This window comes from Callithrix jacchus, chromosome 1 (assembly GCF_049354715.1).
Source record: "Callithrix jacchus isolate 240 chromosome 1, calJac240_pri, whole genome shotgun sequence".
NCBI classification, from domain to species: domain Eukaryota; kingdom Metazoa; phylum Chordata; class Mammalia; order Primates; family Cebidae; genus Callithrix; species Callithrix jacchus.
In genome coordinates this window covers 198510126-198635303 of record NC_133502.1, presented here as the reverse complement: position 1 = coordinate 198635303, position 125178 = coordinate 198510126, and the positions used below count along the sequence as shown (strand labels likewise).

Below are 125178 nucleotides of genomic sequence, written 5' to 3'. Positions count from 1 at the left end.
TAATGATTGTGACATTTTGCACATAGGCAAACTCAAAACACAACTGACAAAGTGGGAAAAATATTTGTCACCCATATTAGAAAGGACAGATCTCCCTAACAGATATATCTCCACCAGTAACACGTGATAGAGCCCGTTTCTCCCCTGTATCTCCAACAGTGCTGTGAACTTTTCCATTTTTGTTAAGCTGTATGTATGAAACAGTATCATAGTGTGGCTCTTATTTGACTGTTTTAAAATTTAGGCTTATTTCCAATAAAACAGTGATTGAAAGAAAAAACTTGGGTTTACTGAGGTATAATTTACATAAAAAACATTCACCTTTTTGGGGTGTATAGTCCAATGAGTTTCCATAAACACATTCATGTAACGAACACCACAACCAAGACACAGAACGTGTTCCTCACCCCAGTTTCCTCATGTCTTGTCCCACTATTTCTGGTCCCTGGTAACCACTGATTTCTGGCCTACTGCCTTTTTCAGAATGTTGTATCAACCATCTTTCACATGACATTATATTGGCATCAACAATTGCTGGGGAGTATTTCACTGTATGGTATCATAGTGTAGCTTTAATTTGAATTTCCCTTATGAGTGGGATTGAGCATTTTTTCATATGCTCGAATGCCATTTGTTCTGTCAACTGAATGCTCAAGTTTGTGAGGTTTTGATCTTCCTTCTCACATTTTGAAGAGCTCCTTGTATGTTAATGTATGTTACTAAGATTATCCCCTTGTGACATAAATAAGTCAGGCACAGAAAGAAAAATAGCAAATGCTGTAAGTTTACTTCTTAAAGTATTTGGATACAAATGTTCTTTAATATTCATCTAGTTACATGTATTAATCTTTTCTTTAATGTATTAGATTGAGTCAGAGGCAGAAAGTCTTTTGATATGGGCAGGGTTTTTGGATAGGATCCCAAAAGCACAGGCAACAAAAGCAAAAACAGGTAAGAGGGGTCACATCAAACTAACTTCTGCACAGCAAAGGAAACAGCAGAGTGAAGAGACAAGCTATAGGAGAAAACGCGTGCAAACCATACATCTGACAAGGAGTTAATACCAAAAAGTATATAAACAACTCATAGCAAGAAAACAACGTACTACATATGATGATTCTGCCAGGCACCGTGACTCATGCTCATGCCTCTAATCCCAGCACTGTGGGAGGCTGAGATGAGAGGACTGTTTGAGTCCAGGAGTTCAACATCAGCCTGGGCAACATAGCAAGTCTACAAAAATAATTTTTTTAAAGCCAGGCCTAATGCACACCTGTGGTCCCAGCTACTTGGGAGGCGGAGGCAAGAGGATTACTTGAGCCCTGAGCCTGGGGTGTCAAGGTTGCAGTCAGCTGTGATCACATCACTGCACTCCAACCTAGGTGACAGAGAAAGATCCTATCTTTTAAAAAAATGGGCAAAGAGGCCAGGCACGGTGGCTCACGCCTATAACCCCAGCACTTTGGGAGGCCAAGGTGAGTGGATCATGTGGTCAGCCTGGCCAACATGGTGAAACCAGCCTGGCCAATATGGTGAAACCCTGTCTTTACTAAAAATACAGAAAATAGCCGGGTATGGTGACATACATCTGTAGTCCCAGCTACTCGGGAGGCTGAAGTAGAAGAATCACTTGAACCTGGGAGGCTGAGGTTGCAGAGAGCCAAGATCATATCACTGCACTCTAAGCCTGGGCGACAGAGCAAGACTCTGTCTCAAAAACAAAACAAAACAAAACAAAACAAAACAAAAACAATGGGCAAAGGATGTGAATAAAAAACATTTCTCAAAATAGACAAATGGCCAATAGGTATATTAAAAACTGCTCAGCATTATTAATCATCAGGGAAATACAAAATAAAACTACAATGAGCCATTACCTCACACCTGTTAGAATGGCTATTATTTAAAAGATGAAAAACAAGTGCTGGAGAGGATGTGGAGAAAGGGGAACCTTGTACACTGCTGGTGGGAATGTAAAGGAGTACAGCCATTATGGAAAACAGTACGGAGTTTTCACAAAAAATTTAAATTGGATCTACCGTATGATCCAGCAATCCTATTACTGGGTATACATCCCAAGGAAATGAAATCAGTATGTCAAAAAGGTATCTTCACTTCCATGCTCACTGAACCACTATTCACAATAGACAAGATACAGAATCAACCTAAGTGTCTATCAGTAGACAAATGGATAGAGAAAATGTGGTATATATACACAATGAAATACTATTCCACCTCAAATACTATTTGGCCACTTACGTGACAATGTCACTGGAATAAAGCAGGCAGAAAAAGACCAATACTGCATGATATCACTAATATGTGGAATCTAAAAAGTTAAACTCATGAAAGCAGACAGTAAGATTATCAGGGGCTGGGGGTATGCTGGTCAAGAGATACAAAACTTCAGTTACAATAAATTCAAGAGATCTATTGTACAACATGGTGACTAGTTAATAACAATGTATATTTGGATATTGCTAAAAGATTTCAAGTTCTCACCACAAATAAATGATCCATATGTGAGGTTTCTAAAAATGTTTTTGACACTCCCGGGTTATAAAGGAATTCTCCCATTTTTTCCTTCTAGTTCTTACATGGTTTCATTTTTTATATCATCTCTCTGACCTGCTTGAATTTATTCTGACATACAATGAGGTTTACATTCCATTTTTTTCAAATTGCTATCCAGTCATCTCAATACTACTTATTAAAGGTCAATTTTCCTCCAGTGATTTGAGATGGTCATATCTATATGCCAAATTTCCATTAGCATGTGGGTTCATTTTTGGAATTTCTATTGTTTCGTTGGTTTGTCTATAATGTGACCACATTACTCTCTTCTAGTTGTGGAGGCTTTTACAGTATATTTTAAACATCTGGCAGGACTAGCCACACTTGACCTGTTGTTGTTGTTTTTCAGGGATTTCCTGGTTATTCTTGCTTATTTATATGTGCCTTTATAATTAAGCTTTCTATCTCCCGGAAAAAAAGAAACTATTTTTACTGGGACTATGTTTATTTTTTAACATGGGTAGAAAATTACATTTTTTGTGGTACTGAAACATCCTTTTCAAGAACATAGACTATCTTTCCATTTGTTCAAGTCTGTATTTGTGTATTTTTCAGGAATGGTACAAGGTTAAAGCATGTGCATTAACTCCATTCCTAGGTATTTCCTTCTATGACTATTGAAAATTATTTATTTATGTAGTATTTATCTTACATACTTACCAGTTATTTTTGGTGAGTAAAATCTATTCTTTTAGCAATGTTCAAGTATGATAACATTGTTTTTAACTACAGCCACCATGTTGTACAATAGATCTCTTGAGTTTATTCTAACTGAAATTGTATCGTCTAGGTACTGACTGACTGTATATACATGTAGGTTATAGATTTTTGTGTGTTCATTTGAATAAAACATACTTTCAATTGCACAATCCATAGCAGTTTGATATCAAACAATATTAAAAATTGTTGGATTCAAAAGCATTTTACATTTCAGTTCAAGGCAAATTTAGAGATTTAGTCTCATTCTCTGTAGAAAGTATTCATATCATCCCAGCACTTTGGGAGGCCGAGGCGGGTGGATCATGAGGTCAAGAGATCGAGACCATCCTGGTCAACATGGTGAAACCCTGTCTCTACTAAAAATACAAAAAATTAGCTGGGCATGGTGACACGTGCCTGTAATCCCAGCTACTCAGGAGGCTGAGGCAGGAGAATTGCCTGAACCCAGGAGGCGGAGGTTGCGGTGAGCCGAGATCACGCCATTGCACTCCAGCCTGGCTAACAAGAGAGAAACTCCGTCTCAAAAAAAAAAAAAGTATTCATAGCACAAAATCCACTCACACTAACTCACATTCTATTAATAATCTTAGGAAGACACAAAGGCCAAAATAAACCTGAATGATAAAACCAGATGTTTTTTCTTCAAGGTGATCTTTTGAGGTTACAATTAATGTGTGATAGGAGAATGCTTACATCACTATCTGGAAAAAGAACTTTAGAAGCAAGCATGTTAATACTGTCACTTTTAAAAAAGATGAAAGGGTGGCTCACGCCTGTAATCCCAGCACTTTGGGAGGCCGAGGAGGGCAGATCATGAGATCAAGAGATCGAGACCATCTTGGCCAACATGGTGAAACCCCGTCTCTACTAAAAAAATACAAAAATTAGCTGGGCATGGTGGGGCGCACCTGTAGTCCCAGCTACTGGGGAGGCTGAGGCAGAATTGCTTGAACTCAGGAGGCGGAGGTTGCAGTGAGCCGAGATCGTGCCACTGCAGTCCAGCCTGGCGCCTGAGCAAGACTGTCTCAAAAAAAAAAAAAATGAAAGGGACTTAAAATTAGTGGAAAGGAGTGCTCAATGTTTCCTATAAACGACCAAGCTACTAATAAGAATATGTGAATTAAGATCTGTCTTCTGGTAAACTGATAGAGGAAGCTTAAAGGTTAGACAATTAATCTCAAAACATCTTCATCTATTAATATTAGTCTTGCTATTTACCAGTCACAGAAATACTTAGAAATCCAATGGAAAATATTAAAACACACGAAACAATAAAGAATATATAAGTTCACTGTTCATGTGTTCAAGAGCAACACCTTTACTATGTATCCAGTTTTAAAAAATAGAATGTATTTTCATTGGCTATGATTTTGTATTACCAACGACAAAAGATTACATAGTTTTTTTTCCTCTTCCACATCATTTTTTGTTTAACTTATAGCGGTGTTATCATGGTACTCTGGTGTTGCAATACAGGCTTAATGATTGCTTACTGACTGCCTCCTAACTGCTTTGTGTAATTCAATGACAAAGCTCTGACATTTTTGACACTGTTTCAAAATAGCATATATTCTGGAACCTCTCAGGGCTACTCCTTAACCTTATGAGAAGTGAATGTTAAGAAAAACTAGGAGCGAAACCAGAAACCTTTATTTATTATGAATGGCAAGGAAAGAACTTAAAAGTCACTGTACTACTCCAGTTTACCAAAGTATTCCCTCTAGCACCAAGTCTTATCTCTAATAGATAATATGTGAGAATATTCTACACAAGTTAAAACAGAAAATGCAATTACATTTTATTGCAAGAAATTTGGAAAACGTATTTTTAACAAAGTTAGCTATTCAAAAGTGTTACCTTAGGCTGTTTCTTAATAGCTCCTTTTCACAAGTGTGAAATTTAATGATGGCAACAGCATTTACAAGCAAGACCAAAATGGTATCTTAATTACTAGCTGCATTTTCTTAGGCAACAAGAGATTAAATGGAAAGAGAAATTAGTTTTACAAATGGCATCATACATCTTTATGTTACACCCCCCTCCATCAAGTCACAGATGGTTATGTATTTTGAACTTCCTAATATTGTAGGCAATTTTCTTTTCCTTGGGCACACCCAAATCCATCACTGCTCTAAATTATATATTATTTTAAAATCATTTACAAGGACTAAAGCTGTTTATCATAATGATTTAACATTTACTGACCATATGAAACAGGCTTTTCTGTCATTCAGCTCTACATGGATATGAAACCTAAGACTTGTTGAAACGTACAGGCACTAAATATTTGCAGTCTTCACATCAGAAAGTTTGGAGAACACCTTGACTTGACCTAACCAACTCTAATAAAAGGTTCCTGGTCCAGTTACTACAGCCAAATCTAATAGCCAAAGCCTGGGGTTGTCATGGTTAACGTTACCGGGGCCTGTCATGTAATTCACGTGTTAAAATAGGGTCTCATGAGGACCACTGTCCTCATGAGTAGCTATAAAACTGCATGCATTAAAAAGAACCAAGCGACTTTGCTCTAATCATGGCTGAGTAACCACTATCAGAATATTAATTCCACAAATAACAGATATAGACCCTGAACAAAGGAGGAAAACAAAAAAATGAAAAAAAAACAAAACAAAACAAAACAAAAACACCTAAAAGCACTGGAGAGCAGCCAAAGGAGGAAGATTTTGCAGAGCAGGGGGTGGAGTTGAGCACCGGAATTAATTACATTTTCTTCTTTGGGCAGACTCCAATCCATTGCCATGCACAGATGTTAAAATTCAGACTACAAAATCCATAGTTTGACTTTCTTGTTCCAGAGGACAGATTTCAGGGCAAATACAGTAGCTAGTGAGGAGGAAAATGCTATTAAGGTGAGAGCCAGAGTGGAGTATTCCTAAATTGTATTTGTAAACACTGCCCAATCCTCTGGCTAGCCTCTGAAGCACACATGTGAAGGGCTGTCTCCAAGTAGCCTAGGTAAGGCTAAAAGAACTGAACTAAAATTTCAGCTGCTTCTCATCATAGAGGGAATAAGAAGTTCTAGTTCCTCCAACCTAATGACTTAATTTTTTTTTTTTTAGATGGAGTTCACTCTTGTTGCCCAGGCTGGAGTACAATGGCGCAATGTTGGCTCACTGCAACCTCAACCTCCTGGGTTTAAGCAATTCTCCTGCCTCAGCCTCCATAGTTGGGATTACAGGCATGCACCACCACCCCCGGCTAATTTTGTATTTTTAGTAGAGATGGGGTTTCTCCATGTTGGCAAGGCTGGTCTCAAACTCCCAATGTCAGGTGATCCACCCACCTTGGCCTCCCAACGTGCTGGAATTACAGGCATGAGCCACCGTGCCCAGTCATCTTAACTTTTTTAAAAAGGAAAAGTATCAGTACCCTTAGAAAGAAGATACAATCCAAAGTCTTTACATTGCATCATTCAGGGTATCTAGGATACAATCCAAAAGTATGCCACATAAATAGAAACAGGGAAGTGTGAGCCATGCTCAAGAGACTTCAGTGGATACTTACCCTGAGAGGATCCCAGATGTTGAAATTAACATACAAGGAATTTAAGTAGCTAATTCAACTATGTTCAAGAACATAAAGGAGAACATACTTATAAGGAAGGAAAAGATTTAAAAATCTCAGCAGAGAAACATGCACTATATAAAATGACTAAATGGACATTTCAGATTAGAAAACTGTATCTGAATAGAAAACCACTGGGTTGGTTTAGTGCAGTTTGAAGATACACAATGTGAACAAGAAGAGAGAGCAATAGAAATTAGCCAACTTTAGAAAAAAAATATCAAAAGATGAACAGAGCCTCAGGGATCTGATGCAACTATAAGCAAAATAAAACAAAACAAAAACAAAGGTATCACAAGTCTGGAGTTCCAGAAAGATAAGAGAAAGGGTCGTATGAACAATGGCCAAGAACTGATTTGGAACAGTGAACAACATGAACTTGTAAGCTCAGTGAACCCCAAGAAAGATAAATGCAACAAAGACCTTGTCTGGGCACATCATATGCCTGAGCCAAGGTGATAAAGCAAGAATTAAAGATAACAATCCTTAAAGCAGCTGGAGGACACACACACACACACACACACACACACACACACGCGCACGCGCTAACATACAGGGAAGAATTAATGATTCAAAATGTCGCCTGATTTTTTATCAGAAACAATAAAAGCCAGAAGACAATGGAACATCTTTAAAGTTCTACAGGAATTAAAATATTAATCCAGAATTTTACATCCAGCAAAAATATCCTCCAAGAGTTAAGGTAAAATAAAGATATTTTCAAATTAAAAAAAAAAACTAAGAAAATTTATTGTCAGTAGACTTGCATTACAAGAAATGCTAAAGGAAGATCTTTAAGCAGAAAGCAAAGGATACTAGACAGAAACAGAACTTCACAAAGAAATGAAGAGGACGATAAATGGTAACTACAAGAATAAATATAAAACATTATTACTTGGCCGGGCGCGGTGGCTCACACCTATAAACCCAGCACTTTGGGAGGCCGAGGCAGGTGGATCACGAGGTCAAGAGATCGAGACCATCCTGGTCAACAAGGTGAAACCCCGTCTCTACTAAAAATACACACACACACACACACACACAAAATTAGCTGGGCATGGTGGTGCGCGCCTGTAGTCCCAGCTACTCAGGAGGCTGAGGCAGGAGAATTGCTTGAACCCAGAAGGCAGAGGTTGTGGTGGGCTGAGATCATGCCATTGCACTCCAGTCTGGGTAACAACAGCGAAACTCCATCTCAAAAAAAAAAAAATTATTACTTCCTACTAATTTAGTTAGCATACATATGACTATAAAAGCAAAAATGACAACATTGTATAATGGGGGTTGACCACATTTCTAGCTGTATTATCCCATAAAGGACAGGGGAATGGAATCAAACGATCCTATATGGCTAGAAGTTTCTTATATTTCATGTGCTGTGGTACATAAATCTTAAGTCTAAGTAGATTAAGTTTATACATCTTAATTCCTAGAGCAACCACTTTAAAAAACACAGGAGAATAACAAAGCAGAAACAGAAAAGCAGAAGAACGAAAAACAAAGGAGACAAACAATGATGACCAAAAACAGCTAAATAAAACTATACCAATAATTCCATAAACTGTTAGTCTCTAAACACTCCAAAAGGCAGATATTGTCAGAATCAAATTTTATTTTTTAAAAGGCTGGGCATGGTGGCTCACGCCCCTAAACCCAACACTTTGGGAGACCTACGTGGGAGGACTGCTTGAGGCGATAAGTTTGAGACCAGCCTGGACAACATAGCGAGACCCCATTTATGAAAACCAAAAGTAAAAATATTAGCCACATGTGGTGGCTTGTGCCTGTAGTCCCAGCTATTTAAGAGGCTAAGGTATTACAGGCTTAAGCTACCGCGCCCCGTCTTGGGAAGAACTCTTAAACCAAAAAGATAACAAAGGGTAAAAAGTATGTGGGATGAATATAAGCTTATAGAAATAAACCCACAAGGAATGAAATCGACAAACATCAATTGAAAGAATACCAGAACGTATAAATAAAAGCCTAGAAAGTCAATGTTAGCCATACAACCTGCCTATCATCTGTTAACAGGAGCCATACTTACAACATAAGGTCAAGTTGAACGTTAATAATACCTATAGAAGAAATATCATCAGGTTTTGAATTTGATTTAAAATATCCCCAGAAGACAAATTGGGAGGGAGAATAAATGAGAATGCCACATTCATACTTGTTAAAGATAAGTGATGGGCACGTGGGAATTAATTACATTCTTCTAATTTTGCATATGGTAACACTGTTTTTTAATAAACAAGTTTAAAAAGGTGAAGAAAACGGTATTCCAGGAGAATTCTGACCCAAAATAACTTGATACAGCTCCCTGAATATCAGACATAAGATAAAAACATATCTCAAGAGGCATGACATCTAAGAGGATCAATTAACCTGAAACATATGAAAGTTCTACTTTTTACACACTAATAACAGTCTCAAAAATATATGGCAAAAAATAGAACAAGAATAAAAACCACGTCAATCACTGTACCAAGAAATTTTAACAAATTTCTTTCAGTTATTGTTGTAACAAGTACACACACACAATCACTAAGAAGGTAGAGGACTTGAACACAAAAGTCCTAACAGTCATAGCATTCAAAACGAGAGAAAACAGTTTTCAAAAATAGGAATATTTATAACAAATCAGAGAACATGGAAAAAACTGCTCTATGTCAAGTTAGTATATTGTGTTGGAGAATAACTGTTCAGTAAGTGGTGCTAAGACTATGTTATACATGTCGGGGGAAAACACAAAAAGTAAATCCAGATAAAGACCCAAAATAAAATGTGAAACTTAAAACTTTTAGAACATGGAATATCTTTATGACCTCAACACAGAGACATGTATTACTTTGTGTGTTTTTTGAGACAGAGTCTTGCTCTGTTACCCAGGATAGAGTGCAGTGGTGCGATCTCAGCTCACTGTACCCTCTGCCTCCCAGGCTCAAGTGATTCTTGTGCCTCAGCCTCCTGAGTAGATGGGATTACAGGCACACACCATGATGGCTGGCTAGTTTCTATATTTTTAGTAGAGACGGGGTTTCACCATGTTGGCCAGGCTGGTCTCGAACTCCTGACCTCAAGCAATCTGCCTGCCTCGGCCTCCCAAAGTGCTGGGATTTCAGGTGTGAGTCCCACGTCCATCCAGAGACATGTATTAATTTTGAAATGATAGCTTGGTCTAAAGTAGTTCAGAATTGTGAACCTTGCAGGAAGGGGAAGAAAATGGGAGAGAAAGAGATGCAATCAGGTAGCTAGGCATGGGGGCTTTACTTTTACTGGAAACGCTTTATTTCTTAGCTATTATGCACACAGATGTTCATTATATTAGTCTTCTACCTCTTATGTCAGAAGTACTTCCCCCCTTCCCAACTCCCGAGCCCCCAGGAACAGGGTCTTGCTCTATCACTCAGACCGTAGTACAGTGGTACGATCATTGGATCATTGATCACTGCAGTCTCCTACTCCTGGGCAAATCCAGTCCTCTTGTCTCAGCCTCCTGAGTAGCTAGATTACAGATGTGTGCCATCATGCCCAGCTAATTCTTTTATTTTTATTTTTTGTAGAGACAGGATCTCACTATGTTGGCCAGGCTGGCCTTGAAATCCTGGCCTCAAGCGACTTTTCCATCTTGGCCTCCCAAAGTGTTAGAATTACAGGCATGAGCCACTGTGTCAGGCCAGAATTCTTAAATGTGTTTAAAAAAAAAGAGAACAACACTCATCTTTACTACTGCATTATATACTATGACAACAGTTCAAGAGATTAAGGATTAGGGTGAAATGGATTAGATGGTACCCATGCAAACAGAAAAGAAAGGCACATGAGAAACTTGACAAAGAAAATCCTAGTTAGAGGGAAGAGGAAGTGGGAGTAATCAAGAATACCTCTTCAGATATGGAACATAAACTGGGCACAGTGGCTCACAACTGTAATCCCAGCACTTTGGGAGGCCAAGGTGGACCGATCACCTGAGGCCAAGAGTTCAAGACTGGCCTGGCCAACATGGTGAAACCCCATCTCTACTAAGAATACAAAAATTAGCCACGTGTAGTGGTGCATGCCTATAGTCCTCATCTACTTGGGAGGCTGAGGCAGGAGAATCACTTGAACCTGGGAGGTTGCAGTGACCCTGACTCAAAAAGAAAAAAAAAAAAAGATTTGAAACACATAAGACAATAAGAAGAAAACTAGCTTTTGTATAGTGCCTATATATGTTATATGCTTTTTTTTTTCAGAGGCAAAGTCTCACACTGTCACCCAGACTCGAGTGCAGTGGTGCGAACTCAGCTCATTGCAACCTCTGCCTCCCAGGTTCAAGCAATTTGTCAAGCCTCTGGCTCCTAAGTAGCTGGGACTACAGGTGTGCATCATGCCTGGCTAATTTTTTTGCATTTTTTTTGGGTAGAGATGGGGTTTCACCATGTTAACTAGGCTGGTCTCAAACTCCTGGTCTCAAGCAATCTGCCCTGCCCGGCTTGGCCTCCCAAAGTGCTGGGAATGTGCTTTAAATAATTTAATCTCATATAACCCTTTAAAGTGTATATTACCATATCAAAGATAGGTCTTAAATACTATAAATGGTGCAGCCAGCTTTCCTGGCTCCAAAGCCAATATTCTCCCCAGTACTATGTAACATGTGGGTATTAACAGACATAGTCCAGAGGGGGAGCTGATACAGATGGGGATGATCAACAGTTTTTAAAAGATGTGTACATACAACAAAAATGACATGGTGTTTGAGTCCAGTCCAGTTGAGCCTCACCTAGATCTAGCCACAGAAGCAGCATCAACCATACAGATACAGGATTATGGAGGTTATTCATCCCAGCATAGTCCTCCAGGAAAAATAAAACTGAAAAACCATCTCAAGCTTCTGTTCTCAAATCATCACTTGTCCCTCTTTGTAAAGTGCTACCTGAATCTCAGAATACTTCTGGTTGTCTTGTTAAGCCACATTCTACCATTAAACATGAAATGTAGAAAATTCAACATCCATTTCAAAAATAAATAAAAATTTCCTTCAACACATACTGAGTGATCTGCATCCTTTGTGGATGGAAGTGTCATCGACGCCTAGAATACACGAGGGCCTCAATAAATGTTCCCTGAATGAAAAAATGAAAACAAATGCATGGATGTAAAGCACTACAGCTGATCTCCCTACCTTCACTAGCTTGCTAAGATTCCTCAGGCTATTCTAAGTAACACTGCTCTTCCACATTGGGAAAATCTGAACACCCTTTACAGCTTTAAAAATTCTATGATTTTAAGTCAAAATGTCTCATAGCACACAAAGAAATAATTTAGCAACAAAAATTCTGGTCCTTTAAATTATGGAAAATAATGAAGCTGAACATTTATAGAACTTTGTGGAAGAGAAGTGTGAGGAGGATGGGGAATGGAGAAATCCAAGATTGTGGTTCTTTGGAAGGGACTGGGACTCTCCATGCCTGTGAAAAGAAGGTGAAGATATAAAAGAGGTTGAGTAAATATTATGTGGTGTTAGATTTGAGTTAGAAATCAGTGTAAAGTCATAACGTACTTTATATTTAAAAAGGCTATTTTATATACTTCATAATTTATATGCTTAGCCTATTTTATACATAATGCCTATTTATAACAAAATATGTTGTCACATATTTAGATGATATGTAAATTTTATAGTTGACTCTTAGACAACTCTGGGAATAGGGGTGCCAGCCCCTGTGCAGTTGAAAATCCATTTGTTAATATTGCTTTTGAGACTCTGCAAACTTAACTACTAACAGCCTACTCCTGACCAGAACCCTTACTGGTAATAATTTACATATATTTTACACATGTATTACATACTGTATTTTTACAATAAAGTTAGGTACAGAAAATATTAATAATGTATTTATTGATATCCTATGTCTATGTCACCTGTTCACAAAATGAAGTGCATGTCTGAAATGGTGGGCAACTACAGTCGCAGGTCTCAATCTATGGTACACATCAGCAATTTACCTTCTCATAATGTCATGACTTTTTCCTGCTTCTTGGGAGCCCTTCCAGACCCCTAGTGGTACTCTGCATGGGTTCCATTGTGTTACTCCTTGTTTATGGTATCACAGTAAACATGATAAAAAAAAAAATACTTGAGAACGACGAGAGATAACTTTTTACTGATACGCATTTACTGGAAGCCAAACTGCTCACACAGAGATGATAAGCATTACATTTTTAAACAGATATCACAACACTTGAGCTCACCCCAAGAGCGATAAGAGGTAGCTACAAAATTGTTACAGTAGCACAGTGTGTACTACAAGCTAATTTTAGGCAGTTATGATTTAATACTTCCTCTTTGTTTACATTTCTCTCAACTGCAAATGGCATCATGTATGATCTGTGTTTGTGTGTATAAGTTTTAATAAATGTTAGCTTTTCATGATAGAGTTGTGTATATTTTATGGCAGTAATGATACAATGAACTAATATCCACATTTTATGCATTTATAACATACTAAACTTTTAATTTTTTTTTCAATATTTCTAGGCTACGCAGTTTGTCTGCAAGTTTTTAAAAATCATTGTGAATCTCCAAAAATTTTCCCAATATATTTATTAAAAAAAATCCATGTATAAGTGGATCTGCACGGTTCAAATCCATGTTGCTCAAGGGTCAACTGTATTCAGATAATAATACATTAAGTGCTCCTGTCGTATTTATGTATTCTATATACTTACGCATTATCTTTACATTTAAGTGCACAAAATTTTTTCACCCTAGCTACTAAAATGGCCTAAAAAATGTTGCCTGAATGAAAGAATGAAATCACAAATGCATGCATGTAAAACATTATAACTGATCTCCCTGCCTTCACTCTAGCTTGCTAAGATTCCTCAGGCTATTCTAAGTGGCACTGCTCTTCCAAGTTTGGGAAACCTAAGGTGGATATTTCAGATACCCTTTACAACTTTAAAAATTCTTTGATTTCAAGTTAGTATATTTCAAAGCAACAAATAAATAATTTAGCAACAAAAGCTCTGCTCCTTTAAATTATGGAAAATAATGAAGCTGGACATTCCTAGAATTTTGTGGATGAGAACTGTAACAAACCCAGAAGCCATGACATCCCTTACACAAGACTGTACTCTTGATGTACTATTTGCCGGTAAAAGAAACCTAAGTTTCTTGGTGAAATGGCTGATTCCAGTCTGGAACAGCAGAAAATATATGAGATAAGCTTTTGTGCTAAATCTTGTTACGCCAATGAAGCTGTCAAAGACTACTTACCGGGAACACGTCAACAGGATTCAAGAGACAATAAAGGGATTCAACTGGCCAAAGATGGAACCTTCTGAGCAATAAGTGAAATAGACATCAGTACTTCCAATGTGTTTAAGTCCACGTTAAGAAATAGTAATTGATCACCTTTTGAGTATAATAGGAAACATTTTCATTTTGAAAACTGATAAGTAATGAGACAAAAATCAAGGGTTTATTCTGCCTTTCTTACATAAATTGCACAAGTAAACGACCAGCTTCTCTTTGTAGAAATATTTCAGCCAATAAATTAAGAAATGATCAGAAATGTCACCAAACAAACAAAACCTGAATTGGATAAATGCCTACATGTATGATGACACTGGACTTGGCAATAATTTCTTGGATATAACACCAAAGGCACCAGTAACAAAACAAAAAGAAACACACTGGATTTCATAAACTTTAGAAATCACAATAGAGTAAAAATGCAATAGAATCGGAGAAAATATTCACAAATAACATACCTGATAAGAGAACAACATCCAGAATAAAGAACAATTAAAAAAAAAACTTGACTAAAAATGGGCAAAGATATTGAATGCATATCTCTTCAAAGATATGCAAATAGCCAAAAAGCTCATGAAAAGATGCTCAACATCACTAATCATTTCAGAAATGCAAATTAAAACTATGGGAGATGCTACCTCACAACGATTAGGATGGCTACTAAGAAAAAATCAGAAATAAGTGTTGGCAAGGATGCAGAGTAATCCATACCCCCACCACTATACTGATGGGAATGTAAAATTGTAACAGCCACTGGGGAAAACAGTATGGCAATTCCTCAAATTTAAAAACAGAATTACCTTATGATCCAGCAATTCTCCTTCCAATATAGACCCCAAAATTGAAATCAGGGTCTGAGAGAGATATTTTTCTACCCCTGTTTATAAATAGCATTATTAATAATAGGTGATATGTGGAAGCAGGCTAAGTGTCCATCCACACGTCAGTAGATAAGCAAAATGTGGTATATTCATACAACGGAATCGTACTCAACCTTACAAAGATATTCTGCGTAACTCTACAAAATGGATGACCCTTGAGGACAAGTGAAATACTCGAGTCACAAGAAAAAAATGCTGCACAATCCCACTTATAATGAGGAATTATTGTTAATGGGCACAGAATTTGTTTTACAAGATGAAAAGAATTCTGGAGATGGATGGTAATAGTTGCATAATATGATGAATGTATTTAAAACCACTGAATTGTACACTTAAAAATGGCTAAAATGGTGAGTTTTATGTTATGTATATTTTACCATAATAAAAAAAGGGCAAGGGGATAAAGCTGCCTTTACACATCACTATGGAGTGTTCTTGGTGCTGAACTGCGCTGGGTTAATAAGGTTAAGCTTGGAACTGTTTTCCAGAATCCTTTCCCTTGTATGGCTCTGAATAAGATTTGGCCAAGAGGAATTTGCACAACATTTTAGCAGGTAGAACCAAAGTAGTAGCCATGACTCAATGAAGATTTCAGGATTCATATAGTGATGAACACTCATAAAGGTATGTGAAAGGCTTTAGGTTGTCCCCACTCTCCTCCATTTCACAGCCTGCTCTTGTGGTATCTTTCTGCTGATACCCCATTGGACTATCAGCAGTCCCAGGCCATCAAATCCAGTTAACTACACAGAGGCAAGAGTTTACCTTAGAATACTTTCTGCAATCTCACCTCAGCAGCTGGATGTGCCTATTTTCCAGGTTTCCGTAACAAGCTCTGACTTGTCCACCAAGCCAATCTTTCAGAAAGCCTGGTTAGTGACTCCTCTCATTCTCCATTGCTCCCTTCTGGACCTTCATTTCTTCAGCAACTCCTACAATTGAGTAAAGGCCAGTTCACTGATAAATGCCATTTATGTCATAACACACGTAGCGGCTCCACTTCTCTGAGTGAATCTTGTCTCATACATTCCTCAAGACAACTGCAGGATGCAGAATGTCATACATGCTGCAGTTTACGTTTTGTTTTGTTTTTTTTTTTCTAAAAGAGGGGCAAAGAAAATAAATATATTTGCTTAATATGCAAAATCTCCAGGACAAAAAAAACTGATAACATTAGTTCCTGGAGGTGTCAAGACAGGAATGAAAGAGGGGTATCACTGTATACACTCTTTTGTACAATTGAATTATGAAATGTGATTGTGTTATCTATTTAAAAATAATTAGGTGCTTTAAGATCTCTCAAGTAAAAATAATGATGTATCTTACATAGGCCATCTTCATTTTAAGCCAGCTAATAAGCCATTCATTTGTTATTTGAAATTAAAATCAGTACTATTCATAAATCTCTCTCATCTTCATAATTTTAATTTCCTCAACTACTGGGTGAACCTATCTTAACATCGCAGCTGACAAATGGAAAATAAAAAATAATATAAATGACAATTGGCTAAGGTTTATTCTGAAAATGCAAGGATGGCTCAACATCAGAAAATCTAGTTATGGAACAGATCACACTAACAGAACAAAGGGAACATGATTACTTCAACACAGAAAAAGGACTTCACAAAATTCAATACTAAACAATGACAAAACTCAAACTAGGAAGAAAACAGTCTTATCTAATAAAGGGCAGTTAGCAAAAAAGTGCAGCAAACATACTTATATTTTGAAAGCACTTAAAGTCAAGGTCAAGTACACCAGTTCAGTCCAGCATAGGGGCTTACACCTATAATCCCTCTGGGAGGCCAAGGAGGGAGGATCATTTGAGGTCAGGAGTTTGAGACCAACCTGGGCAACACAGTAAGACAACATATATATATATATATATATATATATGTTTTAAAATTATCCAGGTATGGTGGTATATGCCTGTAGTCCCTGCTACTCAGGAGGATGAAGTGGGAGGAACCCTTGAGCCCCAAAATTTGAGACTGCAATGAGCTACCAAGACACCACTGCTCTCTAGCCTAGGTGAAATGGGGAGACTGTCTCTTTAAAAAAAAAAAAAAAAAAAAAAAAGCATACTTTTATACCTTCTACTTGAAATTATACTGGAGGTCATAGCCAATTTAGGAAGGCAGTATAACAAAGTGGTTAAAAACTCAGGCTTTGGTACCAGACCCGCTGGGTTCATATTCTGGTTAGTTTATTAAATGTAGGTTAATTACTTGTCTCTCACTTTACTTAAAATATATAGTAGTACCTACAACATGTGTTTGCTTACAAAATTAAATGTATTAAATCATGCAAAGCACTTAGATTACCCAGGAGAAAGTAAATACAGAACAAATGTTAGCAAGATAATAGAAAAAACTATTTTCTCAGTTTTAACTCATTAAAAAAAAAATTTTTTTTGAGAGACAGGGTCTTGCTATATTGCCCAGGCTGGTCTCAAACTCCTGAGCTCGAGTGATCCTCCCACCTCAGCCTCATAAATTGCTGGGATTATAGGCATGAGAAATTGTGTCTGGTTGATAAATGTTTTTTTTTTGTTTTTTTTTTTTTTTAGTGATGGAGTCTCGCTTCTTGGCCCAGGCTGGAGTACAATGGTGGGATCCTGGCTCACTGCAAACTCTGCCTCCTGGATTTAAGCAATTCTTCTGCCTCAGCCTCCCCAGGAGCTGAGATTACAGGCATGTACCACTATGTCTGGCTAATTTTTGTATTTTTAGTAGAGACAGGGTTTCACCTTGTTGGCCAGGGTGGTCTCAAACTCCTGACCTCAAATGATCCACCCACCTCAGCCTCCTAAAGTGCTGGGATTACAGGCGTGAGCTGGGATTACACCCGGAAGACAATTGACTATTTTAAAGCAAAATAATGATGTAAAGACAAGAGGAGAGATGAAACTATACTCTCGTTTCTTACATTTTATGTGAAACCATTTAATTCCATTTAACCCTTTTTCCATTTGCTCCAAAAATACTTGCTGGCAGTACTTGCAGCTACAGTTTACCCTGAGATACCTTTGCCACAAAATATCTCACCTTTATAATTAGTGTTGCATTGCTCTAGTATATTGATTCTGGAAACAAAAGACATCATTCTATTTATAGCATTCTGTTTTTAGCAGTGGTATTTCTTATTATAAAGTATAGTAATTCTCAATCACTGAAAATGTCAAATCCTAGAATACGTAGCAGTCTTATGAATGATGTTCTTGAACAATTGAAAATTGGCTGAAAATTTGATGAACCCAATTTTTCTGAAATAGAGGATTCTGATAATTCGGACAATTCTAATGTTAGTTCTATTTAGAAATAACTCCAAGAACAGTTTTTATATTTTATTTTCACATTGGAAATCAGTTAGATTTGCTTCAGCCGCAAAGAGCATGTGTATGTAAAATTAAATGGGTGCTGGAAAAGAGTTGCACATTTTTTTCCCAAGACGGAGTTTTTCTCTGTTCCCCAGGCTGGAGTGCAATGGTGGGATCTCGGCTCACTGCAACCTCTGCTTCCCGGGTTCAAGTGATTCCCCTGCCTCAGCCGCCCAAGTAACTGGGATTACAGGTGCCCACCATCACGCCTGGCTAATTTTTGTATTTTTAGTAGAGATGGGGTTTCACCATATTGGCCAGGCTAGTCTCAATATCCTGACCTTGTGGTCTGCCTGCCTCTGACCCCAAGGTGCTGGATTACAGCCATGAGCCACCACACCCGGCCATACTTTTTTTCTCTAAGAAAAGGGTTAATGGCAGACTGTGATAAGTTACAGATACACCTTACAAATTCTACAGTAGACATAAAAAAAAAAAAAAAAACTTGTGTTTAACTCAACCATTTTATAACTGTATTAAATATAAATGACCTAACATTCCACTTAAAAGGTAGAGAGTATCAGACGGGATTAAAAAGCAAGACACAGGCCAGGTGTGGTGGCTCACACCTGTAATCCCAGCACTTTGGGAGGCCGAGGCAGGTGGACCACAAGGTCAGGAGTTTGAGACCAATGTGGATAAAACAGTGAAACCCCCGTCTCTACTCAAAATACAAAAAATTAGCCGGGTATTGGGGTGGACTCCTGTAATCCCAGTTACTTGGGCGGCTGAGGCAGGGGAATCACTTGAACCCGGGAAGCAGAGGTTGCAGTGAGCCGAGATCCCACCATTGCACTCCAGCCTGGGGAACAGTGTGAGACTCCGTCTCCAAAAAAAAAAAAAAAGCAAGACCCAATTATATGCTGTGTACAAATTACTACAATGACAAAAAGGTTAAAAGGAATAACAAGATACCGACTATGCAAACACAAATCATAAGAAAGCTGAAAGTCTACATTACTATCTGGCTAAGTAGGCTTCAGAACAAGGAATGTTATCAAGGATAAAGAGAGGCATTTCACAATTATTGTGAGGATAACTCATCAAGAAGACATAAAAGTTTAAAGGTGTAGGCATCTACTAACGAAACCTCAAAATACGCAAAGTAAAAACAAAAACCTAGGCTATAAGTGTCAATACATTTGAAATGATTAAGCTCATCGAGTATATTCTTGGACTGTAACCAAATTAAATTGAAAATTAAAACAAAAATGTGGAGAGTACTGAAATACTTGGTAATTAATATACTTCTAAATAGTCCACAGTTAAAAAGAAGTTAGAAAATACTTTGAATGACAACAAAAAACATTCAAATACGAATGCAGCTAAACCAGAACTTAGAGATAAAGCTTTAAATGCTTATATTTGAAAAGAAAGTCTAAAAGCAATGATATGGGCTTTCACCTTAAAGCTCAGAATAGAAAAAATTAAACTAAAACTTGGCAGAGGTAAGTAATAAAAGGTAAAAATTAAATAGAAAACAGAAAAATCAAAGAATGTTGTAAAAAGATCTATACAATTAATAAACTTTCTACACATGGGCTGGAGGGAAATAAGATCAATAAACTTATTTCACAACTTATATCAACAGTATTAGTGTTAACCATTGCCAAAGGAAAAATTAAAATTATAAAGATTGCAAAAAAACGTGAAACTGTCTTTATTCAGAGACTGTTACATAGAAAACCTTATAAAATACACAAAACACTCCTATGAGTCCAGCAAGGAGAATAAACAGGAATCAAGTCTATATATATTATCAATACTTGAAAAATTAAAAATAACAATTGTTTTAAAACACACACACACAATACTTAATAAAGAAAAATATTTGCAAAACCTGTAAGCTACAAAATGCTGCTGAGAGCCAAGAAACACTGAAGATCTAAATAAATGAAGAGATACATCATTTATAAAGATTCAATATTGTTAAGATGTCAGTTTTTCCTGATTGTTCTATAGATTGAAAGTCCCATAAAAATTCCACCAGGCTTTTTTAAACAAATGAATGAAATCAAATCTCAGGAGTGCCAAAACAATTTTGAAAATGTAAAAAACCTAAAATACGATAAAAAAAGAAACACATAACATTTTTATAAACTAGGAAACCAAAAAAAAAGAAAAGAAAGAAAGAAAATGTAGAAACTAGAGGAAATAAACCACTTGATTTCAAGACTTCCTACATAGCTATGGTAATCAAAGCAGTGTGGTATTACATAAACATATTGACGATCGGAATAGAACACCTTCCCGAAACAGACCCGCATACATATAGTCAGCCGACTTTTAACAAATGAGTAAAGGAAATGTCTTTTTAATAACCAGGGCTACAACTGGATATACATATGCAAAAAAAAAATTGAACTTTTTATCTCATATATACGCCAAAACTTATCTGAAGTTACTCACAGACCTGAATGTGAGAGCCAAAACTTTAAACCTTCTGGAAAAAAACATAGTAAAATAAAAATCTTTGTGCCTCTGGGTCAGGCAAAGATTTCTCAGGGAGAACACAAAAACATGAACCATAAATGAAAAACTAGACTTCAAAATTTCTGCTGTTTGAAATATACCACTAAAATGAAAAGGCAAGCAGCTGACTGGGAGAAAGTACTCATAACACAAACATCTGAGAAAAGGACTTATGGATATTCTAGTAACTCTTCCAACTCAAAAACAGAAAAAGAACAATTTGAAAATGGTCAAGAGTTGAACGGTCACTTGACAAAAGATGTACAAATGACCAATGAGCACATGAAAAAGTGCTCAACATCATCAGTTTTCAGAGAACTGCAAGTTTACTACAATGCGCTACCACATTTCTACTAGAGTGGCTAAAACACGTTTGTGGATGTGGAGTAACTGGATTTTTTTTTTTTTTTTTTTTTTGAGACAGAGTCTCACTCGTTACCCAGGCTGGACTGCAATGGTGCGATCTCGGCTCACCGCAACCTCCGCCTCCTGGGTTCAGGCAATTCTCCTGCCTCAGCCTCCTGAGTAGCTGGGATTACAGGCACGTGCCACCATGCCCAGCTAATTTTTTGTATTTTTAGCAGAGACGGGGTTTCACCATGTTGACCAGGATGGTCTCGATCTCTTGACCTCGTGATCCCCCTGCCTCGGCCTCCCAAAGTGCTGGGATTACAGGCTTGAGCCACCGTGCCCGGCCTGGATTCTCTTATATTGCTGCTGGGAATGTAAAATGGTACTACCACTTTGTACGTTGTTTGGCCATTTCTCCCAGAGTTAAACATACACTTACGTGATAATCCAAGAGAAATGAAAACATGTATCTGCAAAGACTTATGTACATCTAGTCATAGCAAATTTATCATGATCAAAAACTACAGAACAAAAAAATTCATCAATAAGTAAATGGATCAACAATTTCTGGTTATGTCCACACAAAGGAATGCCACTGAGCAATGAAAAGGACTGAATGATACACATTTATAAATCTCAGAACCATTATGCTCAAAGAAGGTAAGAAAAAGTACTATGTGATAAATAATATGAAACTCTAGAGAAGTCTCAGTATACCTTTGAGAAAACTCTACAACCGGACACTTAAAATAGGTGCATTTTATATTTCAGTTATAGCCTGGTAAAGTTAACATCTTCTGCACATTAGAGGACATAAGATTTCTCCTCTTTAAAATAGGAACAGTAATATCTACAACATGTGATGAGTAAATGAGTTAGGATTAGTTCTTATGAAACACTTAAGGCTTGTCTGGCATACAAGAAAACAAATAAATGTAGGGTAACTGCACAACAAAGTCACTACAACGAGTGGTTCTCAACTAAGGGCAATTGTGTACCGTTCCCCAACCAGGGGAAACTGGGCAATGTCTGAAAACATTCCCAACTGTCATGATTGTACGGGTACTACTGGTACCTAGCCAACAGAGGCCAGAGAGGATGCTAAACATTTTACAAGGCATAGAACAGCCTCTACACAAAGAATAATCTGACCCAAAATGTCAATACAGCAGAGGTTCAGAAACCCATTTATTTAAAAAAAAAAAAAAAAAAAAAAAAGCGACAGAACAATCCACAGATGTAAAGAAAATATTCCAAGTGCAGGTAATCAACGCGAAATTCAAATCCGGAATGTGTGGGGGTGTGTCTGTTGGTGGTGGTACAAAAGTAATTGTGTTCTCAGACCATTAATTTTAAATTATTATAACTAGGCCAAACACATCTTGATTAATCAAAACAGGAGCCATTACAATCAACACATTTTTGCGGAAAAATAAATTTATTTCTGCAGCATAAAAATCCGTGCTTCAGGATTCAACAAACTCTTGGAAAGCATTTTCTGCATCCTGCTGGTGTGGAAGTATTTCACCCACAAAAAACCATCAAGATGCTTTAAGAAGTGGTAGTTGGTTGGCAAGAAGTCAGGTCAATCTGGTAGAGGAGGCAAAACCTCATAGACCAATTCCTTCAACTCCTGAAGCACTGGTTGTGCAACCTGCAGTTGGGCACTGTCATGGAGAATTGGGACCTGCCAGGTGCGGTGGCTCACGCCTGTAATCCCAGCACTTTGGGAGGCTCAGGTGGGTGGATCACTTGAGGTCAGGAGGTTGAGACCAGCCTGGCCAATATGGTAAAACCCTGTCTCTACTAAAAATACAAAAATTAGCAAGGTGTGGTGGCAGGTGCTTGTAATCCGATCTATTCGGGAGGGTGAGGTAGGAGAACTGCTTGAACCTGGGAGGTGGAGGTTGCAGTGAGCTGAAACTGAGAAACTGCACTCCAGCCTGGGTGTCACTCAAAGAATTGGGCCCTTTCTGTGGACCAATTGCCAGCTGCAGGTGTTGCAGGTTTCGGCAAACCTCACAGATTTGCTGAGTGTACTTCTCTTATGTAATGGTTTCACCAGGATTCAGAAAGCTGTAGTGGATCAGACCAGCAACGTATCACCAATGAGTGATCATAACCTTTTGCTTTGGAGCTTCTCAGTCCAACCACTTAGCTGGTCATCACTGCCTGTCATATAAAATCCACTTTTGGTTGCACGTCGCAATCTGATTGAGAAATGGTTTGTTGCTGTTTCTCATCTTTCGAATTCTCCTCAAATGCCAAGCATAGAATGGTTGACTTTGGTTTCTCAGGCAACTTCCTAGTTCTAAGAGGATCAGCTTCAAAGACTGCTCTCAATTAGTCACTGTCAACTTCCAAAGGCTGGCCGCCTCTGTGTTCCTCATATTCAAGGCTCTCATCTCCTTTGCAAAACTTCTTGAATCACCACTGCCCTGTACGTTCATTAGTAGTTTCTGGGCCAAATGCGCCGCTGTTTCGAGTTGTCTCTGCTACTTTATGACCCATTTTGAACTCAAGTAAGAAAATCGCTTGAAGTTGCTTTTTGTCTAATATCATTTCCATATTCTAAAATAAATATAAACAGCAAGTAATAAGTCATTAGCAAAAAAAAAGCAAAGCGAGAAATGCGCATTAACATGATGTATAACATAAGCATATTTATTTAAGAAGGTATTCCAGTATCAAATGACAAATTTCAGTGATACAAAAACCAAAATTACTTTTGCACCAACCTAATATATTCTACAAATCAAAAAGAAAAAAACACGACTAATAGGAAAAAGGAAGAAAGGATCTGACTATGACCAAAAAACATAAAAACAGCCTTATCCTGCAAGAAATGCAAAGTGAACACAAGACAGAGTTTTAAAACCAATAAACTGACAAAAAATAAAAATTCTGACAATATGAAATGTTGGTGATGGCACAGAACAAGAATCTGTATTACACACAACAGAGAAAAGGTAATTATGGCCAATATGTATACATGCCATTCTTATGCATATATCAGAATAACAAATAATGATTAAACATAGTGGTTACTCCAGGGATACCTTAAATTCCTGTTCCTTTTCGGAAGCTTTTTTTTTTTTTTGAGGCGGAGTTTCGCTCTTGTTACCCAGGCTGGAGTGCAATGGCGCGATCTCAGCTCACCGCAACCTCCGCCTCCTGGGATCAGGCAATTCTCCTGCCTCAGCCTCCTGAGTAGCTGGGATTACAGGCACACGCCACCAAGCCCAGCTAATTTTTTGTATTTTTAGTAGAGACGGGGTTTCGCCATGTTGACCAGGATGGTCTCGATCTCTTGACCTCGTGATCCACCCGCCTCGGCCTGCCAAAGTGCTGGGATTACAGGCGTGAGCCACCGTGCCCCGCCTGGAAGCTTTTAAATGGCTCCCATTCACTGAACACTTACATATCCAGTAAAGTACATAACACAGGTGCTTCATATACTTCATATTTTTTAGTTCTTAAATCTATTGCAGATACTAATAGTCTTCTTTTTTCAGATGTGTAAAATTGAGTTTTAGTGTCAACTGAATCTCTAAGAGGTTCAGAACAGTAAGTGGCAGAGACAGGATTCAGGCTAAGAAGGTCTTTCTACTCCAATGCCTAACCCTGTCTATCCCAGAGTGATAAAATATTATGACCTATGCCCTGATATTTAACAAAATTAAAGCATTCTTGGGAATATTTCTAGTTTTCCTACAAACATCCTCAATCAAGATCATTCTGGAATGGGCAGAAGATAAAAAGAAATGGAAAGGCAAAATGCAGAGAAAGCAAGGCAAATGAAAGCTACAAACCTCTCCCCTAGATAAACGTACACATGGGCTGGGTGAGGTGGCTCGTGCCTGTAATCCCAACACTTTGGGAGGCTGAGGGGGGTGTATCACCTGAGGCCAGCCTGACCAACATGGTAAAATCCTGTCTCTACTATACAAAATAATACTAACTGGGTGTGGTGGCAGGTGCCTGTAATCTCAGCTACTCAGGAGCTGAAGCAGGAGAATCGATTGAACCCGGGAGGTGGAGGTTGCGGTGAGCCCGAGATGGCGCCACTGCACTCCTGCTGGGCAATAAGAGAGAAACTGTCTCAAAAAAAAAAAAAAAAAAAAAAATTGTACACAGACATGAAATTATGTATATAATTTTAGTAGTTCACAAATTCCCTGGGAGTCCCACCTACAGGCCTTTCTTCAGATTACAGGTTGAGAAAGGCTATTTTAGGGGCTAAATTAAAATATTTAAGTGATCAGAGTTGAGCTATCAACCAGTGCATATACACTGCCCATGTTCCGAAATCTTTGTTTGCCTTGGTAAAATTTACCGTCATTCTTACTGTAATGAGCTCTTTGCTCTAAAAGGGAAGTAATGAGATTGGTAGACATGACATTGGTAGAATTAGTTTAATTGAACATCTGTGTAAAGGTTACCTTTGAGAGAAGTTAGAACAAGGAACATCACACTACAAAAAAAAAGGTTGGATTTTTGTATCTATAGGCGATTACTGGCTAAAGTTCTAGTCTACTTTATACACATATTTGCAACATCTTCAGCTGTCACAGATAATGTCACACAACAGAGACGTTAATCCATTAGTCTATTTTTTTCACGTGTATTTGTCTTAGCTATACATCCTTCTTTCTCATTTGAGGTGTTGGTTCATGTCTTTCCCATTCTCTAGTCCCACTCATAATTCTTTCATTCTGCCATTTTTATCCTTTAAGTAGATGTAATGTAGGATTATTTTGATATACAGATTTCATGTTTTCCAGTGACCTAGCTAATCTTTCCGTCAACAAATACATCTAAACCGGTTATTTTCTCAATCTATCCTTGTTTCTCAATTGAGTCTTTTAATATGAATGTTTTGATTGTGACAGATACACTGCCTGACCAAACTTTAGTCAAGCTTAGGCTTATCTGTGCAACAGCTGTAAAATCTAGTTTTCACAAGAACCTCCCTAATCCTTGTTCTTCATCCTCCACCAGTCTGATCACGTCTTCAGCAAGAATTATGTTAAGTTGCTTTAGCCAGAATCTCCCTCATCCCTGATGTATCCTCTTAATTTTCCACCCACTGACTGCCCTACCCACTTATAGCTCTTTGCCTATAAATTCTCACTTGCCCATACTGTGTTCAGGGTTGAGCCCAGTCTCTTTCCCCAACTACAAAATCCCATTACAGTGGTCCCTATACTTATCTCAAAGATCCTGAATAAAGTCTGACTTACTATACTTGAAGAGTATCATCATATAACTTTTTTTAACAATTAAAGGGAGGCACTGTCTATACTGTATACTCGGTGTGGAAGCATGCTCCATCTAGCATAATGCCTCATTTATTTCACAAACATCTGGCTACTATTTATGAGCAGGAATTGTGTTATGCAGACAAAAGAACTAGTGAACACTTGCAGGAGGCTTCGAAAATTAGAGAAATGATGTAAAATGTCCTGATTTTTCTTAGTGATAAAGCATGTCAACCATTTTCAACAAGCATAACATGTGGGGAGAGATTAGAACATAAAATGACTCCTCATATAAATTTAGCTTTTTTTTTTTGAGATGGAGTATCGCTCTTGTTGCTTAGGCTGAAGTGCAGTGGCATGATCTTGGCTCACTGCAACCTCTGCCTCCCAGGTTCAAACGATTCTCCTGCCTCAGCCTCCCGAGTAGCTGGGATTACAGGCATGTGCCACTACGCCCAGTTAATTTTTGTATTTTTAGTAGAGACGAAGTTTCACCATGTTGGTCAGGTTGGTCTTGAACTCCTGACCTCAAGTGATCAGCTCGCCTCAGCCTCCCAAAGTACTGGGATTACAGGTGTAAGCCACCTCACCCAGCCAAAATTGGCAATTAATACTGTCTCCTCAGATGTTAAAGAACACCATCTAACTCTAAGCACACAGATTTACAGTATTCAACCCCTTAATTTCCCTAAATATCTTCCAGATTTAGTCTTCTTTCCATAATTGAGAACAATTATTTTTCATAAAGATGGTCTGCACGCCCCAACTTAACTTTCTTCTAGGATTATTAGTGTAATGAATGGATTTTAAAATCTGGATTTGAAAACCTGGTTCTGCAAACAAGCTAGTACAAGTCACTTAACATGGCTCCCTGAATCTCATTTTATTCCCCTTGTAAAGCATGCTAAAGCACGTCTCATAATGTTGTTCTAAGGGTGAAATGAGATAAATTATCTCCATTACTTAGCACAGTACTTGGCATAAAATCCAATGTCTAATCAACAAAGCAGATCCTCAGCATCTCAACTCTTGCAAGAAAGGGCATGCATTTCCTTAAATCCCTGCCCTCACAATAACTAACACAATTCACACATAACAAAAACTCGGTGACTCCCAGGGACTGGCTTAGAAGAAAGTTTGTGGGAGTTTTGAGACTCCAGAAACTTTCTCCTAAGGCAGTTCCTGGGAGTCACTGAATCGCAAGTCACTTTTCCATTACTTTTTGTGAGGCAGCCCTAACTCCACAGATGTATTCCATTATCAGATACACCTGACGTTTATACAGAAATGTTTTCATGATATTTTGATCATCTTAATAGCCTTTCAACAGGTACTCATGGTTCTTAGAATACAAACTCCTTACAATGGCCTAGTGATCTAGTTGGTCCCTGCTGATTTTCCCCCCTCACTTAAAATGTTCTGGCCACATCTGGCGCCTGACTGATCCTTCAATACCCTAAGTTCATCCCATCCTCGGGCCCTATTTCCCTCTAACTAGCATGCCCCTCTCACATCCTAACAGGCCAGGCTCAAACACCACCTCCTAAGGCAGCCCTGGCCGAGAGTCATCTGCCTCCCCCAGTACTCCACTGTATTCATGGCACAGAACTTCCCCCACCATCCCAAATTCTCCCTGACTTCTTTCCAAGTGAGTTATCTCCTCTAGACTGTGAACTTCTTGAAAACAGGGACTGTATCTGCTTCTAAATGCATCCCCACTGCCTAGAACCGTGTCTGGCACAGAGCAAGCCAGCGACCACCGCTGGGCTGCAGCTTTGAGGCCCTAGGTGGATTCGCTGCAACTTTGAGAACGTATTCCCAGCATCAGCCTCCTTTCCCGGGTCTGGAGGCCAAGCGCCTCATTTCCCCCAGAGGGCCTTCGTCGGGAGTGCTGTCCGCTCATCCTGCCGAGTCACAGGTGAGGTTCAGGATTCTCCGCCGCGGTGGACCTCCACGAGACCGCGAAGCAAGTGAACGTTCTCCCGCGGAACCTAAGCTGCCAAGGGCTGGAGAGGGGAAGAAAGGCCGGCGTCGGCGGCCTCCAGAATCTGTCAAGAGTCTTTTAGGTGTCGGTCAAGGAAGTGGGCCCTTCCACAGAGCAGTGAGAGAGAGCTGAAAACTGGTCACTGCAAACCGGCTTCAAGGAAACCAACTGGAAAACTCACCGGAAAGCGTAGGCTGCCCAGGCGCCCCAAGGGACCAAAGCTGGAGGGAGGCGCCCTCGTAAGCAGACTGGAGTGCGCGCGCTGAGTTTACGCAACCGCAGTGGAAGCCGCACGCTCTTAAACCGACCGCGCAACCGCAGTAGAGGCCTCGTGTGCCCGGGGTGGGGCACGGAACTGGGCGGAGCTAGGCCCCCTCGCGCGCTGACGCGACTGGTCGCGGCGGAAGAGTGTAGGTGCGCAGGCGCGGAGGTGGTACGGGGGCAGGGAGGAGGGGCCGCGCAGGCGCTGTGAGAGGCGGTAGCGGCGGCGGTGGCGGTGGTGGCAGCGGTAGCCGTGTGGGGGTTCCGGGAAGATGGTGCTGATCAAGGAATTGTGAGTGGGTCCGTGGGCGCGAGCTAGGCCGTGGGACTGCAGTGACTCGAGATTTGTTGATGGAGAAATGGCACGCTCTCCCTAAATCGGAGTCAGCCCTGTGTCAGCCGCTCCCTGCGGGTTCCCCCTCCCTCCGACACGCACCCCTGGCCCCCTTAAAGCCCCTCCCTGATCGCGCCCCTCGGCCCTCCAGGCATTGCCGTGGTAACGTGGCCTCCCACTTCTCCGCGGCGCAGGCGGCTGGGTCCCGGCCCGAGCGCGTGGCTCGGGAAGGCGCGGCCGGGAGTTTCCGCTGGGACCCGCCTTCTCCCCAACCCCCCCACCCCCAGCCTGGGTCTGGGCCCACCCCCAGGTCCGCCGGTGGGAAGGAGCCGTAGTCCAAGGGTGGGGAGACACGTTGGGTCTGACTGTGATTGTCGTCTGGGGTGGAGTCCGCTGGTAACCTGCGGGAGATTGGCTTGCCGATTGAAGGCAGCCCAGATGTCAGGACTCGGGGTGGGACGTTGGCGCCCTGAAGTTCGTGCTGGAGCCGGGAATCTGGAAAGCCTGCGCGCAGCTGGGCAGCTCCGTGGACTTGACGGGAGAGCATTTTCTTTTCTTGATTTCCGCATGTTTTAAGATGAGATGACACCCCGGGCCCCACCTACTTTCTTAGAAGTTAACACGTGGTCTGTCAAATGGAGGGATTTCGAGGTGCATGCGATCATCCGAGTGATTTTGTTGAAAAGTCACTGCTTTTCCCACTGGCAAGGACTGTGAACATTACGGAAATTTGTTTGGCTTTGAATGTGTTCATCTGTCACAGCTGGTTCGTGTCGTCAGCATCCTTTGAGCAGCTAGGGATGGCGAATACGGCCCATTCGTTGTTTTTCACATTTTTCATTTTAGATTCTTAGAAATATTTTTGCCTTACTCCAGACACATGATTTTTAGTATTCTTAAACCTTCTTTAAAAAGTCACTGATGTCATTTCTCTGCTTAATACCTCCCAAAGAGTTCCTCTCTCACCCAGAATTAAAAAAAAGTTTATGCCTCTGCAACAGCCTACAGGCTTTTAACTTTTTCCCGCCCTGATTTCATTTACCACCTTTCCCCTGCCCATTCCAGCTTCACAAACTTCCTTGCTGTTCCTCCACTACTGTACAGTAAGTTCAGTTCAAGGCCTTTCCACCTGCTTTTGTTCCCTTTGCTCGAAGCACTCTAACTCACCTCCTTCCAGGTCTTTGCTCAGATGTTGCCTTCTCAGGGAATTCGTTTCTGAAGACCTAATTGCCGTTCCCACTATTTGATATTTGCCTTCCGTGCTTTATCGGTCTCCAAATCACCATCCAACGTCACCATCCAACGTGCAATGCAATTTTTTATTAATTTGTTTTTCTCTTACTAGTTGTATTCTCTTTCTACATGTAAGGGCCATGAATTTGTTTTGCTCACTCTCATATCCCCAGTTTTTAGAATAGTCCTTCACATGTAATAGGTGCTCAGTAAATATTTGTTAACGAATTGATGAAAAATGATAACTTTGGTCAGTGACAGAGATGTTGAGAAGAGACATTTTTTGCCTTTTGTTGGTAGAGTGAAAATTCGAATTGGGTTTATATAAAACTTTTCTTTCAAGTTGTTTATACGGTGTATCAAACAAGTGTTAATTACTCTGACTTCTATATCATGTAGGTAGATGGGTGGCAGACGCTAAAACAAATGGAGAAAATAAGAAAGAAGGAACTTGACTTGGCCCATGTTACAGAGCAAGTTAGTTGCAGAACTGATTTTAAACAGATCTAGTCATTTTTCTTTCATTGGAGTATTTCCTCCCTCCAGAAATGTTACAGACACATAAAAAAAGTGTTCAGTAGATCCGTTTGACAGTTATGTGAGTAGTATGAAGCTGACTCTTGGAAAGCAGTTCCCACTGGGAATTTGCACACTATGCTTTTTGCAAACATTTGCTTTCATTATAAAAATTTAAATGTGCCCAGATAATGAATGTTGACAACATATGCCCAAAGTCTAATTATTTTTCCCAAAGAGTTATAAATTAAATTTATTCATTTATTTTTTTGAGACTGAGTCTTGCTCTGTTGCCCAGGCTGGAGTGTAGTGGCACCATCTCCGCTCACTGCAACTATCACCTCCTGGGTTCAATCGATTCTCCTGCCTCAGCCTCCCAAGTAGCTGGGATTGCAGGCATATGCCACCATGCCCCACTAATTTTTTTTCTTCGTACAGATGGAGTTTCATCATGTTGCTCAGGCTGGTCTTGAACTCTTGACCTCAGGTGATCCACCTGCCTTGGCTTCCCACAGTGCTGGGGTTACAGGTGTGAGCCACCAGGCCCAGCCTTAAATTTCTGGATTTTCACTCTTTATGTATATCTCCCCTAGGTTTATGTATATCTCCCCTAGAAACAACATAGGTGTTGTTTCATAAGTAATGTCAGTATCTAGCACAGAATCTAATCCTAGCATGCTGTATTCAGTGTTGTTCGATGAAAAATTGATACTTCTTACTCCTAAGTCAACTTTCTAAAACTCTTGTTTGTTAGAAGCGATGAATAGCTCATTCCTATGTGAAGGTATTGGTAACTGAAATATTTTGGCGAATGTTTGTTGTCTTATAAATTCTATTTATTTATTATTATTATTTTATTTATTTTTGAGACAGTCTCCCTCTGTTGCCCTGGCTGGAGTGCAGTGGCACCATCTCAGCTCACTGCAACCTCCACCTCCCGGGTTCAAGTGATTCTCCTGCCTCAGCCTCCCGAGTAGCTGGGACTACAGGCACATGCTACCATGCCTTGCTAAATGTTTTGTATTTTTAGTAGAGACAGGTTTTCTCACTATGTTGGTCAGGCTGGTCTCAAACTGTTTACCTCAGGTGATCCACCTGCCTCAGCCTCCCAAAGTGCTAGGATTACAGGCATGAGCCACCACACCTGGCCCTCTATTTTTTTAAAATAAGAATTAAAATGTTAGAATTGACTTTCGGGGTGGGCTGTTTTCCTTCAACTTATTATTTAAGCAGTAGACAGAGTTACCATGAATGTAGAGTCCTGGTTTTAGAGAATTTGTTACCGATTCCATTTGGAAGATAATTTTTACGAGAATTTTTAGACATTTGAACGTTTTCGACAAAAACTTTCGATTGGCACTGAAAGTTGAATACTGCTTTTAGAATAACAACAGAAAATCAAAGCCTGTATGTTCCTTTTCACTTTTACTTGTTAAGCAAATCTTGAAGTTACTTGACTCATTGTTCAGAATGTCTTAATCAGTCACTTTTATTTTGTGAAAGAAGTTTCCTTGAAAGTGTTATTAAATAAAAATAGGGATCTTCCTGTTAGCGTAAAATTACTCAGCGGTGATTCTTTGGTTCTGTGAAACTTCAGGGAAGACTAACTCTTCCCTCCCTATCCCTTCCTTCCATTCCGTCTGCAGTCCATCATCTTTCTTGCCTAACCTCCCAAAAGGTAGCTTTTCCCACTTCTCCTGCGTGTCAGTGTTTTTAACCACCTGCAGATGACTTGAGGTCAGCTGTAGTTGTCACTTAATCTTAGAACAACGTTCTGGGATTCCTTATTGCCGAATGAATTTAATGGATTTCTGACTATAGTATTATAGGTCCTGATCCTGATAATATGCTCCCAACCTATATCATTCTAGACTCCTCTCCCCCATTTTATGCCCTGGGACAGTGAGCAAGTTAGTGTGTACTGAGAAGAGAACTAAAATGATTCGGAATTTTTAGGTATGGAAGGACTTAGAAGAAGTTTATTCTTTTTTTTTTGAGACAGAGTCTTACTCTGTCGCCCAGGCTGGTGCACAGTGGTGCTCCGCCTCCCGGCTTCAAGCGGTTCTCCTGCCTCAGTCTCCAAGAGTAGCTGGGATTATAGGTGTGTGCCGCCACGCCCAGCTAATTTTTGTATTTTTAGTAGAGATGGGGTTTCACTGTGTTAGCCCGGCTGATCTTGAACCCACCCTGACCTCGTGATCCGCCCGCCTAAGCCTCCCAAAGTGGTGGAATTACAAGGGTGAGCCACCCTGCTGGCAAGAAGTTTATTCTTGATGGAGAGTAGAAATTAGTGACCACTGTGGCTTTGAGAATGTTCATTGTTTTTGGATCACCATTATCAGAAAGACAAAGAGTGGTGGTAATTTGGTTGTCAAAGGGAAGGAGTAACAGACGTGTGTTGTACATGTTGGAGATTGAGGTGATGTGAACATTTAGGCAGCCATGTTTGAGGAGAGTAGGGAGGAAGGAGTAGGTGGAAAGTGTAGCTGGAAGGCAAACTGGATATAATCTGGGTTGCATTACTCTCTTCATGCTTAGGTATAGGAAAGACTATTAACAAAGAATGTCTAGACTGAAAAGATTGTCACTAATGCAGTAAGCTAAATGACTCTTACTGTAAGAAAAAATAAAAAACTACAGCTGAAGAGAAATTAGAATGAGGAAAACTATTGAAAGTTTTCTATAAAGTGGCGGGTAAGATTAGGAAAATATGAGAAGGATCATACATGCCCCACTCCAAAAAAAGAAGTTGCTGTCTTGGCACCAACTATAATTATGAGACAGTTGATATACAGGGATGGTCTTGGTTTTCAGAATTTGTGGTGGAAAGAAAGTAAGGAATCTCCTTATCAAATCTAGAGATAAAATGCAACATTTTGATAAAATAATATACCACGATATTGTTTTTGGCCTTTAAGACTGCTTGCAATGGAGCCATGATGACATCTCTTTGGTATATACAATGACAAACTCCTGAACAGGATCAAACACATATTGTCTGTATGCTAGAAGGAATTAGTCTAAGGTTCAAGGTAGTTTCCATAGTAAAATGTTTTTCTTGTTATTTCTACATGGCTCTTTATTTTTCTCTTAGTAAACTTGAGGAGTAACTGAATAGTGAGAGAACGGTTTCTGGAAGCATTCATTCATGAGATTGAAGAAGTATTCTGTGAGAACCATCATAAAAACAAAATGCACAGTATACAGGTGGAGAGTGAAACCATACTAAAAATGTTGTCAGGGCAACCTGACCTGACCATCTACAAATATTACATTCTGTACCCTGCAGTTTTCAATGTTGAGTTTTCTCTTTTTTCTTTACTCTCAAGAATCTCCGCAGCTGCTCTTTGGGGTCCTGGGAACACTAAATGCAAATGAACATCCAGAAATGATAGTTTTAGTTCCCCAATTAGGGTGTAGGCATTGCAGAGACCCTCTTCCATGACACCCTTTGATTTTTTTTATTTAAGAGACCTGTTTCTGTTTATCATTGGATTTAGGGTAAAATGTCTTTAGAGATCTGTGTTTAAAGCTATTTCATAAGTAATGCATATATTTTTTCTTTTGTCTTTTTAGCCGTGTGGTTTTGCCATGTTCTGTTCAGGAGGTAAGTTTTTTTTTGCTTCTGCATTATTTTGTTGATATATGTACTGTACTTTGATATGTTATTCTAAGTTCATATTTTCATAGTATTGATTTACCTTTTCATTCCACCTGATGTGACAAAATGAATTGTGATAATGAATTGCAAATGAATTTCTTGTTACACTGCCTTGTTCTGGAAGAGTCTAAGAATGTAGTTTAACCTCCTGTCTAGTGCAGGAATCTTTCTACAACATCCCAAAGAAATGAGGCTCCAGCCTCAGCTTATGTAGTTTAAGGTTAAGTAACTTGCTACTTAGAGAAGCAGCCTACTTTACTGTTGGGCATTTTAAACATTTGTCTTTGACCCAAAATCTGCTTTTCCTATAGTGCTTGGCTCTTGTTGACAGTTTATCCCATTTGAGCAATGGGAAATAAACCTGTTCTGTCTTGCAGTGGTAATCCTTCAGGTTTTCTGATGGCAGCTCTCCCCTCCAGCCAACCACCTCCCCAACAAGCCCTTTTATTTCATCTTAGACAGTCCCAAGGTTAAACATTCCTGGCACATTCATTTGGCCTAATAGAGCATGATCTGTAGACTTCCTTACCAGCTGGTCCCATTACTATATGTGTTGTAATTGTTGATCTGAGCTGCAAACGATATTCCAGACATGGTATGACCAGCATATGACTGTAAGAGCTTCTTGTCTTCCTCAGTCTACACACGATACAGAACCTGCATGTTCTGGAGTCATAGCCATGTGTAGTATAGCCAAGAATGAGGATAAGAGCAGAAATAGCTTCTGAGAAATCAAGATATGTATAGCAAAACCCATAAAACCCTGTAGGCTCTTCTGTAACGTGCACACAGTTCCCATTGCTCAGTTTTCTGGTTTTCCTAGAGCTGACAGTAGATTAGAAGCAGTGACTTGGAAGTGGGACAAAACAAACTGATAACCTAAGAAGCGACAGCTGACAGAAGACAGACAGAAATGCAGGAAGTGAAAGAGAGTAGCTATCTGGCACTGGTTAATGTAGACGTGAACACAGCTGTGAATATCTCAGGAGGATTCACTGTATTAAAACACTCCAGAGAAGCCAGGCACCCCTGTTCTCTATTTGCACAATTGATTGTTTGAACTTGAATGTGGAAATTGACATTTGTTTCTGTTAGATTTTTTTCTGTTGGTTTCAGCTGGTTGAATTAGCTTGTCAGAATATTTTCGAGTCTTGGTATTGTCACTGAAAATACTCTTCTTGGCTTTCTGTTATACTCACTTTTTTTCTCTTTTTTTTTGAGATGGAGTCTTGCTTTGTTGCCCAGGCTGTAGTGAAGTGGCGCAATCTCAGCTTGCTGCAACCTCTGCCTCCTGGCTTCAAGCAGTTCTTCCTACCTCAGCCTCCTGAGTAGCTGGGTTACAGGCACCCACCACCATACCTGGTTGATTTTTGTATATTTAGAAGAGATGGGGTTTCACCATATTGGTCAGGTTGGTCTTGAACTCCTGACCTCAGGTGATCCGCCTGCCTCGGCCTCCCAAAGCCCTGGGATTACACGCATGAGCCACTGTGCCAGGCATAGCTCACATTTTTAAAACATGCCTTCTGTGTCTATTTCTTACTCTTTTTTTTTTCTTATTCTTAAAAAACGGGAATGAAAGAAAGCCTAAGTAGCATGCCACAAAATGTCAGTCCGTTAGCATTTTTTTGGATAGAGTTCTTTTCAATTTTCGTTACTGTGTGTTCCTGACCAAAATGAAATTTATCTTTTAACTTAGACTCATTTTAGTCCCGTTTTAGAATATGATAGTGTTTAAAAGTACATACTGAAGGTATTTAAGGATTGTGGCATTATTAGACTAACCCTAGTGTTGTGTCATGGAAGGCTGAATGGAGAAATACAGTCCTCTCTGCAGGCCCTACAGAAATTGGAGCATTTAAGACATATGTTTGGTTTCAACTTCCCAAACGCTTCTAAATTGAGTAAGAGTGTGCGTGTGGGTGTATTTTTAGATTTAATTAATGGGCAAAATAGCATCATATCTCCATGTGATTTATAGATATGAATGTTTACTAAGATTACAACTACCTGCTGTTTTGGTCCCTCACCTAAAGTGTTAGTTTTGAAATTACAAGTTCTTAGAGGTAGATTTTTATAGCTTTTCTTCGGAAATATACTTATCAAGAAGAAATACACTTCTTCAAGCTGTTTTCATTAGAAGAAACAATTTTAGCCAAATTTGAAGAGATGGCAGATAGTGCCATGGTTGGGTCACTGGAACAAATTAGAACACAAGAACTTTTTCCAACATTCTTCGGAACTAGTGACTCCAGATTGATATAGAAAATACAGCGGACTTACAGGTATTGATACAGGTCTCTGAGGTTTCTGATTCACATTAAATGAAACAGAAACTACTCTCAGCAATTTCCTGCCGTTTATAGTAATATGTGTCTATTTATATTACTTTCAAAACAGTTTCCGTTTATTCTGTTTACTTGAGGACTCACAATGAACATTTTTGATCCTGGGCTCCCAGTACTGTTTCTGGTTAGTGAAGAAGGACCAAATTGGGTGCATCACAAATAAGTCATAAGGAAAAAATGACCCCAGAAGTCTACTAAGATTGGGACTGTCTGTTATGTTTCTTTGGATCTCCAGGCTTTTGTTATTACAACTTATATCCCTTCCCTTTATCATTAAGAACAATGTGCTGGTTACTCAGCTTTAGTTGGCAAAGTGCCAGTTGTATTTCTGCCATACCTTTCTTGGAATTTTGTGAGGTTAAATGAGATATAATAGAGGCGAAAATGCTTTGGAAAGTACAAATATATATTGTTCAAAAGTTGAAACAAGTGTTGAGACATTTTCATGATCCATGGATAATGTAAAGGCACCAAAGTATTTGTAACCGGCAATTTTTTTAAATAATGAAAGTTCTATAAAATATAGTTTTTTAAAACTGTATGATAATATGCTGTTTGTCTTCCTAAACATATAAATTTGTAATTTGAGTTGTGTTTTCATGTTGAATACAGTTGTGCTAAATGGTTTGGATATGCTTTTCTGTATCTTTTATATTAAGATTTTAGCATACCAAATTCTGCAGTTCCTACTGCCTTACTGAGTTTCTGTGTTCTTTGAAATTTCAGTATCAGGTTGGGCAGCTTTACTCTGTTGCAGAAGCCAGTAAGAATGAGACTGGTGGTGGGGAAGGAATAGAAGTCTTGAAGAATGAACCTTACGAGAAGGATGGAGAAAAGGGACAGTATACACACAAAATTTATCACCTAAAGAGGTAGGTGGTGTTCACGTTTGATGGATTTTAACTACCTGGCTTACTTATGAAGCATGTAACTAGCTAACTTAACTAGTAGATGTGAAGTACATTTTTAATTTCAGTGTGATATGTTACACTTTAATTTTTTGAGAGAACCTCCTCCTTTATTTGTTATTTATAAATTAGAAAAGTATTATATCTGCTTATAACAAAAATTCAAATAAAAACTTAGTCCCCGCTTCTTGCTATCAGATATTTGTAACACAGTGAGAAACACTAGAAGCAGTTTAGAGTGTATCCTTCTAGATCATTTTCTGTATATATTCAAAGGAATTTTTAAAACAAATAGCCATGTATTACTTGTATCGATTTTAGTTTTCTACAGCACATGGACCATATGTATGGTTTTGCAATTTGCTTTATTTCTCACAAACATCTTCCATATTATTATTATTTAATATCTGTGATTTATTTTGAAGCTGAGTAAAATCTCTTATGGACATAGTATAGTTTACTTAACCTATGTTGTAAGTCCATTTAGTATTTTAGATATTTTCTAGTTTTTGTCTGTTATAAATAATGTTTCTGGCCAAATGTGGTGGCTCACATTAATCTCAACACTTTGTGAGGCCAAGGCAGGAAGATCACTTAAGCCTTAGAGTTCAAGACCAGCCTGGGCAACAGAGGGAGACCCCATCTCTACAAAAAAAAAAAAAAAAAAAAAAAATTAGCCAGGCATGATGATGTGTACCCGTGATCCCAGCTACTTCGGAGGCTGAGGTGGAAGGATCACTTGAACTCAGAAGTTAGAGGCTGCAATGAGCTATGATCACATTATTGCACTTCAGCCTGCACGAAAGAACAAGACTGTCTAAAAAAATAAATAAACTTTCTGTGAACACAGTTTATACGTGTGTGTCTGTATGCCTTAGTTTACTTGTTCCTAAGAGAAATTATGAAAGGAGAAATTCCTAAAAGGATTGCTGGGAGGACATGCACATTTTAAATTTTGATATTACTGCCAAAATTGCTCTTCAAGAGTTTGATAGTATTCATTTTTCCGTATTTTTCTTTTTAATTTTTATGATTTTGTAGACAAAAAATAAGTCTCTTGTTAAAATTTGTATTTATCAGTGAGGTTGAATGTCTTTATGTTAATTGATCCTTTGAATTTTTTATATGACTTTTGACTCTTCATATCCTTTCTTTTTTTTTCTCTTTGGTTTGTTGGAAGTTTTTTTTGCACATTCCCCTAAGTTTGGCAGTGTAATCTGTATCTTTGGCATAAATATTTTAAAACAAAAAATGCTGGCCGAGTGCAGTGGCTCTTGCCTGTAATCCCTGTAATCCCAGAACTTTGGAAGGCCGAGGTGGGAGGATTGTTTGAGCTCAGGAGTTTGAGACCAGTCTGGGCAATATAGTGAGACCTCATCTCTACAAAAAGAAAAACCAAGCCAAAAAAAGGAAAAAAAGGGGGGAGGGGTACTAGTATTTATCTAAGAGCAAAAGACCAGTAATGGCTTTTAAGAGTCCATTTTGTCATTAGTCTCCCTAGTTAATTAAAGGTAGGGGATCTTTTCTCTTGCCTCTATTCTCTTCATGTTGAAATGAATCAGACTCATGTTTTGTGGAACTCCTTAAAGCTGTAGCTGTCATGATCGGTATTCTTTTATGCTTCCTCAGTTTAACTCTGCTGCTTGCTTTATAGTGACATATTACATGCTCATCCTTGGTTTATAGTGACGAATAGCCTTCTCACTTTATAGTACCTTATATTTTATTATTATTTTCTCTTAGAATACAACATTTGTTTGCTTCTGTTGCAGGTTTGACTTGAGAAATAAGGCAATAACTGATCAATTATCCATAGAAAAGGTCTTTTTCATTTCACAGTTTCTATTAATTTGTTAGAACTCTAAGTACATCTGAAAATATGTCTCAATTGAGAGAAGATTTTGGCATTCCAAATGATATGGTCTGTATAATATTTAAAGTTTTGAATTTGCTTGTAAGTATTCAGCTTTCTGAACATTTCTTTAACATTTTTGCATTTGCCTGTTAATTGAATTATCCCACCACATATAAAAGTTCCTTTTATAAATACCTGGACTCTTCCTGGGGGTTCTAAAATAAGCCAAAAAGTTTTATGTATAAAATTTTGTGTTGGCTTCTGATGTCCTCTTTAGATCACTATCCTTTAAGTAAATAAATTTGAAATAGATTCAAAATGTCCTCTGGTTGAAATCTAAGAGTTGGAGTGTTAAGGGAAGTATTTGATACATTCTTGCATGGAAAAGAACAGTTGTGAAATAATATGTAATACATAATATGTTACATGTTTTATGAAAAGAATCAGAAAAAAAAGCCTTAAAGAGGTACATTGAGATGTTAAAAATATTTATCACCTGGTAACGGGATATGGGTGATTAAAAAAATTTTTTCTCTTCTAGATTTTCATTTTTATGAGAAGGAAAAGGAATGTTAAATATTATTTTTTAAGCAGTTGATTTAGATAACACTCCAACCATGAATAAGGAATCTCATAAGTTGAAGACGGCTATATAAAATGGTTAGTGCAAAGGATATCCTTATTCTGGAGAGGTTATTTGGGCATGAGGTTCAGAAATTCTCTCAGGCTTTTAATGGATTAAATAAAAGAAAATTTCGGCTCTCTGGCGGCCAATCTTCCAGCATACTTGGGCTTCTAGAACAGCTTCTCCATTCCTAGGAGGAATGGAAATCATTCCAGGGTACCCTCTGGTTTTACCCTATCATGTACTCATTTACTTCTCATTGAAGTCCTGAGAAACAGACAATGTACATACTGTCCCTAAGACACTAAGGCACATTTTTTTTTTTTTTTGAGACGGAGTTTCGCTCTTGTTACCCAGGCTGGAGGGCAATGGCGCGATCTTGGCTCGCCGCAACCTCTGCCTCCTGGGTTCAGGCAATTCTCCTGACTAAGGCATATTTTTACCCAAGGTCACAGCTAGTTAGTGGCAGAATGGTGACAGAGACCTAGATTCTGATTTCAAATCCCACACCCTTTTGTTCCAGGTGCCTGATGAGTACGAGGCACTCACATGAGAAGAGGGAGAGGGGATCTGATGGGATGGCGGGGGTTATTTCATGCCCATAGAAGGTTGGCCTTATCACACAACGATGGCAGCTGTTGGGAGAAGCACAGAGAGGAATGAGACAGGAAAGGGAAAAAGGAAAGAGGGTGGCAATAATGAGTCTTAGACATCGTGGCAATTAATGGTTGTTCTGACTATAGTGAGGAACAAAAATCTATCCAATAATAAATAAACTGGGCAAAACCCAGTTGGTCTCTGGAGGAGGGAATGGCTATGGGGCAAGGGCAGTCAGATGTCCATACTGACAAATCTGTCTGTCAACATTGAAAGCATGTTAGCCACAGGATAACTATATTTAGCAGTAAGTGCTGAAGCCTTCACTGTCCTGCAGGAAAGACTGCCATCCCAGGGCAAGCCTGAAGGTGCAGCCCCATCAGACTTATGTTTTCTTTAGGGCATCAGCTCAGCATGCTGAAGGCATATACTCACAGTCTGTAGCTAGTTTTAAAGCTCTCCCTGAGGAAGTAAAATTTGTGTCTAGTAATATGTTTCTTTTTCAGCATTTGCTCCATAAATTATCCTAAGCTGTGCACTGTCACTATGTAACATCAGTAGAACTACAAGTCTGACTTAGGCCATGAAGGCTTTATTTTACGTTTGACATACTTGAAATTCTGACATCCACTTTACCCAGGATAACTCAAGTCTCTGGATTTCCTGACTTGTATGATTTCGCATTTCAGCAAAACCTTTCTTGGTAACATGTATACACTTAATTTCAACCAGAAGGGCGAAAAACAGTCTTTGAGAATATTGACAAAATCCAAAAGTTGGTGACTCATTGCACGGGACACTAGAAATGTCGGGTTTCCTTGAATCTCCGTTAATAAATCATCTCATGAGGTAATGAGATTTGTTCATATTATGTTTAATAACTTAGAGTGAGTCGTTGCCCACGGTAATTCTGAATGGAAGATCTAGTATTTATGTATTCTTACTGTGTGCTGGTCACTGGGTCACTGGAAGTGCTCTAGTAGGAGTTTATTCATTCCTCACAGCAACTTTTTTTTCTTCTGATTACAGCAACTTTTTATAGTGAGGAAACTGAGGTCCAGAAAGGTTTAAGTAACTTGGCCCATGTCTCACTGCTATTTGGTAGCAGAGATAGAACTTGAACACAGACCAACGCCAGAACCTCCCGTCTTAACCACTTTGTTCTATGTCTGAGTCCTGTAGGAGGGTCAGAGTATTTTCCATTTCCTGAAGTTAACTCCATGGGAGTTTACAGAAAAATACTTCCAAAACCACAGATGTCACCATATCTTATTTTCTCTGAAGTCTTTAACATCTAAAGTCTTTTTCCAAAACAAAGCTAAACTTAGGAAGGTATTTAAGATTCCAAATTGTCTAAGTCCATTCAGAACAAAAACCTTGGCTCTAAGAAAGCCAGTCTCTTTGTTGTGGTCCTAACATAAACTGTTCAGCCCACCCTGAGCCTCTTTTTCAGCCCCTTATGTTGGGCCTCTCGTAACCTGCTTGGTTTTCTGAGTACACCTCAGAACTATCCTGTGCAGACGCATTCCGTGGCCAATTTTATTCATTTTGATCCCTTTTCCCTAAACCCATCATTTTTTATCAGTTCTACGCATTTTGACACCTAGTCATATATTTCCATAGATGCATGTTTGTCTCATTGTATCCCATTGTCCACTGAAGTTTGTTTCTTTAAATTCACTTAGTAGTAGATGGTAGTGAGAGAAGAGGGAATTTACTGGGCAGAGCATTTTGGAGCAAAACAAAGAAATGTGTTGTTAACTCTCAAATGGTATTTCAGAGAAAAACTGGTAGCTCTCCCGAGACCTCACTGTATGAACACACCAGTCTTTTTTGCTAGTTTATTTGCTCTCCCTTCTTGGGGAAAGTCAGCTTTATTCTTTCTTATTTTGTGTGTTATACTTTCGCCATCTTCAGGAAGTCCTGATTGATGGGGAATTTCTAAAGCTTTGCCAACTCCAGAATTGCCTTGTTTCCTAAAGGTTGAAACAGCAGAGGTTTTTTTTTTTTTTTTTTTTGAGACGGAGTTTCACTGTTGTTACCCAGACTGGAGTGCAATGGTGCGATCTCGGCTCACCGCAACCTCCACCTCCTGGGTTCAAGCAGTCCTCCTGCCTCAGCCTCCCGAGTAGCTGGGACTACAGGCACGTGCCACCATGCCCAGCTAATGTTTGTATTTTTAGTAGAGACGGGGTTTCACCATGTTGACTAGGATGGTCTCCATCTCTTGACCTCGTGATCCACCTGTCTCAGCCTCCCAACATGCTGGGATTATAGGCGTGAGCCACCGTGCCCGGCTGAACAGCAGAGGTTTTTACTGAAAAATCATTATTTTAAAATTTCATGTGGTTCCAAGGTAAGAGTTCATTTTCATACGTAAAAGGAGTCATTTGCCAGGAACTTAAATTATGTTTAAAAGTGAGAAATTTAAATCATCCAAAAAATGAAAGGATTGATTGTACATACTTCTCTCATTTTGGGAGGCTGAGGTGGGTGGATCACTTCAGGTCAGGAGTTCGAAACCATCTTGGCTGACATGGTGAGACCCCCGTCTCTACTGAAAATACAAAAAATTTAGCTGAGTGCAGTGGCAGGCGCCTATAATCCCAGCTGCATGGGAGGCTGAGTTAGAATCACTTGAACCCAGGAGGTGGAGGTTGCAGTGAGCCGAGATTGCGCCATTATACTCCAGCCTGGGTGACAAGAGTGAGACTCAGTCTCAAACAAAAAAAAAAAAGAAAAATAATATCAGCCAAATATAATTCGTTATTGAGTCAAAAATTAGCCATCTTAGACACAACATGTTATATTTCATTGTATATAGTTTGGTCAATTTTGCACAATTCAAAGTTTTCCAAATCAAGAGTAATCCTATTTCAGAAAAATATTCAGAAGTATTTTCTGAAATATATTGTTTCCTCTTGATACTGTATGTTATTTTTCATTTATTATTCCCCTTTTATTGGGTGAAAAATACTTCTCTCTTTGTTTTTTATAATTCTCCAGGACTTTAGAGTCTCCTGTCTCCTGGGAGTTAGCCAGTTTGTGTCTGGCTATTTTATTCCCTCCCCACAAACTGGGGTTTTAAATCATTTCTGTAATTTCCCCCCTTTTGTATCTTTCTTTTCCTTTCTTTCTTTTCTGTGAATTGAAGTTACCATTCTCTCTCTCAGACTTGCCTCCACGCTGATATTTTGCTGTCCATTCATTTTCTGGCTTTAGAATTAATTGAGATATAATTTATATGCCATAAAATTCATTCCTTTAAAATATACACTTTAGTGGTTTTTAATCTATTTACAGAGTTGGGCAACTGCTGTTATTACTTTATTTCAGAACATTTGCAACAATCCAAAAAGAAATCTCATGTTCATTAGTAATCACTATTACCCCCTCCTCCCAATGCCTGGCAACCACTGATCTACTTTCTATCTCTGTAGATGTACTGTGGACGTTTTATGTAAGTGGAATCATATAATATGTGGCCTTTCGTGATTGACTTCACTTGGTGTGTTTTCAAGGCTTGTCTGTGTTAAAGCATGTATCAGTACTATTTTGATGGCTAGTACCGTTCCATTGTATAGACCTGCCACATTTCGTTCATCCGTTCATCAGTTGTTGATCATTTAGGTTGTTTCCACTTTCGGCTGTTATGAGTAATGCTGCTGTGAACATTTGTGTATAATGTTCTGTATGTAGTAGTAGAACTTAGGAATGCCTTTTCAGTTCTCTTGGAGATACATATTGCCCTGAGTGAAATTGGCCAGGTCATATGACCACTCTATATTTAACCTTTGAGGAACAGTCAGTCTGCTTCCCAAAACAACTGCACACTTTATAATGTTACCAGCAGTGCATGAAGGTTCCAGTTTCTCCACATCCTCATTACCGTTTTTATTATAACCATTCTCGTGTGTGTGAAATGGTATCTCATTGTGGTTTTGATTTGCATTTTCCTGGTGATTAATGATGTTAACATCTTTTCAAGTGCTTTTTGGTTATTTGTATATCTTCTGTGAAGAAATATCTGTTCAAATCTTCTACCTCCACTTTAAAAAAAAATTTTTTTTTTTTGGAGACAGGGTCTCACTTTGTCATCTAGGCTGGACTTCAGTTGCTTATCTCATTGCAGCCTTGAACTCCTGGGCTCAAGCAGTTCCCCCACCTCAGTGTCTCAAGTACCTGGGACCACAGGTGTGCACCATTGTGTGCTCTGTTAATTTTTTTTTTTTTTTTGGTAGAGATGGGGGTCTCCCTGTGTTGCCCAGGCTGGTCTCCAACTCCTGGTGCTTAAGCTATCCTCCTGCCTCAGCCTCCCATAGTGCTGGGATTACAGGTGTGACCCACTGTCCTTGGTCCTGGCTGCCCATTCTTTTTTTTTTTTCTATTTTAATGTTTACAATTTAATAAATCTTTTAATGATTGCAAACATGTATGACTGGTAGTATTCAGAAATGTTACAATAATGGCAGTTTTTTTTTCAATTGGTGTGTAGTCCTCAATAATTGTATATGAAATTGCTGTCAAACCAGTAAGACTGCATTTATGCATACATCATTTTCAGCATTGTTGCTAACTGGAGCATATTTTCCCCAAATAACTTTGCCTCCTTGAGTCACAAGGTCCAATTTGCTCATATTACCCAATGATAGTACCTTTGGTAGTAACACCGACAGTTGTATACAGCAGGACTGAGGGATTCTTCTTTATACCAGGTATTGGTATACAAAAGGTGGCTTTCAGTTCAAGATGTGTTACATGGGCTTTCTTGAAATGCAAGCCCATTGGCATGATGAATCTTTCATATTTCGGTGGTTTTCTTATAAAGCCATCTCCAACAAAGCAGACTTCAGTAACCATCCTCTTCCATGCCTTCTTCTTTCTCTTTCCTGTTGGAGTAACTTTTAAGACTTCTGTTTCTCCCTGGGCATGTACTTTAGGCAGAGGGACTTCCCATTTCCCCTCCTTCTCTTTTTGTTCCTGTCTAATCATATTGGGAAGTACTTCAGCCTGAGATTGTCCCTCTCGGTCCACCAGATAGACAGGTAGTTCTCCCTGTGGAGTCTTTTCATCATTCTTTTGTTTGGGGTTTCTCTTTTCATGCATCTTGATAGTCTTTTTCATTTGTATTTCTCAGCATGGCCTGTTTATGGGAAAGCTCAGCCTTCGGATCAATCATTTTCTTTGCCTTCTTTGAAAGTTTTCTCTTTTTTTTTTTTTTTTTTTGAGACGGAGTTTCACTGTTGTTACCCAGGCTGGAGTGCAATGGCAGGATCTCGGCTCACTGCAACCTCCGCCTCCTGGGTTCAAGCAATTCTCCTGCCTCAGCCTCCCGAGTAGCTGGGACTACAGGCGCACACAACCATGCCTAGCTAATTTTTGTATTTTTAGTAAAGACGGGGTTTCACCTTGTTGACCAGGATGGTCTCGATCTCTTGACCTCGTGATCCACCCGCCTCGGCCTCCCAAAGTGCTGGGTTTATAGGCGTGAGCCACCGCACCCGGCCCTTTGAACGTCTTCGAGCCGCTCGACTTTCCTTCTTTCTCTTTTTCTCATGGTAATCCAAACGGTATCCATAGCATTTACAATGTAATTCAATATATTAGTTCTGTGAGGTGGTGATGGCTGCAGAGCTGCAGGAGCAGCCCCTGGGGTGTGAAAACACTCTCAGTTTTTGGGTCTCAGAGACCCATGAGCTGTCACCGCACCCCATTCTTAAATTGAGTTTTCTTTGTTAAGTTGTGTTATTTATGTATTCTGGGTACTAGTTTCCTATAATATAGGTGATTTGCAGATTTTCCCCCCATTCTGTGAGTTTTCACTTACTTGATAGTGTCTTTTGAAGCTTACAAAATTTTTAATTTTGGTGTATGCCTGTAGTCCTAGCTACCTCAGAGGCTGAGGTGGAAGGATTGCTTAAAGCCAGGATTTCAAGACCAGCCTGGGCAATAGAGCAAAACATACTGAGACCCCGTCTCCAAAAATTAAAAATTAGCCCGTCACGATACTGCATGTCTGTTGTAACTACTCAGGAGACTGAGGTGGGAGGTTTGCTTGAGCCCAGAAGTTGGAGGTGGCAGTGATTTATTATGGCACCACTGTTCTCAAGCCTAGTGACAGAGCAAGACCCTGTCTCTTAAAAAAAAAAAAAAGTTTATTATTTTGATGAAGTCCAATTTATTTTTTCTTTTTGTAGTGTTTGCTTTTGGTGTCATCATAGAAATCATTGCCCAATCCAAGCTCATAAAGATTTACATATTTATTTTCTTACAAGAATTTTATAGTTTCAGTTTTTATTTAGGTCTTTATTCATTTCGAGTTAATTTTTGCAACCATCCAGTCTCGCCCACTTCAATTAATTTTTCACACAAAGCCAGAATGATCACACAGCTCGTCAGGTTGTGCCATTACTTTTTTAAAGCTTTCGTTGGCTTCCCATCACACCAAGAATAAAATCTAAACTCTGTGACCTCTAAGGTGGGGCCCATGTGGTTTTTCTGCCCTCTCTCCATGTTTGGTCACTGCAGTCTACTCATCCTGGAGGCCTAAGAGTGGCTCAAGCAGGTTAAGTCTTTTGCTGTCTTAGGACCTGTAGTCATGCTGTTCCCTCTGCCTCCTGTTCTGTTCCCTGCCTCCATACCCTTGGATCACTGTTGTAATTTATTTTCTCAGAGAGGCCTTCCTGACTACCCTTGCTGCACTTATTCATTGCCCAGGACCCTGTTCTTTAATTTCACCGCACTGCTTGATAAATAATTCTCTTTGTGTTTATTGTTTACTAATCTATTTTCTGCCTCTATTCGTAAAAATAAACTCTGAGTAGGAATTGTCCCTGTGTGCTCACCATTATTTACACAGTCCCTGGCCTGGCACAGTGGACACAGTAAATGTTTGAGTGGATGAATGAATGAGGTACCGTGTGTGTGTGTGTGTGTGTGTGTGTGTGTGTGTATTTTTCTTTTTGAGACAGTCTCATTGTCCTCAGACTGAAGTTCAGTGGCATGATCTCGACTCAGTCTCAGTGCAGCATCCGCCTCCCTGGGTCAAGTGATTCTCCTGCCTCAGCCTCCCAAGTGGCTGGGATTACAGGCACCCGCCACCATGCCCAGCTAATTTTTGTATTTTCAGTAGAGACAGGGTTTCACCATGTTGGCCAGGCTGGTCTTGAATGCCCAACTTCAGGTGATCTGCCCACCTTGGCCTTCCAACGTGCTGGGATTACAGGCGTGAGCCACTGCACCTGGCCCTTTCTTTTTTTGTCTTCTCAACTGAGCTTTTCCTGATGGGTGAAGAGAAGGCTTCTCAGTGTATTTAAGGGATATTGCAGTTGATCATAAAATGAAAGATTAATTGGTTTATTTGTGGTAAATGAATGTGATCTTCAAATTCTTCCTTGTATTTTTCTGTGCTTTATCTTCATCTGCAGTAGGAAGGAGAAGGGGGGAAAGTTATCTTGCTTGTGTGGCTTACAGATAGACATAAGAATTTCCAGGGAAAAGTACAGTTGGAAATGATTTGCCATGTCAGGAATAGGATTTAAAAAGGAATGCACCTAGATCAGGCGTTCAGTGTCCATTATGGTCATATTTTACCTGGAAGTTAAATATTCTTAAAGTACTGTTCCGAGTGGGAGAACGGATGTGAATTCTTAAAGAGTCTTCATGGTCCTGGGCATTGTGCTATGGATAACTCTTAACTCTTACTCTAAGCGGCTGAAATCTAGCCATGTTTACTGGAGGTAAGTAAGCACTGTTAGGAATATTGGTTTATCATGAGGGAGCACCATTTGTGAATAGTTTGGGAGGACAAGAGGAGGATTGTTCTTTTTGCATGTTTGTTTTTGAAGGCCTACATCCGTTTTGTTAATTCAGTTAATAATTCTTCCTTTTCTGAAGCTCTCTAAGCTTCCAAAACAGGAATCCACTGCATTTTACTAACGGGTCTTAACTAAGTGGTAATGTGGTGGGAAAATGACGTATATGCTCTCAATTCTATGTAAACGGCACACCTGAACTACCATGTTAGGGGTATATTAAGGTTGCCATTAATGAACATTTCTTAGCTTTGAAGCGGAATTGAAATTTAATTTTATTTACTCCATATATACTTAGTCATTTACTTAGATTCATCGAGGAGAAATATATTTGATGTTTTCAAACAAAAAATCAGTAAATTTGAAATAAAGCTAGCTTATAAGTTTGAACTTGATTAACTCAGTCAAAACATAAAATGAATTGTTGGAATTCACATGGTGGGAAAAGTATCTTAGAAATAAGGTAGGCATTCAGAGTGAGATAAAGAAATATTAAAATTTTAATGTAGATTTGGCTCATGTTGGCCTTTAATGATATTCTAATTTCCTTCTATTTTGAGTCAGCAAATTTTAGGACATTTATGAATATTAAAGTTCTTCACATATCAGGCACTGTAGGAATAAATAGGATAGTTAAAGTATGTGTCTGAGTTCATACAGAACTGTTCCTCATGCCTTTTCTTTTTTTTTTGAGACAGAGTCTTGCTTTGTTGCCCAGGCTGTAGTGCAGTGGCAGAATCTCAGCTCACTGCAACTTCCGTCTCCCAGGTTCAAGCAATTCTCCTGCCTCAGCATCCCAAGTAGCTGGAGTTACAGACATGCACCAACGCGCCTGGCTAATTTTTTGTATTTTTGCTAGAGACAGGGTTTCACCATGTTGGCTAGGCTGATCTCAAACTCCTGACCTCAGGTGATCCACCCACCTCAGCCTCCCAAAGTGGTGGGACTACAGGTGTGAGCCACCACATCCCGCCTCTCGTGCTTTTTCTAGGTTGACCAACTAAACCATTGATAGATCTGTTTGCCATACTTTTGGATGAATAGGTAATCTTATAGCTTGGCTTAAAAAATTATCCTCATGTGTTCCGTTGTACCCTGATTAGACCTCACCCACACTTAAAGGAATTTCGGTTCTAGTCCTTTAGCAATGTGATACATTTTTTGGACCACTAGATATGCTTTGACTTTTAAGGTGATGATATTTTCAGTTATCCTGGCTTCATGTTTCTGAAGTTTGAATGAATCGTTCCACCATTTGAAAGGAAATCAGTGATCAGAGAATTAGCCCCTTTCATTTAGAAGGATGTGAAGGCACTTGTAAATCACTTTATGTTCTGGGAGTCTCACTAGTACTACCGTATATCTACTTTTCTTTTCCAGTGATTTAATTTGCCAGAAAAGTGGAACCTCCAAGCTGTGTTCCCATTGTTAAGCACTGTTGGCCTGATGACTGACAGGATGAGTGACAGAGTGGTCCACACTACCTCTTCTCTTGCTGCTTAGCTCTGTGTGGCATGGGCTCCTTACCATCTGTCTTGCTTAGGCTGCGAAATCCAACATAAGAATAGCTCTGGTCAAATGCGCAGTCATATTACATTGTCAGAAGTCCTCTCTGGAGCTCACATTTCCTTAGTTTATTCTTTCTCTTAGTTGAGCAAATTAAGTTGTGCTTGAAGTTCTCAGAAACATCTGTGATTTGAGAAATATACATAGGGCTTGAAATTTGAGGACCTGGTTTTGACGTATGGGTATTTATTTAGACACTAAAATGCTGGTTACATGAAATGATGAAATATAATGCTTACTTCGTCGTATCACTGGAAGATTTAAGTGAAGAGAGTCATGTGAAAGTACCCCGCTCTGTGTCAGCTTGTAATTAAAAAGCAGTAACTACCATTTTTTGAGCTCATTGTACTGTGCAGTGTGCTAAAGACATTATAATATTTGATTTAATTCTCTAAATAACCTGCAGAGCAGGTAATATGAATTCCATTCAACACATGAGGAATTTCAGAGAAGCCAAGTAATGTGCCTGAGGTCGCACAGCTTCTAAGTGGTGGTGCTGGGATTTGAATCTGATCTGTGAAAAGTCTGTGCAAGCAAAACTACTCTTTACAGTGGGCTCCAGTCAGTAAGTCAGTCACTCCATTTGCATTTATTTGAAGACTGGTAAGACTGATTTTTCCATTTGTTTGTTAATGAGTAACATTTTCTATTTGTAATGGGCCTGTGGAAGACTTTTGCCCCTTTATATGTTGGAATTGTTTCTGATTATCATATGCTTGCACAAGCTTCTCATGTATTAATCACGTATTTAACCTTTCTCTTCCTCATACCTACACAATTTTGTACTTGGATATGCTTTAATTTCTCACGTTCTACATGGGTCCTTCACATTGTCATTTTTCTTCAGGTCTGTTCTGTAAAATGTATTAAGAGACTTTTATTCAGCGGTATCTCCTTACTCTAGGGCTTTTTGCATTAGAAACAGTGTAATGTCATCTAACTAAGAGAACTATGTTGTATTAATGTGCAGGATGAGTAATCGTTAACTCTTAGGGTTCACATTGGGATAGTAGGTTAGAAGTCCTTAAGAAAGAATTGCTTCTATAAAAACATAAAATAAAAACCTTCTATATGATTACTTTGTTTTTTCCTTGTGAGACAAGGTCTTGCTCTGTCACCCAGGCTGGAGTGCAGTGGTGTGATCTCAGCTCACTGCAACCTCCCTTTCCCAGGCTCGAGCAATCCTCCCCACCTCAGCCTCCTGAATAGCCGGGGATATAGGCATGTGCCACCACGCCTGGCTAATTTTGTATTTTTTGTAAAGACAGGGTTTCACTATGTTCCCCAGGCTAGTCTGAAACTCCTGGGCTCAAGCTATCCTCCTGCCTCAGCCTCTCAAAATGCTAGGATTACAGGCATAAGCCACCATACCCAGCTAAATATTCTTAATCATTTTTATTTCAAATTTAAAAGATTATATATTCGTTTCTACTGGATTACTTTGGGATTGAAATAAACTAGTTTATCAAACTTAGAACATGATCGCCTTTGATTGCTGTACTCTTTCAAGCAGTTTGATAGATACGAAGAAAGAATTGATGGTGCTGTTAAATATATCCAGTATCTCTCTTCTCCCAGCAAAGTTCCTGCATTTGTGAGGATGATTGCTCCTGAGGGCTCCTTGGTGTTTCATGAGAAAGCCTGGAATGCATACCCCTACTGTAGAACAAGTAAGCCTGGCCCCCAGCAGCCATTTCACCCCTCCACCCTGAGGATGAGCAGAAGGGACTCTCAGTACTAGTGTCTTTGAGAAGGGTTACACTGAGCAAGGTCTTCCATGAATTTTTGGACAGTCACTGCCAAAATGATGGCAGACGAAGGACTGCATTGGGTTCTTCCCCGCAGAACTTTTTGGCAGGCATAAGTTCATGCCCACATGGCAGCCACATTGGGGTCCTTGCTGACTATGCTGGCTCCAGGAGTAAGCCAAAAGAAGGTCATTCACACTCAGAAGTGTCTTTTTGTGCATTTCAATAGTATTTTGACTTACGTTGCTACGTAATAGAGGAGGAATAGGACAGACTTCTGAAACAGCATCCTATCATTTGCTAAATTCATCTTATAAATAATGTTTTGTTTGTGTGACATTATTCTTTTTAGCATTATTTAAAAAATTAGATTATTCATATTTTATTTGTACTCCATAATCTAAATTAATGTACCATATAGTGTCACTTGTGTAGAAACTATGTTTTGCAAACATAGCTACTAAATAAATGTTGTGTTTTCAGATAGTTTAGTCTTTGTGACATTAAGTATTGGAACAGATTGTTTTGACTCCAATTAATATTCTGAAAATGTTCTCCTTTTATTACCTGCCTCTCCACTGTGCCTCAGTTGTAACGGTGAGTAAAACTATTTTTGTGTGTCTTACTTTCATCTTTAAACTTTGTTTACACAGTAATTATTTTCAACCATTCTTTGCTAACTGCCCACCCCTGCATGGTTCCCCCCTGTGTCCCCTCCACTGGCCCCCACACTGTAACGCATGTTCCCAGTGTTCATGGGCTCTTTTTGCCCTTGTCTCAAAATCTCCCTATTGATGTTATTTTGCTTTTCTTACTCCTTTCAAATGCCATGTTTGCTTACTGGACCTCACAGCTTCATTAGCCCAATATGCTGCGTGAAGTAGGATTGTTAGAATTATTTAAAAGCATGCAGCATTTGGTTTGCCTGACAAGTCTCCAAAAATAGATAGCTAATGATTCTTTGTCACTTGAGGATCAGTCTCCGTGTAGAGTCAAAGCCTGGATGCCCATAGTGGGAAAAGCTCCCTCAGATGTGGCACCAAGGAACCAGGTAGAAGATCACTGTCATTTTCCTTTTGTGTTTTTCTGCAGAATGAATATATGAAAGATGATTTCTTCATTAAAATCGAAACATGGCACAAGCCAGACTTGGGAACATTAGAAAATGTAAGTTTCAACTCTGCACTTTTAGTACAGAAGTCCCTGGAAATGAGAATCCTGTATGTTGTTCCCTTTGTCATCACCAAAGTAATGTCACCTGTGTAAGACTAGTATCTGACCACACCAAGCTGTGTCAAATTGAGTGAGGCAGGCAAGCAGCCAGAAACCAAATGACCTTTCCCTATCAGTCCCTTCCTCAACACTTGGGTGAGGTTGCTGTTTTGATCAGCAGCTCTCTTTATCTGAGACAAAGAGAGCATGGGTAAAATTCACAAATAAACCCCAGCCCAGTTTTAGCCATTAGTTTTGCTAATTAGATTGCTTTCATCTCTGAGTGTTTGCCGGAGCTGCTCTGCATAGCAGGATTGATTGCTTTAATTTTTACCTCCTGTCTGCTTTGCTAGATTATGGGCTGATGTCAGAGAAGTGACCAAAAGGCAGGAGGTATAAAGTAGTGTGAATAATTACACAAATGTTGAAAAGCTCTTGACTTATGTAAGTTGGTGCACATTTATCGCTAAGATTCAAGAACATCTTTGAGTCAGGACTCAAAGAAATGTAATCATTAACTATTGGTAAGGCCTCTTGTATAGGTTGATGCCCTTGGTCCAGCAGTTCTCAAAAATGTGGTCTTTGAATGGGCCAACAGCAGCACAGTATCTGGGGACTGGCTTGAAATGCAGATAACCTGACTCACCTAAGAACTACCAGACCAGAATCTCTAGGAATGGGACTCAGCAGTTTCTGTTTTCTGGTGTGCATTCATTCCAGTAGAGATCTGTTCCAACCTGATGATACGTTATTATAGGAGACTAAGTTAATAATTGTGGCAAATTCTGTTTTTACTGTTTTATTACTGTGCTCTTATGTTATTGATACCAATTAATGGAACTTTGAATTTTGATCTGTAGTATTTGACTGTTCTTTCAAGTGACCATTTGACATTTTATGTTGTTTTCCTTTTTTTTTTTCCCAATCTCACTTTGTTGCCCAGGCTGGGGTGCAGTCGCGCGTTCTCTGCTCACTGCAACCTCTGCCTCCTGAGTTCAAGCGATTCTCCTGCCTCAGCCTCCAAGTAGCTGGGACTGCAGGCGTGCACCACCATGCCTGGCTAACTTTTGTATTTTCATTAAAGACAGAGTTTCACCATGTCGGCCAGGCTGGTCTCCAACTCCTGACCTCAGGTGATCTGCCTGCCTCAGCCTCCCAAAGTGCTGGGATTACGGGTGTGAGCCACTGCACCCGGCCTTTATGTTGTTTTTCCTAGTAACCCTGTAAAATGTAGAATCTAGATGAGTTTATTTGGTGTGCTTTAATATATATGACTTAATCTGGTATTTTCAGCTTTTAAATGGGCAGATCGTTGGCAGTTTTCAAACAATTCCTAATTGGTTCATAGATGGCTTTTCAGAAATAAATGATTGATCAATATGCCGTATAGAGGAGTTGGCATCGTACTGAAACTGAGCAGCTTTAGGATAATCAAAATTTGGAGAGATTTTAGACCATGTAGTACATCATTTGAATTTAACTTGTAATGTCACCTTATATTTGTATAGGACTTGGTTGGTTACGAGGACTTGGTTGTGTATCATTTGGGTTGAACATAGGGCTGGCATATTTTGTTTCATAAATCATTTGTGAGGACTCTCAGAAGATAATATTGAGAGGTTTCTATTTATTTGCCAGCGTCCTCATTCTGTTCTCCCTTATTATTTGTTACAGTGCTAACAGAAGATTTCTAGATCCTGCAAAATATCCGACAGCTAATATAATGAAATAATAATTTGGGTCTTTTAATTCCTTATAATGTACCCTGAGAGACTCAGATAAAGACTGTAGATCTAAGCGTGATGGAATAATCTACGGTTTGTTTTGTTTCTTTCCTCTTTGTCATTGGTAGGTACACGGTTTAGATCCAAACACATGGAAAACTGTTGAAATTGTCCATATAGATATTGCAGATAGAAGTGAAGTTGAACCCGCAGTAAGTATTACTCAGTGACATTTAACCAGTTTTCTCTTACAGTTAAAAATTATTTTCTACCATTACATTTGGGATTAAGTTAAAGAAATTATTTCCTTTCTTTACTGTACAGCCTACATTTCTGTGCCAAATGAGTCTGGAGTGTAGTCCAGTAGGTGTGTGCAGCAAAGAGGCCAGAGAAGACAGAGGCAGTTTGTTTTCTGTGTGGAGTTTGCCTTTGTACAAGCGATCCCTTTAAGAAGTCGCAACATACCTGGGAAGTATAGGTTGTTTTCATTGAAAAACAAAACAAAACACATGGTTTACAAAAGAATTCTCCCTTGAGCTTCTTTAAATGATATAGATTCCTTTTACTTTTCAAGTGTGATTCAGAAAGCAAAAATTTCAGTTGCATACAGGTATTTAGTAACCAGTTACAGTTGTTATTTGTGGAAATAGTTGGTGTAGTGTCTTTTTAAAAATTTTCTTTTAGATTCTAGAAGTAGGTGTAGACTATTTTAATTTTACAGTCGTTTAGCTTTCTATTTTGAATGCTGTTAGATGTAAATATTTCTAATCCTGGCTTTTGACTTAATAAAAAAAATTTTTTTCCATAAGTAAAGACACTGAACTCCTCATGCCAAATTAATACTTTTGTCTTAGGCAGGGTACAGTGGCTTCCACTTGTAATCCCAACACTTAGGAAGGCCAAGGAGGGAGGATTGCTTGAGACCAACCTAGGCAACATATTGAGACTTTGTCTCTTAAAAAAAACAAAAATTAGTTGGGTGTGGTGGCACGTGTCTGTAATTCCAGCTACTTGGGGAGGCTGAGATGGGAGGATTGCTTGAGTCCAGAAGTTTGAGGCTGCAGTGAGCCACGATCACAGCACTGCACACTACCCAGGGTGACAGAGCAAGACCCTATCTCAAAAAAACAAAAACAAGATCCCCATCTTATCTCGCCTACGTTTGTGAATATTAATGTGGTTCTTATTTTAGGTGTGCTAAGTGCTGCTTTGGTTTTACAGGGCACATGGAAATACAGCCACTGGTCCTCTTCCTCTAATCTAGAGAGCTAAAGCTTTGGGTTAAGAGTGGCACCCTTTGTTTTGTCATGGTCAAGCACAGTGTGTTCAGTAGGATCTCCTTCTCTTTCTATTTCTGGTGCTTATTCCCTGAACTTGGGCAGTGTTGTAAGCTGAACAGAAATAAGTCAAACAGAAAATGTCTGGTTTGGTGTTGAAATTTAAAGGTAAACTTGCCTAAACAAAGGTCCCTGACCTTTTCTCAGAAGTTGCTGGGGTTGAGAGTGCCAGCAGTGACCCTGTGCCAGGCTGGGCCAACTCTGCTCTGGCCCCCTTCCTGCTGAGAGGTGTGGGCACTGATAAGGGACTTTTGTTCTAGAAGGTCTTAAATTTTAGTTTTGCCATGATTTGAAGTTGTTTCAATTTTAGGGATATTTCCACCTTTGACATTATATAGGGAGTTTTTTCTTTTTAATCTATAGAAATGAAATTATGTATCTGTTATGCTCTTTTATTTCTCTTGGTATCATTTATGGCTGAGACTTACCATATGTGCAAGAATGATGGGAAGAGAAGTAATTGGGAGTAATGAGTGAGTCCGTTAATGGCTAGGTCAGGATGGCTTACGAGCCTGGAGCTGCCCGTCACAAAAATATCAAGCAGCAGTATGCCACACCAGGACTGGGCGCCCTGGGGAAGGCGTTCCCATTATGTTGTTGGTGTTGGAAAATGCGGTGAGGACCAAACAAAATGGCTCGACTGACTCAGTCTTATGGTTCATAGGTTTGCCTTCCACATCGTTCACCAGCAGAGTACAAGCACCTTTGGTTTTGCTGGAGGCATAAAAATTCTTTGTTCCTGTCCTCAGGCGAAAATGGGCAGTGTTTACAGGCATGAATGCTGGTGGAAAGAACAGTGTAAGGGCAGATTGCACAAGAACCTTGGAGGCCCTGGTTCCCATCCCCTCCACCTCAGCACAGACTTCAGAGAGGAGAGGAGGCACTGGATGCATGGCAGCAGCACTTGAGATAGGAGCTCCAGGTAGAAGGCACCGCACATGCAAAGGCTGAGAAGATAGTTCTCTGTGTGGAGTGGTGATGTGTGGGGTGGATAGTTAGTGAAAGACTGGATTGGGCCCAGATCAGGAGGGTCTGTGTTGCGAGGCATGGATCTGTGACTAAGAACATAATTCTGAAACTAGGTGGGCTTCAGATTTCCATGCTGAGGCTCTGCCACCTGCTGGCTCTTTAATCTTGGACGGGTTGGTTAGCTTCTCTTTGCCTGTACTCTCTTGTGTAAAATGAGAGTAAGTATCTTACAGGATTATATGTGAGTACTTAGAGTGTATTAGTCTGTTTTCACACTGCCGTAAAGATACTACCCAAGACTGGGTAATTTACAATGGAAAGAGGTTTAATTCACTCACAGTTCTGCATGGCTGGGGAGGCCTGGGGACACTTAGAATCACGGTGGAAGGGGAAGCAGGTGACATGGCCTACCTGGCGGCAGGAGAGAGGAGGAGGGAGGAGGAGGAACTTTTAAACAGAACTTGGGAGAACTCACTCACTGTCACCAGGACAGCGTGGGGGAAACTGCTCCCACGATCCAATCACCTCCTCCCTCAATATGTGGGGATTACAGGTCACTCCCTTGACATGTGGTAGTTACAGTTTGAGATGAGATTTGGGTAGTAACACAGAGCCCAGTCGTTTCACAGAGCCAGTGCGTAGTTCAGTAAATGCTAGCAGTGATTGTCATTATTATCAGCTCCAGCTGTACAAGAGGCCTGAGAGTCTGTGTTTATACCACATGTTGTTTGGGGACTAACCACAACCTGTGTACGCATGGTTTTTTGATGTTCTTAGCTCCCATTTCCCAAGTTACGTTTTAGAGATTAGTGAGATATAACTTTATTTTGAAGTTTATTGGATTTGCGGGAACTGTTTTTTACTGGGATAAAATACATATAACCTAAAGTGTACTCTTTTAGCCATTTTTAAATGTACAGTTCAGTGGCATTTAGTACATTCACAGTGTCCTGCAACCATCACCACTGTCTAGCTGCAAAACATTTTTGTCACCCCAAAGGGACACCCTGTACTCACGAACAGTCACTCCCTGATTCTCCTTCCCCCTAACCTTTGGCAGCTGCTAACCTGTTTTCTCTCTCTTGAGATTTGCCTGTTCTGCGTATTTCATAGAAATAGAATCCTGCAATGCATGGTCTCCTGTGGCTTCTTTCTTATGCTCTGCATTTGATTACCAGATTCACCTTCGTAGTGTGTGTCGGTACTTCATTCCTAACTGTGGCTGAATAGTATTCCAGTGTATGGATAGACCGCATTTGGTTCATGCATTCATCTGTTGATGGACATTTGGTTTCTTCTACCTCTTGGCTGTTGTGACTAGTGCTGCTGTGAACCTTTGCGTCAGTAGCTTTTTGTCTAATGTGCTCTCTTAGTTGGGGATAAAGAACTGATATATAAGGATTATCAGACCCTTTGACATAAAAAAAAATAATTCCATTATGCACATTTCTCAGTTACAAAAAGAAAGGGAAAGGAGCTTTTTGGTGGCAAAGGTGCCGTTGACATATTTTAAGCCTAGAGCAGAGCATTGTGCTGCTAAGATTGGTGCGGGGAGGACCAGACCCCCATTTCAGAGAGGAGGTGATTATAAGATCTAGTGGCGCAGGGACCCTGGGTCTGCTTTTTTCTTCTGCACATCCTTGCCTGTCCATTTTCCCAGGCATTGACAGCTGCCCCTACACTTTATCCCTTCAAGTTCCACCCCATTGTTTTGGCCTAACTAGTTAATGTTTTAGGATTAGTTTCCATCCCAAACACCTGGACCACCTGGTGGTCACTGCTTCTTACCAGATCCAATTTGGTTTTCTGTGAAGTTCGTTTGTTCATTTCATTCTTCCCTTTAGGTAATTTTGTCACTCGAATATTCTAGTCTACAGTGTTGAGAAAGGGAAGAGCACGTTTACATTCTAGAATGGTAATTTGTCATAGCAGTCAAGAGTGCTGAGTTCCTCCTGTTCCCCTCTGCCAGTGCAGTTGTGCTTGCCTGTCATTACTCTTGACTAAGATTTACTTTGAACGCACAGTTCTGCAGCTACAGAAAGTTTGGTTTCAGGGCTAACCTCCTGAAGCCCAGATAAGCTAGTATTTCTCATGATCGCTTAGCTAATGCCAAAAGTGGAAATCCCAACTCTCAGATCAGCGTTCTATTTGCTGACTGATTCTTCTAGCTCAGGCCTTGCTGGGGCAGCCACTCTTCGGGCTGCCACCTGAGCATTCTCTTTGTCTCCCCGCCCTGCTCTGCCACGGACCATGTCCTGTGCTTTCCCATCCCGATGCGCTGCTTGTTCTCATGGGACTCCTTTCTCTCTGTCTGAAGTCGACAGGTTGTTCAGGATCTAGATAGGTCGGAGCTCACCTCCTCCAGGGAGATTTCGCTCAGGTCGGAAGCAGTCTTCTCTGCTGAATTTCAGAAGCTTTTGCTCATTTCATTGGTGTGTTTTGTTATCTTTCTTTAGCAACCTGTTCCCTTTTCACAGAGTGGGCCCCTCATAAATATTGGTCAGATGAACCTGATGAGCTTGAGGATAATGATGAAACTAGACACTGTGAGCCAAGAGTTTGTACTGGAATGCAAAATCAATTTGATGTCCTTTTGATAACACCTGGGTTGGCAAGGGCTGAGGAAACAGGCACTCCCATACGTTGCCTGTGGGAGTATCAGTTGGTAGAACTGTGTACGTTACAGGATTACAAGTGTACATAGCCTGTTGACCCAGCAAAAGTCTGCTTCTAGCAATTGACTCTACCCACTGTGAAGTGGCAGGTGTATAAACCTCAGATTAGAAGTCTAAGTGTTTCTTTATCAATTGGGAACTGAGTAAAAACATTCTGGTGCACTCATAGGATAAAGTTCAGTGCAGTCATTAAAAGGGCGTGAGCTGTTTGTACTGATGGTGAATCCTTGTCAGGATAATCTGGAGGGAGGAAAAGAAGTATGGATAATATGCTTCCATTTGTTATCGCAAAAGGGAGCAAAAAATATATATACAAATATAAATATATATGTTGGGAAGGGAGTCTCACTCTGTCGCTAGGCCAGAATTCAGTGGTGTGATCTCCACTCACTGCAACCTTCGCATCCTGGGTTCAAGCGATTCTCCTGCCTCAGCCTCCTGAGTAGCTGGTACTACAGACACGCACCACCACGCCCAGCCAATTTTTGTATTTTTAGTAGAGACGGGGTTTCACTATGTTAGCTAAGATGTTGTCAGTCTCTAGACCTTGTGATCCACCTGCCTCGGCCTCCTAAAGTGCTGAGATTACAGCGTGAGCCACCGTGCCTGGCCAAAATATATATCTTTATATGGGAATATGTTTGCTTAGTTATGTGTGCGTTATCAAAAAGAATGCATAAGATGCTGTTAATTGTGATTTTCCTCAGGACAGGAATGGGGTGGAAGAGTTGAGGTCTAACAGAGGTGTGTGCAGTGGATCAGGGAATAAACTCCTTTCGCCAGCTGTATGTTTTCTGTTGCTGCATAACAGATCACTACGTATTTAGTGGCCTGGAAATGTGATCTGATTAGTTTGATTAGTTAAGGGAATAGCCTCCCATTACCTTTGCCACAGTCTGTGGCTTAGAAGCAAGTTAGAGGTTCTGCTTGCACTTAATGGGAGGGAATTATATGAGCATGAATCATGGTGGGGAGGGGTTCACTTTAGAATGCATCTGCCATACCAGCAGTCAATGTTCAGTGCCTAAAACTTACTCTTTAAGGATTGGAGTGACACGAGAATTGAGAGCTACTAACTGTGAATAGGCCAGCAAGGGAGTGTGCGATTGGGTGGGGGCGGGTCCCATGGATTGGGTCACATGTTAAACTTGGGGAGGTGGGGCGGGTGGGAACATTGGGGCAGAATTCCCTTCCTAGATTTGCTGAGTCTGCCTTGTGCCAGGGACCAGAGGACAACTTGTGGAGGCTGACGTTGGGTAGGGAATGGCTAATGGCCAGATCCAGATTCTACCCCTTCAGGCAGCCCCAGCTCTTATCCTGCAGCTCAGCTGGGAGCTTCACTCTTGCTTTGTAAACTGAGAATTATCCCCTTTCACAAGTTCCCCATCGTGTCTGGGCCTGTGCTAGGAGGCTGTGGCTAGAACCTGCGCTTTTCTCAACACTATTTTTATGACCCAAGGGAAGCACCTTCTGAATAGGAGATCACGTGATTACTGGGAAAGCGTATTCCTCTAAGATAGCACCTCACCTGCAGACTGTGGTCACCTAGGCGGTTGTGAATATCTGAAGTCAGGTAGATCACTGTGTATAGTCTTACCCAGTTTAAAAGTTCATGATTTGACCCTTTCTCCCTCAAATGAATGTGTTGGTGGTGATTTGGAAAAAGAAAATTAGGGAGACCTTCTGAAGGTATAGTGATCCTCAAAGTTCGTACTGTGGCATCTGGGCTCCTGGAGGTTTTTGTCTCAGTCTCACTTAATCAGTGATTTTTCATGACCTTCTCTGGTTTTTCTTGAGTGAACTAATTAAAAAAAAAAGTTAAATGGTTGAATTTCTTTTCTTCATATTACGTGCTTTTGAAAAGAATGAAAACGGCTGCATTATTAAATTTGTGTGAATTTATAGGCAAGTCCTCATAATCAGTCAGGACAAACAAATAGTTGGGAGTGCAAGAAACCAAGAATTCGAAACTCCACCTGGTGGGGGCTTTCTGTCACTGCAAGTGGATTTAATGCAAACACAGCCCTTAAACATTCTAATTCAGAGAGATTGTTGATTACCCTTAAGATTTAACCCTCTCAGCTAGGTTGTCAGATAGCTTGTATACTACTCTTGTAGATTTGCTGTTTTTGGTAGTGCTTATGAACTATACTTCACCACACAGAGAAGAGATGCAATTTGACTCATGCCATAACTGAACACTTGGGTGGATGCTTTGACATGTTTACATAATTGGAGGGTGACATTGTCTCACAGTAACTCTAGCAACAAGGATTTGTTTTAAAAATCTGTCAGTGTGACCCAGGGTCACATAGTAATTTGCTACAGAAATCATATGTATTGAAATATATGGGTCATTAGGGCTTTTTGTTGGTGACTTGTGGAAAGTCTGTAATGACTAATTGCTTTAGCCACTGTTCTCACTAGTATTCTAGAAGCTGCATCCCTTCCTGATGAAACAAGCCAAGTAGACTGGGATTTCTGCAGAAATGTCCCACTTAATTTCTTTTGTCCCTTTAGAATGTATCTACCATATGAAACAGATTTCCTGTTTCAAGAGAAAGTGGCATTGTAGCAAAGTGTTGCTAAGGTGTTATATCCTTTAAGAGGGAAGGGTCCTTCTGCCTGACATCCCCGCAGTCACAGAGTGGTACACCATGCTCCAGCAGGACACACCTGCTTACCCTCACACCCTCTCCAGCCTCAGACCCTTGTTTTGAACCCAGGCATCACTCCCGAAAAGTCTTCCTCAGTAAGCTAGGTGCCTGTTGGTGGTCAGGACTGTACTGTACTCATCGTTTCTGTGTCCAGGACCTAGGAAGATGCTGGATGCATGGTGTAGAGTAAGCGCTTCCGTAAAGGTTTGGTAGATCAGAGAGAATTTGCAAATGTTTTTTCTTTCTAGTATGTTTCTGGAGGAGTTTTTTATTGTTCAAATAGTAAATAAACAAATAAAATGCTACTTTAATTTCTTCTTTACTAATTCTAGATAATAAGTTATATATCATGTGCCTCCAATTATAAAAGTTTTGGCTGGTCATGGAGGCTTACGCCTAGCATTTTGGGAGGCCGAGGAGGAAGGATTGCTTGAATCCAGGAGTTCGAGGCTGCCGTGAGCGGTGATCATGCCACTGTACTCTAGTCTGGGCGACAGAGACTCTGTCTCAAGAAAATAAAAATTCTTAGTGTTGTTTCTAAATGAACAAATACCTTTTTGGTTAGATTAAAAAGTGCTTGGTTAGATCAAATTATAGTAAGAGCTAGGAGTATGCAGCATAAAATGCCACAGTGTAGGTTTTAAAGTTTTTTTTTTGAGACGGAGTTTCCCTCTTGTTACCCAGGCTGGAGTGCAATGGCGCAATCTCGGCTCACCGCAACCTCCGCCTCCTGGGTTCAGGCAATTCTCCTGCCTCAGTCTCCTGAGTAGCTGGGATTACAGGCACGCGCCACCACGCCCAGCTAATTTTTTGTATTTTTAGTAGAGATGGGGTTACACCATGTTGACCAGGATGGTCTCGATCTCTTGACCTCGTGGTCCACCCGCCTCAGCCTCCCAAAGTGCTGGGATTACAGGCTTGAGCCACTGCGCCCGGCCTAAAGTTTTTTAATTCCTAAAGTTGTCGCTGATATATAACCATAGTAAAAAGTTTAGGATCCCTTCAATGTCCTGATGAAATGCACATGCATATCTTCAGCTCATTTCCAAAATATACACAAATGAGTCAGTTGACATCTGCTTCTGCTTTTTTTTAAGGTATAAATTTGAATCTGGCTCTTTTTAATCATCTCCAGCACTTTGTCTAAGTAGTTTTCCATGATTTGTATACAAAAGTCACTTCCCAGGAGAGGAAGACTCTTTAAAGTGTAAGCCGAAGTATATACACAATTAACATCAGAAAGACCTCTGTTTTTGGAAGCAATTTGAAAGAAAATGAGCATGGTTTAAGAAAAAAAAGAAATTGAAACCACATTTTTAGATATTTATGTGTAACAAGAAAGGATTGTATCAGCCTTCCTCTATAGGACATAGTATGTGACTTTATTTTTATAATTTTCAAGGTACTTTTTAAGTAGAAATAATGTTAATTCAAGATATTAAGGCTTACATACCTAGAAGTGATGCACCTTAACATCTCTTTTTTTACATGTTAATAGTAAGGAAATATTAATGATATAAAATCATTAAATTGCTTGAGATATGTAGTTTAAAAATCTGGATCTATTTAATATTAAAATGAAGCAGATTTAAAGAGAGAATGAAATTTTTACCCATATCTTTCAGCATATTTGAGTGTAATGCTTCAATTCATGGTGGAATTTTTTCTAAATGAGACGATTCAAGAACAAGTGTTAGCATTGTGTGACCGCAGTGCCATGACCGCAGCATTTCAGCATCCCTGAGGATGATGCTCCTGAAAGGAAGAGACACAAGCTAGAAACTCGTGTGCCATGTATTTCTGGGTCACAGAATGTGCAGGGCATGCTCTGATTGATCGGGGACTTCCCTGCAGAGCTAGGAGGGACCCCTGTTTTGTGTGCTCCTCAGTCAGTTTGTTGGGCTCCTAAGATAAAGCTCAGATTTTATTCACACCACTTCCATCTTTGGTCCTTTTTAGCTTCACCCTGGTCGTTACTCCCATGTGCGTCTTCCTTACCTGTCCTTGAGTATAATTTCCATTGTCATATTTACCCAAAATCTCCATCCTTTTTTCTGGTACCTTTCTTCATTTGCAGATGTCCCCCCAGGGAGTAATGGGGACACAATTCTGGGCCCCGAGTGCTACAGTCCCTTCTGGAGTCTTCCTGCCTGCCCCAGGCAGCCAGCCTTCTGGTCCTTGGGTTGTTGCTGCTGTTGAGACTCTGGACCAGTTTGCAACGTCTCTTTCCAGCAGAAGCACTTCGTGCAAGCAGCTTTGTCAGCACCAGCTCCTATGGCAAAGTTGTCGGTCCACTCACTAGTCACAGTTTTTTTCTTAATACCCCAGAGGACACAGGCACTCCCAAGTGAGAGGATGGGGCTGCTGATGAAACAGCCTCCTCTGCAAGACCTGCATCACCTCTGCTGAGTCCAGCTCACTCACATCCCCCGTTCTGTCCCCAGTTTGGTCTCCTTTGGAGACCACGGTCCTTAGGAAGGTCTGTTTGTGCCTGAGTCCCAGTTGTGGGCCAGGTCTGCCCACCAGTCCAGTTCTCTGAACATTGCATGAAAGTTAAGAGGTGGTTCTTTTTAGAGCCCCAGAAGGTCACTGGGGAACATTTTTGGCTAACTTCAGAGCTTGCCTGTCAAAGCCTTTAGTTAGGACTCAAGCCAAAACCCTGAGTCCCTTTGCACTCAAGTATGGTCTGCCCACAGGCAGCTTATTAGAAATGCAAATTGGTTGCCTCCTCCCCTTTCAGAATCTTTGGAGTAGGGCTCAGGGCTCTTCCTGCAGGCAGTTCCTGTGCGTGCTCATCTTTAAGAAACTGCGTCCTAGTGTACATTATTAATGGTGAAGGATGTAGTATAGGCACCCTTGTAGGATTTTGGAAGCAGGAGGAGGCCATGGTCTGACAATATTCACCTTAAGCTTTATTTTTACTGTTAAGGAATTTGTTGCCCAGGGAACTGCTGTCACTCCCCAGCCATGTAAGCAGTGGAAGGGGAGCCAGGACTCGAATGCAGAGCTGCTTAATTTATTTTTGTCATTCTAGAACATCTTTTTGCTATATGATTTCTCTTCCTTTGCAATATGTTGATTAAGGGTATTCTTAATTTATTTGGAGGAAACAGGCAGCACCTGTTCTTACATCTCTCTTCTCTAGTCCCCTGAAACCCTAGTTTTTATAGTCTTGAAACCCTAGTTCTTATTAGTAGTCTTGGTCACCTCCTCCCACAACTGCTGAACTCTGATGTATTTTGAAGTTTGCATATGTGCAATAGAATAAAAGGATTAGAGACCCAAAGATGTGTTTTGGTGTGGATACTTACAGGGAACACCACTCCTACATTTTCTCATTTGTTCATTTAATACACTTTTATTGGAATTTACTATTTGTTCTGTGTTGCTATGGTACATCTTTTTCCAGTTAGAGGAATAATTGCATCTGTCTAAAGAGAGTGTGAGATTCTTAATCAGCGAACATGCTAGTGTGTCTGAGTGACTCACAGCTTCTGACTGTTGGTTGTGTAGGATGTGAGTGCTCCTTTGCCAGAGGGTTATTTTCCTCACAGGTGGTACAGAACAGTGCTGGGCACCAGGCTGCAGCCATAGTCAAAGTTCAAAGACTAATCAGAGTTTACTAAGTGAACAGCCCTTTTAATTGCTTGTCAAAGGACTGTGATGGGATTGTTGGGCTCATCCAAACTTCTGAGCAGCGGGTAGAAGTCACAGGTTAATCTTTTCAAGGATTATGCTGTCAAAGACAATGAATTGGTGTTTAAAGTTCGTACTTTTTTGCTTGTTCTTTATTTGGTGAGTATGTCTTGGTAAGAAGAACGGTGTCCTGTTCTAGCTGATGGTAGGAATATACTAAGCCAGTACCTGGTTTTTTTGAAATTTCAGTTGCCTCTGTGAATGAATATAATTGATTTGCTTTTCCATACCTTTAGTTGTTTTCACTTTGAACATACCATTCCATTATTTGAGTTTTTTAGTGAGCAATCTGACGCGTATTGTTTTAAACCACAGGTGTATATTGTTTAAAAAAAGGTATTTTGTTCTTTTTAAACATACTGTTTTCTAAATGTTGGCAAACGGATGAAATGTGGTTTAATTTATTGAGATTGAATCTTATGGACATGTCGGTTTTAGTCACACTTAAGCAGTGTTTGTTTCTCGTGCTCTCAGAAGGATTTGGCCCATCTTTTCTTTTGATCATACCTTCTCTGAGTGCCCAGATGTTACGTATTTGAGTAGATAGTCTTGGTAACACATGCTTTACTGCACTGCCTTTAGAAAAAACTTCGTAATTGCACTCTCTAAATAATCTTTATAATATTACAACCTTTTTCTCTTCAAAATTAAAAAGAATGATGGAACACAACCAGAAAAAGTTAAATATTGGTTGAAGCCATGTGAAGTTGTTAATGTTTGTAAGCTTTTGAGCTACAAAAATGACATTTTCTTTATGGATCTACCTAATATATCCTTCAAATTAATTTTTGGTAGATGACACCGTAAATGGTCAGCAGTCCTTTTGGTGTTCTCTCTCTCTCGCTCTCTCTCTCAGCTTTCAAGAACCTCCTGTGTTTTAGATGTTACATTTGTTCCAGCTGCTGCTGCTCATTTCCTAAGAAGGGCTTTCTGCTTCTTGGAGCTGTGCAGTGGCTACCCGGCTCTTTAGACCTGAAAAGAGCTTTTGTTTATTAGAAGTCTGTGGCTGAGATCCAGCCAGTCCTAGCCAGGCCTGTGGTTGCCAAATGCTTTGGTTCTTTTCTTCGGCGTGAGCAGAGACACTTGATCTCAATGGAGTACCATGTCCGTTTGCTGTTAAAATGAACCTAGATGTTCATTTCTGTCTTATAAATGTGTAACTTATCACTAGTACATGTGAGAGAGTTCCAAAAACTCATTATTAAATAAAGCGTGTGCATACTAAAGACATGAGAATTGTGACCCAGCTCCTAACTCAAGATGAACGCATGTGATAGTAGCTTTCCTGAGCTTAGGGGGAAAGCATCTCAAATACATGTTTTGAGGTAGCAAAACAAAGAAGTTTGTCAAATGCTTGTCTCATCTCGCCTTTGCTAAACTGTGAAGCAGACTGTTGTCAGGGTCTTTGGTAGTAAGTTAGAGATTTTTCCCCCCCACCCTCAAAGAAGATATAAATAAATGTAGGCATGGTTCCTATTAAAAAGAAACGTGAAAATGTTTTACATTATTCCACTGCCTTACATGGTCACGTACTTTCTGATCACTTCCAGTAGTAGATGTAGAGTGTCCGCCACATTCAAAGGCATGGTTGGGCAGCAGTGCCCTCTTGTGGGAAAACAGCATATTGCTTATTTCATGCTTAAATGTTATCAAAGATTTTAAAATTTGTATTAAAAATAGGCATGCACAAGCATGTTTTGTACAAAGTACTTTTTCACTAGAATCCATTTTAAGGTTCATTCCTAATTTTTTCCATGTTTTAAAAGTAAAAAGGCAGGATGGGTAATGGAGGTGTTGGGGGTATGAATAGGATTTGCTCCAGTTCCTTGGGTAGGGGATAAAATTCTCTCAGAGCCAGCAAATGTTTTTGAGCAGCTCATGGCAGATATTTTTAAAGAAATAAGTATAAACAGCTCCAAGTCAAGTTTTTAAAGTGCATTTTTTACAAAAGTTCCCTTTTGGCAGTATAAACTCTCTTTTGGGGGAGGCTCTCTAGGCTGAGAGGGAGCAAGCATCCCTTCAAGTACTTAAATGGTAGAGTGTAAATCACATTTTTGCAATAAAGGGTCATAGTTGGCTTTGGTATCAGACAGGGCAGCATCTGAGTCCCGGCTCTTCTGCTCAAGGATGGTGGATTTTGGCAAAGAATTTCACTTCCCTGCCTTTAGTGGTGGTGAGAGATACCTTTACTTCAAGTTTGTGAGCATTAACTAGGAGGATATGGGGCCTGGCACATAAGTGTGTGCCCAAAAATGGTGGCAGGAATGATACTGCTTATTGGATTTTGTTCTTGCTTTAAAAAAATGTTTAATTTTTTTCATACTTTAACTTTTTTACATTTAATATTTGTTAACTTAGTGCTAATGGAGTAAATGGGATCTTGAGACTTAGAAGCTAAAGGCTAAATCGTGAACTAACATTCAGAGTGAGAGAGGGCTCAGTCTGAATTTCTAATAGGCTGCTTTCCCCGATTTCAGTTTAAGGAAATTGATATAACATGTTCAGTGGTTTACTATCATTTAAGGAAACATGCATCTTTGTAAATAAAACTTTTCTAAACATATCACTTACATTTCAGGTGTGTGCAGTATAATCTTAAAATATGTAATGTTTAACAAGCACTTTTATGGAATTGACTTGTTTGTTAAAACTCATTTCATTGGTGAATAGCGTTTGAAATGTCTTTTTTTTTTGAGACAGGGTCTTGCTCTGTTGCCCAGGCTGAAGTGCAGTGGCATGATCTTGGCTCACTGCAACCTATATCTCTCAGGTTCAAGCGATTCTCCTGCCTCAGCCTCCTGAGTAGCTGGGATTACAGGCATGTGCCACCACGCCTGGCTAATTTTTTGTATTTTTAGTAGAGACAGGTTTTCACCGTGTTAGCCAGGATGGTCTCGATCTCCTGACCTCGTGATCTGCCCACCTTGGCCTCCCAAAGTGCTGGAATTACAGGCGTGAGCTACTGCACCTGGCTAATATCTTCATACTTAAATGTTATGGTATATAAACATATGCTAATAATCAATACAATATTATAATAATAAATACATTGCATATTTGTGCGTGAACTGCCCAAACCAGGAACCTCCCCTCCCCTGCAGAGAGGGCTGGGGTGTAGCCCACGGGCAGCTGCTTAAGGCAGCTCACCGGCTGCAGTAGCTCTGGGCTATACAGGAATCTCAAGTGCTTGCTTCTTTGGACCTCACCTCCCCATCTAATCCTGGAGCACAACTATTTGGTTTCCTTGCTGTGTTGTAGGATACAGTGTGCCACATCAGCCATCTGGTTGTAAGCCTTTTTCAGGGCTGAAATTCTGATTTCTTTCTCTCTTAATTTGTGTCCTTCCAGAGGCTTTCGGGGTCTGCCTTCATAAACATGACAGTGTTGGTGAAAAGGATAAGATCAGAAAGAATGGAATGAGCAATTAGTTAGGTTGTGCTCTAGCCTAGCAGTGCTCTAGACAGAGCCACCTCATGTGGATCACAGTGGCAACACTTAGCATAGAGCTGTTGACAGCTCGATACCCTCCCCACCACCCACATGCCAGGCTCCCCGCCCCCCATCTCAGGACTCTGTGGAGGGTTTCCGTGAGATCAGAAAGATTATCCAAAAAAGTGTTCTATTCAGGGGTGTAGATTTGACTGCATTTCTCAGTTCTCAATACAGTTGTTTAACAATTCAGCTTTTAGGATTCATTGGTGAAAAGCCAGTAAGGATTAATGAGAGGGCTGAATTATAGAATATTTTTTAATGCAGTTTTGTCCCTCTGAGGTACATTCAGTAACAGAAACTAGGCCAACAAGTTATTGACAATTAGTGGTCCTTTGGGAATCTGCTTTAATGAATAGATAAGAATGATTTGTAATTAGCATAATAATTATATGCAAATGAATGCTTCTGAATTGCTCTAAAACACTTCTGAACTGTTTAAACAGCTCTCCCGAGATCTTGTTACTCTATTAATTTGTGTAGCAAATCTTTTTTTTCATAGATCATGCAAAGATAAACTTCAGCCCAGCCCCTGTCCGAATGATTATGTATTCCAAGGTAGTAGGACCTGAATTAATGAGATTTACTTATACTATATTAATGGTACTCTGTGGGAACCTGAAAGGTTGAGGAGTCACTGGGGAGATGTAATTAAAAATAGAAAAGAAAGCTGCTTATTGGAAAATAACCGTTGAAATCAGTTTCTTAAGTTACTAAATGTTATTTCTCTTTACACCTCTGTTATTTGCTATTGCAAAATTTAATGCAAACGTTTTTTTTTTTAATGGGCTGACTTACTCTGTGGAGTCTTGCTTGAATTTTGTCAGCTCCAGTTATTTGTTTGGCATTAGGGTCAACAGTGACAGGATCCAGGAACTCATTTAGGTGCCACAATACTGGAAAATTCAGGGCATTGCTAATAAACGATGTCTGTTACTTATCTTCATACTCGATTCAGCTTTATCCCCCGTCCTCATCTTTATTTTTAGGATGTGCTTAGAGGAAATAAGCCTTGCTAATTGAACTGCAGTACCTATGCATTTTAAACTTAATGATTATCTTTGAGCTATTTTAATAGACACCTAATTAATCACTGTATGCTAAAGGAAAGCATCTTAAATAGCAGGCCGCGGGATCCTACTCTCTCACTCAAGTTTTTATGTTTACCCAGTAAAACAGCCCCTCTCTGCAGGGAAGAAAATAGGGGTTGATCTTTTCTAAGCAGGTGCCAAGGAGCTGCTAATGCTTGTGGTTCGGGTCCTCTTTTTCTTGGTTTACACAGCCTCACCTCTGGTAACCCATGCATGGTTATTTAAGCAGTTTCTGGTGTCTGGAGCTCATCTCTATTTTTCCACAAGCTGTCAAGAAACTTCTCCCAGCCTGCACCCCCCCTCCGCCTCCTACTCACTTCCCCATTCATAATTAGGAGTTAAATCTGGGCTCAAGGACATTTAGTTTGGCTTAGCACAGACAGATTTTGTACTTGCATTTTGGGGGGGCAGCCACTATGCTCAAAGATTCATGAAACTAATATTCTTTGTATTTGAAATGAACCTGGTTTCTATTGAGAGTTTCTGTTAAGATCTGTAGTGAGTAGCAGATGTACACCCAAGAGGTAGCACAACTTTTGTATCCAGTGACAGAAAACAGTTATTTATGAGAATGTAATGAATGCTTTCTGTGGCTCCAGTGTGGACACTCAGTAATCCATTTATTTACTGTATTTTATTTTGTTCTCCAATGGAGAACATTGTATCCTGCCTTTTTACTTTTAGAGTTTTCAATTAAATAGAGTTGTATTAACACTAATCCAGATACACCTTATGCTGATACCATTGTCTGTTTCTGTTGTTCAGGCACTATTATTGGTGGAGCAAGTAGTGTCTAGGGATATTACACCTAACTTGGTAATGATGGTTTTACTAAGCCCTCATCCTGGCCAGGCCTCTGGGCATTATATAGATAATTAAAACTGAATCATAAAAAATTTTAAACACAATGCACCTTAGCAATAAGATTATTCTACTTTTAAACATGATTTTAAAACCCATTTTAAATGCATTTCCTTGGCCTGGTGAATTTGCTTTCTTTTTTTTTTCCCAAGGATTACAGAAAGTGCATAGCAAATTCAGCCTTCAGAATACCCAGGAGCTGAAGACTCAAGTAGGCTACAGCTGTCTTCACCCACAGTATTCTAAAAGAACTAATGAGATGAGAAGTCTGCAGCTGGTGGCAAGCACAATAAACCATGAGCCAAGGGCTTCTCTTCATCAGAGCCTCCCCTTTCCCCATGGGATCCCAAAGGAGACAGAATACTAACAAAGCCAGCAGGCTGTCTCATTCCACACTATTGCTCATTTGCAGCTATAATTGGTAGCTGAGGTTGCATTCTGTATGCTGAAACTGTCATACATGAAGGAATATATTTGTTCATTGTGATACGGATATAAATCGGCCAGTTTTCAAACACGGCAAGACCAAACTGGATACCCAACAGTGAAACTGTAGCAGAGAAGACACTGTTCAGAAAATCAGATGTTTGTTGTGGAAATACAAAACTGAGGTTGTTTAAAAGCTACTTCCTGCTTTTTAATATCTTGCCACTTAATTCAGCTGATTAAACATTTACGTATTCTTCATATTCAGACTAACGTAAAATAAAAATTCCTGGGTTTTGACAAGATTCATTATTCTCATCTGTCAAGGTTTAAGTGCTATTATTAATAATTGGGTTTTGTTACGTTTTCAGTGTAATATCTTTACTATTTTCTACTTTGTATTCAAGAAGAGAAAAAGCAGAGGGGGAAGACGCTTATTTCAAATAGACATCTGTATATATGTGTATGGTATTTTATGTACACACAGTTGTGCTTCATAGGAAAATTCACTTTGCATCTCTGCAGCTTCTCGGTCTTTTGAAATGTGTTTGATTATCCAGCATTCGTTGACACTTTCTGCCGTCATCCCATGTGGCGTACCAGAATATGCCCAGGACCGAGGCTAAGGAGGCTTGAGTTGAAGTGCTGGGGTAGATGAGCCCTGCGACTTCCTCATCAGCCTGTGGTTTTAGCATCTGTCACGTGAAGGAGCTGGGGTGGTCTTTGCAGGTTCACGTCATGTCTATGATTCTGTGAATCCATAGTTCAGATTTTTCTACCGTTCAACGTGATTTTAAAATACATTCTGAAAGTGCATCTCCTTCGCTGGTTTTGCTTGGTGTTGATTCTGACAGTGATTGTCTCCATTCTCTGGTAGCAGTTAACAGGTGCTTCCTGGGGTTTGTGTTACCTGTCCTTTGTTTGCCTGTCTTTCTTCATCCCAACCAGACTGACTCATTAGGAGCCAGAACTGTGTTGGTTCTCCTTTACTTCATCTGTTTCCTTGAATTACCTCTTATTAATAATATTTTGTGGCTACCTTCTATATGGTGGCTGTTCAATAACTAGATTTTGATTGAGGGAAATGATGCTGAAAGTGATTATTTGATATGATGTTAAATACTTTAAATTTTTGAAAAAAATGAACTTGCTTTTAGGTTTTAATTCCAAGCCCCTGACTTAGAAGAAAATGTTTTATGGTGTTACCGGTTTATTTATGTTAATAGAGTAGCTTATATCTCATTGTGAATCCAGGTCTTAAAACCACGTGTACACACAGTAAGTAGATTCTTTTGTCAATCAGAAGTGGAGTTGTTCATGTTTAGGATGCAGTTCAAAACTGACGTTTAAGAATTCATACTTTCTGACAATAACTGTCCTTTCTGCTGCTGTGCCCAGACATGGGAAGTCAGTCCACTTGTCCAGCTCCTGGCAGCCTGTCCATCCCAGTTTGTCGTTCCTGGTAATGCTGATACCTCTGGCTGTGCCACATTGCATGTTTTAAAGCATTAAGACCCAGGATAGCCAGCTCAATTTGCTTGTTTAATAATTTTAGCTAATAATCGTTGGTTCTTTTCGTAGACAGTCTTTAGAGAGGCTTTAAGTTCTGGGTCGAGTATTTACACAATTATCTTTCTTTAAAGTTTTGTTTTCTCTCTGAACTCAACGTTTTTCTTTGTGTCACATACTTTGTAACTTTCTCTTTAGGAGTTATTAACATGGCGTATGCACTCACTGAGTAACTGTTGAGTTTTGAGTGGCTGCTTCTCAGTGTAGATTTTTGATTTGTGGAAAGTTCATATTATGCTATAGTGCATGTTCAGTTCTTGCCTTTGCTTGCACTACCCTTATCTCTAGAACAGTGATTTTTAGTTAAGGTTTCATATCTTGACTTGTCTGGGCATTTTTCACTAAGTAAGGGGTCTCTTCACAAGTCTGCTCAAGAAGGAAGGGACTTCCCTCCCCCGCCCCTTCTTTGCAGTATTTTAAACTGACCAACCGACCACGGTCCAGTTACTCTTGCAAACTCTCTTTTAATGATAATGATGATGATGATGATGATGATGATGATTTTTAATCTGGGATCTAGCTCTTCAAAAGTAATTTTATCTTTTTTTCTGGAGAGAGAGAGAGTGTGTGTGTGTGTATGTGTGTAATGACAGGAGAACTTTTAGCAGATAGATTTTAGAAGATTTTCTTTTTTCATTTCCTCCATTCTGTCAGGAAAAGGATATACTAAGGGAAACAGAATGTACATACAATAGAACCCTAAATAAAACCTACATTTGAGAGCCGTTCCCCTGCGGGATGATAGAACGGAGGCCGTTACACGACACCCCTCCCTCCCTCCTTTGGCAGTGAGCGGCTGACGTGGGTGCACTCCTTCTGTGAGGAAGCCAAGCCATGTGGACCCCAGGGCTCTCTGAACAAGGGTTTGGAGAGGCCAGTCGAGAAATTGAGATGTCCACCACAGACCCAACTGTAGGAAGAGGTTGGGGGATGCCGTAGAATCGGTAGTTGTGATTTCGTTCCCAGCCACAGTAGATGCTCTGGCCAGCGTTAACAGTCAAGTGACATCATCTACCTGTAGTGTCAAAACTGGGAGGGGTATGTTTTACTCCTTGAATGCGATTATCCATGTCTCAAAATGCTTAATTATTAAAAACTGTTGGAAGATTTGTTCTTGGAGACAGCTGTCCAGTAACCAGTCAGAGTGGATTGCTAGTCCAAGACTTTCATCATTTCTTATTATGTAGCTATTTTGCCTAAGATAAAAGTTTAAGGCAAAGGAAACCAAACTGAAAACAATGTCTGAAAGAAGCGTTTTTCTACTTCTATGCAAACGCACAGTGAGTCTAACTGGTTTCTGTCATGTGTTTTGGTAGCTGCAAAGAGCTGTTCTGGCAAGGTTAAAGAATATTCTCTGGTTTTCTTCTCTGCCTCTGACTTTGTTTTGCTTTGCAGGACTACAAAGCTGATGAAGACCCAGCGTTATTCCAGTCTGTCAAGACCAAGAGAGGCCCTTTGGGACCCGACTGGAAGGTACTGGATGCTGACCTTTCTGACAGGCAGAGTCTTGGCAACAGAACACTTGACAGGTCCTGAGTCTTGAAGAGCTGGTGACGTTTAAGTGAAAAATAGAAATGGCACAAAAATAGTTTTATTTGCGATAAGGACTTAGAGCCAGTTGCAGTTGGCCAGCAAATCTGTGCTGCATTAGCAAACAGAGCAGAGCCAGACTGTCCTTTCAGCACAACGCTGCTCCAGTAACTCTTAAGAGAGACAAATGATTTAGTCTTTGGAGATTGTAATGTTCTCTTTTTTGAGACCTGAAGCCATATAAAAATCCATGTTAAATGAAGGTTCGTAGTTTAAGTTTAGTCTTAGTAAAAACTGAACAAGTTCCCTTCACCCAAGCTCATGTTCCTGGCCTTTTAATAGTTATATTTTTGGAAAGCAGGACACGAGAGAGCAATTTTTGTGGCAAGTAGTTGTTTTTAAATAAAGAGCACACCTTTATTTATGGAAGTAAGAAAGGTAATGTCAAGGTAATAATTTAAATTGCTATAGAAATATAATACATTTTAAAGACATCTACTAAACTAAATGACAGATCCGTAAAGAAGTTTGAGTGTGTTGTTGGCAAGTTATTCATAGCTCATTTGACACAGAAGAGCATAAAAACTTAAACTTGCCCAGAGCAGATTTTCCACTCACCGGGTTTTGGTAACCAGTCTGTTTGTGTGAAGCCAGTCACAGGTCATCGATAAATGGTTCTAGGTGCTAGTTGTTGCATGCACATAGAGGATTACTGTTACAGCCTCACAGAGAACTCATTGAGTGGTTCTCCGTGGGTGTTAGACTGTTTTATGGACTGTCTTTTGCATCCACTAAAAGGAAAAATGAGTTCGATTTTGTTTTATAAGAAATATTCGTACTATCTTATTTTCACATTTGTTCTCTGGGTAAAGTTTAGTTGGAAGTTCTCCCACTTTTAATACCTAGCATATTAGGCTGATCTTGCATTACCGTAAAGAACTTGAGACTGGGTAAATTTAAAGAAAAGGGTTTAATTGGCTCATGGTTCTGCAGACTGTACAGGAAGCATAGTGCTGGTATCTGCTTTGGGGGAAGCTTTAGAAAGCTTACAGTCATGGTAGGTGAAGGGGCAGGCATCTCACAGGCAGAAGTGGGGCAGGGAAGTGTGCCATACACTTTTATACAACCAGATCTTGTGTGAACTCAGAGCAAGAACTCACTTATTACCAAGGGGATGGCCCAAGCCATTCTGAAGGATCTGCACCCACGATATAAACAACTCCCAGCAGACTTTACCTCTAACATTAGGGACTGCATTTCAACATTGGGGATTATATTTCAGCCTAAGATTTGAGCAGGACAGATTTCTAATCTGTATCACCCAGAAAGTGGTATATACCACTTATAAATTAACAGATTCAGGTTGCTTCCATCTAAATTTGCTTTATTGGGTTTAGAAAATGTCCCCATTCCTTCTCCAGATGTCTAGCTTCAGACTTCAAAACTCAATCTTAGTTGGAAGAGAAGTCCTTTGAGATCTCACACTGGTCTTCCAAACAAGGACACCATGCCAGAGAGCAGTGCAGAAGGTGGCTCCCTCCACCGATGCCGTAACTTCTGCAAAAGGGCATCTTGTTCCAAGGAGTGGTGGCTCTAGCTGGCAATACTTTTACAGGGAGTAAAGAAAGGGGCATGAAGTTGAGATCCAGAGGTGAATTAAATATTGTATTTTCTTGAGGTTATCAGCTTTTCAAGTATAAACTTTAAAAAGCAGTGCCACCTGCATTACATGGTAGGCTTTATGTTTGGGCTCAAATCCGTCTGTAGGAACTTCTAACTGATTTTGTAACAGGCAGCAAAAGTACTTTGATACTATGTCTTGTGCTAATTTCTAACTTTTTAGAAACTTGGAATATATACCGTGTCTGGCCTGATTTTTAACTGGTACTGATTTGCCTTTTATTATTGACGAATGATTGAAATTATAGAATAGGTTTAGTTCTTAGAAATAATGTGAATTTTACATTTCTGCAGGTTGCAGAATGGCAATTCTTTCCATTTTTCCCCATCGTAAACATGTAACTTATTAGGCTGGTAGTGTGCTGGTCCTTTCTATCATTTGCCTGTTGGTTGTTTGTTTTATCCAGATGATGGTGGACGCAGCTACTCTTACATTGAGTTACTGCCTGACTGAATTTCTGTGATTTATGATGATCTCAGAAATAACTAGTGCAGTCAAGAATAACTAATAATAATTAAGCACTCCACTTGCTTCTGTGGAGGGAAATAAAGAGTAAGAAGGTAGCTGATAATACAGCATGCAGGAAAACAGGGACCCATGGACTTATATTACCAGTATCTTCTGTAAACATGTTCAGCAGGCCCTCTGTCAATTACTGTCCTGATGGAGGCACTTAAGTTAGCACTAGGGAAGGATGGTAGTTGGAAATTTTTATACTTCTGAAATGCAAGGAACTAATAGGGGACAAACTTATGATAATTATGGCTTAAAGGAAGAAGAAATCTTACTGTGGACCCACTTACCCAGGGTTGTGTGGAAGAATGTTCTTGTAGAGGAGCTGCCTGGTTGTTCCACAGTCTCTCAAAAGGCCTTCCGTGAGCCATCTCACACATACCCTTCAGCAGAAACCTGCCTTACCGTACAGATTCCAAAGTCTGTTCAAAGCTAAATGCAAATCCCATGATCTCTTTGAAACTTTTCCTTCCTTATCTGATGGTGGTATTTTCCCTCTGCATTACTGCAGTATTTCCTTACTGTCTGTACCAGACTGACTAGGGGAAGTGAAACTTTTCTTTGGTACCAGGTAGTATACAAGGTTACATTGAATCCTCACAACCCTCCTGTAGTGTAAATTCAGCTGCTTTATTTTATGTAGTTGAGTACCTTGGCCAGAGAAACACAAGTCATAGTTGTAGAAGAAACAGCACAATGCCTGTCATTTCTGGAACACCTGATTCAGTGCTAGTTCCAGCAGTGTGTAAGGTGTGGAGATGCAGTGGATTTTAACTCTTAATCCAGTGACTCCCAGATACTGTTCTCTAACTTCTATGCCCTGTTGCACCATTGGCAATTGTGTGACTCTGTTCATGATATTGCCAGAATTTGATAATTTCTGTTACACTAGTGGTATGTTTTCAATGGTCAGGGAATCTGTAAGTGACCGAGGCACTAAGGGAGATCCATTAAAAAGTCTTTAGGAATCTACACAAGTTGTAACTTCAATAACCCTTACTCTGAGCCTTGATTTCCACATCTCTAAAATGGGAATGATTTTAGTAACTGCCTCAGAAAGTAATCGTAAAGACTGAGTGAAATAATATTAAATCCCCAGCACAGAAGTGCAGTCAGTGTTAACCATTATCATGGTCAGCATGCTTTTGTCTTTCATCTCCTGGGGTTGCTGAGATGTATGAATGTGTCCCTGTATTTATGATGTGTAATTCTTACCTGTCTGGTATCCAGAGAGTTCCCCTCATTCTAAGCGTCTAGGGATTGTTAAACACCTCTAGGCTCACCCGTCTTTACCTCTCATGGTTATATGTGTTTAATTAGTGCTTTTATTTGGTCAGCCGTAAAGCAGAGAGCCACACCATTTAAGAAGATTCATTAGCAGGGGATGATGAGGTTGCTAAGGAATAGATTTTCATATTTCCCACATTTGTTAAGAGTACCGACTATGGGAGGCCGAGGCGGGTGGATCACGAGGCCAAGAGATCGAGACCATCCTGGTCAACATGGTGAAACCCCATCTCTACTAAAAATACAAAAAATTAGCTGGGCATGGTGGCCCGTGCCTGTAATCCCAGCTACTCAGGAGGCTGAGGCAGGAGAATTGCCTGAACCCAGGAGGCGGAGGTTGCAGTGAGCCGAGATCGCGCCATTGCACTCCAGCCTGGGTAATAAGAGCGAAACTCCGTCTCAAAAAAAATAAAAATAAAAAAGAGTACCGACTATTTTGTTAAGCCTATGATGTGATACATATCTTTTATTTTTTAAAAAACTACAGACCCAGAGATGCAGGCCTCAGTTGTATATTTATTGTCCCTCTGAAGAAAGCATTTTTAAAATCTGAGTGCATGAAATATATTTTGTTACTTAGGGTTCAGCATTTGATGCAGTGACTGTGTGCATGGTAATAGGAAAGCGATTTATAACCCGATCCAGATTTTCGCTTCAAGGCAGAATTGTACGTTTCTGATGGATGTAAATGTCTTGCTTCTCTGTAGCACTGTGTGCACGTGTGCATATGTGTGTGTGTGTTACGGACATTTGTTTTTAGCTTTTTTCAGTTTGCCTTCTCCTCTGATTTGGGTGAGGAATTGTCATTTTGACAGATTGAAAACACTACCTTTGAAGATTATGGTTTCATTTTATCTCATGGCAAGACCTCATTTCTTCCTTTAAGCCAAACATCTCTTGAAGATTTAAGCTTCTGTGTCTGCAAATACATGATAGTTAATAATTAGGCCTCTAAAGGTCTTTGTAGGAGGCTTTGTCAAAGCTTCTCTCCCTTATAGGGCTTGGTGCGTCTTGGAAACCTCAGCCAGAGTTCTGAACTTTGGAGTATATAAGGGGATCAGGTCAAATAAATAGGTTGATCCAGAAATTATGGTGGTTTGTAAATTATCTTTATGTACATATTGTTTCTCATCATAAAGGCATGCCTCATTTGTCTTTTGTGTTAACTCTATCATGAGCAAATGCTCCAGTAGTCAGAGGTTGGCCTTTCAGTTGTATAAACTGTTTAGCTGCTCAGTCAGCTTTAGAGTCGTTCTAGAACAGCCATAGAGACCATTCTGGATCCTTCATGCCAGTAGAGGGAAACCATTATGCTAATTCATTTACTGCTCTGCTACCAAGATTTCTTTGTCTTTCTAGCCCATGTCTATGAAAGATGGTGGTACCCTTGGTGTCAATGACTTAAGATAAGGAAACTGCAAAACTCTTTTGGCCAGAGATGGGAGGAGTAGAAGTGAGTGATGAGGGAGAAGTTGAAATTCTGGTGTGGAAATTTCTTTTGAGATAGAGAGTGGCAGGAAAGCCACCCAAAGACTTAAGTGGTGAGACTCAAGTGGCTTATGAGCAGTGTCCTTTACTTGGTAGCCACCCTAGTGGAAAGACTGGAAAATGTTTTTTTTTTTTTTTTTTTTTTTGAGACAGAGTCTTACTCTGTTGCACATGTGCAGTGGCATGATCTCGGCTGACCACAACCTCCACTTCCTGGGTTCAAGCGATTCTCCTGCCTCAGCCTCCCGAGTAGCTGGGACTACAGGTGCACGACACCATGCTCGGCTAATTTTTTTGTATTTTTAGTAGAAATGGGGTTTCACTATGTTGGCCCGGCTGGTCTCAAACTCCTGACCTAGTGATCCACCCTGCTTGGCTTCCCAAAGTGCTGAGATTACAGGTGTGAGCCACTGGGTTTGCCCGGTTCTCTCTTGTTTCTTAGCCTGGAATGTCTGTGGGGTCCAGGGAGGATACAAAGCATTTAAAAATACGTTCCCTCCCTGTAATCTCACATTTGAAACCCCATAGTGGGTGGCATAAAGAGGCTTAGTAATCAATTTCTGGTTAGATCACATTTTGGATTATGTATAATAAAGCAAACCTTCAAACATGGATGATTTTAATATCTGGTTTGATGACTAAGTTTTTAATTTGAGTTTTAAAATAAATATATAGCACATAGTATGTACTAATTATATTAACTCCTACAGAGGATACCAAAAAACAAAGAAAGCTGTTCCATGTCTTTAAGAAGCAAAGTGCCCCCTGAATGAAACCGGATTAATTCTAACCTTATCTTGGCTATGGAATGCCTCTGTTGTCACAGAGCTGAAGGATTCAGGCACGGGAATGAATGTCTTACTCAGGTTTAAGAAGTGGTTTGGCACTGTGAGCTTCTTGCAGAGATTCTTCCAGACACTTTCACTAACAAAGTTTTCTTCATGAGTTTCATTTGAAGGTGAACTTGGGGTTTTGCTTGTAAAGTGCGTTCACTCCTGGAGTAATCAGACACAAACATGCAGCATATAACGTAGTCCTGTTTAGTAAAATGGGTGTGAGCCACACAAAAAATGAAGTGTGGAGGAACATGGAAAATGTGACTGATTATCTTCTCACAGGCAGTAAGCTTTCCTGTCTGGATCTTATTTTGCCTATTTATGTGAAATTAGATTAACCTACAGTTAGTTCAGTCTTTTAAACTCACATTTATAACATTTTCCATTTGCCCCACCAGATGGGAATCCCCCACCTTTGAATGCCACTAGAGTCTTGGCGATGACCTTTTCATGGCTCCGGGTGTGTCTTGGGTCAGGGTGGTGGTTTATGTGTTCCCCCTACCTCCTCCATCTCCTGTTGCTCACACTGAATTTTAAACCATAGGCTTTGTGTCTGACTTAACCATGATATGGTTCAGTGCCAAGCAGGGAGGTTTGCTCATACTAGGAGCTTGGTAAGTATTTGCTAGATTCAAGTTAACTATCTTAAACCAAAAAAAAAAAAAAAAAAAGTTGAACTTCCTGTGTATTTACAGAAATATAATGTCCGAGGTAGGTCTGTCTAAATGGCTACTAAAATAAATGGTTACCTAAATAAAGTTTAAGTTACTTAAATAAAGAGAGGGATTAGCTGAGTTGGGGAATGGGGTTCTGCTTGAAATATCAGTACATACACGTCACACATATTTCTTGCTCTTGTGTTGATACTTACTGATGCACACACACTGGCAGCACTCCCAGCAGTGCATTTATTTTTAACTTTCTTGGTGAAATCTGGGTAGGAAACTTACATCACAAAATCAGCAGCTGAAATTAAGCATTCACATTGCCTAAAATTGAAAAATGAAAATTTGAAGGCAGTTATGAGCCTTACAGAAACGGCTGTGTCTTTGCAAAGTGTTAACTCTGGTTCAGTGTAGCATATACCTATTCCGTCTTTATCCCAACACAGTTTTATTTTATTTTATTATTATTTTTTTTTGAGACGGAGTTTCGCTCTTGTTACCCAGGCTGGAGTGCAATGGCGCGATCTCGGCTCACTGCAACCTCCGCCTCCTGGGTTCAGGCAATTCTCCTGCCTCAGCCTCCTGAGTAGCTGGGATTACAGGCACGCGCCACCATGCCCAGCTAACTTTTTGTATTTTTTAGTAGAGACGGGGTTTCACCATGTTGACCAGATTGGTCTCGATCTCTTGACCTCGTGATCCACCCTCCTTGGCCTCCCAAAGTGCTGGGATTACAGGCTTGAGCCACCGCGCCCGGCCCCCAACACAGTTTTAAATAGGAAAAAGTATATGTAAAGTCTCATGAGATTGAGGGGACTGTATTTTTAGAAAATAGATTTCCAGAATGCCTTTGGATTCTTTCAAAAAAATTTTAAATCTCTTTTACATTTGTTTATATGTGTTTGTCACAGATTCGAGAAACTAGTCATTGCGGATAAGATGGACTGATTGCTCACTCTTCCAGTTAAACACACTGTGTTCTGTTTAGTTACGTTGTGTAGCTTCAGTACGCATTACTCCCCCTAAGACCTCATCCGCATACCTTAGAGTAACCTAATATGTGTTGTTAAATTAAAAACATGACTTGGGCTTGGGAGTTTCATTTAGAGTTAGAAACATGAAATGTAAGGAATTCAGTGAATATACAAACTATGTGAATACAATTTTGGAAACATTTCACAACGAGTGCTTACTATATTACAGATGAAATTTAAATTACGTAGCGATGAGTCACTACATGACCAATTTGAGGTTCTTCTGTTAGCCTGTGACTTTCATCTTGTAGAACTTTTGATTGTTCTCTTTGTAATCAACCATTCTTTACCTTTTTAAGTTGTCCTTTTAAATTTTCATGCTTTAATGTATATGAAATTCAATTGCCTATCAGCAAAATCATTTTCTTTACTCTCAGATTAGGAAAGAGTTAACTGTTTTGCCTTAGATGAGGAAATGGTGGGTTTGGACTGGATTGGAGTTACGTGTTAAAGATCTTAATTCAGAGTTTGGTTTTATTTGCTTTGGGGTTATTTTTTAGCCAATGAAGAAGAAAGAATCAGAAATCATTTTGTTTTAAACTTATTTTAGGTTTGGGGGTACATGTGTAGGTTTGTTACGTAGGTAAACACATGTCGTGGGGATTTGCTGTACATAGTATTTCATCACCCCCTCCCCACCACCCAATAGTTATCTTTTCTGTTCCCCTTCCAAACCCTCCCACCAACATTTGTATTTTTTAAGGCCAGAGAGGAAGCTTTGCCTTGCCCCAGGCGGCGAACCTCTTAGGAGCTAGGCAGAGACACTGGAACTTCTTTGGGTCCTGTGGATTCTAGAACATTGCTCTGAGTGTGGTGTTCCAAATATTTGCCCATTGAGATTTTTCACATTTTGAAGGTTACACATTTCTTCACTAGAATATTTCTGATACCCTTGAAGAGTTGATCATTTTATTTTGCATGTATATCTTATGATTGCTTTAAAGAAAAATTAAATATGGGCTGGACTAAAGTTATGTATTAAAGATCTTAATTCAGCTTTTAACTTGACTTTGTTTAGTTTTGTTTAGATTTAATTTATTAAACACTAGAAAAAAAGAAGATAAACAGATTGTTTATAGTCAAAGAAGAATGAAGACTTGAAATAGTACGCAGATGATTAGGGTACAGTCAGTCTTTGTCCTAAAATTCTCTTGCTGAGGGCAAAAAAGCTTTTGTAGAGTCAATTTGTCTTTAACCATATTAGGTTTTTTTTAATTGTAAAATGATAATTTTGAAAATAATTTGACAGAAAAGAAAATAAAAATTGTAGTCTCATTTAATTACTATTATTCGGTATTTTTTTTATTCCTGTAGTTTATTTTGTTAGGAATGTTTATACCATACATAGATACCTATTTAAATTAATTATTCTTGTTTTCCTCCCACATTGTTGACTGTTTTTTGAATTTTTTTTTTATTTTGAGGTAGAGTTTTTGCTCTTGTCACCCAGGCTGGAGTGCAATGGCATGAAGTCTGGTCACTGCAACCTCTGCCTCCTGGGTGCAAACGATTCTCTAGTCTCAGCCTCCTGAGTAGCTGGGATTACAGGCGCCTGCCACCATGCCCAGCTAACTTTTGTATTTTTTGTAGAGACGGGGTTTAACCATGTTGGCCAGGCTGACTTCAAATTCCTGACCTCAAGTGATCCACCTGCCTCAGCCTCTGGAAATGCTGGGATTATAAGGATTACGGCTGGAAAAAATGTTTTTTAATGGCTGTATGCATAGTAGCCCATTTTTTTGAAGGCCTTTGAAGTATTTCACCCCTCTCCTATAGTGGGTATTGAAGTTAATAAGTCCAGAGTTTTGCTGTTAATAAATAAATCTGTGGTATTATTTCTTTACTTGATTAATAGGATATGTTTCTGAAAGTGGAATCACCAGGCTAAAGGGTACAGGGTAGGATATGAACAGCTTTTACGACTGTTTATTACCTAGTGTCAGATTTCACTCGAGAGAGATGATACCAAAAGGATTCTTTTAGGTTTAATGTACAACATTTGGACATTTTCACTGTTTTCTGTGTCGTCATAAGTATGGAGACTTTCAAAGCCATATTCTTAATTTAACCAGTACTTTAAAAAACTGTAGCTCACATTTAAGAGATGACTCTCACAAATCATTTTGAGAATTGTATGAGAACTTTTAAATATAATGTGTATGTTAATGATAATTGAAAAAAGTATATAGCTTTTGTGTTCTCAACTTTCTTCTGGTAATATTTATGTTTTTAGGCAGCAGACTGTTGTTTGATTTTTAAGTTGAGTACATGTTCTTCTCTGAAGGGTTTTTTAAAAAGTAATTACTTGTAAATTGGATGGAAAACAAAAACCAGATTGGGATTGAATATACATTTTCAATCTGAAAAGATAGGAACTGATTCCTTTTTGTCCCATGGCTTATAGTTTCTAAAATGAATTTGATAGACCAATGTTAACTTTACAGATTACCAGTATTAATTGATTTGAGCATCTTGCCAGAGTCACTAGAAAGAATGTGAGAAATAAACTTGGCTAATTGTTGAAGTCACTTATGTGTACTCTGTTCTGGGAGCTCAAGTTTAGTATTGGCATTTTTGTATTACATTTAGCTTACTCCTTTAATTAGAACCATGCTTCATCCCATTGTTTTTATAAAATTGCTGGAGAATTCTGAAGCATCAATGTTCTACTAGGTACATCCAAGATTTTCATTTGGTGTAAGGTGTCCACTGATTTGAAGTTGTATAAGAAAGCTTTCAGCAGCTCATAATTAATAGGACCTTCTCATGTTCGATCTGGAAAGTATCTTAGAGTTCATCAGCACTTTGGTGTGGAGTACTCAGCCATAGAGGAAATTCACTATGGGTGGGTGGCAGGCAGGGGAATATTTTCTGAAGCCCAGGCATATTATAGAATAAAACACAAAATTATAGGAAGTTTTAGGACAAGCCATTGGATGTCAAGAATGTGTGATATTTACCACCTACACCCCTAGACCAATCCTGGCCCTCAAGAACCTTAATTCGCTCACCCCTGCTTTTAATTTTCCCTCAGTGGAGAATGAAGAGTTCTGATAGAGTCTAGTTTTTCCTGTTAGATGGAGAAACAAGGCCCAGAGAGAAGTTAAGGATCCTACCCTATGATAAACAGGGTTACCTTGCGTAATAGGAACTGCAACCCGAGTCCCCTTACTCCTAGTCTAATGCTACTGTTTGGCAGGTATATCTCAAAACTAAGTGCCGTATTCTACATATACCTAAATTGTATCGCATATGAGGATTTCCAGTCACGTTCATTGGATTAGAAAGTACTTCAGCATTGGCTCGTTGGTTATTGATCAAATGATCTGTGAAAGACCAACTTCTTTGTCATTTCAATAAAGCTGAGTACTTAGAAGCTAGCTGTGTCTTAGGGAAGGGTTGTTGACTGCTTCTGCACCCAGGAGCCCAGCATAAGTGCCAGGGGCCTGCAGAGCAAGGGGAGTAGTGTGCAATTATTTGATTTTAGCACAGGGCCAGCATCCTCAATAGGAAGGTATTTCCTGGAAGAAAACATTGACACCACGGGCAGCATTATTTACTTAATTATCCTCTTCTCTACCAGCTACATTTATGTCCCCTGACAGCACCTAGCACAGAGTAAAGGGTAAATGGTGCCCACTTAATACTTGCTGAATTATATTACTAAAGTATGAGTGGTGTGTGTGTGCACATACACATACATCCTGATTTTCACATTGCTACTCCATTTTATGAGGGGGCAAGTCTTGGAAAAACAGAGCTAAGCTACCCAAGTTATTTTGTTAACAGCTCGCTGCAAGAGGACAGTTCGCGGTAATATTTTTATTTAATGGCTTACTGGTGTTACCTCATTGATTTAGCCCATGGATCAGGTTATTCTTCAGAAGATGAAATGTCATTGCAGAACAGACGTCTTGAGAAAAGCTGATCAATCATGTAGGACTCTACAGAACGTTTAGTCCCATTCATAAATCTAAGAGAATTTTTTCATATAGTATATCCTTAGAATTAACTTAAAATGGAGCCATCATAGATAATTTGGGGGAAATAATGTGGTCTGGTGCTTTTTAATCACATCAAGGAAAAATAATTTCTTGAGGTTTAGAATAAGACCTAGAAATTAATTTAAAAATCTTGAATTTATGTGGCTGATTGGAGAAAGAGTCTTTGCTCACACACAGCTTTTGAAAATGGGATGCGTTGAAGCTGGTAAGTTGAAACTGACAAGTAATGGTGGCGGCACCCAGTGGGACTGATCCAGTGATGTCTGGGTACCACCATGTGAAGCCGAGGACAACAGTGACAAGGGAAGAGTCCTTGGGAGAGGCTGCTTTGGACTTTGACTCAGTGATTTAGAGTTTATAAAAGAGTCTCCACAGTGTTGCACTGACTTTCTACTCTTATGAGGCAATTTATTTAAAACTGTCTTGCAGATTCAAAGGTGGTCAATACAACACTTATTAAAGAACAAGAGAAAGAGAGAGAACCAATGTGTATTAAGCCCTTGAGTCTCACCTACTAAGCCTGGAACATACACTGTTTTACTCAGTCCTCATAACCTCACAACAGTTCTAAGATGTAGCTTTAAAAACAAAAAAAACCATCATCTTATAATCACACCAACATTAGGGCTTCAAGTTTGCAGAATGGCTCTTTCCCCAGATGGTGCTTGTGGTCTGCCTCTGCTATCCATGGTACTTTGATCTGTGCCTTCTGCAGTAGACTGAGCCCCTGAGGACAGGGCCATGCCTGTGTTTGCTCACTGCTGTGAACCTGTTCCAGGCTTTTCTGGGTCAGCTCAGGAGTATTTTGATCTCCTGTACACATCACCTTGAAAGTGGACCTATATGTTTAAGTTACCGAAGTATGCTGCAAGCTCCTGGTTCACCCCCACTCACTCCTTCCTAAAAATAAACATGCTAGTATATCAAACTTACTAAATAAGGCAAAGCCTCACTAAGACTCATAGAAATCATCAGTAATCACATAGGTTGCAGTGCCCTACCTTTCACCCCAGTTTATTTATTTTTATTATTGTTTTTTGAGATGGAGTCTCGCTCTGTAGCCCAGGATAGAGGGCAATGGTATGATCTCAGCCCACTGCAACCTGTGACTTCCGGGTTCAAGTGATCCTCCTGTCTCAGCCTCCCTAGTAGCTAGGATTACAGGCTCCCACCAGCACTCCTGGCAAATTTTTTGTTTTTTGTAGAGATGGGATTTAACCATGTTGGCCAGGCTAGTCTCAAACTCCTGACCTCAAGTCATCTGCCTGCCTTGGCTTCCCAGAGTGCTGGGATTACAGGCGTGAGCCACTGTCCCTGGCCTATTTATGTATTTTTTTTTTTAGAAATAGGGTCTTGCTATCTTACCCAGGCTGCTCTTCAACTCCTGGCCTCAGATGATCCTCCCAGCTCAGCCTCCCAAAGCTCTAGGATGACAGGCATGAGCCACTAAGCCCAGCCTCTCTCGGCTCTTGAAAAAAAGAAAGTTTCTTTTCCCTTGTTTACCAGAACAAGTCTTGATTTGATTCCTGACTACACCATTTAAACTGTGAGGTGTAGTCATTTTTGGAAATTGACGTCTGTATGTATAGGATTTCCCTCCGAATGTTTGGTAATTACAGATCATTTTTGCTGTTGTATCACTTTTCATATCCCCCTTCTATTGAAAGTACCTCAGTTAATAAACAGTGCGGTTCTACTTGCCAATATCTGAAGACACAAAAGAAGGCTGAACTTGCTTGTCATTTTTTATTGTGCTTCACTGCATCCGCGGTGGGAGTGTGGTAATGGCATTGTGAGAACCCTTATATAGTAAAGGCTCACTACTGATTTGATGTGAATGGAATTTCGTATTTAATAGGAAATCTGAATAGGGCAATTTGAGGCAGAGCAACACACCTATTAAACTTTAGAGCTAGGAAATAACTTGGTCTGTGGAAGGAGGGTTTACAGCAGGGGAATACTGTGGCTTTTGCTAAAATGATTTCAAATTTTCAAATATCTGCATTAAACACATGAGATTGTAATTTTCTTCATATATGTCTGTGATGTCGTTACACAACAGTCAAATTTAATGAAAACGTAAATATTTTTTTTAAGTCATGACTTCTTTTCAATTTTTCTCATCTAGAAGGAGCTGGCAAACAGCCCTGACTGTCCTCAGATGTGTGCCTATAAGTTGGTGACCATCAAATTCAAGTGGTGGGGACTGCAAAGCAAAGTGGAAAACTTCATTCAGAAGGTAAAATCTGTTCAAACCCTGGTGACTTAGATTTAGGGTAAGATCGGAGCTAGCTATTAATGGGATATCTTCTCCGAGGTTACTTTTTTTCCTCCTTTATAATTCTGAAAATTATTGTCCCTACATATTTCATTTCTGCCCTTTGTATCCCTCGAAGTAGCAAAGCAGATGGCAGCAGAGGTTTTAAGGGACTTTATTTGGGGATGAACACAGCAGCTTTTGGTTCAAAGTGCTTACCTTATGGTCTGCTCAGCACTTCTGTAGAAAGCCCCTTCCGGAACCGTACAGCATGTCCCCAAGAGGACCTGGTGTTCTGATCCTGGCTGGAGGGAGAGAGCAGGCGCAGCCTGCTGAAGGGCTCCTCTGCCCCAGCTCAGCCTGACCCCTCCCCCAGCCCTCCATATCACTCTGAATATATATGTGTACCTTGTGCTCTCACAGGGGTATCTTCTTTAGAGGTCCTTTCTGAACTAAGGTGCGCTCGTTTCTTTTTTTATGTCTGTATTAAAGTGAAAGTAACATGGGCAGTTAGATCTAGGAGGAAGGGAGAATTGGAATTTTATAAATGTATACGCTTGTTACTACCTAGGAACGTTAAAACGTTTCCTTGGTATTTACTTTTCCTGTAGGGTGAATGTTCATTCTGTTATTATAAAGAAGTCCTCATTATATCTCACATCTCCACAATTAGTTGTGTCTGTTTCATCATAACTTTTCTATTTTTAAACTGTAGCTGCTGTAGTATTTATAAGACAAGGATCTCAAAGTACTGGAAACTTTGATTATTCATGGGCCTGCTTACAGTTGGCCTACAGTAGGCATTCTGTAAATATTGGCATTCTTCCTTCCTCTTGGATCATAGTCATACATTAACAGTCCAGTTCTGATAAATAGAAGTCACACATGTAATTGATGAAGTCCTTTCTCTTCATGGAAAAAAAATTTTAAGTTGAAGATTGCCCAGAAGTACTTACTGTTCCATGCACTTTTCTCTCTTCTTGGGAAAGTTGAATAAAACTTAAATAATCCAGCAATTGAAACCAACCACTAATTATATACAGGGTTTTTAAAATATACTTATAATAGTGGCAGCAACATATTATGTAGAAAAATTAAGGGAGAGTTTGTAATGATTAATAAAAAACCCAGGACTCTTCTTTCAGTGCATTATTGTATGCTACCTCACAGGGTTCCACTGAATTGGAGGGATGTTAAGAATGACAATAGATAATTTTATAGCAGAAGAAATCTAGTTGACCTTTGCTCATTGACATTTAGAAACAGGTAAAAATAAATCAGGCCCAGTAGGAATGTGTTGGATTAGGTCATACACACCACATTTTTTTAGTTTCTACTAGATCATGACACCTTTGTCGGGGAGATTATTTTCCATTTCACAGGGAAAGTTTTCTTTTAATTTTGCTGTACACATTGATAATACAATGGAATTATGATTTCCACAAATCTAGAGAGTAGTCTTTTTAACAAAATAATACGTAAATTTCGTGGGTTAATTGGAACATGTCAAGTTAATGTGTCATTAATCTTAGGTTTTTGCCGTCTTATTCTACTTTTCTGATTTGTTTTAAAAGCAAGAAAAACGGATATTTACAAACTTTCATCGCCAGCTTTTTTGTTGGATTGACAAGTGGATTGATCTCACAATGGAAGACATTAGGAGAATGGAAGACGAGACTCAGAAAGAGCTAGAAACAGTAAGACTGGCTGTTCTGTGGCAATTCTCTCATTTTCCCTTTCCTAAAACCGTATACATGCTTGGTAAATACAGAGTCAGAATGAGGAAGAGTGTTATTAAAAGCCATTCCCTGTTGTACTTACTCTCATCAAAATTGAGTGTCTTAGCTACTGCTGTTCCTTCCCGTATGCCGATTTCTCTGTTGTTGGGCATCTTGCATGAAGGTAGACTACAGTTTTGTCAGTGTAGAATTTGTTACCTGTTAAATATCTAGTGGTTCTGTATTCTTTATTAGACACTGGCTGTAGTTCACTCTGCTGGTTCCTGGTTCACAGTCCTTTTAGACAGTTTGTCAGACTAAGTTGCTTCTGGCTGTTTGTATCACAGCAAGTTTACAAATGTAGCACAATTAAGTCCTGGTTCGCTTTTTTTTTTTTGAAGAAAAGGTAAGGCTAATGGTGGTGGTACTGGAATGCCTCCTCTGCTTCCCCAGCTAGCAGTGAATCCTTATTTCTTCCTAAGCTGTAGGCAGATTCAGGTGATCCTTGGGCAAGTGGTCAGGATGTTACAGTTCGGTGCTACAGCCCATCCCAGCTGCTCCCCACCACTAGTGGGCAGGGCCTGCAGCCAGTGGGCGTCTTCTCTCTTCTTGGGATGGATTCTTCTCTGGCTTCCCCTTGCATGTGTCTGGTTTTGTTTTTGCCCTGGGCCATGCTTGTCTTCAGTTGGCAATAGGCCCCTTGGTGAAACAAACCCAAGGAATGTCCAGGGCCCGCTAGTGGTTTCCATGCGGTCATCTCGAGTACTGCCAGCAGGCCCAGTTTTGGAAGCCCTGCAGGTGTGAGCGTTTGACAGACGCCTGCACGTGAGGCAGAAACTCCATTTAATCACAGGAGAATGGCAGCAAATCAGATTCTTTGGCACAAAAGGAAATCTATTTTTCTGGCACATAGCATCGTAAAGAATCTGTTTAAAATTGCTTACTTTTGGTGATTACAGCAGATCTGCTTCTAATTAGCTTTATGTAAACCTTCGGAGAGGACTAGGACATATTTTCTTTATAAGGCAATAAAATATTTTAACCTTATCTTACACATAAAGTAAACTATAGGCAGACTCCAACTCTTGAATGCATTTTGTTCCAAAGAATTTTAGTTGATTGTTTGAAATTTGGAACGTATTTTCCCATAGAGACAACGTTATAAATTAGAGTTTGGTTTCTAGACTAGCCAGCAGAAGCCTCTTTGACCCCAGTTTCTTGTACTAATGCTACGGCTCTGAGTTCTGGATACAGGGAGTAGGGTGATGAAATGGCAAGAGTGGAAGATCGCCCCCCCTCCCTTAATTTTAGTCTAGCCACGGGCAAAATATTTAAATAGGCAAGAGGAGGTCAGGGGCACTTCCTACCTTTCTTTCCAAGCCTCTCCCATTCCTGTGTTCCCTTTTTCAAGAGTCAGGTGCCTTTCCCTGACTCTTAACAAGCAACCCCTGACCCTTGATACCCTATCCCATTTTAGTCCCATTTGCCTTGCCTGGTTTCACTCCCTCCAAGTGCTCCAGGCTCCAGGGATACCTGCTGGCTCTTTCTTCAGCCTTTCTGAGCAGCTGGTGGGTGTCCACTGAACGTGAAACAGAAACAGCAAAATACCCATCCACGCTAAGCTCACGATGCAGCACTGGCATTTCCAACAAGGATTTACCAACGGCTCAAACTCTCGGGAGAGAGCCCTTCTGTCAGTTTTTAATTGTTATGCTGAAGAATGGTGTGTCATATGAGGAAGAGCAGTTACCATTGACCAAGTGATAAATACAGCCCTAACTGGTTTGGACTCTGAACCCAATCTATCTCTGGACCCCTTGACTGAGATGTCTGCCCCCACAGAAGTGCTCGTGCTTCCCTGACAAGTTCTCTGCCGCATGATACCTGAACACAGAATAGTCCCAGTGTCAATATAATGCGACCTTCTGCCGTGGAGCTGGTGACTCTTGCTCTCACCAATGGCAGTGGGCCTGCAGGAGCAGCTGCTGCTCCATGCAGATCAGTTATTGGTGAGTTGGGAATTGCACTTGAGAAGAAGGTGTAAGATAGACAAGCGAAAGCCCAATTCCTTAGTCAGTTGTCACCATTCTTGTACCCACATTGCTGAAACTGATTAATTCCCTCATAAGGCTGGTAGAAAATCTACCATTGGTTCAGAGTGAAGATACATAGCACTTGCTTTGTCAGATATCTCAAAAACATTTTAAGGCAAATTTCAGCATTAAGTGCTGCATCTTAACATTAAATCCCATATAAGTAATTTTGCTGTAGGTCGTTGGGGAGAGTTTGATTCCACATCACAGAATCAAGATGCTGCTGCTTTGAGTCCTAACGGTGGCTTTGTGAAGGCATCCTCAGAATCTGGGCAGTATCAAACCCGCAGGCCAAGAACGCCTACCCAGAAAGCACCTGCCTTCTGAAGAGGCGTTCCATTTTAGAGTGGAATTTTTTTCTTGAGGTCCTGATCCCCTGACACTTGATGATAGAATTTGATAACGTTGTAATGCTCTTAATTTGCAGATATTTTAAGAATTGGGTTTCTTTCTAAGGGATTTTGGCCCTGGAGAGAACTAGCATCTTAAGAGGTTAGGCACACGAGGAATGCCCCTGCCTGTGACCCACGGGGAACTGCCCGGGGTTGAGGCTCAGCAGCTGAAGGAGGGCTTTCGGTTAACATTTTTACCTGTTCTCAGCTGGCACTTCTTGGGGTGGGGGGAGGGCGAGGATGTGTTGAGTTTTAATGTATTTATTGCATTTGTTCGTTTGGTTTTTTGTTTTCTCATTGAGTTGTTTCCCTTGTCTGGAGGCTGTTATGAATGCCTGTCCTTTCTAATACATCATCGTTTGCCATAACTTGTTTTTGTGCCATACATTGTGCTTGCTTTTTCTCCCTTTCATTCTCCCTCCTTTCAGTAAACCTCCTTTGAAGGACTCCACTGAGAAGCCCTGTTCTCAGAAGCAGCAGAAGTGTGGCCCACATCCTCATGGTTTCCTGCCTGGCCTAGGGACTCTAAAGATATGGCCCAGACCCTTGGGGCATTTTCTCACATTATATTGGAAAACAATTTCTTTACCCGCTGGCTGTTTTTCATAATTTCATATCAGTCTGCAGGCTTTTTTGTTTTTTACATTTTAGGATAAATACACTTTTTTTTTGTGCTAAGAAAAAGCATTTTGCAAGAATGTCTTTAAACCAAGGTTCTTTGAGGGGCCTCAGAACTTCTAATGTGGATATGGTTATAAACAGTCAGCCATCACTTCATAATCTCTTCTAGATCTTTTTTCCCCCTTTGCTTACTAACCCCTATTTAGAGTCTGATTTCAGCAGCTCACAATTTTATTTTACGTTTAGATGCGTAAGAGGGGTTCCGTCCGAGGCACGTCGGCTGCTGATGTCTAGATGAGTCCCCTGTAGGGTCAGAGACAATATCAAACTGTGTAAGTGAAGACCTGGGTAAAAAGATGTTTACAAACCTATACCTTTTTGGTGATGGGCAGTTAACTTGCTGAGCAGAAGCTCTAAGTGTTAAATGTGGTTTTATTTTTAGAGTTTAAAAGATAAATATTTTAGAAAATCATAGTGAACACTATAGCAGTCTTTAAAAATTTCACCTGTGGACCAGGTTGAATTTAGTAATCCCGGGTTAGTTCTCGGTGGGTTAGAACCCAGCTGCCAGGTGCACTCACTCATGGATCATTGTCCTAGAAGCTAGCTGAGTTTTCAATACTGAGTCAGTTGACCTGGTTCTCTGTAGAACCATTTGTGGTTAGTAAGGAAATATGTAAAAGCACTTACAATCAAACAAAGGTCCTCTCTCCCATACCATACAAGCCAACCTCAAGAATTCATTTTAGCTGAAGTATTTTCTGTGCACCAGAAAGTCTTCCTTGATAATTCGTCTTCAGTCATTACAGTTAGCTGTACTCTGCGTAAATGCACCTGAGTTTTAATTTACGGTGTAAAACATTTCTGTGCTCTTATATCTCTAACACATTATATGCCCATATAACAGATTTTCCCAGAGAGGCCCCCCCATAAAAAACAGCCTCAGAATCTACCTCACAAATTGAAACCAGTGTGAGTAAACAAAAGTGGACAGCGTGCTGTCAGCATGTGTTCGTATTGAACTGTGGTGTTGATTGAGAAGAAGAAGGAGATGTAACACTCCCCCTCCTCCACTGTGGTTCTTTTCTGCCCCACATGAACTACCTGCTCTTTAGTTTTTTGAACATCGGGATGAGTAAAGTGTTCAGTTGTGAGAAAAACCAGTGCCAAATAAGAATGAAATAACTCTTCCAAGATTCCCCCAAAACACTGTTTAAATTCCATGTTCATTAAAAAATTGTTTTAAGTTACTGTTACTTTTGTTAAGCTCGCCTAAGTTTTTGTGATTTATTTCTGCTTTATTTTCCCCTCTGATGAGACAGTATATTGTGCCTTTAGTAGTAAGACCAAAATCTTTTTGAACAGATGAGAATTGTAAGATGCAGTAGTTAGGGTACATTTTCTGCCATAAGTTTTGCTATGATGAGAAATTTTTTTTTGGAGAGTGTGTGTGACAGGCTGCTGTCTAACATTTTCTGTGTCTCTGTATTTTAACACATTTTGCACTGTCTTTCACTTTTCTTACAGTTACGTAATCAAGGTCAAGTGAGGGGAACAAGCGCAGCCAGTGATGACTGAAGAAGAATCTGACCAGTATCTTGCAGTGTTGACGTTTCCCAGATGCGTGCTTGTGATGTCACACACACACGCACAGGTTCTCAACCACGTGTGTATATATGTATGTGTGCATATGTCTGTAGCTGTATATAAACCGCATGTAGAGCTACAGATCCAGATACACACACTTGTGTATATATGTACATACAGACATACTGAAGGGATTAGTACAATTTCTCCAAAGTACTGTACCTATCTTCAGCAAGAATGCAAAAGAAAATATTTTCAATATATATACCTGGAACAGATTTTAATAATTATCAGAGTAATACCATTAATGGACAAATTGACTGCAATGTAATACTAGCTGGTATGTTTCATAAATGTCAAGTTGTGGACCAACATATATAGCCTTTTGTGTTGTTTTTCTCTTCTTTTAAGTCAGTTTCTTATAAATTTTTATTTTAGTCTCATAAGCAGTAGACTCCCACAGAAAATTTCTTCAAAATTTTTTGGTATTCCAATGAATTTGGAATGTAAACTCTGAATGTATTTATAACTATTTATTTCTGGACGGTCATTATCTTGTAGCCAAATTTGACAATATCTATAAAGTAAGGAGCAAAGTTACAGGCCAGTTTTTACTTGTTTGTCCTGAGGGAAAAATCCTTTTTAAAAGATTTCTGGTTTTTATTGGATTTTTGTATTTTAAATTTTAGATATTTTTCTACATCAAACCTAGCAAAAATGGAGATGACGGTTTGTGATTTATAATAAACACTAGACAATTTTCAGGCTCCTGTTAGGCAGACACATTGATGAAGAAATTAGTCTTAATAGTATTGTAGGCTGTGTAGAAAAGCCGGAAGTATAGCACTTCGTGGAGTCTTGTTTTGAAGATGACAGTTTTCTGTAACTACAGCTTGAAACTATGCAAATGGTCTAGATTCCTCAGAGCTCACATGATAGAATTTAGATAGTGATGACATTTTGTTCTTACTGTGGAAACACACACTTCAAGCGGGAGAAGGTGACTTTGAGATAGGAACAGTTGAGGATGCAGTGCGAGTGTGGCCTGTGCGTGTCAGGAGGCTCCGCCAGGAGGCTGGTGGACCTCCAACTGTGGGATGTGCTCTCAGGTAGGGCGTTATCAGAACAGATCCTGAACAGGCATCATGAGGATGCTGGTCAGAAGCTGCTGCCACTTTTTTGTTCTTGTTTTTTGTTGTTGTTTTAAAGGAAGGAACAATAGCTAGGTAAGATTTTTATCAGCTTTCTCTGTCTGAATCCAGTTTTTCCCCTGTCAGTCCTGGAAGCTTGACTAGAATTATATTGTTGAAGCCTTCAGGTCACAAACTGTCTTTTTTAACCTCCCGTCCCTCCTAAAACACGCCAACCCCTGCAGTCAAATCACATTAGTAATCTGGTTTGCTGACAGTCCCGCCCTCCCTGCCTCTTGTTTTCCCACGTGTCCCTCGTCCCTCCCCCACTGCAGTGAGCTGAGTGAATGAGACGAAGGATATTTAGGATCACTACTGCATTGCAATTCCCCGTTATCCTCAGCAACAAGCCACGTTTCGTACAGCCTTTGTGTACTCAGGATAAAGACTGATGTTTACTCTCTGGGCACTGTTGTAAGATAGGTTTTGTCAGAGCATAATCACTGTCTGCAAAGAGTTTGGTGCAAGGAAGATTATTGCTAATTTTGTGAAATAAAGAGTCTAGCCCTCTCCTTTGAATGAACTTAACTCTGGCATCTGTAGCATCATTGGGAGCTTAGGCGCACATGGGAATGAGAGCCCGGCGCATGGATTTTAATGTTTTTCTAACAACTGTGGAGATTTGAGGGAATGTGTGGTGAATGTAAAATACCTAGTTTACTTGGCAGTCTCTTGTGTAAATTACAGTAAAACAAAGTAAATGAAATTTAAACAAAATAAATTTGATCACAAAATGCCACTTGTGTGCCTGAGTGGTTGCTTCCCTGATGCCGCGTCTGGTTCGGAACACCTCCGACCGCTGCTCTGTCCCTTTTTCAGGAGTTCTGTAATCCGCAGCGCCACCGCTTTGGGAAATGTTTTTAAGTGTTTTTGTTTTAAATTCTTGAAATGTACCTGTGCCACACTAAGGGATTATGTTCAGTTTCTTAAGTGATTTTCTGTCTTTGAAAGCTAAGCAGTAAACTAAAGGAAGATTATATATTATTAATCTCAGCTGTTTTTAGAAATTATTTTTCAAGAGGAAAATAGGGAAAACCCATCCTATTTTTAAAGCATTTAGGAAGGATTTTGCCATTTGATTCTGGTTGTTTGAAGTGTGGGGCTTTTTGGCGGGGGGCCACCTTTTACCTTTCCTCTTAGTCTACTGTGTTTTTTGTTTGTTTTTTTAAGGAGTCTTGCTCTGTCCCCCAGGCTGGAGTGCAGTAGGCGTGATCTCGGCTCACTGCAACTTCTGCCTCCCAGGTTTAAGCGGTTCTCCTGCCTTAGCCTCCCGAGTAGCTGGGATTACAGGTGCCCGCCACTGCTCCTGGCTAAGTTTTGTAGTTTCAGTAGAGACGGGGTTTCACTCTCTTGGACAGGCTGGTCTTGAATTCCTGACCTCGTGATCCACCCGCCTTGGCCTCCCAAAGCGCTGGGATTACAGGCGTAAGCCACCGCGCCTGGCCTCTAGTCTACTCTGTGTGCGTGTGACAACCATATTCTTGTGTTTCTGGCTCACATTGTAGAACTGCTGAATATAAGGAGAGGTAGGTAGCCAGCTGGATGGTTGGGTTTAATAGATAATGTTATATGTCGGGATATCTTCTGGTTTGTTTTCTGAGGTAAGTTTCTCAGCGTTGTGTTTGAAACATTGTGTTTGTGTTTATGGTGTGACACTCATTCATGCATTTGGCCATCTGAGCATGAATATGGTGGGCACTCTGGTCTCTCTACCAAGATGAATGAAAGCAGAATACATTCCAGTGTGGGAGACAGACATGTGGACAGGTAAATTACAAGGCAGTGTGTATAAGAGTAGAAAGTTGGGCCAGGCACGGTGGCTCAAGCCTGTAATCTCAGCACTGGGAGGCCGAGGCGGGTGGATCACGAGGTCAAGAGATGGAGACCATCCTGGTCAACATGGTGAAACCCGTCTCTACTAAAAAAAAATACGAAAAATTAGCTGGGCACGGTGGCACATGCCTGTAGTCCCAGCTACTCAGGAGGCTGAGGGAGGAGAATTGCCTGAACCCAGGAGGCGGAGGTTGCGGTGAGCCGAGATTGCACCATTGCACTCCAGCCTGGGTAACAAAAGCGAAACTGTCTCAAAAAAAAAAAAAGAGTAGTAAGTTGGTTGAGAGAGATCTTAGACACCATCCTCATTGTATAGATGAGAAAGCACAAGTCGTCAAGGCAGCTGAGACCCAAGAAGCTTAGAGTGCCAGCTCTTGGGCATTGTGGGGTCAGGCATACCCAAGGCCCTCTGAGTCTTGGACTCCTTGTCTCTCAGTGGAGGCCATGACACCCAGCTGTAAGGTGGTCAGGGTTACTTGCAACACTGTATCCTCTAGCACAGTGGGGGTGATTTCTTCCTGTTTCATTCATTTACCAAACGTCCTCCTAACTGATCACTTGTCCTTATGGACCTACCACCTGGCTTTTAAAGTTTACCTTTCTGTCCCCTCTTCAGCTTTCTAAATTGAAATGTTTTGCAGCCCAACCTCCACAAATCTTGTCTCAGGAAATAAGAGACATTTGTTAACATTTGTTTTGTATGTCTCCTCTCAGCAGCTTAGCTGACAAGGGCACAGTGTGGGATTTCCTGTTCTTGCTCATTTGGAAGGAGAATGTTCTTTTAGACCCTCAGATCTCACACGAGAGCCACAGAATGTTGCGAGATGGCGTTCTGTGGATACAGAAGGGATTTTTTTCAAGTTAGACTTCCTGCCAATGTTAGGATTTGGGACTTTGCATGATCGGGAGAGAGAGGGAGTGCTGGAGAACAGGTTAAAAATTGTCCCGCTGAGCTTGGAGCATCTGCCAACCCGGAGTGCTCCCCAGGAACCCTGCCAGTGTCACTTGGGGTTATGTTTTCTGCTTTGAAAATGTTAAGCAGCCACAGATCTCTCCAGAGCTGGTTCTTCAGCCGGATTGCCCTGGGAAAGTAGAGACTGCAGCTCTTCTAAAACTGCCTCTCACAGAAGCTCCAAGGCCAGGCTAAATATTAACGCAGGGCCAGGCGCGGTGGCTCACGCCTGTAATCCCAGTACTTTGGGAGGCCGAGGCGGGCGGATCACGAGGTCAAGAGATTGAGACCATCCTGGTCAACATGGTGAAACCCCGTCTCTACTAAAAATACAAAAAATTAGCTGGGCATGGTGGCGCGTGCCTGTAATCCCAGCTACTCAGGAGGCTGAGGCAGGAGAATTGCCTGAACCCAGGAGGCGGAGGTTGCGGTGAGCCGAGATTGCGCCATTGCACTCCAGCCTGGGTAACAAGAGCGAAACTCCATCTCAAAAAAAAAAAAAATTGAACGCAGTACTCCAGTACTCGGCAGCTGGGATACCTGATGCTTTGATAGCTATCCCTTTCTTCCTTCCAAAAGGCCCCCACTGGAAGGCATCTTTATTGTTTCAAAAATAATTTAGAACTGATTTTTCCTTCCCCCACTCCCTCAAGATCACTTACACTCCCCAGTAGGGGTTACAATCTCTTAGGAGGAATCACGGCTTCGTGACTTCCTCATGCATTTACATTTTTCTCTTCATTGAGTTAAATCATGAACTAAAATTTGTCCCTGGATGAAAAAAGAATGTTTCCTCCATTCTGGGCTCTCCTCATTGTACCCACACTGTCTTCAAGACTCATCTCTTGTTAGTTCTGTTATGCTAGAGAGACTGGTTTGAAAAACTTCAGCTCATGTAAACCAGTGCCCTCCACCCTGCGGGGAACCCATGTGGGCAGCCTTTGAAAACAGCACTTACCTACCAGTTCGCTTTCTGTGGCTTGGGTTTGGTGTGTTCTCTGTTCAAGGGCTGGGGTCCATTGCTAAGCAAATTCCCATTCTCTCTCCTGCAAGACCACTGAGATGACTGCCTTCTCTCCCCTTATTCTTCAAGGCTGTGGCGTCAAGTGCCATTTCCTCTGGCAGGCCTTAACATGGAATGACTCCCTCTGCAGCACCCCTCATTTGGCTCTTACAGACTCTATGCCTCGGTTAATAGATGTCATCTTTAGATCTCTGTATGTTTTGTGTCCCAAGGAGTTTGGGAGCTCCTTGGTGGGAGGCACCACAGTTGTGCCCCAGGTAACTCCCTGATGGAAACTGTCTCTGAAAATTGCTCCTTTTCTTACCTGTAACAGATCCCCGCCTGTGCCAAGGCTTCTTTTGAGTCCTGGGGTTCTAGCAGAGGGAAGAATAACCATAAAGTTAGTAAGATGTAATTTCTGCCCTCCCAGTTGAAGCCTACCACCTTGCAGTGGGAAGCAGTCATTTTGGGAGCGGATTGTACAAAATATGATGAGAACAGAGGAGGGAGCTCCAAGTCTGCGTTTCCTTCCTTGCTTTCCAGGCACCTAAACCAGAGGTTTCAGAGACCACAAACTAAACCAATCTAAAACAAAACTCTCTTTAGTCCTTCCTCCTTCCCTAAAACGTACTGTCTTCACTTACTATCAGTTAACTGGATCACTGGCTGTGCTGCCCAAGCCAGAAATCCTAATTGGCCCCTAAGTCTCAAAAATACTCCCAAATGACTGTGAAATGCTGCCTTTTTGTCTCTCCTGGTCCAGTGCAAACCATGCTCTGATGGGCGGTCCACTCATCTAGGGTGGGGTCTGCAAACTTGCTGTGAAAGATTTTAGGCTTTGTGGGTCATATGGTCTATTACAAGTTACTCAGCTCTGCCCTCATAATGCAAGAACGTCTGTAGATGACACATAAATAAACACTGTGCCTGTTATAATAAAACTTTATTTACACAAAGAAATGGCAGGCTGGATTTGACTGGCCAGGCCATGCCTTGTTTGCCAAACCCTGGTGTAGGGCACTGTGTGGAGAATCAGGCTCTGATTCTTTGGGGCTGTGCCCTTTCTTGAACACCTGCCTGACTTCCCGAGGGCCAAAAGACCAGTGCAGCCAAAGCCAGTGTCCTGCTATTCTTAAAGTGAGCCAATGAGGCTCATCAGTCTCAGTGCCGGTACAGGGTCAGTCACGGAGGGAATCAAGCTGATTGCTCTGCTGCCCTAAACATGCACATTGACTACAGAAATAGCTCTAAGCACCTGATCGCCCGCCAATATACACAGCAAGCTGAGGGGCAGAGCTATGACGGCTTGACAAAAGCAGTTGATGAATAGAATGAAGATACGCTGGGCACGGTGGCTTACGCCTGTAATCCAGCATTTTGGGAGGCCAAGGTGGGTGGATCACGAGGTCAGGAGTTTCTAGACCAGCCTGACCAACATGGTGAAACCCCGTCTCTACTAAAAATACAAAAATTAGCCAGGCGTGGTGGCACACACCTGTAATCCCAGCTACTCAGGAGGCTGAGGCAGGAGAACTGCTTGAACCCAGGAGATGGAGGTTTCAGAGATCACTCCATTGCTCCCCAACCTGGGCGACAGAGCGAGACTCCGCCCAGGAGTCAAAAAAAAAAAAAGAATTATGCTTAAACTCTTCTCAACTGGTACGGTTAATTTCTATCTCTCCATTGTCCAGAAAAAAATACTATCTGTGGTTGTTAAACTAAATCCTACACTCATAAAAAGGCTCATGGACATCCTATAGCTTTTCCACAATTGAAATAGGACTCCCCAGGTGCCATTGCTAACGCCTTAACCTGGGCCTGGGGTCTCGGCTTCTGGTGGAATATGCTAAGGCCAGGCTTCTGTCTAGAAAACCAGCCCAGAGTTTCCGTGAGTCAGTGACACTCCACCTTGGGTTGAATCTGTTTACTTGGATTTCTGAGAAGAGTAAAGCGCCATGACATGCTTCCGCCTTGTTGATCCCTTATCTATTCTGACACCACCTGCTAATCAGTCGATGGTGGCATTGCCTTGCACTCCAGACTGAGGGAGCTTCATGAAGTGGAACGAAGGAGTGGCCTCCTGTGTTTATTAATGTATGTGCTAAACAAAAGCTTTGCCTCTGGGCATCCCATTGCATGCTGGCTCTCTGCAGCCCGGAATACTGATGCCACGTTCGCAGTGCCGCCTCCACTTTCCCATGGCCCGGGGAGTCCCTGAAACAGCTTTTCCGCCCACCAAGAGGTGCTGTGAGTGCTCCCCACCCGATATGCCCTATAGCCTTCTCCCACAGTGTCATTCCAAGGTCGTGCTGCGTAGGACGAGAGACTTCTCCCAAATGAGGCTGGAGGGAGGCTTGGAATCAGGCCCAGAACAGCCAGGCATAGACATCACACAATCCATTCATTCCCTTACATCGGGTAGGCAAACTTTTTGTAAAGGGCTATATAGTAAATACTTTTGGCTTCATGGGCCATACAGTCCGTATTGCAACTAACAACTCAACACTGCCTTTATCGTGGGGAAATAACCATAGACATAACATAAACGGGCATGGCTGTTTCAACAGAACTTCCCACAAACAGGCAGCAGGTCAGATTTGGCCCAAGGGCCACAGTTTGCCAAACCCCTGCTTTAAGATTCTTTTCATGGGTTTTCCTCTTAACAAACCAGATTGCAAACAGTAACAGTACCAAGGCACTTAGTAGCACCTGCTGTAAGTCAGGTACAGCACAGAATTGGCCTCTGATCTGCACAGCAACCCTATGAAGTGGGTGCTCTTACCACTATCCTTTTTTTTTTTTTTTTGAGACGGAGTTTCGCTCTTGTGACCCAGGCTGGAGTGCAATGGCGCAATCTCGGCTCACCGCAACCTCCGCCTCCTGGGTTCAGGCAATTCTCTCGCCTCAGCCTCCCAAGTAGCTGGGATTACAGGCACCCATCACCGTGCCCAGCTAATTTTTTGTATTTTTATTAGAGACGGGGTCTCACCTTGTTGACCAAGATGGTCTCGAGCTCTTGACCTCATGATCCACCCGCCTCGGCCTCCCAAAGTGCTGGGATTACAGGCTTGAGCCACCGCGCCCGACCCACTATCCTTTTTTTTTCTTTTATTGAGACGGAGTCTTGCTCTGTCACCCAGCTGGAGTGCAGTGGTACTATCTCGGCTCACTGCAACCTCCACCTCCCAGGTTCAAGCGATTCTCCTGCCTCAGGCTCCTGAGTAGCTGGGATTACAGGCACATGCCACCACGCCTGGCTAATTTTTGTATATTCAGTAGAGACGGGGTTTCGCCATGTTGGCCAGGATAGTCTCAATCTCTTGACGTCATGATCCACCTGCCTCAGCCCTCCCAAAGTGCTGGGATTCAGGTGTGAGCCACCATGCCCGGCCACTGCTATCCTTTTATGCTTGAGGAAGCTGAGGTCCAGGCTAATATAATTTGCCCCAGGTTTTATCACTAAACGTGGTGGAGCCAGGGTTGTAATCCAGAGGCCACCCCAGAGGTACGCATCTGCTGCCGTAGGGGTCTTTGAGAACTGCAAACTCTATGCTCGTGGCGTTTAGTAAGCATTGGTGCAAGGGGAGGCCCTAATGACAAAAATTCTATTGAGGACACCCTAGGTTCTTAAACACCTCTTAGGAGTAAACTTCCATGATGGATTCTTCCCGGAGCCAAGAAAACGTGTCTTCCTATACACTGTTAAACATTGTCCCACATCGCGTTGAACATGCTGATGTCAGAAACCCCCATGCTGCATTTTACATCCAAGTGAGGCACGCTCCTCAGGCAGGGCTTCCTGCAGTAACTCCTCCTTCCCCCTTCCCACCCCTCAGCCCTGGTTTTGGCGATGGTGCTGGGAGGCTTGAGGGTTTCAGGTTCTCCTGTATCCATGACTCCTATTGTAGGTCGCCTAGGAGTACTTAGAGGGAAAGGTTTAATGATAATGAAATGCGGAGACATGAACTGTGCTATGTCGGGATAGAAATCAGAATACCTGCCATCCCTCTCCTACCACGTCGGAGCAGGAAGTCTTCCAGTCTGCCAGCATCCAGAGGGGAGCCGCTGTGGTGGTTTTGTTAGCGTGGGGGGGATTGTGGGTAGCGGCCCCCCTCACCCGCAGAACTGTCTTCGATGTTTTACTTGACAAGAGAATCTTACTAAAACTTTTTGTAAGGCCCAAGGCCTCAAGAACCCTTTCCATATGTGACTGCCCATAGGTGCCTTTTGTCACTGGGGATCAGATTTTTTGTTTGGTATCTCGTGGCCCATGAGCTCACTCCCCTTCCTCGGCCTGGTGCATGCCAGGAAGCCCATGTGGGGGTGGGGGGTGTATTCAGGATTCCTCCCGGCCCCTTCCAACCCAGCAGGCTCAGATTCTCCACTTGTGTGATTGAGGTCAGCACCCGCACTCCTGCTGGTGGGCTTCTCCCCCTTGCCCTGAGATCCAGTCTCCATCTTGGTCTTCTCCCCGCAGGTTGTTTATGTGCCGCAGGGCACACAGTATCCTCGGGCAGGGGGTGGTGGGCAAGGAGGGGGACTCCGAGTGACTAGGCAGTCTGGCCCAGCCTGGCTCTGGGCCACCAAGAGGAGATGGCCTCTGTCTGCCTGGGCCTTCATGGGAGCAGGGAAGAGACGGCTGGCCAAGCAAGGAACAGTGGGATTGCTTTGTTCCATTACTTGTCAACCTGTCTCAAGAACGTGCAGCTCGGCGGTCGTGACTGGTGCCCTGGGCTTTTACTAATGACACTGAGCCTTTAGTGTCCAATGCCTGCATTCCAAGCCCGCTGCCTCTACTCACCGATCAATGGGCCCCCAAGTGGTCTCAGCCCCGCCGAACCTCAGTGACCTGCTGGTGGAACTTGAGGTCTTTATACCAACACAGGATGTAGCTGTGAGACAAGGAATGGCCGTGGGGCTGCGTGGAAATCTCTGCAACACTGGCTTTGCTTCTTCATTGGTCTGTTATTTGGCGAGGGTGACCAGCCGTTCTGGTTTGCCCAGGATAGAGGGTTTCCTGGAAGGCTGCACTGTTGGTGCTAAAACCAGTACATTCCTGGGGCAACTGGGACAGTTGGTCACCCTATTGTGAGCCCCAAATGTCAACATTCACTTAAAAAATTTACAAGAGCTGAACCAACATGTATAGGAAACAGGCAACCTTGTTTTGAAACCTGATGGGTCCCAGACCAACTGCCTAATCCCTCCCGCTTCAGTCCTAGCAGGGCACAAAATTCCCAGGGCAGGGGTGGGGAACATGTTGTATGGAAGCTGCCATCTTGAGGAGATACTGGCCAGGAGGTCCCCAGCAGTGCTTTCCTCAGGCAGGACAATGGAGAAAGGGCGAACCCCTCCTCTGTGCTATAGTGCGTCATTCCATCATGACAGCATCCTGGGGAGTGAGGAGTTACCGCCCTGCCATGTCCTTGAGCACACAGGTCCAGAAGCTGCTCTCAGGGCGGGCGCAGTGGCTCATGCCTGTAATATCAACAGTATAGTTGATGTTGCAACTATATGAGAGACTGAGATGGGAGGATCACTTGAACCCAGGAGTTTGAGACCAGCCTGGGCAACATAGTAAGACCCTGTCTCTACAAAATAAATAAATAAATGAATAAAACATTAGCTGGGTGTGGTGGTGCACACCTGTAATCCCAGCTACCCAGGAGGCTGAGGTGGGAAGATAGCTTAAGCCTGCGAAGTTGAGGCTGCAATGAGCAAAGATTGTACCCCTGTACTGCAGCCTGGGTGACAGTGAGACCCTGTCTCAGAAAATAAAAATAAAAAATGAAGCTGCTCTCAGCTGAAAAGAGTCAGAGCTTCCTGTGGCCAAAGACCCCTATCCAAAAGGAAGACAGCATATCATTTCATCTCCGATTTCAGGACACAGACAAAACTCTCTGGGCCCAAGAGGCCCAGCCACCCTCCCCATCTTTGCCTAGCTGTTGCCCCTCGTCACCAGGCTGCAGCCACGGTAGCCTGCTTCCAGATTCTCCGGGACCAAAGCCCACAGCATGTCCTGTAGGCCTGGAGCCCTCTTCCTTCCTCTGCATCCTTCAACCTCAGCCCCAGGGCCATATCCAAGAAGCCTCCCTGGACCTCCCGACTCGACCAGCACCCCTCCTGGGCACCGCCAGGCTGGGAGCTCCATAAGGGCAGCTCCCAGGAGTGCAGGGCACTGGTCACAGTAGGCTCGAGGCCTGCCCACTGCCTGCCACAGACTAGCCCATGCTCAGCAGATCTGTTTTGAATGAATGGAGTGGAGAAAAGCCCGGAATGGAACAGCTCTCCTCCTGTACCCTTCCCACTGAGCACCAGGCAGCCTCTCCGTGACCATTACCCATTTCCCTGGACCTGCCTGCAGCACGACCCAGGTCCCATCCCAACAGGAGCCACTCCACCTCGACTCCCCCATGTCCTTTGCGGGGAAGTATTTCTGTTTTACGACGAACTCTGCTCCTCATTTCTCTTGCGTTATCTTAATGAATTAACTGGGTCCCCAGCGTTGCCCCGGCCCCCTGCAGTTTACGAGCTGTACAGCAATATCTGCGATCTTAGCCAACCCCACACAGTTGTTGTGCTGGTTCCTATTACAGTAATTGGCATAAACTTTATTCTTTTGCAGAGAGATTTTTTGGCCCGCTGAGACTGCATAACCGTCTGCCATAAATTGAGACTCGTAGGCCTTATTTTGGTGAATGCAAAATTGGATCTCATTCTTTACTCTGCGGCTTGATTCCACTTCCAGATGGTTAATCCACATGAAGTAATAGGAATGCACCACAGCTCTGCTTAGCTGAAGATGGAGACGTAATATTTATTTGCTGATGTGGAGGCCTCCGCACGCGGCCCTGTCGGGACGTCAATATATAACACAGCACAAAAATGTCAGCTTGTTCCCCAGGAGCGACAGTGTTCCTCCGAGTTGCCATGGGGGACCCCTGGATGTCATTTTTTTTTTTTTTGGTCTGCCCTTGACCTAATCTCAAGAGGTTTTGTTCTCTCCTGGGCTGTTTCTTATCAGTTACGTCTGCCCGCGTAGCTGGCTTCACATCTGCTTTGACTTTAGTGCCTGTGACATTTTCATTAATACTTTTCCAAGGTTGAGCCTTTATTCCAAAAATCCTGCAGCTCACGGAAGCCATAGCTCAGCTGTGCCCAGCTGGGGGCTGCAGGGAAATTTGGGCCGGCAATATGGGCAAGCTCGGACCTCTCCCCCGAGTTGGGCTAATCAAATCCGTTTTAACGTTGACTTCTGCCTTGCACTGGCCTGCTGTGCTGACAGTGCTCTGAAGCAGATCTAGCTGAGAAGATCTGGGGTCTTGTACCTCACCAACACTTTCACTCCAGGGAGCTTTAGCTGCCCCCTCTGAGGCTGCAGTGAACTATTATTACACCAATGCACTCCAGCCTGGGCAACAGAGCAAGACCTTGTCTCAGATAAAAGTGGGGGAGATTCTTCCAGGTATCAAACAGGTCACATCCTTCCTCTGCTCAAAGCAGTCCCATGCCACTCACAGTGAAGTGCAGATTCCTTACGGTGACCCGTACAGTGTCATCCTCTCCCCATTTTCTAGTCCGTCTCTCCACTCCAGCCACACAGGCTGTCCCACATACCAAGCAGGGCCCCTTGGCCTTTGCACTGGCTGTTCCTGCTGCCTGGAACACTCTTCCAGCAGATCTCCTCCTCACAGCTCCCTCCCTTACCTCACCTAGGTACCCAAATGTCTCCTCTGCAGGGAGCCTTCCTGGACCACTGTTTAGGCCCTACTCCCATTTCTCATAGCTATTTTTTTTTTTTTTTGAGACGGAGTCTTGCTCTGTCACCCAGACTAGAGTGCAGTTGTGTGATCTTGGCTCACTGCAACCTTCGCCTCCTGGGTTCAAGCGATTCTCCTGCCTCAGCCTCCTGAGTAACTGGGACTACAGGCATGTGCCACCATGCCCAGCTAATTTTTATATTTTTAGTAGAGATGGGGTTTCACCATCTTGGCCAGGCTGGTCTTGAACTCTGGACCTCATGATCCACCCACCGCAGCCTCCCAAAGTGCTGAGATTACAGATGTGAGCTACCACACCCTACTCCCATTTCTCATAGCTCTTAATTGTTCATGGCACTTATCTCTATGGGCAGTGTGTGTGTGTGTGTGTGTGTGTGTGTGTGTGTGTATTGCTTGTCTCCCCACTGGACTAGAAGTTTCATGAGAACCTACTTTGCACTGTCCTCAGTGCCTGAAACCAGGCTTGGTCCATCCTAGGTTCTCAGTCAGTGTTTGCAAATGAGGAACTCCGCCATCTCTCCCGTGTTAAAACAGGCCAGCAACTGTCAGTGAACCAAATACAGTAGTTGCAAAGATCATAGAAAGCCGAACAGGGCTGTCCAAATGTAATGATGGCCATTAGCGTCTCTCCACCCCAGAGCAGTGATTCTGGAGCATCCTGTGTAATTGGAGCACAATTAAGCATATGGCAGTGTTTCCACCGGGCCGGAGATCGGATTCTGAGCTTTCGAAACTCGCTTTCTTTCTTGTTCCCAGGAACAGCAAATCCGAATCCACATCAGGCAGGCTCTGCAGTCTGGATCACAGGAGGATACTGGGGAAAGACAATCCTGCTGAAAGGATTTGATCTCAAGACATGGGGCCACATATTCAGGGATGGCTTCCTGGATTTTGCAGGCAACGTAAATAACAGCAAGAGGATTCCCGCTGTGTGATGTGAGGTATGTCCTGCTGGGATGGGGCAGGAAGCTGCCCAGGCTGGGCTGCTATGGATGCACCAGGCAGATGCCCCACTCCCCCGCTGATGCGATTGATGTAATTGCAGAGCTGTACCCCACTCCTCCCTCTTCCACCCATCCCACTCCACTCATTGCCTCACTCACTCTCCCAGGAGTGCCAGGCACTGTGCAAAGCGTTCTCAGGGTGGCAAGGGTTTAGAGGTCAGAGATGAGGATGAAGACGCTGGTTACCACCCAATTCAGTCATGGAGTGAGATTTCTTTCACTTACGTACAAATCACAGCTCCCCGATGGAATGGTGAACTTCCTGGGGGTGAAGTCTGCATTTGGAGCAGACAGCCTGTGGCAACTTGGAAGTCAACTGTTGCTTCTCATTTTTATAGCTGGGATCATTGAAGGAGGAAGTGAAGTGTCCAGTGGGTCAGGCTTGGAAACAACTTAGATGTTTGTCTGTGGGGAAATGGATAGGTACAGTAAGGGAAACTGGGTGGGCACGGTGGCTCACGTCTATAATCCCAGCACTTCGGGAGGCCAAGGCAGGAGGATCACTTGAGGCCAGGAGTTTGAGGACAGTCTCAACAGAGTGAGAACCAGTCTCTATAAACACTAAAAAGCAAAATTTGCCGGGTGTAATTGTGGATCTGTAGTCCTGTCTACTTGGGAGGCTCAAGTGGGAGGATCACTTGAGCCCAGGAGTTTGAGGTTATAGTGAGCTTAGCGGGCTATGATCACGCCACTACACTCCAGCCTGGGCAACAAAGCAAAAACCTGTCTCTTAAATTTTTTTGTAAAGGGATATTTGTAAACAGATTATTGTACAGCAATGAAAAGGAGTTATCACCATACTTACCAGCATGGATGAGTCTTGAAATTAATATTGAAGAAAAGAAAGTTGCAAAGGAGCCACAGTTGGTAAAATCATTTATATTCATTTAAAAAACCATTTACTCAAGACAACGCTCTTTGTTGTTCTTGGATATATACGTGTGTGTACCTAAGAGTGGCAGATAACCTGGAAGAATGAACATATTTAACTGTGTTAAATATGGCCCATGTCTGTGGCTGTGGGGAGGGTAACTGACTGGGTTTGAGGAGCTGTCTAGACCAGCGATGATATTGAGTCTCTTACAGACAAGTGTCCTTGAGGGAATCACTTCATTCCTGTGTACCTGCCAATCAAAATAAATGAGTACTTTTCCCAGGGTCTCCCAGCCTGCAGTGACCACAGCCTGGGTCAGGGGCCTATGACTCCTGATCTGCCTCCCCCATAGGTCTTAAAAAAATACCTGTTCAATTCTTGGGACTTCTGCATTCATAAAATCAATATACTAGGAGAGCTTTCTTAGCCAACAAATAATTCTCTTCTGAATCCTGAATATAAAAGTCTACCCCTGAGTGCATCATCCCATCTGCCAATCCTGAGTGTTCTTTGGTTTATGGGGAACATCACTGTGTCTGCTTGTTTTTGCTGTTATGTCTTCTTGTTCTTGCTAAGGGAGTCTGATTCAGCCTTGGCACACCCCCTCCTTCCTCAGAGGCCTCCTTTGTTCTTCCATGATCAAACCTCTTTGGTTCTTTTTTCATTTTTTCCTTTTTTTATCCAACCCCACTTAGCTCCAATGTCTTCTCTGTGCCATGACCTCTGCTGGTGGGATTCAGATGGCAGTGTAAGATAGTCCCTCCCCTAAAGGGACTTAAAATTCAGTACTCTCCCTCCCCCAGGCCTTGCAACAGGGTAAGGCAGGGTCAGCAGTAAAGGAACAGGGATCTCCAAAGGGAGGTCTATTCAGAGAAGAACTTTCTTTCTTTTCTTTTTTCTCTTTTTTTTCCCCTCCCTCCCTCCCTCCTTCCCTCCCTCCCAACCCCTTTCTTTCTCTCTCTGTTTCTTTTTTTTTGAGACAGGGTCTCACTCCATCATTCAGAATGAGTGCAGTGGTGCAGTCACAGCTCACTGTAGCCTTAACCTCATGGGCTCAAGCAATCCTCCTACTTCAGCCTCCCAAGTGCCTGGGACCACAGGCATATGCAACCACGTCCAGCTAATTTTTTTAAGTTTAAAAAAAATTAATTAAAATTTAAAATTAATTTTTTATTTTTATTTTTTAAAGACACGGAGCCCTCACTATGTTGCCCAGGCTGGTCTCAAACTCCTGGACTCAAGCAATCTCTCGCCTTGGCCTACCAAAGTGCTGGGATTATAGGCATGAGCCGCCATGTTGGCCCAGAAGTTTTCATAAAGACCATCAACAACCATGGGGAGGGAAGTGAAAACAGAGCTGATGAGCAGTGGTGGAAGGGCCTGGAAAGCCACATTCCTTTTCAGAGAGAGGGGAGCGTGCTGCTCTCTGCAGCCCTCAAGGATCCAGTCATGCGGCTTTTGGGGAAGGAGGGCCCCGGCTGGAGTCCACGCAGGTTGAGACAATTAAGGGGATAATTTGGGCTGAGTCATCTTGGTGGAGGCCAGGGGAGGGTGTTGGGTGGGTGTGGGCCCCATCCACATAATTGCTGCAGACTTCTGGTTCTCTTTGACACAGCACTGAAATAAGTTAATCCACAGCTTGAAAAGTGTTGATTCTCCTCCTGTAGCGTAGCATCAACAGCAAAATCTCCCTGAACCTGACACCAGGGTGACCGAGTGAGGGTCCTGTCTTAGGGGTGGGAAGCAGCGATCGTAGGGGGAAAACAGGCCAATTCTGTTCCTACCCCAAGCCTCAATACAGCCTTAATCTGGAAAATGGGAACAAGGCCATATCCCATCAATTCTAAGAAGTGCTTTTCTTCCCTCATTATAATATCTCGAAGATTGTGATGTGGTTTACAACTGACGGTGTCTTGGATTTGGTGAACTATGATGATAAGAAGAGAAAAATAGCAGAATCGCTACCATTTATGGAGTGCTTACTCTGCGTCAGGCCCTGTGTCTGGGAACTTTACAATGTAATCCTCTCATCAACCCTAGGAGACGGGGTTTCATTTTATGGATGGAAAAGCCAAACTTCCAAGGGTGATTCACATGCCCATACTGGTCACAGTCAGTACGGAGGGAATGCAAAATATGCTGAAGTGTTTGTTTTCAATTTTTTGAGACAGGGTCTTGCTCCATCACCCAGGCTGGAGTGTAGGGGTGTGATCACGGCTCACCGTAGCCTCAGCCTCCTGGGGTCAAATGGGCCTCCCACCTCAGCCTCCCAAGTAGCTGGGACCACAGGCACGCACCACCATGCTCGGCTAGTTTTTTTTTAATTGTTTGTAGAGATGGGGTCTCACTATGTTGCCAAGACTGGTCTCAAATTCCTGGGCTCAAGTGATCCTTCCATCTCAACCTCCCAAAGTGTTGACATTCCAGGCATGAGCCACCACACATGGCCTCGTGAGGTGGTGTTGACACTTATACATGCACGTGTAGTTTGAAAAGATTGCATATTTAAGCATTTAGTATGGTGCCTCACGTGTAGGCGTTTGATGGTCGTGCCCTTCCAGGCTGCCTCTTTTCAGACCATAGCACTGCCAGGCACAGGGATGGAGGCTCTAGAAATGTTTGCTACCCGGCAGAGTGGAAGGATGAATGAACTTCCCCTAAATGATGCACTCACATGTCTTGGCTCCCTGCAGGTCATCTGAGGAGATAGATCCTGTGTTCTTGGCCAGGTAACTGGGCAGGCTGGCTAGAAGTGCTGGAGAGTTAACACCCCTGGACCCATCCCAGGAGCAGCCCTCAGCCAGAGAGGGATGGGCACTCGGGGGTAAATACCCCAGCTCCCTCATCCCTCCGTGGGGGCAGCCGCAGCGTAGTGAGTCCCCAGCAGGACTGTGCCGATCCTACAGTGGTCAGCCACTCCCTAATACATCCTTCGTTGGTTTCCTCCTCTGTTACTTCCCCACATCGAATCCTACTTCTGGAATCAATTGTCAGACAAAGGGCTCGCCCTGAGATCCTTGCCCGAGGGCCTTCTTTCAGGGGAACCCAGACTCAGGCAATGGTGAAGTGGGCTTCAGCCTGACGGTGCCAGCCAACATAGTGGCAGGTGTGAAAGGATCGGCTGATGATAAAGGGAACCCACAGGATGAAGAGGGGGCCAGGCCCTCAGATGGCTCACAGAAAGATGTCCCCAGTCACCGGGAGAGTTCTCACTTCTGTGGCTGGAGGTTGGTTAGCCCGGGGGTCTGCCAAGGCTGCAGGTCAGTGGCTAGACGAGTAACCGTGGGTGAATTCATCACTCACATCTGCGCATGGAGTGGGGCTGGCTTCTCCCCGAGGCTGCTGCAAATGTGGTCCTGGGGAAACAACCCTGGACTTGCTTCCAGCCCCTCAGCTTCCGGGCTCTGTGGGTCGCATCTCCTTCTGAGCCTCGCTTTTCTTGTCTGTGCAAGTCACTGCATCTCAGGTTTTGGACAGGACTCGTTGCAGTAAGATGTGTAAAGCGCTTCACACAGAGCCAGACACGTGGTAAACCTTTACCACCGAGGCTGGGTGTCCGGAATCAGGGTCACTTGCCGGGTCTGGGAACTTTCAATATCTCTCTGAGTTTCCATTTTCTTTCAACTGTAAAATGAGGAGTGGGGGCAAATATCCTCACCCTACTGCTACAGGAAAGCACAGGAAGGATTAGAGATTATGTACGAGAAGCTCAGAGGCAGCATGCAGTGGCCGCGTGGCAAATGTTGGAACCACTGGTAGGAGGTGTTAATCAGAATGAATTTTATCCCCGACACTCACTCTCCTCCTGCCACACTGGCCTATTTTGTTCCCACCACAGGTCCTTTACATGTGCTGTTTCTGCTGCCTGGAAGTCCTCCACGGCCCTGATGTTCTAGTGGCATCTCATACCTTCCTCGCCATTGTTCCAACTGTATAGCTTCCTGTGATGGTTGGAGGCTGCCGCTCCCTTTAGCCTGAGCCCCAAGAGGCCAGGGGCCACGGCTTTCTGGTCCGTGAAAGCTTCCCTACCTCTCTGCATGCAGATTCTAGCATACAATCAGTGCCCAACGAATGTTTGTTGAGTGAATGTCTGAATAGGGGGCTTGTGTCTCTGGGAAACTCCTGAAGATATGACTCAAATGCGAAGAATTCAGGGCTGGGGTGGGTGAGGGAAGAGAACTGCGTTTGCTTCAGCCTTTTATCCCAGGCTGGAGGAAAGGGGCATGTTTGCAGTGCCTGATGAGTCTGTCTTCAGAGCCCAGCTGTGGCTCTTTTGCAAGTTCAGTGATACTGCCCACCTATGGAGCCTCAGACTCCTTATCTGTAAAACGGGGAGAATAACATGCACCTTAGCGAGCTGTCGGGAAGAGGAGATAAGTATTATGTTGGTGCAAAAGTAATCGCGGTTTTTGCCACTGACAGTAATCAATGGCTCAGCAAAGCCGGCTCTATCTGCAGAGAGCTTATGTCTTCTACTTTTTTTCAAAGAAGGGACTCTTAACCTGGCCTGTGATGCTCTAGAATTTTCCACAGAGCCCAGAGCCTGAAGCCCAGGGATGTACTGTGGTTATGAGGCCGTCGTCTACTAGAAAGTTATGATTGCCGGGTCAGATTTAATAGCACACTGGAGAGCAGATGGCCAGGATGGGCACTTCCACACATGCCTCCGTTGGCTCACCTGGCAGGGCCGCCCCAGTGGGCGTAAGGGGTCTCTGTTCCTGAGATTCACACAAAGGTCAGGCTGTGACAGCAGGAACATTTCCAGGCAATGCTAGTCGATCAGGGCGCCATCTCTGGCCATGGCTCCTTCTTGGTCTATGATGGGGAGAATTGAAAGCAAGTCTTAGGGGGGACAATGAGGGTACAGGAACGGTCACCGAGAAGAAGACAAGGCGCTCGGGGCAAGGATCCTGCCTTCAGCTCTCGGAAGGGCTACAGAGCTTGTGGGCCCAGCTGAGGGGTGACAGGATCAAAAAGGGGCTCTGAGTCAGCCGCCCGGTTTGTCTCAGCAGCCATGATGTGCAAATGGCTAGTTCCCTGGGTGACGATTTTCTCATCTATAAAATGGGAACAATGGTACTTAGAGGATGGGGAGATGCAATTGTAAGGAAGCTTTTTAAAACAGCCTAGGTGGGGCGCAGTGGCTCGCGCCTATAATCCCAGCACTTTGGGAGGCCAAGGTGGGCAGATCACGAGGTCAGGAGATTGAGACCATCCTGGCCGACATGGTGAAACCCCATCTTTACTAAAAATACAAAAATTAGCTGGGCATGTGGTGCGGGCTTGTAATCCCAGCTACTCAGGAGGCTGAGGCAGGAGAGTCCCTTGAACCAGGAGTCAGAGGTTGCAGTGAGCCGAGATCGCACCACTGCACTCCAGACGACGGTCTGGCCACAGAGCGAGACACTGTCAAAAAAAAAAAAAAAGAAAAAAAGGCAGCCTAAGGTGCAGCCACACGGACCACACAGCTATTTCCTTGTCTGCTTATTTCCACCCCCTCCTGTCTGTGCGCATTTAGCTGACGTGGCTGCAGGCACAATGTGCATTCTGCCTTTCCTAACCTTCTGTTAGACTGCGATTCCTCATGTTTCTACATGCTTCTCAGAGTTCACGTTTTTAATGGTTGCCAGGTTGTCGATTGTAGTGGTGTCTCAGGAGTAACATGCACTCTTTCTCTCTCTTTTGCACTCACACACACGTGCATGCACACACACACACACACACACACACAAAATCTTTGCCATCTGTGAGGCGTTCAGATCACTGCTAGATTTCTACCCTCGTAGACAACACTAGAATGAACACCTTCCTATTGATTACTTACTTTTGCTGCTTTTGAATTCTTTCCTGAGGATACATTCTAAAGCTGCAGTTACCTGGATGTTGCTCCATAATTTTGCCATTTGGGGTCAAGAGCTGCATTTCTGGCAGGGCTGTTGAACAAAGGGACAGGATGCCTTGGGTAGCAGTAAGCCTCCCATGCCAGGAGGTGTGCAAGACAATTGGGGCAGCCATCCATTGATCTGACAACTATTTATTGGGTCTCATAATGTACCAGGTAGGGTTAGGGGCTGGGGAAGCTCAGGATTGGTGGCTCTGCGGCACTGCTGTGAGGACTGCACTCCACGCAGCCACAGCTCTGCACGTCCGAATCAATTGTGCCTGGGCAGAGACTCACCATGGTCTCCCGTGCTTCAGGGAACCTCAGCTCCATCAGCCTGTGGCTCTGTCTGCTCTGATGACCTTGCAATTCAGAGGCCGGTGTGTGAGATGTGATTATTCTCTTTAATCCTGACTTTAGACCAGAGATTACTTGAGGGTTCTCCCCTTTTAACATTTACCTGTAGAATTTATTCCTCCTGCCTAATTGCTGTGGACTCTTTGACCAACATCCCCTTGTTCCCCCAGGCCCCGCCCCCATCCCCTGGTAACCAGTCTCCTACTTTCTGCTTCTATGCGTTTGACTTTTTTAGATTCCACATAGAAGTGAGATCTTGCTGCACTTAGCTTTCTGTGTCTGGCTTATCACTTAGCATAATGTCCTCCAGGTTCATCCATGTTGTCGCAAAGGATAGGGTCTCTGTCTTTTATAATGCTGAATACTATTCCCTTGTGTGTGTATACACATGCATATAATTTTTGTCAATTAAAAATAAAGGCCTGGCGTGGTGGCTCACACCTGCTATCCCATCACTTCAGGAGGCTGAGGTTGGAGGATCGCTTAAGCCCAGGAGTTCAAGACCAGCCTGGGCAAGATAGCAAAAAATAAAAACTTAGCTGGGCGTGGTGGCACCTACCTGTGGTCCCAGCTACTCTGGAGGCTGAGGTGGGAAGATCACTTGAGCTGGGGAGCTTGAGGCTGCCGTGAGCCGTGATTACACCCGGGCACTCCAGCCTGGGCGACAGTCAGACCCTATCTCAATCATTCAATCAATCGGTCCATCAAACTAAAATAATTCATTTAAAAATATTTACTTGTTGAATGAGATGTCTCACACCTGTAATCCCAGCACTTTGGGAGGCTGAGGTGGGTGGATCGTGAGGTCAGGAGTTTGAAACCAGCCTGGATAACATGGTGAAACCCCATCTCTACTAAAAATACAAAAAGTAGCCTGGCGTGGTGGTGCGCACCTGTAGTCTCAGTTACTTGGGAGGCTAGGCAGGAGAATCGCTTGAATCTGGGAGGCAGAGGTTGCAATGAGCCGAGATCACACCACTGCACTCCAGCCTGGGAGACAGAGCAAGATTTTATCTCAAAAACAAAATTGCTTGCAGTTATTAGAGATTGCAATGGCACTGTGAGATAGCAGCTATGGAAGTTACTTCTTAAGTCCCTGAGACTCAGGAGCAGCTTCTGTGGTCTGTTTCCAGGGATTGTGCAGAAATCCCCCCTTGCAGGGCATTCATCACGAACTGCTGGCCTTAGTGTTTGTCTGAAGGAAGTTTGAGACCTGATGCCCTCAGGTTGCTGTGTGGCCTTCTGCCACTCTCTTCACCTCTCTCTTTCCACTTCAGGCAGGTGGGGACGGTAATCCGTAATCCTTGGGTTCCAGCCCAAGCTGGGACTCTCTCCCCTACATGGTCCATGATCAAGGTTCCTGGAGACAGAATCCAGATTTTCCTCTGGGGATCAGCACCCCCTCTCCCATACCAGACTATGGATTTGGGATGGGGCTGATCCCACTCCCTAACTCTAGGGGTGGGTCTTGATGCAGACCTGGCCAACAAGGTACCACTGTTATTGGCCAGGGGATGAGCCCATCAGAGCCAGCAGGTGCCAGCTCTGGGAATTTGGTTGAAAGTTCTATGCAAGAGGGATTTTTCTCTCTGATGGGGTTGCTGAGCCACAGGAGGCAAGTACTGAGCTTCTGGAGACTAACTTGTCATCACAGAGGGAGGGCCTGTCTGGAAAGAAGCCAGAATAGAGCCAAGACACGGAGAGAGGCTGGTTTCTAAATTGAGAACCTGGATCCAGCCATACCTGAAGTTGGAGTCAATTACATGAGTCAATGAATTTCCATTTTGGTGTCAGCCAGTTTGCGCTGGGTTTCTGTCACTTTCCTCCTATCTGTTCCATTGCCTCCACTCATACTCCTTTGCAACATAACTGCTGCGTAAGAGCTGGAGTCATCTTTCCAAAACACAAATTTGACCTTGTCACCACTGTTTAAAGCTGTCCATGGCTCCCCAGTGCCCTCAGGATAAAGTCTAAACTCCTTAGCCTGGTGTTCAAGCCCTAGATCTGTCAACGGCAGCCTCCTGTCCCACTTTGCCCATGAAGGACATTATATTCAGCTAGACACTCTCCCATCACTACACCTTCGTGCCCTTCCTCATGCTGTTCCCTCAGCTCAGATGCCTGTCCCCACTGAACTTCACCTTCCATGCTCAGTTCCAAGGTAATTCCCAGTGGAGCTGGGCTGGGCATTGCACATTGAAATTACTTGCTCGTGGAACTACCAGGAGAGTGTGTTATAAATGCAGTTCCCACAACTACTGGGTTGGATTCTCTGGGTTGGGGCCCAGGAATCTCTGAATTTTTTTTTTTTTTTTACAGAGTCTTGCTCTGTTTCCCAGGCTGGAGTACAGTGGTGTGATCTTGGCTCGCTACAACCTCCACCTCCTGGATTCAAGTGATTCTCCCACCTCATCCTCTTGGGTAGCTGGGATTACAGGTGCCCATCACTACATCCAGCTAAGTTTTGTAGTTTTATCAGAGACAGGGTTTCACCATGTTGGCCAGGCTGGTCTTGAACTCCTGACCCCAGGTTATCCTCCTGCCTTGGCCTCTCAAAGTGCTGGGATTACAGGTGCGAGCCACCACACCAGGCCAAATCTCCGATTTTAACACCTGAGCATCTTCCTGTCTCCCTCACTCCCCCATGTATTCTCATGTATTTTCCTCCTCCCAGCCTCGTTTGTCTGTCAAATGGGTATGGGAAACCTACTGGAAAGGCAGCTGGGGGAACGAGATGTGACAGTGCATATAAATAAGCCTGTCAAGGGTCACTTACTCGGGGCTCCAGAAAGATGATGGTGGTCATCAGGATTATGCTGTCCTGCAGAGCGACTCATTGTCCCCATCTGCCCAGGACAGAGGGGTTTCCTTGCAAGTGAGACTTTCAGTTTTGAAACTGGGAAAGGCTTCAGGCAAGTCAGGATGAGCTCATTGCCCTGTATCTCCTGCCTTCCTTTCGCTGGAACAAATATCTTGCTTGCCGGTAGGAATCACGAAATCCCGCGCCACGGCAGAAAGGCAGCGAACTCCAGGAACAGAAGGACAAACCATTTTGGAAAACACTAAGAACTGGCGTTTTTCTTCCAGGAGGGACCTGGTCTGTGTGCTGACCTTTGTCCCATGGCAGGGGTCACGTGGTGACACGCCACGACCTGTCACCCCACCCATATGTGTGATGAGGCCACGAAAGCCACATTGGCCACAGTCTGGCTTGTGTTTTCTGAGTTCTGGACATTCCAGACTATACATCTAAATATTCCTTTCAGTAGAGTCTAGGAGGTTTTTTTTTTCTGCACTGAGTTCCTGGATCTATTTTGAGCCAAACAGCTCCTCACCCAAACTCCTCTGCCTCCTTTCAAAACCCAAGGCCACGTCCAGCCCCACAGGCCCAAACCACGCTTACATAACCCGCAGTGACACTAAGTGTTTGTGAGGCCTGCCGGAGTGGGGCTGGGGCCGCCTGCTCTGGAGCACAGGGGACATTCTGTCCTGCGAAATGATGCTGTTTGGGGCGTGTGCGTGTGCGCGTGTATTTTTCCCCTCTGAAGTTCAAAAACAACTCCTTTTGCTCAAGCTGTCAAAAAGGAGAAGAACAAGAAGAAGAAAGTCTGCAGTAATTTCATGTTGGGCCCAGATCAAGAATTGCAAACACTAAGATAATATTTTCCAAAGTTACCAGGCGAGTGGGAGTCGCTGAGTTACGGGAATTGGAGGCTGATCTGCGGTGACTTCCAGGGGCCCCGTCTCCCTGCCGCTTCCTCAGTGGTGGTGGGCTTCTTCCTCTGATCATCAGAGCTCACCGTGATCTTGACCTTACTGCGTGCCAGGTGCCAGGTGAGACACTTCCTCACAAATGGGTCCTCTTATTGTCCCCATTTTGCAGACGAGGAAAATCAAGTTCACAGAAATGGAAGACCCTTGTTCAAGGTCAGTGCACCGATTACAGGAGAGGAGTGATTTGAATCCAGGTCAGCCAGACTCCAAAATCCAGACTTTCAACACTGAATGATGCCAGATGGAAGCATGTTCTGTGTGCAGACAGACGTGTGTTCAGCTTTCACGGGGTTTTCTTGCTGAATATCTAGCTAAGACTCAGCTTCCATACTTATTTTATAGTTTTTATTTTTTGAGATTCAGTCTCTCTCAGTCACCCAGGCTGGAATGCAGTGGCAAAATCATGGCTCAGTGTAGTCTCGACCTCCTGGGTTCAAGCAATCTTCCTACCTCAGCTTCTTCAGTAATTGGGACTACAGGCACGTGCCACCATGCCTGGCTAATTTTTTTTTTATTTTGGTATAGATGGACTTTCACCATGTTGTCCAGGCTGGTCTTGAACTCCTGGGCTCAAGCCATCTGTCCACCTTCCAAAGTGGGATTACAGGCATGAACCACAGCACCTGGCTAGCTTTCATACATCGTCTTTTTTTTTTTTTTTCAGATGGATTCTTGCTCTGTCACCCAGGCTGGAGTGCAGTGGCACAATCTCAGCTCACTGCAACCTCCACCTCCCGGGTTCAAGCAATTCTCCTGCTTCAGCCTCCCGAGTAGCTGGCACTAAAGGCAGCCACCACCATGCCCAGATCATATTTGTATTTTTTGTATAGAAATGGGGTTTCACCATATTGGCTAGGCTGGTCTTGATCTCTTGACCTTGTGATCTACCTGCCTCAGCCTCCCAAAGTGCTGGGATTACAGGCGTGAGCCACGGCACCTGGCCCAGCTTCCATACTTCTAGCCAGTCCTCCAAAAGGTGGCCTTTGGTGTTTTGGGGGTGGGGAGGGTTCTGTGTAGAGACACACCTGTGATGAATGCTCCTATAACCTGGTTCTCTGATGGAGAAATCTGAGGCCTGGGATAATTTCAGTGTTGGGCCCAGGTCAAGAATTACAAACACTGAACTCAGAGCCTGTGTCCATGAAGCAGTTCAAAGAGAGAAGGGAGCTGCCATTTGGCTGAACACCTACTATGTGCATGATGGACCTTGTCTGATTTAATCCTTACAATAACCTCTGAAGCTAGGTGCTACCATGCATACCCACTGTAGAACTGGTGAAACAGCTCTGAGAGGGAATGGGATTGCCTGAGGTCGCACAGCTCGGTGGAGTAGAGATGGAACCCGCATTCGCCCGTTCAATCGATGTGTCCCAAGTACTCACTCTGCTAGGTGAGGTCTCTGGCAATGTGGAGGTGAATGAGACGCACTCCCGGTCCTTGAGGTGTCTGGCTGGGGAGATAGGCCAGAGAATTTGTAAAGTGACAGTGCTGCAATGGAGCAGCTAGGGGGTCCGAGGGAGCAGTCAGGGAAGGCTTCTTGGAGGTGGTGATGATCTACACCAAGAGCTACCAGCCTATGAGGTTCACGATGGCAGAGGCTGCATTTTTCCTGGTCGCCGTGATTGCACAGCATTGAGATGTTGTAGGCACCCAAAACGTATGCATTGAATCACTGAACAAGTAGGCAGTTAGTCAAGGTAAGAGGAAGTGGTTGTGGTAGACAGAATAATAGCCCCCACAGATAGCCACCTCCTTGTCCCCAGGACCTGTGATGATGTTACCTTACAGGGCAAAAGGGACTTTGCAGATGAGATTAGGGGTAAGGAGTCTTGAGATGGGGAGACTATCCGGGATTACCTGGGCAGGTCCAATCGAACCACCGTTAAAGCAGTGAGCTCTTCCTGACCGTGCTCAGAGGGAGATGTGACTATGGAAAAATGACTGCGGCTTTGAAGATGGAAGGAGAAGACCAGGAGCCAAGGAATGCAGTAACCTCCAGGATCTGGCAGAGGCAAGAAGACAGATGCCCCTCCTGAGTTTCCGGAAAGCAGTGCAGCCCCGGCACCTCGATTTTGGCCCCCTAAGACCTATGACTGACTTCTGACCTCCAGAACCATCAAGTTTAAATTGGTGTTGTTTGGGCCGGGTGCAGTGGCTCATGCCTGTAATCCCAGCACTTTGGGAGGCCTAGGCGGGCAGATCATGAGGTCAGGAGATCGAGAGCATCTTGACTGACACGGTGAAACCCTGTCTCTGCTAAAAATACAAAACATTAGCCGGGCATGGTGGCACGTGCCTGTAGTCCCAGTTACTCAGGAGGCTGAGGCAGGAGAATTGCTTGAACCCAGGAGGCAGAGGCTGCAGTGAGCCGAGATCATGCCTGGGTAGCAGAGGGAGACTCTGTTTCAACACAAATAAATAAATAAAAACAAGTAAATAAATTGGTGTTGTTTTAAGCCTTATGAGTTTGTGGAAATTTGTTACAGCAGTAATAGGGAACTAATACAATGGAAGACAGTTCCAGGCAGAGGGAATAGCATGTGCAAAGGTCTGGAGGTAAGAACATGGCCTGTGCATCAGACTGCCAGCAGGGGGCGCCAAGGCTGGTGTGCCTACTGCTGCTTTCTGCCCTCGCTTACCAAGACACACTGGCAATGAGATATGTCCAGGTTCTCCAGCACCCACAGACTTCTGAAGTTTCCCTGTGCCCCTCCATGTGCACACCCAGGGGGTGTCCTCTGGAAAGCCAGCCAGGGAAGACACATTGGCAGGTCACCCTGGGAGGAGAACCCCTGCTTGTCTCTGGCCTGCCTTCTTTTCAGAGACTTTATGAGACAAAGCAGGATAGGGCCCTCTGGAAAAGGGAGGACACCTTGGCCAATGTAAGGGATGTTTAGCTGTCAGGATGGAGCCCAAGCGTTCTGAGTTAAACCGTTCTTGTATTGCTAGAAAGAAATACCTGGCTGGGTGCAGTCACTTACACCTGTAATCCCAGCACTTTGAGAGGCCAAGGTGGGCAGATTGCTTGAGGTCAGGAGTTTGAGACCAGCCAGGGAAACATGGCAAAATCTGGTCCATACGAAAACATACAAAAATTAGCTGGTGTGGTGGTGCACACCTGTAGTCCCAGCTGCTTGGGAGGCTGAGGTGGGAGGATCACCTGATTCTGGGAGAAGGAGGTGGCAGTGAGCTGAGATGGTGCCACTGCATTCCAGCCCGGGTGAAAGATTGAGATCTCATCTAAAAAGAAAAAGAAAAAAGGAGGCTGGGCACGGTGGCTCACACCTATAATCTCAGCACTTTGGGAGGCCGAGGTGGGTGGATCACAAGGTCAAGAGATCAAGATCATCCTGGTCAACGAGGTGAAACCCCGTCTCTACTAAAAATACAAAAATTAGCTGGGCATGGTGGTGCGTGCCTGTAGTCCCAGCTACTCAGGAGGCTGAGGCAGGAGAGTTGCTTGAACCCAGAAGGTGGAGGTTGCGGTGAGCTGAGATCGTGCTATTGCACGATCTTGTTACTCCAGTCTGGGTAACAAGAACGAAACTCCGTCTCAAAAAAAAAAAAAAGAAAAAAGAAAAAAGAAAAAAGGAGGTACCTGAGACCAAGCAATTTACAAGAAAATAGTTTAATTGGCTTACAGTTATACAGGTTACATAGGAAACACAGATAACTCCAGCATCTGCTTCGGGGGAGTCTCTGGAAGCTTCCAATCATGGCAGAAGTCCAAGTGGGAGCTTGCCCCTCCATCCCTGGATGAGAACAGGAGCAAGAGAGTGGGGTTGGGGGAGGACTGCGCTTTACAACAACCAGATCTCAAGAGAACTCATTCAGTATCTGGAGAACAGCACCAAGCCATGAGGGATCCACTCCCATGACCCAAACACCTCCCTCCAGGCCCCACCTCCAACACCGAGGATTACGGTTCAACATGAGATTCGAGTAGGGACAAATACCCAAAATGACATCATGCTGTATTCCTGTATGCTCTCACTGTCATGGTGCTATTCCTTTACATGATTCTAGCCTTGTAGCATTCTTTGGTGTACCCTGTGGCCTCCCCTGCATGAGCCTCCCCTGAGCCTGTGAGGTCTGCAGGGCCAAGGGCCATAGTCCCAGGGCACAGAGGACAATAGTGTTCAGAAAGGTGTGCTAACCTGCCCGAGGGTGCCCAGCACGGTAAGCAGAGCTCAGCTAAGGGACCTGTGTCTTCTGATGGCCTGTCTTATCCCACACCACCTCTTGCCTGAAAGGGGAGAGACATGCGGTTTTTAAAAATTGTACATAACATAAAATTATCATTTTAACCATTTTATTTTATTTTAGACAGAGTCTTGTTTTGTCACCTATGCTGGTGTGCAGTGGCACGATCTCAGCTCACTGTAACCTCCGTCTCCCAGGTTCAAGCCATCCTCCTGCCTCAGCCTCCAGAGTAGCTGGGACTACAGGCATGTGTGCCATCATGCCTGACTAATTTTTGTTTTTTGTTTTTTATTTTTTATTTTTGTTTGTTTTTGAGACAAAGTCTCACTCTGTCACCAGGCTGGAGTGCAGTGGCGTGATCTCAGCTCACTGTAACCTCTGCCTCCTGGGTTCAAGCAATCCTCCTGCCTCAGCCTCCCAGGTAGCTGGGATTACATGTGCCCGCCACCACGCCCGGCTAATTTTTGGTATTTTTAGTAGAGATGGGGTTTCACTATGTTGGCGAGGTTGGTCTCATGCTTCTGACCTCGTGATCTACCTGCCTCAACCTCCCAAAGTACTGGGATTACAGGTGTGAGCTACCATGCCCAGCCCAGGACTTCATTCCTTTTTATGGCTGAATAATATTCTGTTGCATAGATACATGAATCATATTTCGTTCATTCATTCATCAGCTGATGGACATTTATATCGTGTCCACCTTTTGGGTATTATGAATAATGCTGCTATAAACACGTGTGCTCAAATTTTGTTCAAAGACCTGTTTTTAATTCTCTTGTGTTTATATCTAGGAATGAATTGCTGGGGCCTATGGGTAATTCTAAGTTTAACTTATTGATATACCCAAATTAACTTTTAACTTGCCCTTGGTCACAGTTTGTGAAAATTAAGGTAGAGCTGGCATTTCTGACTTGCACCTGAGTTCATTGACCTGGTGGTCT

At 42.0% G+C, this 125178-nt stretch overlaps 1 protein-coding gene, 3 long non-coding RNA genes and 1 pseudogene across 7 annotated transcripts; 1 reads left to right on the top strand and 4 right to left on the bottom strand.

The window, feature by feature from the left end:
- Positions 1 to 20075: 20075 nt before the first annotated feature.
- LOC118144842 (uncharacterized) lies at positions 20076 to 28779 on the bottom strand. The gene is made up of 2 exons (XR_004729686.3): positions 28689 to 28779; positions 20076 to 23833 (listed from the first exon to the last, which is right to left on the bottom strand). It is a non-coding gene; the product is annotated as an uncharacterized LOC118144842 (long non-coding RNA).
- A 189-nt stretch (positions 28780 to 28968) lies between these two features.
- PITPNB (phosphatidylinositol transfer protein beta) lies at positions 28969 to 97314 on the top strand. Of its 2 annotated transcripts, XM_002743636.6 has the most exons (12): positions 28969 to 29060; positions 34428 to 34458; positions 37587 to 37732; positions 51804 to 51895; positions 52563 to 52570; positions 53066 to 53140; positions 55038 to 55121; positions 75075 to 75152; positions 88846 to 88956; positions 90549 to 90671; positions 94045 to 94130; positions 95326 to 97314. In XM_002743636.6, exons 1-11 carry the CDS (start codon positions 29041 to 29043, stop codon positions 94090 to 94092), a joined length of 816 nt encoding a protein of 271 aa, XP_002743682.1. In that variant the 5' UTR covers positions 28969 to 29040; the 3' UTR covers positions 94093 to 94130; positions 95326 to 97314. The 2 variants fall into 2 exon arrangements, with proteins under 2 accessions (XP_002743682.1, XP_009006753.1); XM_009008505.4 differs by lacking the exon at positions 94045 to 94130.
- On the bottom strand, positions 43493 to 46024 carry LOC144581395 (ribosome biogenesis protein NSA2 homolog pseudogene; annotated as a pseudogene). Its single transcript, XR_013532079.1, has one exon. The product of XR_013532079.1 is annotated as a ribosome biogenesis protein NSA2 homolog pseudogene (transcript).
- LOC118144849 (uncharacterized) lies at positions 46573 to 59147 on the bottom strand. Its single transcript, XR_004729693.3, has 3 exons — positions 59004 to 59147; positions 50187 to 50348; positions 46573 to 48266 (listed from the first exon to the last, which is right to left on the bottom strand). It is a non-coding gene; the product is annotated as an uncharacterized LOC118144849 (long non-coding RNA).
- A 9616-nt stretch (positions 97315 to 106930) lies between the features above and the next one.
- Positions 106931 to 122413, bottom strand: LOC118146321 (uncharacterized). Of its 2 annotated transcripts, XR_004732005.3 has the most exons (5): positions 121417 to 122413; positions 115847 to 115955; positions 114701 to 114837; positions 109374 to 109553; positions 106931 to 108958 (listed from the first exon to the last, which is right to left on the bottom strand). It is a non-coding gene; the product is annotated as an uncharacterized LOC118146321 (long non-coding RNA). The 2 variants fall into 2 exon arrangements; XR_013522045.1 differs by lacking the exon at positions 115847 to 115955.
- Between the last annotated feature and the right edge of the window lie 2765 nt (positions 122414 to 125178).

Bases quoted from the DNA above. Each gene is read 5' to 3' on its own strand.
- PITPNB (XM_009008505.4), top strand. From the start codon at position 29,041: ATGGTGCTGATCAAGGAATT. The intron at 29,061-34,427 runs GTGAGTGGGTCC...TTGTCTTTTTAG, and splicing joins ATGGTGCTGATCAAGGAATT to CCGTGTGGTTTTGCCATGTT. The intron at 55,122-75,074 runs GTAAGTATTACT...TTTGCTTTGCAG, and splicing joins GAAGTGAAGTTGAACCCGCA to GACTACAAAGCTGATGAAGA.